Consider the following 111,923-nt stretch of genomic DNA (forward strand, 5'->3'; position numbering starts at 1 on the left):
TCATTTCTTCCAAAGAACGCTTTGGCTTGACCTCCTTTCCCATTTATATCATTTCACACACTTCTGCCCTTGCTGTATATCATACATCGTGTCATTGTTGAAAAGAGAAGCTGAAAAGACAGAAAAACAACAAAAAAACCCAGAAATATCCCAACTCACCCTTACCCTCCAGTCCTTCCTCCCAAAAGAGAGCAATGAGAAGGATGCTCATTCAAGAAAGCACTCCTTCCAGCTGCCTCCACACAGCTGCTTGAGATTAAATGGTTTCATCCTTGTAGCTGGTCGATTGCTAATTGCTTCTGTGCCCTCCACCCTCCCCCAGGATTGCCCAGTGCATCCAATTCACATCAGAAGGAGCAAGTGAATGGCAGAAAGCTCAAGGGTTTAGCAGCTCCTGCTGTGGATGTCACTACAAATCTGGGAGAGGCAAGAACACGAGGAGACAAGCCTGATAGATGATCGAAATTGCAAAGGGCAGCCCATTGCCCTAACACAGTCTGGGCACTATGGGCCAACCTGCATCTTTATAATTACATCTAGGGATCTTCCTGAGAGGAAGGAAGAGCCTGTCACTGTGCTGAGCAATCGATTAACTCCTTTTGCTTTGTGCCTGTGTTGTTTAATCAATATAATTAAAGCTGAAGTAGTTACAGGTGCCTTTGATATAATAATAGTTGGTAATCACATACCTAGCATTAGTATCTATAATTTGCAATAAGTCCCTATGGATATTAGCATGAACTTTACATTTTGCTCTCATATTTGATGCCTGATCTCTGGGACAGATACAATGGGAGAATTGCTTTCAAAGGCTCGCGAAACAGACTTTGGTAAGTCTGAGGGCTCTGCTCACGTGGTTCTGCATGAGAGATTAATAACACTAAGAGAAGTTTTATCACAGTCAGATTATCAACAAGACATGACAGAAACAGAGAAATATTAGGGACTGCCTTTTCTAACTAGGATCCAGAGAATTTAACACATGAAATTCCTTGCACAATATTCTTGGCCAAAACCAGATCCTCTGGTGTTGAGTGCCGGGGGTTTTATGCATACATTTATTTCTATGAATGATCATCCCAGCATGAAAAAGCGTAAGTGCAGATTAGTGGTACACAAACTAAGATGAGAGCCTCTTGGCAGTAGAAGGCTTGATCCCTCCTGTACCAAAGCTGTGTGACATTTTGTTCCTAATAAAACAGCAGCAGCCGAGGAACTGTTTGAATGTCCAATGTGTAGAAGAACTGAAATAACCAACCTCTGGCTTTGGCAGAGCATGAGGGAAGAGCAGTGTCAGGACAGTCTTGTCAAGATCCTCTCAACGTGTAGGAGTCTCTGATTATCAAGTCAGCCAAGCCCACGTATATTATAGCACAGCTGACAACCTTCTCTTGCGTGGCCAAGATGAACATCTCATCTGTGCCAATCAGGTTGTGCAATTGCTTGGTCAGTTTTCCAAGGGTTGAGCAGGAACCAGATTTCAACTGAACAAAAAAATCTCTGACAGGACACTTCTGTAAATAAAACAAGGGCTAATTTCATGCTGGGGTGATCTGTTCCCATCTACCTGAGCTTGCTTCAGAACAGGTTTTATCTCTTCCTTCAGCAGGTAATTACTCTAACATACTAGGAGTTATGTCATTTTCTGTTATTTCCTGCTACTTTTTCTTAAACAAACAAACAAACAAAGTGAACTTATTTTGTCATTTTTCTTTAAACATATGGCTTTTGATACATATAATTCAATACACTTAATAGAAAATATGCTTCCTGAAGGAATTTAAAGAAGTAGAAAGACCCATCACGAAACATGCACAGAGCATCTGTAATAGAATTATATCATGTGAGTTAGTTAAAAACAATTTGCCATCTTTGGACAAAGCTATAGCTAGAAAGGAATATTACATGAGAGCTTTCTCTTTGCACAACATATTGCTGCTAGCCTGACTGGAAACCAACAAACTAAGAAACCTTTTAGTTTATTTAAGTGCCAGATTCCTGATTTAAGGCAAATTGGGCCTGATCCCAAAACCTATCAGAGATGATAGGAAATCATCCTTTGAATTCAGTTGGCTCTGACCCAAAATTACAAGCTGCTCTCTTGCAGTAACATTCTTACCACATTCAGTGTCACTGACCAAGAGTATTTATGTATTACAAATGCTCTCCTTACATTCTGGATTTGAAGTTTAGACTGTGCGCACTAACACTTACTGGAACTAATAAATAAAGACTCCTTGTGTATTTGGCCTCGGTTTTCAGTATGAACTTGTGGCAGTAGTGCTATTTTGAGGCTTCCACTTCTGAATTAATATGCTTGGAACGGTGCGGGAAAAGGAGCTCATTATGAAATTTTGTGTTACAAAATCACGTTGTCACTACCATTTGGTCCCAGCCTGTGATGGGAACTTCAGAAAGCGCGTTGTAAGGACACAGAGAGAGAAAAACTCAAAACAATTGGACAGTGTATAGGCAGCCAGACTAAGGAATTATATAATGGAGCTGAGTGATAAATAAGCAAAGAAAAAGCAGATCTGTAGGCAAAACTGGGTAAACAAAATAGGTGATCACTTCCTCAGGCTGACTTTTTAGTAACGGATCCTTTCCTCATGTTTTTAAATCCTCACTGTACTACACCTTGATGTTAGGGCATGTTCTTCTTCCAGCCACATCAACATTTATTTAATGTGGCTATAACATGGCAGCTTTTTAACTGGCTAGACATTTTTTTCCAGCTTCATTTAAGCTGCCCTCTGGCATCCCAGGAGCCACCGATGCTGCCTTGAAAACTGGTGCTTCAGTATTTCAGAGACAGCTGAAATAGCAAGGAAGACTAATGTGTGTTCTTATGTGTGCATCTGGAGTCTGATGAAGAGAATGAACAGAGCTGATAAAGGATGCTCACAATTAAATCCAGGCCACATAATAAAATCGAGTGAAGAACAGACCTTTGCCCTGAAGCTTTAATACTTATTGGCAAAGAAAAGAGAGCATTAATGCAATTTCATGTACTGCTACCTTAACTAACTTCTCTTCCTCACCAACAAATCCACTTGTGTATTTGTGCACATCAAAGTTAAGATTCTGGCAAAAGTAATTTAAAATACCTGTTCCCCTTCTGCATAAATTCTAACTTTGAGAGTCTGGCTTTACATCGGAAGCTCGCTGAGGGTCGCTTCAGCTAGTTGTTATGGCAGTATCTACATCTCAAAGAAATTCTAGCAAAACTGAGAGAAGGAAGAAATAGGCAAGATCCCATCAAAGTTAATTTTTCAAAGAGTGAGAACTGGGAGGGGGGAAGACCTCTCTTTCACTGTGGATGCAAAACAAAGCCACACTGGTTTTGTTGCCATCAGTTTGTATCTTCATTGTCACCATCATCCAGTGGTGATGGTTGCAGGTTGGCCTTCTTCTAGGGTTATTATCGTAGACACTGGGATATGCTTGCTAACTGGTATTTGTCTGTGATGGTAGAATTTAATGTATTATTGTCCTTGATTGCATAGCACACATCATCTCATCAGCCACCTTCCTGGAGCTTGCTCATCCAAACCCCTCAATTAGCGAGTGCTCATTGAGTTATTCCTCCTCTTGTCCTTCTGCTGCCAATAGTTTCTGCATCAGTTTGTGGATGTGGCATATTCGTGTTAACGCTATCGCTTCTTCTCTTTCTGCTTCTGTTTATGCCAAGGTATCTTTCTGGTGAAAGACATCATGTTGCAGCTGAAAAATGAGCATTGAGAATAGTAATCACTCCAGCACAGGAATACAAACTTCTACAATCCAAACAAGGAAACTGTGCCCAAACAGTCGGGTAAACACAGCTCCACTGCGTATGGTATTTAGCTGAAAATTAATCAGACATATTCTCTATCCAAAGGTGTAGACTTTGATGTACTCCTTTTACTTGATAGAAGGCCATCGACATCGGTTCCTCCTGATTTTAAAATGCTGCCAAGGATTTGCATACATCTAAGCTAGGCTGCAGCTCTGCTTCATATAGTGTGGTCAGGGGTAATTTTAGCTGTTTAGGGTCTACAGGTGGAGGCAGAAAGAGTCTGTGGCTGGTGACTGCCACTAGAAGTGCATATTGTAGCACAAAAGGGTTTTTTTTCCTGTACAAATTGCCTCAGTTCCACTTTCCTAAGTAAACAACCAGCTATAGAATTAGCTACAGTGCTAAATGAAAAAAGGAGTTGAAACAGAGTAATGTAGAATAATTGAACAGGAAGAAAGGAAATATGCGTGTAGCAGACCTGAAAAAGAGACAGAGAGCTAATTAAATGTAGTACAATTAATTTCACACAATGCCTTTCACATGCAGCATCATAAAATGTTTTGCTGAATGAGCACGCCTAGAATCAGCTGCGCTTTCAGGAACTTTTTACATCTGTTTCGCTTTGGCTTATTGCTGTCATCCTGATGCAGAGAGCTGTCGTGAGAAAACATCATAGCTCACCAGTCCTTTCTGAGACCAAGGTGAAATTCCACCATCTCAAGCAAAGAATGGTAAAGTGGGAAGCACAAAGAGACTGAAGCCCTGGCATGGGCAACAAGTCAGAAAGCCAATCTACTGCATGCATTTGCAAGAATCCATGCATATTTTTTGAAGTATGCATGCAACCCTTACCGTGGTCTCACAAAATGCGTGCCTCTATGTCTATACAACACGGGGCATGTTCCAGTGTGTGCACGTATGGAAGTGTCTGATGGTCTTTTTGGACCTTCGTGCCATAGGTTGTAGGAGTGATTTCTGTGTTCCCTTTTCCAAATGTAATCCTTCTGTTGTCATGTTTTGGCTGTGCTAAGCCAAGGAGTAGATCTGAGAGCTGGCTGTAGGCCCCTTAATCATTTCTTGCTTTCAAATGACAGCAGCACACTCCCTGTATCAGTTTCCAAGAGTGCTATTTAGAATGTGCAGCAAATTGAAAGATAATGAAAATAGCATAAATTTCATTATTGTTGGAAGAAAAATATTACGAGTGGAGCAAACTGAGAGTCACTGGAGAATGATGAGGCTGAAAGGAAGAAATGAAGTATGTGAGCATTCTTTTAGGATACTGGTATCTCCGCACCAGTGGCTTTGTGCAAAAAGCAGAACTCAGGAGTGATATTGCTTCCTGCTCTGGCTCTAATCTTCACCAAACTGCCAGTTTTTCTTCTAACAAAATGTGCAGCCATTCTTTCCCGTGCTTATAGCATGAATTGCAGAGACACTCCTGGGAGTCACTGTGCAGCCAAGTGCCTGACCGACACATGCAACCGGACACATAACTCAGGCACGTGTGGAGCTGGTTCCTCTGCTCTCAAGCCTTCCACGTTCCAACCTGCTACGTCTCCTGTCCTTTTGATCCACAGTGAGTGATGCCCATCTCAGAGAGGCAGATGTTGTAGGCAGAAGTTTTCCCTTTGGCTTTGGATAACTTTTCAGCAACCGATTCCTTTGAGTCTCACAAATGAAGGCAGGCTTTTTCTTGGCCATGGGAGAAGATTCCCTTGTTGGCATTATCCAGTAGTTAACTGCCCGTCTCCAGGAATAAATTAGAATAACAGGGTAGAGCAAGCCATTTTGTTCATTCCCCATCTTAGCAGGATGTCCCTCAGAAGGGAGATACACTCCAGTGTGGTTTTGCTCCTATCCTAATTTCTTCTTTGTTGTCCTTAAGGGGACTAACTGAACCATGAGATGCTTTGGACGTCAGTGCTAACCTCCTGGGTCATCCTCTTTACGCGGGATGTAATGAGGGCAAGTAGAGCTCTAGCTGCTTACGTTATAGCCTGTGACTTAGCAAGCTATCCCTTCGCTCATCAGTGAGCTTGAGGTTGCTACACTATATAGTTTTCATGATGGAAAAAAAAGCGCAATTATTATAAGGCACTGTTATCTCCTGTCACATTCAGTAAAATCAGTTTGGCGTTCTGAAAGTCCTATGAGGAAGGCACTGGGATAAAAATTCATGAGTGCAGACTAAGAGACATTGGCAAATAAGACCTTCTGTCAGTCATTACTCCACAGATCCTTTTTTTAGGGAAGGAATGAGTAAGCTGGGGTTAGGAGACCTTGCTGTGTGATTTGCCAAGCATTTCAAAATGTCGCCTCTACGTGTAATGACCAGTGATGAATGCAAGTTGTATTAATGAGCTTTGCGCTGGGTCATAACAGCGCAGCTCTGTCTGATGATGGCTGTTGACTTTGATCACCAGGCCACGGTGGCTCCTTGCAGAGGAGGAGTGGCTCTCATGAAGGGGGAAACCTTTTGAAAGGCTTCATGGCATAAGATCTCTCATGGATTCACATGTGAACAAGGATGAGTGGGCAGCAACCTCCGAGGTGAGCATCCCTGGACAAACACTAAGTAAAAAAGAGCTTCTAAGGCCATTGGAGGGAGAGAAAGGGCCTCCTTTGCTTGGGCTGAGATTACTTCACTGAGGTGAGATCTCCATTGTGGGCCAAGGAATGCCAGTGGCTTCTTTCTGTTGTTGCTGTTAGCAGGGTCTCCACAGCTAATATTATTACTTTCCTAAGGAGGAGCAACTCACAGAGTTGTTGCTGCTGTCACGCCTGGAAGTACTATTGTCCTTCATGTCCTTTCATTAGGAGAAATTAAAATGGTGACTTGACTTCTCTTGACATCAAAGGATTTGAGTCCGTCATTTTAAGTACTGAGAAACCAAACTGTTTGACACCCCTGTGGCCAGTTGACCATGTTTGCTGATGTTACCCAGCTGTTCGTTATCAAGATTTACCCTGTTTGTGAGAAGACTCCCTGGGAAAGGGGTGAACGGTTGTTGCATTTCAGAGTGCAGCCTGTCTTGGGAGCAGCTTGGATATGCAGCATAACCAGAGAGCCAGTGTGATATGTTTCCCAAAGCTGCAGAGCTGAAGAAGAGCTGATGCTCTTGGTGTCTGATCTGTACATGGAACATTAAACCCAGACTGCTTCTACCTGGCTTTGCAGGGTTCAGATCTCATGGGGGTTTTTTTGAAGTGCAAGTGACAAAAAACAAGTTGCTTTTCTGGAAAAGCTTTCCTGTCTCAGGAAAAGCTTTATCGTACAAAGCGTTGGCAGCTCTCCACCCTTACTGACTTCAGGGTACAGGGGGAAACTTGCTTAGTATCTTGCAGAGCAAAGCTCGTCAGGGAATTTTAAAACATTAAGGTGCCTGTGATTCATAGACACTGCAGCAGTAATGTAATGCACATTTATTTTGCATGGAGGTTTTGTAAATGTAGCTGAATAATAACATTGTTTGCCCATCTTGCTTTTTCTGTTATGAGCTGTTTAGGATCTTTGATGCAGATTCCCAGCACTACGTGTGTTTAAATTCAAACTTGACCCTGGAAGGGGAAGAACCCATCTTCTGCTCTTGTGCCAAGCCTCTCTGATGATGAATTGGCAGGACCCGCCTTTCTGACATAGATATTTTCGCTTAGATCCTTTTTAGTATGTGACAGAAAATGAAATTCTGAAGCCAAATGACCGATCTTAATAGGCTAGTCCTTGTCCTTGCTTTGCTAAGCATCAAACTGAAATAGCTTTTATCTTTCTGAGACACTTTGTTAACATCTTATGGGAAAATGGGAGCACAAGACAGCAATCGACCCTTCTGCAGCATTGTTCCAAACAGTGTGGGCAGCAGAGTGGTTGATGCGTAGTCCCACAAAGTGTGCAAACAGGGGGTCTGTGGCCACGTTACCCCATTACGCTGACGAAGACCTCAGCACAGTCCCTGTTCAAACAAGAGGGCTGTGACACCAGGGAGGCAAGGCTGCTTTAGCTCACTTGCCATGTGGCAGCACGCAGAAGTTACTACAAAGGAGTGGGGAGAACTGAGGAACTTCTCCAAAGAAGTTGGGCACTTTTGAGTAGGATTTTTTTTTTTTAATTGGTTTCCACCTGTCAGACTTGTCAGTGGTAAAACTGGATGTTTGCAAAGTGAAAAAAATCCTTCCCCCTCACCCACTCCCACACCTCCTCCCTTCCCACTGGCCTGTCTCCAGGCTCCAATGTGACATCTGAGCAAATTTATTTCAGCATCCGCTGTCAGCAGGAGTGGAGGAGTTTGTGAGAAGAGGCATCCCACGGCTCTGGTTCCTAGTGGATATTTTGTGTCTGATCTGTGTTTGGGAATCATTTCCTTTGGATGCTGTTGAGAATCTGTTGTGATCCATGCCCTAGCCTTTAGGGTCAAGTAGCTTCTGAGATGCGCTAGTGCTTTAACGACAGCTTTGCAGGTCTGCAGAGGCAGGGTGAGATGATTGGGATGATCCGTCCATCTTCAGAAAGTCCCAGGTACCACGATACTGATCTGGGAGGGATAGTCATCAGCTAGAAAAGAGAACCAGCCAAGGTGCTTACCACAATAATGAATACCCACTGCGTGTGTACATATTTTTTGCTTTTTTTTCCATTTCATCCAATGACAAGATAATGACTTCAGCTAGGGGCAACAAGGGGAAATAGGAAAACTGATGTAACAACTGAAGCTGTTCCCAGCAGTGAAGATAATGAGGCAACAGCTCTAGTACACAGAACTTTTGTCCTCTCCTCGGTACTCCAGAAGCAAGTGTATGCTCATCTCTACTGGTGAGTAGAATCACCAAGCAAAGGTTTCAAGACAGAGGTCTGAAAGTAAAGAGGATTCTCTCTTCCCTGTCTGCTTTCCTTCATTTAAAGGAATGTGCATTTAAATAAAGGCTCCTAGTGCTAAATGGAGCTATTCAGCCCAAGAAGAAAAAGAAGATGCTGAGATGGATCCACAGAGATGAATAAGGCAAAGGAGTTGTTTTCTGAAGACACCCAGCAACTCATAACACCCAGCATTTGTTACCTCCAGCCTTCCCTCAGAGACCCAGCTTGACAGCTCCAAGTGTTTGAACGTGGCCCCTACAGCAATGCTGCCTTTCTGGAGGTGGTTGAAGATGACACCATGTGAATCTCAGCGAGTTCAACACTGCACCCTGCAGCAGCTGTGTTAACCATCATCTCTTTTCACCACAGGTCTCTCTCTGGTGGAAGGATATAGCAGACAAGTGGGAAACTTTTCATGGCAGGGTAAAATCAAATTAAATCACAGGAGGACACAGGAAAGGAAGAGCTGAGCCTCCCTCTCCCTGAGGGATCGTATCTTCAAGGTCTTGGAGGCTTGCTAAGGCTCCTGGAAAGTTCTTCTTATACTTTCTGGACCACAAAAGCATGGAGTACAGGTGGCTGTGGTGGGTCTGCAGCTTATGTACAAGGGGACCACCTGGCAGGGGCTGTGTGGGAGTATTTGGAAACTTGAACTGGGACTGCTCAGAGAGGAAGGTCCCTGGCACAAGCCCTGCTTCTTCTCATGGGAAAGCGCAAATGAAAACATCTGTGAGTGGGGATTTTGCCATTTGAGTATCAGGGATAATTAGGGGAGAAAGGAAAAAATTCTCTTCTGCTGGCAGTAGAAGACAGAGGCAGAGGAGTAAACATCCCCACCACAGCCACGTTGTCTAACTGTACTCCAAAGTCCGCCCTGCAGATGACTTCCCTGCTCATATCTCTTCACTTACTGGAGCTATAATATAGGAAAGACTTAGGTGGTGAAACCAAAGCAAAAGGCGACCACACCTTTAAGTTGTGGGGAAAGAGATTTTGTAAAAAAAAAAAAGAAAAAAAAGAAAAAAAGAAAAAAAAAGGGAAAAAGGAAAGAAATTCCCCTTGTACACAGTTGTCACCTGAGAGATCTCTGCTTCCACAAAATTCCCAAAATTGCCTGAACTAGTGAGATAGAATGTATCGGTCCAGCTTTGTGCCAGCAGACAACTGAGATGACAACATTATTAGTGTTCTCAGGTCAAACCTGTCATGTTGAATTAACAATTCATAAGGCACAAGAAGTACTGTTCCCTCATGTGAATCAGAACTGAGGCATCACTTGCACAAATAATTGTATTAGTTTTGAATCAACAATGAAAACAAAGAATAAACAATTATCTACTTAAGTTCTTCATCCTTTTTGGTAACATCGTTGTGCAGAGTAATTGAATTACCTTTGTCTTCCCCTTTGTCGTGGGGTTTATAAGACACCCTTTCTTCCTTTCACCCCTCCCCATGCAGTTGTGCGCACGAACACTCTTAGCAAATAGCCTAATGTGCCTCTGTCTTTGCAGCTAAGGATGGGAGCATTGGCTCAAGATGTCTCGGTACCCAGCTACCTGCTTCCTGGGGATGTCAAACTGCAAACTCCCAGTGCGTTTTAAATGGGACGGTGCTGCCAGCCAAGGGGATGGGAGCAGAAAGGAGAAAATATAAGGTTCATGCACCAGGACCCTAGATCACCTCTTGAAGTTTGACAGGGCTGAGATACAGAGCTCGACTTGGCCTTTTCTAGTTATTTTTCCACCGCTCGGGCTCCACACAGACAGGGTTGGCACTCCTGCCTGCACCACACCTCCCTGCCGTCAGACGGCATTAAGCAAGCAAGCAGGGATGGTCCAGGGATGCCGCAGGGGATGCGAGCTTGTGCTGCCCTCGGCCACAGACGTTCAACACAGGCAATAATAGCTCATGGTTTCCAGCGGTGGAGGTCTGGTTCAGCCTTGGGTATGCTGGCCGAAAACCTGGCTGTTTGAAGCTTAGTCCCCTTTTCTGCAAAGCAGCTGGTGGTAAATGTAATGTTTGCAAGGTTGGCCCTTGTTTATCGACAGTGCTGAAACTCTTGTTTCGTACGGTACATCTGGACTGCTCACACACACTGTGTGAACATTAACTGTCAACTTCTCTTTTGCTTGTCAGAAATCTCTGATGCGTCTTTCCCTGCTTTCGATGACCGTTATATTCTCTATTACAGTTACTTTTAAGGAGGAGGTTGTGACACTTCTGAAACTAAGTGGGGTCTGCCAGAGTCGGCTCTTGGATGGGAAACCAGGATTAGAGGCTGTTGGAGATGTTAGACAAGGCAACCTTTTCACCTGAAAAGAGAGCTCCTCTTACAAAATAATGCTTAAAAAGAAGCTGATCTCTGCTTAAAGGAGTGCTATCCTTCAGATGAGCTGCAAAAATGAGATCCATACACGGCTGCTCATGATCCCCGTGATGGGGCTAGAATATCTGTCTGCGATATCTCAGTATCTTCACCTAATCCTGGTTGTGCATTCCCAGTTTTGCCTCTCGGATGTGCTTTCTATGTATCTATGCAAATTTCATGCATTAACTCTCAGTATATAGCATTGCTCCCACCACAGTTCATGATTTATTTGAGATGAAATCCACTTTTCTGCATCACAGTTTTTCTGGGTACATCTGGTTATGATGAGGTCTCAGTGTCTGACTTTTGAAACCATTAGAATTTCTACTAGCACAGAACAGTTTAAGGGAAAATAAGGACTTTTAGCTATGAATATTTATGGTTAGAGTTGAATTGTATTTCAGATTGCAATTCATTATTGCTGGTAGAACAGTAGATAGAAGCTAACATTCAATTTAATTGAAATATTTTCTCTTTTGTGCCTTGACCAGTGAACAAATTTATCTAAAATCTGTATACTGTAAGTCTCAGTATTTATATCTTATTAAAATTACAGTCTTATTAAAGAAAACAAAACTAGGAATAAATCTGTCCACAATGCCGATAAGCCAGAAATATTTCTGCTCACAAACAGTAAAAATGTAGAATTGACTCAAGACATTTTATAGAGCAGATACTTTGATATGAACAGAAACACCAATTATCCTCGGTTTAAACATTCATGGGGTGTAACCACAGCTGCTCAAGTGAAACTTCTACTTGTTAATCCTAAATAAAAGGAGCTAGTTGGAAAGATGTGAATATTTGCAGTGGAGACGAAATAAATCAAACCAAACACACACTCCTTTTCAGGGTCTGGGGCTGACCATTTTTTCCCAATTTAACATTTGGAGAATAGGGATGGCTGTGAAAACATCCGCGATTGAAAAGATGGATATGGGAAGGGGGGTACTGGTAAAGATGCAGCTTGACATGCTCTAGAGCTGTATTTAGCAGCAAATAATCCTGCAAACATCCCCCAATTTGAATGTTTAGCTCCTTCCTTGCCGTCCCACTTTCTCCTGTAAGCCAGGTGAGTGTCCCACTCCTCAACCTCTGCAGCATCAGCTCAGATCCTTTCTCCCCTTCTGCTCTCTCCTCCCACTGACTTTCCAAGTGTCTTAGCAGCTCTGCCTGTAGTTGGGTATGTACAGATTAGAAACTAAAGAAAGGAGATGCTTTTAGGTGGTCCAAGGAGCTACTACCAAACTGAATAGAAGTGATTTTCATCTGAGCAGAAGGGAAAATGTCCTCAGTTGCATTTTGGAATAATTGCTCTAAGACAGAGTTGAGAACAGTTAAAAAATACAGAACTCTGGCCAAAAAGAGACAGCAAGTGTGGGAACAGGCATTTGCTGGGAGACGTGAGCAAACTTAACTCTTTGCTTCTCTGCTTTACTCTGAGGCTCGGTGAGGGGATGCTTTATCGAGCAGGTTAGTGGGGTTGTACCCATGCCCTTCCTTCATCCCACTGCATCAGGTGCATCGTCTGACCAGCTTGCTTTCTGCTCTAGTTCATTTTGATTGTGGTCCTATTCTGTATTTCTCTGTCTGTGCACAATTAAACAGCTTCCTGAGAAACTCCATTTTGTACCTTGCAAGAAGTAAGCTCAATTTTAAATAAATGTGCAATACCCTCAGCTTTATCAATTTTTGCCCCAACAAAACATCTTTCCCATCCTATCCTCTGATTCAGTATTTCATTTCAGTCCTCTAGCTCCTAATTCTCCAGTACCTTATTGCCAAAAACTAAGGAAGTCTACTGGGCTCATCAAAGTCTTGTTGTGACTCACAGCCCCTTCTTACATAAAACAGCCTTTTCATGTTGATCAAGACAACCAATATTTAAACCCTATGGTGCCTCCTGGAGAGATGGATATAAAAAATAGGCAGACCCTGAGCCCTGGAGGCAATCTGCAAGGAAAATGAATAGCACAGGGGGACGAATTGTTGTAAACAAGTGGAAGTGAGATTTTGGTTGAAGAGAAAAGTTTTTGCCTGATTTGTGAAGATGTGAAAATCAAACAGGAGCAGAATGTTTTCCTTTTTCCTTTTCCATTTTCCAGTGTTTTCTGTTACATGCTGATGTTGCTAACACAACTGTCTTCTCTCTGGAAAAAGTCTGCAAATCCTTTTGATGACATGATGAATATAGAAACACAGAAAGCAAATAGAATTATCATTGTGCACTTATTTCGCCCACGCTTTCTGAAGACATTTGGAGTCCTTTGTACCTTTTATCCTACAGCTTAAGCTGATATGGCACAATCTTCCTCAAAGCTGAGCATTGTAATGTCAGTAGCTTTTGGGTTGGCATGCCTTTCAACGGGCGGGCCAAACAAAGCAAGATCTTCACCCCGCAGAAACCTTTTCTGCCTCTGTCTCCCTTTAGAGGTTCATTAATTTTGCATTTGCCTTCCAGACTGATGAGTGGAGCAAAGATAGCCCTCCGCAATTTCTATTTTTAGTGTTCGTCTATGGGTAGCTTTGGCTTTCCTGTTCACCGCAGGTATAAAGCTGCCACTCACACTTACACCTATTCTTCCTCAAGCTTACTGATGAAATATTTTCCCAGCAGAAGACAGTGCTTCTTCCCCAGGAATCAGATTATAACAACGTGGCTGATCTCACAGAGATAGTGTCACCCTAGGGCAGGGGGGAGAAGGATTTCTACCAGTTAACTCTACTAAGCCAAAGACATTGGTCTTCCATGAGCAGCTGGTTTTAATGGCATATAAATGGAGTGAGAGTGGCAGCATGGGAACATGCATTTTTCTCTGTCTCCCAAAGTCCATGAAAACTTATTAAGATAGAAAGTGAAATCTGCAAGGCTGTTTTGTGAATGCCAGTGAGCTCCATATGATAAACAGTATATTAAAAACCACTGAGGCATGCTGTGATAAATGCTCTCCCTCCTTGCCGTTGCAATATATACAATAAGCAAGAGATATCATTCTATATTCAATCAAAATCAGGACCGGAGTCTTTGTTGCTTTCAGACACAAGGCACGAACTGTGATTTCTGTTTTAATCTGATCAGCACCTCTGGCATTTGGGATTGGCTGTGAAGCTGCTAACATAATGAACTGCTTCATTTGTCCCCTGCTAAATGATATTTTTAAAAAAAGCCTCAGAAGAGAGAAGCAAACAAAGCTGGACTGCGTCACTTAAAAACACAAGCTGGGTTTCTTTGCAGATGCGAACTCATTTATACCAGCTGTGCAGGTGGGCCTTCATCTAGGCTCACAAATGCTTCCCAAATTTGTATTTTCTTTCATTTCAAAAGCCTATAGGCTTGTGTTTACATGTCTTGCTAGATCAGCCCTCCCTGGGAACGATGCTCACTTCTCTGGGCAAGAAAATTAGCCAGTCTGGCTGCCTTGCTTTGGTGTCATTGGTGACCAGGTTTTAAATCCCTGTACCTTTTGCTTGTCCTAAGCCAGATCAAGCCCAAAGGAAGGAGAGGGGTAAGTCTCAAGTTCTGAGTCAGGAAACACCATTGGCTACATAAGGTGTTTTTCTGGGATGGTCACGAAAAATCTAATTTCATGCTTGTGAGGATGGTAAAGAGAAATTAATCCTATCCCAGTTGCCAATCTGAAGGAAGACGAAAATGATTTATTGCAGTAATGTGAAACTTTGTAAGAATGCATACTTTGTGTGGGAGCTGTACTAAATATGCCGTTGACAGTTGTAGCTGCTTTTTAAGTGGACAGAAGAACTAGAACATTGAAAATGTCAGGTGTCACAGATTTCATTATAGTTCTCCATGGCACTGCTAAGGTCATTCCCATTTAATGGAGTTTGTTCCTGTTTAGGTATTTTTAGAATTCAGAACACAATGCTTCACCTTCTCCTGCAATCTGTATGAAGCAGACTCCAAGGATAACAGCACCATCAAGAACACTTTGAAAGCTGCCAAGTGCTATGCCAAGGTTGTTGATGTTGCTGACAACCAGTGAGAAGTTGCTTTTAAATGGTTGAATGTTGGCATGTTTTGCTAATACATGTCTTGGAATGGAGGCTTAAAATAGCTCATGGACTACCTGCTTATGTTGAATGAAGGGAAAGATGAATCAGAGCTGACTGTGCTGGAAACACTGGGGTTTGAATCTCTGGTCTACAGGAAAATTTCATTACAGTCCCTGAGTGAATCCCTTAAGTTATCTGTGCCTGAAATCCATAAAACAAGAGCACCCTTGCAGCGACGAAGGTATGGAGTGTGCTGGGTTGTTACCAGTGCACTAACACTATTGAAACTTGATAACGATGGCTATTACATCTCGATTATGTTCACGAAATGTTGGGGTGCTGGTGAGTCCACAAGCGACCGCATACAGCACGCAGGTACAGGATGGCAGAAGTGGCCGAGTGTTTGCTCTCCGGCTGAGCCCGGCGGGGGCTATTCCACAACAAATGTGATTTCAGAGGAGTGAGTATCATGTTGTGCAACCCACACTCCAGTTATTCAGCGTACCTACTACATTAACGCCAGCTTGGCTGTGCAGCAGCTTTCCCTTCATTCATTTCTGGAAAAAACAGGAGTTTTACAAACCTCCCTTGTAGCTCTGGCCCCGGGGCTCTTCCCTTGCATATTTGTCTTCAGCAGGGAGACGAACCACAGACCTGTGTGACCCAGTATTGAAGCCTGCTCAGCCCTGAGACATTTATAAAGAAAAAGTAGTATGTGATGTTTTCATTTGAGATTACATAGTTAAGGAGTAGTGACGAGAAATAGATCAGTCAGACCCCCTGATTAATTATACTGTGTTATAGTAGTGCCTGAGGCTGAAAGCTGCATTGCAGAAATGTTGGACATACCTACTGAGCAGCTTCCAAAGACAGGAGAAAAGAGAAGCAGAAGAAAGGAACAAAGAAATCCCAGGCTAACTGGTTCAGCCCTTAATGTGACTGAAGCTAATGCAATGGCAAAATATGGTGTGCCTGTCCTTTCATCTTCATGCTGCATTTCATCAAGATGAGGGAGGATGAAATTGTCCATCTGAGATACCACTATTACTCACAAGAGAGGAGTTCTTTATTCTCTCTGCACCTTTGCAGGTCTTGAAGCAGATCTTCAAGGCTGTGTGTTCATAATCATTCCTTTATGTAACTTCAGTTTACAACAAAGCTGAGACATCTCAGCAGTGCACAGCGGAGCAGCAGCAGTGTGAAAGCAGACAGGGTGGACTGTTACTGCTTTACAAGATGGTTTTACTTTGTTGCATTAAATGGGTGAAGGATTTTGCTTCCCATTTCTTCAGGATTTCATAGAGAAGCAGCCAAGTGTAAGTAAATGTCATGTCACTGGTGGTACAAACCAGCCAAGCCAGCCAGTACTTCCAAGAAGGAGGAAGAGCTCCCCACTGGAGAGACCAAAAATTTATAGTGCATGTATGCATGCGTAAGTGTGTGGCTGTTGTACTCACACTTGCGATGATATTCTGGCCATCTCGGAGATGTTTACGTTTCATTTAAGTTTTTTTGACTCTTCCCACTTACTTTGCTTTCAGTAAGTCTGTCTTCAAGGATGAAACAATTGTGGTTTCTTTCTCTTTAGTAGCTACGGCCCCTGGTGGGCTCAGCTGACCTGTCCTGAACTTTCTATCACCATCTTTTTCCCCATGGCATTTGGCTGAGCGAGCCCAGGGCTGGGCTGGCAGCCGATGGAGGCTGGGCTGCCTGCCGTGTGCTCGCCCTGCGTGGATTTTTTTCACGGGAACCAACCCCAGCACTTTGGTTCAGCCACCCCACAGCACTCAAGGCCACGTCTGTGCTCGTGTACTTCTCGAGGGGTTTTGCACTTGAGTGCCCAAAGTCACTTTACGCTCAGCTTCCTACTGCACAGCCCACAGGAGACCTGTAATAATAACCAGGATGTGCTGCCTTATTGCTTAAATACCCTCATGGATATACTCCAACCTGATCTACTTCAACCAAATTCAATAAGGCAGAGGAGGATTTAAAGACATTTTAAATAAATTAACTTCTGGATGGATGTTTATTAAGTTTTATGAAGCCATTTACTAAAATGTAACATTTGTTTCAAAAGGCGCCTGAAATTTTCCTCTTGTGAACTATCAAAATTACTTTTATAATTGAAATGAGAAATACAGGCCAAATTGAAACATTCCTCATTGCTCAAGACACAGTCCTTGTGCCTTTCTAAAAGAAAAAAGAAATTAATGGACTCCCCACAGCCTTTTGTTTTCCTTCGCATTGGTGGGGTGTGATGTGATGCCCGATTGCGTGATGTTGGGTGGGAGGGTTGTATGGGAGGAGTGAGGAGCTCTGGTTCCCGGGAGTTTTACTTTTTCAAGGAGTCAGCCCTGAGCTAGAGAAGTCACGAGCTGAAGGCAATGTTTTTCACTCCAGCTTGAACGTGGTCTGGATTTCTGCATAAGCAATGGAGGCTCCACTGGGAGCATCCTGCCCTACAGAAAAATCTCCTGCAGCCAGAAAACAAAGACATTGCCATGTGTTGTGGATTTTCACTGCTGAAGACATGAACTGCAGCTCCTTAGGCAGCACGCTGAAAATACACCTTTTAACAGAGCAAGGCTGAATACCAAATAAAAGGATCCATAAAATAAATTATTTGGTTCTTTAATAATTGATGGTGTAGGGACAATAGAGGCTCCTGCTCTTCTCATCTGGAAGCAGCACCAAAATGCTTTTGGAGACACAGTGCATTTCAGCTAGGTTTTAGAAGATGAATTTTCCAGGCACGAATGATCCCAAATATTTAAATTTTATTTTGTTGCTGCTTTCCAAGCAACCTTTCTGTCTGCCAGAAATCAAAACAATAGGGTCGAGTGGATAAAAACTATGAAGATCTTGTGGATTTTCCTGGTGCTCAGCTGAGATATTTCACAACAGAACTTTAACCAGGAGCTGCAAGGAGAATGGAAGTGACCGATTTTTGCTCATTAAGTGTAAAGACACTTTAATATAGTGGGCGACACCCAAGTATTCTGTTCCCACAAAATTACCTCTGTGTTAGAAAAATGGATGCCAGGGAGGAAGCGGGTCATGCAAGAGAGGGGAAGGTAGGAAGGGAAACCTCACTGTTAAGGCACAGTAAACATGTTTTGTTTTTCAGCAACAAGTTCTCCAGGGTGAGGGCTGTCTCCTTCACTGTGTACCTACAGCTCCCAGTGCAATAAAGCCCTGATCTGCTCAGTTTTCTGGGCAAAGCTGCTGCAGAAATAATGGCCAAGATACAAGGTTTTTAACATTCGCCCTGCGACAGGGGAAAGCAAGCAGGCAAGACAAGCAAGGCAGGAGTTCAGAAAACAGCCAGACTCCTGTAGCGTCACCTGGATCTCAAACAGCAGCTGCCCTTTGTGCAGCACAGGTCTTTCTTGAAGCCCAGAAGATCTCCACTCCCATACTTCAGGCTTGTGCGTGCCACAGCCAAAGGGAGCTGGATGCTCTCGGTTGCTGCTCCTAACAGCACAGCGGGACTGTAAACCAGCACGGAGCCCTTTTGGTTTTTCCAGGTCTCAGGAGGGATTTCTCAGGGCAAAGTTCACCGATGGGAACCTTCTTCAAATCTAGCTAGTCTTTTCCCCGGTTTGTTTGCCGACTTGCAGATGCTAGCAGCAGCTGGCATTTGGATGCTGCGTTTGTGCCGAAGAGCCAGAGCTTGCAGGTGTGGGAGAGGAACGCTCGGGACCCTTCTGCAGAGGAGGTGCAAAGGCCAGTTCAAGGTCAATGGGATTTCAGTGGTTTAGACCACAGCCAGCTAACCTGTGCTGGTAAGCAGGCTGTATGATAAAGGCACAGCTGCCATTTCAAGCATGACCCGCCCAAGCCTTAAATTTGGATATTTATTTCTTAGGATCAATAAATGACAAAATAAAATAAAATAAAATACCAGACAGTACAAAGGCTATATCAGGAAGTAACCATTTCATTACAGTTTGATCAAGAAATACAGTATCAATAATAGCATGTTACATTGAAAGAGTGTTTCCCATTGCGACACAAAAGGATTTCACACCAGCTTCCTTCCCTTTGTCACAGAAAATATTACAAGGGAGACACTGACACACTTTTAACATTCATTTTTTTCCCATTGCGCAACGGGCCACAGAAAATAAAGCACATTAACATTTTGTATTTCAGAAAAAAAAAAAAAAGGTGCACTTTAAAAAATATTTGCTACAAATACAGTATGTGCAGGACTATCAGGTGGCACGGCTGGGGAAGGACTCTTGATCACAAAGCCAGGACACAGCATCATGAAATTTTAGATTAGCAATTTCTGTTTTCGTCCTAAATGAGTCCAGACTGAGAACAGAAGAACTTGTTGAGCTGTAACGTTAAGAACCAGACAGAGCTCTAGCAGATACAGCTTTGTTTGAACAGCTACCAAACAACACAACCAAGAAGATACCAGACTAACACTCAAGGCGTTGCACAGGAAAGCTCCAGCGCTCTCATGCCGTGTGGACGTCTGTCCTTCCCCGAGAGCAGGTAGCGATAGCAGCCGCACAGGCGATGGGTTCAAACCTGCCACACGAGCTGTCTGCAGCAACACCTTGGTTTTTATTTTGCTAAATGTTTGATGCTATAAATGCAAAGGTCCCGCTACTGTCACATTTTCAGCACGTGTCCTGCTAACCCTCCTCACTGACTTTTCCATTTAGTTTTCTCCTTTACGGGCGCAGTCGCTGAAGTGAGGTCTCGTGCACTTTACAAAGAAGACAAGCTCAGCAGAGCGTTGAAACGCTGATGTGTACTGGGCCTTTGGTGAGAAAGTCCTGTCTGGGGGAAATTTCCAAATAGCGTAATGACTTGGTAAATCTGATTTCACACACTGCCAAATGGATGGCCCTGACAAGAACGCTGTGAAGAGAAAGGAAACCTCAAAATAATATTTGAAGAGGTCACTTGATAGACTCTCTTCAGATGGGAATTTCTCAGAATCCATCTGGCAGCACTTCACATCTGTGGGTTCTACAGATTTTTTTTTAGTCAAAACAAACAGTTCAAAACACTTATAGGAAATTTGCATAGATTAACAGCATGCCGCACCAACGCTCACCTCTCTGCCCCAGCAGAGAGTTCAGACAAGACAGGAATACAAAGGATGGGAATATGCATTTTTTTCTAATGGCAAAAGCCACTTATACTCGATTAGGTTTAAAGCTAAACCTTCCTGGGTTAGTAGTTCAACCGTTGTTAACAGGCATGGAAAGAACCATTTTTCTGGTATACACTGGGCAGTATCATGCTTTCCTTTATAAAACTGTGGGGTCTTACAGTGAGTTATCCTCACTTTGAGCTCAAGGGAACTAAATCTCCAGGCTGAATATAGCAAAACTAGGTGAGGAGAGGAGAGAGGATGAAATCAGCTGTAACTTACACTTCTCAGCTCAAGGTAGTCAGATTTGGCCAGTGGAAGAGGTAGCTTTGAGCTGCAATCTCAGATTAAGGCCATAGACTCAGGTCTGCTCCCATGTTAAGCTGCAGGAACAGAGCTGTAGAAGCCACCAAACTGCCTGGATAAATCCCCCCAAACAGTCAGCTCTTCAGGACTCAAGTGGCCCAACAAACATTGCGGACAGAGTTTACGATAAGATCGTTTTTACTCCAGCTTGTTCCTGTTTTCATGTCAAACCAAAAATAAACCTACCAGTTTCTCTGAGCTGTGATCAAATATTCTGTAACCTGCCAGTGTAGCTCAGTAATGAAAATCTAAGCCAAGCATTTTACATGAAACAACAATTTTTGTACAGTGTTTTCTAAGATAATCAAGCACATTTCAGCAGGTTGGTGTTGAACAAGTATATTAATAATGTTTAACACTTCAAAAGCAACTGAGACACGCAGGATGTTAATTTCTAGTGAAAGTTAAAGCAACACACAGTTACAGCTTCTGTGGGAGGTTTCAGAAACCACCTCCCAGCTGTTGACTCTATTTAGAGGTGAAGTTAAAAAATTTGCGTCCTCTCCAGAAACATTTAAAGTGTCTTGCCTGGAAGGCCAATGTTAAGTGTGTGACATTAAGACTCCTCTTCCTCTGCTTATCATACCTGGACTTTTCCACAAGGCAGTATGTACAGGTCTTCTAGAGGTTCTTCTTCCGATCTGCCCAAGCCATTTCTAACACACACACACACAGATAACATTTGCTGGTTTCTCCCAGATCTCCTTCCAAAGAGATCAATCTCCTTTTTTCTTTTGTTTTGTTTTCTGTGCCACTACCTGTTTTTCTTGCCAAAGAGGAGTCAACTGTGCATGAGCAACGAAAGTGCTTTGTCAAATATAATCTCTGTCCTCTGTTTGGTACAACCTGCCCAAGAAATTAAAAGAAGGCATGACAGAACAGAGCTTGCAGTTTGGCTGAATCAGAAGAAACTAAAGCCCCACTGATTTCTATTTTGAGCCCTTTCTTTTGGAGTGGTTCTGTACTAGGCATTAAAATAATCTCCCATCCCTGGTAGGTGTGGTTGGAGGTCATGGCTGGTGGTAGCCAGGTCTACCATGGTAGCTAGCTCTGTACAACTGCCAGGTTATAAATGCCTCAGAAGTAGATAGCCATCACTCACAACTCGCAGCAAATGCCCCACAGGTGTTTTCTTTATGCCCTGAGCCCAACAGGGACTCACCCACGAGATACCACATTTGTAGCAGGAGAAGATCCACCCAGTAGATCAGTAACTGGTCTCCATCATTGTGTGACAGTTCAGTGTGGCCAGATCCACATCTCCAGCACTGAGACTTCTGTTAGGTACCGAGGGTGCTTGTTAGTTGAAGAGTGACAGGGTATGGGCAAAGCCCAGAAAGCTGAACTGATCCAAGTGACTCTTCTAGTTTGTCATCATGAAGAAGCGAGCACTGCCCTCCTAATGAAGTGTGGTATGAAAGGGGACACAAGGTCACCACCAGCAAAATCACAGCAGAGGTTGCACAGGACGATTGGTTGGTTCCAGGTTCATGCAGGTCCCCATCTGGTGATGTGACAGCAGGGAAAGCCCTTTAGCTTGTCCCAGAGACCTGTGATTTCTGGTGCTAAAGGATCTGGAGCAATTTGCTGCATCACATAGTGGGCTGTTAAAGGTGGAACCATATGGGAGAAAAGCTCACGCTACCTATCCTGGCCAGCTGAGAAATTTCAAAGAGAATTTTCAGGTCTTGTTTCTGTTCCTCTGGCTTGTTAAAAGAAAGTCGGTTTAGAGCTAAGACTCCTCGGTTTAGACCTTCTTGTGTTCTTCATTTGCACCATTTGAAGATTTGTCTGTGCAGATCAGTGTGCCAACAGGTCTGGTAGCAGAAAGAAATAAGAAAAGGTAGAACAAGAGGCCCTGCTGCCTACAACTGATACAACCTATGAGACATCAGCCTTCTGAAAATGGTGAGGAAACAAGTAAAATTGGAATAAGAATGGGAAAAATCTGAAGGTCCCACAGAATTGGGGCAGGTTGCTCTTATCTCAGCAGCCTTGAAGCCCTCATGAGCCTGGAGTTTTCTCACCTCTTAATGCAGGCCAGCTAACTGTTCTCCCCAAAGAAAAACAGGATTTGGCTGTATGGCAACAGTAAGATTTTCCATTTCTGTTTGTTTTCAGCACTCCAGCTGGGCACAGTTTTGGCATTCTTGACTTTGCCAGAGCATTTATTTATTGGTGTTGCAGTACCAATACCGGCAAGAGAGGGGGTTCACTGTGCCAGGCACTATATGTGCCCTAAAGTGAAAGATGACCCCCATTCCCCCAGGCCACAGCCACCCCAATCTAGGTAAGGCATCATCTGTTGTTATTTAATTTCAAGGAGCCAGAGCGGCTCTCTCGAGCACCTAGGTCATATTAATAATAATTTAGATATATTTCAAAAATAACCACCTGGCTTCCTGAGTTTTCACTCCTCGTTCATTGAACATCCCATAGATGAGCATGTCTGCTCTCTGAAAACATCCCTTTCTGTTCAAAACTACTTTCTCCTCATCAGACTCTCTGCTCGGTGCCACCAAGAGACGTGAACTCAAACCCTTGGATGTGAACATGGCATCTCTGCATTGAGAAAAGGATGAAACGCAGTATGATTTTGCCTAAGTTTAACATATTTTGGCTTCCCAGTCAACACTGCACCTGGATTTATGCCAGACTGAAGTTACAAAACGTGTAGACATTACTCACAAGAGGCAAGGCCAATGCTTTAAAATAACCTCAAAGTTACTGGCAGAATGAAGCCTATTTTGCCAACAAAAATGACTTTGCTAAACACATTTGTGTTACATGAATTTGGAGACCATGCATGAAAGTCACAGAGGCCTCTCCCAAGTTTTGACTCCACGATGAAATGCATTTCCCTTCCTCCTTTGGCTTCAGTATGTAGTTTCCCTTGTGACCTGGCTGGAAAATGTGTGGTTGCTGGAGATGCTGTTGGATTTCCTGGTGAAGGCCAGTCGTTTCTTCTTCTTCCTCCATGGCAGGCACAGGAGTGTGAGTGTAGAGAGGAAGATCTGTCGGAAGTTTGCAGACACCAGGTTGTAGAGGATGGGGTTGATTGCTGAACTCACGTAGAAGAGGACGTTTGTCAGCATGTAGAAGTAGTGGTAGAAGTTGAAAAGGAAACTGGAAGAACAGACAAAAGACAAAAAATCTAAATAGAATGTGGGGAACTGAAATAATTCAAAGTCACAAGGGTGAGAAAAACATAAGCTGTTTTTTCAGCTAACCTTTCTTGACTGGGGACGTGAGCTTACCGGTGGGAGTCAGTGCATAAGCCACCAGAAAAATATCTATGTTTTCAACTGGGACTGGCCAAACGTAGGTCAAATGCCTCTACAAAAGTCTTGCCCCAGTCACCAGCAGTTAGAAACTTATGTATGCCCTGGGTGCCTATGTGATACTTACCTCGTGCGTTCATTTTGTCTTCGAAAATAGACATGTGTGAAACTGAGACGCCAGATGGAAATTCGCTTCTGTGTCATGCATATACATTAGCTTGACTTTTCTGGCTGCAGTTCTGGTCTACAGAGCCTGCAGAAGAGCCAAGATCCAGTAACAGATGCAGCTCTCTCCTCCCCCCAGCAGTGAGAGCTGCATCAGCTCATTCAATGGGTCTCTGGGTTGGGAGTTGTCTGTAATCTGGGATAACAGTCTCTGTTCTGGGGCCAAGTTGACGACAGCATGCTTTTGAAACATATCCTGACCATCAATATATAATGTTTTCAACTAGAATTGGTTGAAAATGCTTAGTTATTTTTTTTCTTTTGGAAATATCTTTCCTTGGGACAAGTGAAACCAACAGCTCTGAGCTGGTAAAGCGTTTATAAACAACGTGGTTCTCATTTTCAGGAAGATGTTCCCCAGGATCATTTATCTCAGTGGAAGTTGCAGACCTTTTTGTTAGTCTGAGCACCGTCTAACAAAAGATAAGTAGACCTGTGCTGGAGTACATCATCAATCCCTCCACATCCCTTCAGCACTGCCAAGTACTGCATGGCCCATCCGGCTCTTGCAAGCAGAGTTTCTCTATATAGTTGTGAAGAATTAATATAGCAAAAATTTGTCTTCTTCAGGGGCAGGCATGTGCATTTATAAATGAACACATCAAGCTGCTGCAAGGTCTTGATTAGCTACCATGCTGATAGTTCACCGTTCATAATATACCTGTAAATTCAGTGTTTTCCTAAAATGGCTCATGGCTTTTAAAAGAAGAAAAAAAATATGTGAATGCAACCACAATGCATAAATTCACACTAACTGCAGACAGACTTCTCTACCCCTCTTGCTCAAAGCAAATGCAGTCATTACATAATTGATTGCTGCTTTAAGTGCTTTTCATATAGGAAAGCAAACAAGAAACAACAGTTTGTCCCAGTGTGTGCCTAGAGCTCTGTTTTCATGATTGAAGATAGGTTTTGGGTTTTGCTATGGATGGATGTACAATTCCATTCAGTAGACTGCTATATCGTAAATTACTATTTTTTGTGCTTGGAGTTTATGAAATTTTAATGTCTCATAGTTGCTCTGCTTTTTGGTATTGTAGATTTTTTTTTTTTTCTTTTCCTGTTCATTGCAGGAAACAGACCCAGTCCCAGAGAGAAGAGGGACATAACATCATGGGAGGAAAGACACATTTTTCACTGAGCATGTCTCATGGTGTCTCAGGCTACCTGGGTGTATATCCCCAGACAGCATTAATGTTTAATTGCGTATTTAAAATTAATAATCTGTTCTGTGGCTGCTTTGCTGAGGAACCTGGCCTGACGTGGCAGAAAGGCTGCAGGGAGCTGTTTGTGTGCTCTTGCACATCTGTGAACAGCGCACGTGCATTCAGCGTAGGCATGCAATTATCCTAAATTCTCTGAGAATCTGGACATTTTCTAATCAGTGGCAACTGCTAATATTTAATTTTGATCCACTCCTTGCAAAACCCAGTAAATAACCTGCCCCAGACTCCGTAAGCAGCGCGGTTGTTTCCCCACCTGTGTAATCTCTCCCATCACTAAGGAAATGTGATGTCGTGGAGCTAATTTGTGCGTCAACGGGAGCTGCTCCGTCTTAAGGCCGGTGATCGATATCTCCGCCACGGAGACAGCAATCCACTTCAGATGAATAACCCCCCCCCCCCGTCCAAATGTCATTTCATCAAGGACTGTCAACTGAACATCCATCGCCGTTGTTAAGGGGGGCGATTCTGTGGTCGCAGCCACAGAAGAAGGAAGGGCATGCTGATGCATTTCGGTTCAAGCTAATGCTTCCTTCACCCACGTCTGGGGGACGTAGGTGATAAAACTAGGACTCTTAATTTGGCTGGCAAACACGGTAAGAAAGCCAAAAGAAAAAACCAAAACAACAATTAGGAGGTTGAGGCTTTAAGCCCTCGCATGGAGAACGCCTTTGCTCCCACATCCCCACTTCCATCCCCAAGTCTGCTGGTGCCCTGGCAGCCCCAGCTCCAGGCTGACCCCCCCACCCCGTCCTGGCACGGGGGGGATCTTGTCCCCCGTGTTGTGACTCACTCTGTCCAGTGACTGGAGGGGACATAGCAAAACATGAGACGCCGTATGTGATAAGGGAGCCAACAGACCACGAAGGCAATCACCACAGCACCTGCAAGATACGGAAAGAGCTCATTACTTTTCGTGAGCAATTCTTCATCGGGGGTGAAAGAGACCGGTCTGTATGGTGTTTATCACCGTAAATGGTTTTCCTAAAGCCCCACTTTGTTCTTCTCTTGCTGTTGTGCAAAGAATTAATAACCCTGAGGGACAACCAGCCTGCAAATGTCTGTAAAAACAAGCATAACAGAAATAATAGAAAATAGCAATAAGCACGGGGGCAGTGACATTATGAACAAAAGAAGGTATGATACAGATAAAGGACTGCTGATGCCTAGTTCAGACACTGGCTTAAACAAAACTCTATTTGCATCTGTCCTTTTGTTTCATGCCCTTGTGGCACTGGGTATTTTGTCCAAAGTACTCGCAGAGACAGTTAGTGTATGTTTTTCATCCAGGTAGACAGGGAGCCAGGGACACTATAATATCATTAGTTTGTTACACGGAGCCACTGGCCACAGTCCCGGCGATGCTGGGGATCATTAAATAGCCTCAGGAACTGCTTTCTGGTGGCAGGGCTTGTCCTTTTGCTCTATATTTGTGCAATACCTGAGACAGTGATTACAAGACGTTTGGGTCTGGACATTGCCATAATAAAAATGACTAATTAAAGGATAAGCAGAGAAAGACGGTATGTTTTTTTTCCTTTCCAGGTTCCTGCCGAGGGACATCAAACAATGGAAAATAAAATGCAACAACTCTGAAGGATAAAAGCGTGGTTGGTAGAGTGCGTTTGTCAATCTAGATTAAAAAGTAGATATATCAGGCAATCAAGGGAAAGATTTATTTCCTTTTGTAATATGCATTTCAACCTCTGTATGAAATGACAGGATTCTGGCAGAATCCTAGCAGGAAATAAAGAAATCTCAGTTAAAACATAACACAATAAAAGACAAGAAGAAAATCAAGGCTAAATAAAATAATTATGTTAATTTTTCATCCCAAATTTTCTCTACAGAGAATAAGGGCCGCATCACTCTTGTCCTTTATGTGACCTGTAAAGGGCTAGGAAGCAGCAAAGCTCTCTTACAGAGCTACGCACCACCAGTGCAATGCGGATTTGGCACACGGAGGCAGGCACTGCTTTTCCTTCTGCCTTGGGATTGCAAATATTTATGTGGAAATGTCCCAAACCCAGACGCTGTCATCCCACAGGGCCTATGCCACAGGTCATAGAGGAGATATGCAGAAGATGTGTTTCCCTTGAAAAACACGATCCAGGAGGAGCAAGTGTGGCTGCGGTTGCATCTCCCCATCACCGTTACTCAGCCAAAAGGCACAGGGGAGACTTCAGTAACACAACGGCAGGGAAAGTGTCTGTGCCCTGTTTTTGTGGGTGTCGTCACTAGCAGAATCACTGCCTAATTTGTACAGAAATTAAGTAATTCCTGGTGTCCATCTCCGTACTCACAGCCATACTTCAACTCCATGTGCTATCTCTTTTATTAAACACATAACTAACAATGGAGACGGTTATATTCTTTTAGCATCAGCCTGCATGGTGTATGAGAGCATCTTCCAGGAATGCTGCAAAAGCCATTTATTCAATAAAGTTTTAGGCAACTGAAGGGACATGTTTTGGAAAGAAAGCTAGAGGCTCTGTTTTTGTTCTCTTGTCCAAGTGACTTCATGATTTCAATCTGAATGTTTTTGGCTGCTATATGGTCATTGTGATTGCAGATGTAATTCATCACTAGACAGCCTGCAGCTCTTCGGACGCCATCAAGTGAATGAATTTGACCTGTTTCTGATCCTGCCTTGAGGACCTTTGCTGGGACTTTGATGGGGACAACCCCTAAATGACACGTGGCACAGGAGAAGTGGGAAGGTCCAGCAGGAAGCTCGGAGGGAGCGCTGGATGCCTGCCTTGCTCTTTCACGTTTCTGAGCACCTGCTTTTGACCGTCTCCAGAAATTAATTTCTCTGTTGGATGGACTTTTGGTTTGCCCTGCATGGGGCAGTCCACCCATGACTCCTCAGGAGATGCCTCCCAGGAGAAGCGACACTCTCCAGCCTCTCCCCCTCCATCCATCAGCACCGGGCCAACAGGAATGAGCCAACATCACAGCTCCAGTCCATCTGCTTTCCCAGTGCCTGTACAGGATTAGCTGCATTTTTCAGGCTGTGAAAGCAGCTTCCCAAATGGCTCCCGACACAAGTTCATTCGAGCAGATCATAATTTTTGCAGAAACCTCCGTGCACTGGCACTTCCCAGCTGCTCACCCCTGCATGCATCTCTTTAAGAACGGCAGGATCTGGATTCTTTCTACAGCCAATTTTAAGAGTCTCGCACATCTGCCTGTTAAATTTACCAACACGTTAAATGAAAGTGGTTTTCTCCTGGTAAAGGATCTCTGCTTCTGTTGCTCAGACAATGCTGTGCCAAATAATATGGAAGCAGGGATCTATAGCAGCAAAAACACATATTCAGAGAAATATCTGCTTGAGCTGAGCAAAGGAATAGTCAATTAAGTAATCTGTGGTAATTCTGTAATATCACATGCTATCACTCTGCAATTAAAACTCTATTAAACACATAGCTAAATGCATTGGAGACACTTATAGTCTGATTTGGAAATCCCAGCTGGGTAGCATGCTGTGCGGTTCTGTGCTGCCAGCCTCTGCCACACAGATTAGGAGACCCTGACCTGTATTTGTCACCCTTAATCCGTATGTTTCAATTTTATCATACAAGGGATCAAGCAGATTTAGGGTGGCAATCCTGCCCTGTTGCGTCCCCTCCCCAGGGATGAATATGAAAAGCGGGAATGTGTTAACTTTTGTCTAATACAGAATGAAAGTGTCCTTTACTCCCAGATACCTGGTGCCTTTTGCTGCTGTCTTGTACCTCCCTGAGCACGTGCTTATCGAAATGGATGAGTTGTAAAAGAAATGCTGGGCAAAGTGGCTGCCAAAATGGTTTTTTATCATTGTTATCGGCTCGTAGGACATGTTCTCCATCATCAGAGGCTTGACACAAGGGTTTCTTTGGTGGAGTAAGATGGAGCAGGTCAGCCTGCTGGAGCTGAGCACTGCAGGGGAAGGATTCGACCCAGCACGTGATGGAGGTGACTGTCCAGGATGGTGTTTGTGAGGTTGGAGACTCCCTGCCTCTATTTTTTGAACTAAAAATAAACCAGACCCATCCCTCACTTCTAATGAATTCAATGCGGTTTTAGTAGGAGCAGGGCTGCTCCATAAACTTCTGATATTTCCCACATTTGAGCAAATGAGGTGCCAAACCTGTGGATTAGCCCAGGGCTGAGGAGCGGAGAGGGGACCTGAGCAAGCAGACACCAGTGTGCTGGGGATGCAGGGGAATGATCCTTCCACTGAGCTGCGTCTTCATTTCCCTTCTAAATCAAACTCCCAATTTAAACATGTATTAAAACCTGAATTATTGCATCCTGTGGCTTTCTATTTTGTCTTATAATGGCTCTATTCTCTGCCCATTTGAACCGCATCCCAAGGAAGAAGGGAAGAGAGGAAGGAGGAGCAGCAGAGGACGAGCCCTTGTTTGTTCATTGTGCAGGAAGTCCTGCAGTGGGAAACATAAATTTTGAGTGACATCTTTTTCATTGTGCAAAAGAAGATTTAAACTGTGCCAGTCTTGATTTTCAGACTAAACTGGATGTGGAAGCAATCCTGGAAGTTAAATTATATTAGATCACACTGAGTATTTTATTTTACCTTGTGTGTATGCTGTGGCTGAAGCTGGGAGACAGCCCTTCTCCGGGGCCAACGTCTCGGAAAACTCACGTTGGGTTAGCATGAGCATGGAGCAATATATCGTGTAAAAAAACCACGGCAAGTGCTCGGTGGCTGGTTTGACTGAGCACGGGAGCCACACTTGGGAGGGATTTTCAGCCCCCCATCCCTCTTCTGGGGCCATCTGAGGCTCAGCGTGACTCAGAGGACCGGGACAGCGATGGATAATGTGCAACTGCTGCCGACTCACGCAGGACCCCAGGGATCTGCTGCAGTACAAAGCATGTGGCTGGTGTTTGGCTCCTCTCTTTAGCTCTCCTATCCCCAATGGGGTCATGCTGAGTCACAGCCCTGTGGCTCCGGGGTGGCCCTCGGTATCCTTCCTCCTCTCCTCCTTTCTCTCCAGGAGAGGGAGAAAAGAGATGCTGCTCCCTCTTTTAACCTCTGCTGTTGCTAAGGCCTCCAGAGAAGCTCAAATCCATCCTTCCTTGATAGTTTTGTTCAGATTATTTTGGCCAGCTTATTTCTTTTTCTAAGTATTTCAGGGAGAGCTAAAACACACACAACTGGGGAAGAGCTTCTTGTAATTTCTGAGCAAAGGCAGGAGCTGTTTGGATACGTACTGACCCATCTGAACATCTCTCAGCCTTTTCTGCATTTCAGCGCATCAGCAGCCGTGTGTCTCCAACACTGCCCAAGGAATGCATGCTCCAGCTGGTACTAATAATGTATATGACAGTGTTATGGGCTCATGTCAGGGATTTGCATTAATGCTGATTTCTGGAGAAACATTCCTTGTGTATTCAAAGCTCCTGGGTTTTACATACTTATTTAGTTGATGACGTTACAAGAGAATCTCTCCCAAAGGGGAGCAAGTGTCACCGTGCCATTTGATATGAGAGATGGTAAAAGCTGGGCCAAGTGTAGATGTAGCTGGCACTGCCTAGTTAAACCTCGAAGCGCTGTTTATATTAACATGAGGCACTACGTGACAGGTCCTAGGCAATATTTATACCAGTGGGCCCCAAACTAGGGATTACGGGAGCTGCAAGGGTGGGTATGAGCCTAGTAAAATTAAAACTGCTTATGCTGGTATTTGGGTCACGAAGTTGCAGAAGAAAGGATTTCCATAAAAGTCAATAACTAGCGGAGACTGGGGACCACCAGTATGACCAGTAGTACTCAGGAGAGCAAAGAATGAGAAACTGGGAATAGCAATGGGCCTGGGGAGCCCTCAGCTCCTTTAGACACCACTGAAAACACGCAGCGTTTGCTGGATACAATCCCCCTGTGCTCTTGCACATATTACTGAGCAGTGTAAACATTAGATTTGACTCCTTAATTTCCATTCCCAGCAGCCAGAGATCTGCTCTTTATCTTTCTGTATCATTTTCTTTCTTTTTTTCCTACTGCGGGAGGAGTGTCTCTTTTTTGGATTAAGGGGTAGAAGATGCTATCTTGCTTGAAAGGAGCCATGTTCCCCTAAATACTTCTTTGTTAATGGCAGCGAGACAGCAGAGTGAATAGAAAAACCTTTTGGCATGCAAAACCGATGTATTTTATTCTGACTGTATTCTCTAGTCCTGATTTTCAATGGCTTCAGCTGACAGATTTGAAAATGGATGTGAATTCCTGCCCCTGCTCACACTAGTGATTAAATTGTACACTGGCTCTGGTTTGATCCATAAGGAGCAAGGCAGAAAATGAAGGTTAAAACTAGCGTGAGAACAGGCTCCAAAAAGCAGCACGTCACTGCTGACCCAGTGCAAACTGGGGTCTCTTCCCCAGTTTCCTTCTAAGGTAATTATTTTTTTGGAAATTAGAGAAGAAGTTGCTTGATTCCATTTAAACTTCATTCGTGCCCTTCCCCCCAGGGATGTCCGGATGTTTGGAGGAGAAGGAAGAAGAAAGAAAGAAAGGAAATTTCCCCTTTGAAGGATAGATAAGGGCTCCCATCTTCTCCTCACCAGGTTCAAGGCTCTTTCTATTTGGTAAGATCAGGTATAACCCAAACTGGCATCCTCTGCAGCCCCTTTCTTCTTTCCCCTCCAGTTTTGAGCTTCACGTGTCCTTTGTTCCTCCCAGAATGGTTTCTGCTCCCCAGAGGGACCCTGGGGCTGTATTTACTTCATGCTTCTGCAGTGACTAAGGCCCTGGCCAGACCTTATGTTTAAAAACACATCAGTTAGCTTTTTAAACACTCACATTGACAGGGTTTAACACCAGGAAAATCTGCTTGCTGGGCATGACCAGCCCTAGAGTTTTCTTCAGAGATGCAGCCACGAGAGCCTGAATCCCAGTCAAAATGTCTTGCCAGCTGGACCTGCAGTGTCAGTGAAGGGACACGTCTTGGGAGAGGAGAAAAAAGAGTCTCCCTGTCTCGAGAGGTGCAGCCGTCATCCCTTTCTGCTCCTCAGAGGGTGTTTATAGAGCGCTCCGATACCACTCTCTTCATGTCAGTTGGCAGGCTGTAAGGTAAACCTACATGTACGAACATCTCTGGGAAATATATACAACTGTTATATAGCTAATTTATCCTCCTGAATTTCAATATGACACTTCAGCTGTTAAACTCGGCTTCCACTCATGCTTAAAGTCACAGGGGTTTTGCTGAACTCCACTTGGAGTTGCTCAGACTTTTTATTAGGGATACAAACTGCCATGAATTTAGTTCCTTTCTTGCAAAAGAAATGATTCATGGACAGATCTGACTTCCTTAGAATATGAAGGAAATGAAATATGACTGTTTAAGGAGCAGATTTTCAGACTGGTGCTCTTCTGTGTATTGTGGCTGCAAAGCATTAGCTGTTTCTTATTCCTGTTTGGGGGGTGGTTACACTAAATCTCATAGAAATTTTCTCCTCCTGAAACGGACAGCTCAGACTTGGAACATCACTGAAGAGAAATGAATGAACTCTTCAAAACGTTTGTTCAGAAGGGGAATTACTAATGCACAAATTAATGAAATGCAGGCCACACGGATATTTCATTAATACTTGGCCTTTGTCTAGTATTACTTGAAGAAATGCAGAGACCCCAAAATCATAATCTAAAAATTCTTAGATGTTCAGTAAAAAAATATGGTTTGACTTCATCTCCTAAAAAGCATCTTACTGAGACATCACCCAGCCAGCTGTGGGAGACTGAAGGATATTCTTTTAATTGGTTAAACCTCTCTAAGTGCTTTATAATTGCTTTCACTAAGCAGCTTCTGTAACAGAGCAAATGCTACCTGGAACTGATTACATTTTAATAGGCTTAGCCAACATCCACCCAGGGACATGCAAAGTCTCCCCTTGATGTCCATCAATTTGTCTCAACATTGTTATCAGAGCTCAGCTGTGCCATTCAATAACTCCTTCCTTCCATCCACGGCGGGAATGGATCCGACAGACAGTCGGGGAGGTGTTGAGGGCTGCTTGGAGGAGAATGGGCTGCAGGCTGGTGTATTGACGGGGACAATTAGTCCGTGTCACAAAACTGTCCCCTTTTGAGAAGACATTTTGGCCAAATGGTGCTTTCAGCCTGAGCCAAGCTCAAATATGCCCTGATTTTTGAGCAGCTGTTTGGAAATACGAGATTGAGATGGGGAAGATTGATATTATCTCTCTATGTCTGGAAACAGTATGCAATGGTCTGGGCAGTGTACGTGAGGTTTTACCTGCTGAAGGCTGCTCGTTGTGAAGAGTATGTGTGTACATGTGTGTTTAAGATTTATTTAGGATGTTATCAAATGATTGGCCTATGAGGCTATGCAATCAGAGAAGCTTCACCCTTCCATGAAGCATCACGCAGCACCCAAGAGACTCAACTTCCCAGCACTACAATATAGCCAAGGAATAATAACAAAAATCGGAGGTGGTTTACAACTGGAGAAATGGAAGGAATATCAGATGGATGAAGGCGGGTATGAAATCTCTTGGCGGGAGGTATTTTTAGCGGCAGCACTGGTGCAGACCTTGCCCTGTTACCCTCACAAAAGAGCTGGGAAGCTGCCAGCGCCTCGAGCTCTGAATTTGGATCCTCACACCTGGTGAACGCTGACAGCAGAGAGGGAATTACAATCAGAAATCACATGCTTAATGAATTAATGAGGTGGCTGCCAGGCAGCAAGGCTGACACATTCCTTGATCCTGATCTCCCTAACTATTTTGTACATGACCAAAGTCAGACAGAGCCAGGAAAATACATAAATGCTACCAAAGAGGAGGAAAATGATGTTGTGGATGTTTTGAATGAAGCTGTTCGCCTGACTACTTTTAGCTCCTATTTCAATGTAAATAAATACATAATCTCAGTAGATCTGGAGGAAGGAAGGAAGGAAGGTGTTTGCTGCTCTGATCTCACCCAACAGCTCTGCACACCATTAAATGCAAAAATTTCTTTCCTGAGCACTAGTTTTACAAGTTCTGAAACATTTCACCCTTCAAACAAAACCAAGCTCTCTGTACTTCAGGCCAAAGTTCACTTTTGGAAATGGAAAATACTTTGACCCCCGTGAAGCTCTGATTTTGAGCCAACAGTTTTATTAGTGTGGACAAGTGTCATTTTTCTCTTCCTATCCTCTTCCATAAACTAGCCCAGACTGTGTACATGGTTTTGGCTGCCATTGATCCCAGGATAAATCATGTGCGTCCCTGGGTATTTTTTGCTACTTTTCAGAAAGCTCCGAGGCCTGGTTTATTAAAAAAGAAAAGTTGCAAGGAACAGGTGGCAAAAGTAAATGTGAATCAAGCACCTCCAGTAATCAAGTGCATCTGAAAAATGAAATGAAGCAGGATTTCACTCACACTTGGTAGATAAAAAAAGCCTTTGTGCATGATGTGGTGAATCACAGACAAAACTGATGGTGGATTTCTTATTTGCTGGATCTTCCTCAGTCCAGAAAAGAAGCAAGAGGCCACTCTCATTGCCTTCCCAGCAGGGAAGGGAGCTCAGTCCTGCTGCTGGGGTGGTACTGCAGAGATGCCTGTAATATCTGTGCATCGCTGCCCACAGTGCCACGTCTGACCCACTTTTGCACCATTGCAGGCTCCAGACAGAAACCCTCACTTTTGCTAACTTGTCTCAGCTTTTGCAGTGCATAACAAAAGCAAAAACTTGCCTGGGGAAGAAGAAGAAGAAAATTAAGCTTATTGTTCAGAGAAAAAAGGGCTGGTTTTCAGTCCCTTGGAGGAAATGTGGACCTGTTGGTGAGGGGTGCTTTTCCACCAGCCCTGAGCAATGCCCAGGGACGGGCATGTGTAAATTTAGGTCTCTCTCTTATTATTCATGAGGAGCTCTCTCTTCTTGATGTTAAAAGAGTATACAATACTAAAAGGAGAGAGAGAGGTGTGAGACGTTGTAGCACAAGTGAGAAAAGGCAGCTTCTCACTTAATGGCAATAGGCAGAAGCATCAAGAAACAGAAAAAGATAGCAGGGAACCGAGGGACTTGCACAGTCCCATCCTTGCAGGCTCAGTGCCGAAGCAAGGCTCGCTCCTTATCCCCTCATGGATGATGGTTAATTGGGGCGCAGAGAAAGTCAATAAACACAGCCCAACGAGATAATTATGGGGAATTTAATGTCTTCTGGGTTTTTCTCTCCTTTGTCTCAGTAGGCATTTCCCAGCATGGTGTTCGAAGCTGGGATGCACGTGGCAGCTTGCCTATGGCATGGGACTAGCGCGTCGCGTGGGATGCATCCCTCGTGAAAAACAGCTGGAAAAATCTCATGGAGGTTCTTGGTGCCTTCTCTAGGGATTTCTTTCCTTGTTGAAAATGTGGCCTTGGCCAAAGCGCTTCAGCTACCAAGAGCTTTGCCAAGAAAAGCACCGGTCAGAAAGCTTTCTGCTAAGAAACTCTCACCATCCAATGTGCACGAGGACTCTCACAGTTTAAAACTGGTACCAGCATCCTTTGTTAGATTTTTGGGGGTACTGTTTTTGAACAGCTTTTGCTTTATCATCTGCCAGTTTAAGCTACCAGATTCTTTGGTCTTTTCCTCAGCTTATTTAATTAAGCCATCCACTATTTTGCAGTACAGCTCAATTCCTGGGTGCAGGATCTTTTATTTAACCTTTTTCTGAACCAAAGCTCTGCATAAAAAGAAAAGGAATAAAGCGATATATGCAAGGCTTAAGTTGCTGTTGACTAAATCATTAAAATGCTGGGCTAGTTTTGCTTTTTCAGAGAGTCTCTGTGTGTAAGCAGGTCTGTTCTTTAGCTTTACATATCAACAAGCAAAGGCAAAAGAAAAGGATTATTTGTGATTACCCTAAATGTGGTTGGTTGGAGGAATAAAAAGAATTGAATCCCTTTCTGTCTTCATCCACGGAGATCACAGTTCTGTCTAGTTCCTCCATGAAGTTATGAACACCTACCTGAGCAGTTCATAAATGGCCACTTGTGCTCCCAGCTATCAATGTTGTTTGAGACATTGCACGTGCAAACGTGAACCCTGGATTGCATGTGAAATATAGATGAAGGTGTTCTCCAGAACAGGGCTTGGGAATTTGTCTGAAATAAGTTTAGATAGCCAGCCCTCAAAGGGCTGCAAAATGTAGTTAAAAATCACATAAGAAGCAGCATTTTTTTTACATTTCTGCTGCATACTAATTTGGCTTGGGGCAAAAAATGTCTGGGTTTGGATATTGCGATTAGCTGGGTCAGAGTCTGCAGAATGTTGGGTGCAATATCTGGTGGGAGAAGGTAAAGTACAGCTCACAGAAGGGTGCACACATGTCCCTTGGGAATGCTGCTGAGTTTATAGTGAGACATTTGGTCCCCAGGAAGGGCAATAATCACAGTCACCTTCTTACCCCAGAGCTGAACACTTGACTTGGGGAGACGTTATGTGCAAGACAGGAACAGGGGAATTCTTTCACTGTAGACAACACAGCAATTGCCCCTGCCGCTCTCTCGCTTCAGGTTTTCAAGCATGCAGTGGAGTTATTTCTGGGATGATATAAAACATCAGGTGTATGGCATTACGTGAGGAATGTTTTGCTATCAGATCAGTTTTGCTATTACCAGAGTTTTGAAGAGGAGAAACACTAGGAAGAGTCTGAATTAACCCAAATCTTTTTTTTTCAATCATCTGAGTCATTTGGCCATTTTTTTTAATGAGAGAGAGAAGAAAATTGAAATCTGAATTAAAGCTCTGATGATTGACTGTAAGAAACTCTTTTTTCCTATGTGTGTATCTTCAGGGCAAAACTGATTTTCCACACACCTCTAATGAAGCAGCGAACATCTTCAGAGCAGCTCCTGCTTTTACCTTGGGAGCAGGGGAAGGAAACCACCACCACACCGGGTTTCCAAAGTCTCTGCTTGTAACAGCTGAGAGGAATTTGCACATCTGATTTACCATGGGCAATGCCAGTGGGACTGCGTACCCTGTGCTATGTGTCACTCTAACTGATCTCTTCAAACACAATCACATGAAATGAAATAAGTTTGGTTTTAAAACTACATCAGTCCCCTAGTCACACTCAAATCCTAAAGCCAGCACCAGCTGAAAGAGAGGTGTTCAGGCTGGAGCTGGCCAGAAATAGAAAAAGAAACAAGAAAACTTGATGTTATCAAGTTGTTTCTGTTTCACAGAACATGAAATATATTTTTTCCCTTAAATTTGAAATTTTCATTTATCAGCTTCTCCCCCATTGAGCACAATTAATTAAATAATACTTAAGTATCTCTTTAGCTTCCTTTCTCTATATGTTTTTTTTTTTATCCTTTAAAGGAAGATTAGGAGTCAGAAAAGTGACTCTGGGAGAAAAAGAAAATAGTGGAAAATAAATGGTAAAATTCCCTAGAAAACTCTTGGTGACTCAGCAAGAAATAGATGAGGAAGGAAAGAGACCAAGAGAACAAAGACATTTATTTTCTAAAGTTTGGGGCTTTGAGACAAGAATTGGACAATTTTGGCAAATGTCAAAGCATTTGGGGGCAATTTGGATTTCCAAAAAGAGCTAATTTTCATTTAAAATATGTTTTGGGTGAAAGCGTTTACCAATTTCAACCTATAACTCTTCAAATCGTATTTACTTAGACACCTCTAGCCAGTTCCATGCCAAAATACGTGAATACTTACGTAGGACCCTCACGCCGTGCTTCAAGGCTTGCACGCGGCTGGGCTCCATGGACATGCTGAGCATTGTCTGCTGCCCACCGATGGTGCAGACCTGGTTTTCCTGGGCAGCCTGCTTGAACATGACCATGAGCTGGTTGGCGATGATTGTGTTGAGCACAGAAATGACCACCATGGGGAACACGAAGGAGATGAAAGTGTTGACCTGCAGGGGAGACATGTCAAGGGATGAGAAGGATTGGTGGAGCAGAAGATTGTGTTTTATTTCTCAAAGCAACAGAGAAACAGCCTGCAGTGGAAATCTTTTCTCTCCTCTTACTCTGCTGGCTTTGGCTTTTGAAGGCTTATTGCACAGAGGGAAAACTCAACCACCACTGACGTGCCTTCATTCACGTGGGTCAACACTCAAAAAAGGCAAATCCACTCGCATCCAGTTCTGTTGTCTTCCCCTTTTCAGTGTAGTTCATTGCCAGAAATGTCTCAACCGAAACATGCCATTGATATTTTCCCCTCGCGAACAGCAGGATGCTTCTTAACTTTCGTTGTGCATAGCACGACTTCTAAACAACAGTATGTTATTGTATTTTTTCTTTATTATGAGCACTCCTTGGGATCTTTTTAACTTTCTTTTTTGTGTTCTGTCCTTTCCTTGTAGATCTAATGATAGCGTTTTGTTATCTCATAACCAAATTATCCAATAAACCTTGTGCCTTAAAGAATTAAAATTGATCAGAATAAACAAGTGGAAGTTGTAATGTTTTTAGTACAAATTATTTGATTACTACAGTTTTGATAAAATTAAATGGCGGATCAAGTTAAGCAGTGATTGAATCAAGTGGAAGTCACTGTTCGTGTCAAATAAATGCAGGAAGGCTTTGTGAGGGCCTTATGGGCTGCCTAGAAACCCCGCTGCGGTTAAGCTGAGCTTAACGAACAGCAGCCCAGGGAAATAGAGGCACGTGTAGGACTTGCCCGCATGTCTGTGGCAAGGCTGCCATGGTGAGACGGCGAGCTGCCGTGCCAACCCTCCCTGCAGCACGGAGGGGCTGGGTGCCCGCAGGGCTCGTCCTCTCCGCTGTATGGCTCAGGAGGAGGCTCAGCACATCACTGAGATGAGTGCAGAACAAATCAAAAGCCCCTTAAATTTTTAAAATTTCAAAATATTGACAAGAATTAAACTGTGTGCTGCAAATCGCTGCGGAAGCGATTTTATTAAAAGCGACAAAATGACAAAAAGATAAAGCCAATAGGGAACTTTGCCCTGTGGTAGGGTTACAAGGCGTGCTAACTTCTTCCCCAGATAGCCACGTATCTTGCACCTCAGTGTTCTAAAACACAGAAGCAACCCTGTACCCCAAGCCAACCCCACGTCCCTCTGCAGCCTGCAAAACCAGGGAAGCCTCAGCTACAAAGGACTGCTCCGTCTGCTCGGATGGAGACATCCCCTCTCCACCCACCCACGCGGGACCATCACCTCAGTGTGCAAGCATTTGCTGTACGCCCTGTACCTAGTGCAGATGTGTGGTGTCTTTGCTCTGGAGGGATTCGGAAATGCCAGAGATGGACGGAAAGATGGAGGAAGAATTCAACCACACCCCCAAGATGCTACAGGGCATCCATAAAAGAAATAAGAAGCACATAAGCATATGGGGAGCAGGTGCACTGGCAATCAGAAGCACTTGGATTTCTTTGTCCATAAATTTGAGAAAGATGCAACTTCTCTTTTGGTGAAGACAGGCAGTGGTGTTGTTGCCAAAGTTTTCTTTAGATGGATCAACTCTCTATACAGCTTTGCACTCCAGAGCTCCATGTGTTTAGCAAAAGTACCAGCTGGGTTTCGTCTCTCGCAACCCACATGGTGAGAACATCATCTCTCATTTATGCTGGTAATAATAATAGAGCTCCTCTGTGGACTGAGGAAATTCCTGGATATACCCCACCATTATAAGCTGTTAATGGTCCCTTTTGTTAAATATATAGCAGTTTTCTAAGCTTCTAAAAGACCTCACAGCCTCCTGCATATAAAGAAGAGTTATCTTTTGGAATCGCCTCGAGACACTAAGGAAGATCATTAAGCAGTAGGGACCAAGTTCTCAGCTGGTACAAAACAACACAGTTTCGCTGAGAGAATAATTTATGCTTGTAAAGAACCTACTTCATTTATTTAACCTTCACGATGCAGCTGGGCTGAGCTGGTGCACACAAGGGTGAAATGACTTGCTCAGACTTACCGGGTCAGCCTAAGAAATGAGCCCTGTAGTTACCCACTCCTATTTCTATTGTTTTAGCTGCTAAATGCCCTTCTTTCCTACTGCTGAACAATGTTTGCACAACAGCAAAAGAAACGCTTAACTCTGGAAATGCTTCACTCTGTCGCCTGAGCTTCAGAGTTTATTGGCTTTCATTCAGAAACTTTGCCCTAGCTATAAACTCGTCTTGCCTAATATAATTACACAGAATTCAAAAAGTCTTTTCTGAGCTTTCTTCAAAGCCTTGATTCATTCCATAATTGTATTGTGAAGTCTTTAAAAATCTTGGGAAATTGTCTAGAATAGCGTTGACTTTCCCTTTTATGAATTGTTACGGTAAAAGTGTGAAAATTGCATGCTTTCTATGAAAGGCTATATTTAAAGATTTTTTTCATGTCTTGTTTTGTACCAAAACTCTCATATAGTTAAAAAAAATATATCAATATTTTCCCCAGAAGCAGAAGGTTTTACTTTGTGGAAAGAATTATTTGCAAACACAAACCCTCAAGGACCATAAAGGCTAGAAAAGCTAACCCCCCTCCTGCAAACCCTCTGTATTCAGCATTTTTTCTGGCAAGCTGCTTGCTGGGTTGTGCGAGTCCGGACCCCCTCACACTGTGCACGTCAGTGCAGTAACACTTCATTTCCAGGTGACTTTGCGCGCTGCTGGAGCTGATGCCCCAAACACCTCTTCAAAGTTTCCCACCTGCTTCAAGAGGATCTGGTCTGGGATTCCAGGACTACATATTCAAAGGTCTTCAGGAGCAGGAAGACTTGTATAGGTGTTTAATGGGATTTTTTACAGCACTGAAACTCCTAACATCAGTGGGACTAAAGTGGCTATGGCTGTCAGTGAACACCTGTGGGAGACTTTGGGTCCTTATATACCTTTACAGACCACTCTGGCCCTGGGAAGGAAGATTTAGGCAGCATCCAGGTTCATTTTTGACCTGAAAGTCTCTGGCTTTATGTTGGCTTACCATGGGAAGGACAGCTTGCGCCATACTGGATCAAAATTAATTCTGTATTCAGGGTTGGTTAGATGCACAAGCAGAGTGGTCTGGCCTCATCTCTGCTACCACCAAGCATGGTTCAGTCTGATTCTCCTCTCCATTAAAACTGATGTGTTTGCATCAGTGTAAACCCACCAGATCTGAGGTTTCTGCTCAGCACCACGACGGACCGTGACGAGCAGCATGAGCACAGTGCAGAAGCACAAAGCTGCGCATGGAAAGGCTTAGCACTGGCTGCTCTCTAGTGTAAAAAAACCCCACCGCCACAAATCCTGTGACTGTGTGCTAAATCCTCATGAAAAAAAAGAAAATCCAATACTCCAATGTTTGCCACTGGCAGGAGAAAATGAAATACTAACCCACTTCCATGCTGCTGTCGCTCCTGTAATTAGTGCAGTCCTAAAAGCTGTTCAAGCACCAGGCTGGCAGCATCTGTGGGATGGGATTAGTCCTCAGGACCAAGTCATGTTTTCTCTTGTACAGAACAACAACCTTCCCTTCCAGCACTGCCTGAGCAATAACACCCAGAGACCCGAATCGCTCTTCTCTGGCTGCACTGTGCAGGATGGTGACGATGTGGGTGCTACCCAAGGGTGAGCTCCCAGCAGAAATCTCTGCCTAGACCTGTCCCTGTGAAGGCATGCCTGAGATATGTGATCATCTGATGGATGCAAAGATGTGGCCGTGGTGGCCGTGGGGGTCCTGCCCTGCCCAGGCACCAAACCTCCCTGGCCCGCGAACGATGATGCACTTTTCATCCCAGCTTTCTCTTAGCCCTCTGTTGCCAAAGGTGATTTTAATTCCAGCCGAAACATGAAGTATTAAAATTATGCAGGGTTTTGCAGGACACAGAAGACAGAGCAAATCTGGGGCTGGGGCTTCGTAAGCTCATGAGAAGACAAATGGAAATTAAGTCACACTTCTGGAAGGGAAAAAAACCCGCATCTATCAGCCTCTCTTGGTCAGGTCAACAAAAATCAGACTTTGTGTGAGACTAGAGAACTCAGCATGATGTGAGTTTTCTTCTTCCTTCCAAACAGGAGTGTGGGAGAGACACAGGGGAAGGGACCAGAAAAATCAAGTGACACAAAAGCAGAAGCCAGTTCGTGGGTTTGTGACTCTTCCTAAATCTTTTGTACAGAAAACTGCTCCCCTGGCTCTGCTGAGCTTCATGCTGACGTGATTTGCTTTTGCCAAGTCGTCCCTCAAATTATTTGGCTGCCGTGGTTTCCCTGGGTTACCACTAAAAGCAGACATCAGCTCGCTTGCAGTGGTGATGGAGAAGATGAGCATATAACTTCACGGAGGGACTCCCCAGAGGACTTATATGAGTCCTGTAAATCAGAAGTTTTGCGAAGGTTTATTCTTTTGTGCTCCAAGGTGACTTCTGGAGGAACACAGACTCAAAGGCCACTTTGAAAGAAGATGGGTTTTCCTTCCCTCCTACAAGCTCAGACTTTTGTCTTATATGTATCTGAAGGGGAGGAGGGGAAATGTCACATCTCTTACAGGCATTTACAGGTCACTTTTGCTTCCAGCAAAACTCAATTGCCTGAGCCACCTAGAGCTGGCTGTTCCCACGGTCCGCCAGTGCATGGCTTTGAAGGCATACAGAACTGTTAATGAGTGTTGGTAGATGCTTTACGAGGTCTTGGAGCACTTAAGTGGTTAAAAGTAAAAAATTGGGCTAAAGGCTCTTCCTGGAGATACAGTAGCAAGTTAAATACCTCCACTGGAAGTATTTATAATAAAAAAAGCCAAGAAACACAGCTACTCATAATATTTTCACTGAAAGAGTTTTGATGAGAAAATGTTCCTTTACTGAGATCGTAAAAGATTTTTGAACACGCGTCTTGTATTTTCCCTCAGGCCTTTTCTCTAAATAAGTAAATAAAGTCCCACAAAGCAAATGCAGCATGAAATGCCGGTTGCAGCAGCAGCACGGCATGGTGCACCACACCAGTGTGTCCCACGAACCAGCAGCCAGGAACCCTGGATCCAACAGGAGCAAGACCCCTGGAGCGGACGTGGGGTGCAGCTGAGATTTAGGGACAATCATAGCTCTGGGTTATGACCACGGTTTTGTGGCAGAGACCAGAGATGTTCCCTTGTTACCTGATAAATGACATGACAGCAAAGCCAAATTCTTGGTCTCCGGAGACATGACCCCTTCCAGCAGTGAGTGGGGATGCTCAGAGCAATTTTTCCTCCTTCCTCTTCAGGGATGTGAGAAGGACAATTAAAAAGGAGAGAAGTGTGGACAATGGTGAGCCGGTAAAACCTCACCTGGACTGACTAAGCTTATCTCATACTTCATTTCCCCACAGCATGCCTGCCTGCTGGCTGGGAAATGCTGGCCAACGGCTGCCAGCCTTCCCATTTTCTGCTGGGGAGGATTTCCCATTGCAGAGACTCTCCTCCGGTCCAGCCACCTCTTGAGGACATGCCTGGGGAAATGGTTGAGAAACTCCAAAGCAGCTGAAAACTGTCTCAGGAGGAGATTTGTCTTTGCTGGTTTCCTGGAAGTGATGACGGGGAGGACTGAGGATGCAGGGTATCATTTGATTCGTGGTTTTGAGCAAATCAATTAAACCACATAGCTGGGATTTAACTATCTACCACATTCTGGTTCACCTCATTTCCAATGGAAATGAAAAGTAAATTATCCTCCCCCTGGCTGTGGAGGCAGTATTGTTAGCATATGTCAATCAGAAAAGCACATTCTGCTACATCAACATTCGGCTGCCAAAAAATCTTATTTGACTAAATGTACTTTACAAAATTACCGGTTATCTCAGTGGCCAGAATCATCATTTCTTTAACCACCCAGTGGATAATTTCAGCCTTTAATAAGCATGGTGCCGCATTCCTGGATACGGCAGCCTGTGGAAGACAAAGCAGGAAAGGGAAAGGCGCATGGCCTGGCATGCCAAAAGGACCATTTGGCAATGGCACTCGTGTTTGATGTTCACAGGATGTATCTGATGAAAAATCCAAAGGTTTCCTCCCCCCCCCCCCAGTAAATAAACTACCATCTAATCAAATCCTACCTTTGCATAGCTTTCCAAATTTCCATGCCAAGTATCTAGCGGTTACCAGCTAAATGCCATTCCTTAGATACAACAGGGCAGGAGAGGTCTGCGTTTGTGAGTGATGGAAGAAAATAACAACTGCTTTTGTAGCCAGTACCTGGTACAGGGAGAAATGTGGAAGCTGAAAAACTGCAGCGTAGGAAGGGAATTCAGCTCTTCTAGAAATTTCTGAGGATTTTAATTAATTTCAGCATGTACTAGCACTAGATTTTAGTAGAAAATCTTTCCAATCTTTCCTTTCTCTGATCATTCACTTAATAAATATCTAAATTAAGTCTGCAGATTCAAGGAGGAAGCTTAAAAGACTATGGAAGTGAGAGAATAAGGAATCTGAAACGTGCGAGTGGGTATCCAGCACCAGTGGAGACTTGTTCTGCAGGATACGGGCGCCAGTCCTTATTTCAGATAATCGCATCCTGGTGTGGGAACACAAATCCTGGATAAGTAGGAATGGGGCCAAGTGCTGAAGCCTGTATGTCGATGTGGAGCTCTAACAGTGTACTTGAGCAGGAGCTCGATCTTTACACGTTGCCAGTTTTAACTCAGGCAGGTTTGCCTGTCACGTTTTATTTCTGGTGGCTGCTATCTCGAGCAGCCCTGACAGCATGACACGGTGTGACACGGCCGTCACCCTCGGACAGAGGCTGTCTGGTGACGTGGACGGGTGCGCTAGGTGCCCTGTGCAAGCTCACTTGGCAGCTGCCTGCGGGTACGGTCGAATCCTGCATCCCCGCGGGGCCCACTCGCACCACCAGACAGCGCGACACAAAACACGCTGCCTCGGGACTTCGGCAGCTGGGTGAAATGACCCTCCTCTTGCCTCCTAACGAGGAACGGTATGTAAATATCTGATGGAGGTCCAGGTGATGGGACATTATATCCCATCGTTAATTTAATGAATAACCAGAGAAAAGATACCAAAACCCAGCTAATATTTTCTCTTTAAAACATTCTGAGAAATAGACACAAAAGCCTCTGGTTGTTATCACACCGTAAGCCCTGTACCTCTTCTATCCAGCTGTAGGGGAGTATGGATTCCATACGGCTTTCTTACCCAAGTTAACAGAGTGTGATGGTGTGAATTGCTCAAATCTCATCCCAGACAGCTCCCCGTTCGCCTCTGGGAGCTGTAAGCGTAGACCGGAGAGACTGAGAAGCACCTTCACCCTGCCCCAGCGAGGCCTTTTCAAAAGTGTTAAATATCAAACACAGACATTTCAAATAAAGGTTATGATGATGTGAAACATTGCTCACAGGCGCAGGTATCCGATGTCAAAACGTTACGATCAGCTACGGATTACAGAAGCGAAGCTTGAAGCTGGGACACAGCCGTGCGGGGACGGGGGGACAGCTGGCAGTCACAAACAGCTAAACCTCTGGGAGTCAGGGCAGTGATGCGGGTGTGAGCCTGATCTAAACACAGAGACCAGCAGGACATCAAAAGCGTGTCATTCAAGGGAAAAGGAAAAAAAAAGAAAAGCCTCAAAAGCAGGTGCATCTTGCCCAATCCACCTCTGTTTAAATAACTCGGCGGGTTTTGCTGACCTCAGCTGGCATCAGCCACAGGAGCTTGAATTGGCCAAACCTGTGTATTTTAGACCTCTGCAGGGGTCCGTTTTCTTCTTGGTTTGGAAAGGGTCTGGGAATAGGGGACTGCAGGTACTGTTGCTTAGGTGAAGAAAAAGAGTGCACAAGTCTGAAGATGAACTATCAATGCTCCCAAGTGACCGGACTAGGTCCTGTCCCCATGATGCTACTGCCCTGCAGCCGTTAATGTCAATGAGTCTGGTACTCAATTAATTGCATGGCAAGGACATGTGAATCTGTTACTGACACATCCATTTACTGGCCTTATTCACTTAGGGAAAACCACTCAAAAGACAACTCAGAGGACAACACAAAAGACTTGTACATGAGCTCCGGCTGCTTGCTTCTATTAAGATGTTTCAGGTTTTATATTGGTAGATATTTATATCAGAAAAAAATGCATGTTATTACAAGATTGACGGTGACAGCATGCAGTGTTTGCAGTCTGTGCTGTACTTTTGAGATCGACAAGGAGCAAGTACCTGGAAGGTACTGCAAAACAGGACTTGTTCAGTACAGGCTGGTAATGCACGGGAACCACTCACAGGCTAGTGGTCCTCTCCTCTCTCTGGGCTGGCTGGATGCCTCCGATGATGTCTCCAGCTGGCTAACACCAGACATGAACTCTTCCAAAGGGCTTAATTTAGCTCTAGCATTGAGATCAGAAGGAGGATCTGCTTAAACTCTGTTTTCATTAGCATTTTGTGTTTGCTCCAGAATAGTGATGTTTTCCTGGTAACGTGCCTTCCCTCTTTAGATCCATGGCCTTCATGAGAGAATGACCGTCAGTGTGGATTAAGATATTAGGAATAATCAACGTGTAACATTTTCAAGCCTGTGTGTGGTCCCACACTGATGAACTATAATGGGAATGCAGAGCAGCTAATGATCTTGAGAAGTTAAGTTAATCACATACTCTGCAGGAGTTAATCAGATACAGAACAGATGGAAATAAATTCCATACTGACAAAAAAAATCCATCATATCTCTATGGCAAAAACATTCCACCAGCTTTCCCATTCATAAATCTCCCTCCATGGAGAAAACATTTGTTCATAAAAAACAACATCTGATGCAGAACAACTTAAATGGGTCTCTTGCTCATGATGGGTTGGCAAAGATGTCAGAACACTGAATAATGGTGGCATTCCTGAGCTTGACTGGGTACCTGAAGAGATCATTTAACCTCATTTCTATGCATAGTTACAATCCTGTGGCCTAAAGTATTTTCAGATTTATCATAAGTAATAGCAGAAATGTATGATTCATACATAAGTGTTTGATATAAAGCTTATTATTCCTAATTGTATGCAAGGGTAATACTGAAGTATCAAACTCCCTGGGGACCTCAGAGCTCTTCATTACCTTGCTAAATGCTAGAGAACCTTCTTCATTATAACTATTCATAAAAGAAAATTTGCTCCTTTCCTGATCTTTGGACACCAGTCTCAAACCTGAATGGTTCTTCTCATTCCAGCTCCCCAAAAGAGAGAAAAGCTGTGAAATTCAGGAAATCCTGGAAATAATGGACTGGGGAATGGGCAAATGGGAAGGTTTTAAGGTTTGCCACTGTGTGTTGCAGAATGCCTTGTTGTACATCATGGATATTCAGCTTCATCACTTGATAAAACCGAAGGATAAAAGAATATTTATTTAGAAAAATGAAAGAGTAAACCAGTTACCAAAAAACCCCCAACCCCAAACAAAAAAACCCCAACCAAATCCTCACTGGGATTATACTTGATGAAGAAGATGGATTTGGGGGTCTTGTACATCTCACTTCAGTTACTCTAGGGCCTCCTGCCACTGATTTAAGAGGGGTATGTGGAAGCTAAAATAGAAGGGTTTTGGCCCAGGATGGTTGCTACCTCCCCGTACCTGGTGAGGAAGGAAGGAAGAAGTGACAGAGCAACAGTGATGATCCTCCGTCATGTCATCATTAACCTGGAAGCTTCAAATCTTCCCCCCTTCCTCCTTCAGGAAATCTTCCTTCTTAGTTTCCTGTGATTGGGTACATTGAGCTACAAGGTAAATTAATTAAATTTACTCAATTTTGCTTGCAAACAAGAATAAAGTCAATTTGTATGCTCTCAGTTTATTGGCCTCAGATTTGCTCCTCAGATCTAGTTATCCATAGCAATATTTAGAGCTATATTTTTGGTTGAACAAAAACTCAGTGCATAACGTTCTTGATTTTCCCTTTGAACATGCAGGTCCTTGTTACTATTTCCCCCTCACCCTTCCCAGCAGCTATATCCTACTGAGGGGGAAATAATACTTCAGTTTCAAATGACAGGTTGGAAATATGCTTTAAATAATTTACCAGTACAGTTGGATTTCAGTTCTCACTATCTGCTGGTATTTTGGTTCCTACTTGTTTTCGCCAAATGAATATTGCCCATTGCCTATCACAATATATTTAGTTTTCTCCAGTTTTGCTGCTTGTCAGCCCTCTAAATAATTTAATAAATGTTCATACAGTGCCTAATGCTCCTGACGGCTGAGTAATCTTAATTCAGATTTTGCAGTTATTTTGTGTCTATCCTCTTGCCTATCTTCTTGTCCATCAGGCATTGCACAAGCCGTGGGGGCTCACGTGGTGGACATTCATCCAAAGAAAGTGCCTCCATGGCTTCCCCTGGTGCAGGCTGATGCTCTCTGTTGAGGTTAGCTAATGATGTCCTTGTCAAAACCAAGAAAATCATCCTCTTTCCTATGCTCTTAGCCATGACTGCAAGCGCTCAGTGCATCCAATGCTCCTGCTCCCGCTGCATGGGTTTTGCAGCCTGGGACGGGCGCAGGAGTGGCAGCCACTGCCACTGAAAGCACAGGCTACACATGCGTCTTAGGGATGTATCGCCACGTAAATAAATCACAGCAGCTGATTTTGTGAGCTGATACCTGTATCCTTGCTTCTCTAACATCTGCTTGTTATTCCATACTTCTTTGGTTCACACTTGGGATAGTCGCTGTAATGAATGAGAATGTTATACTTGGATAGTCTCTCACAGACGATGTCAAAAAAAAGAATCAAACCACAGTGACAGTCAATTATCCCCCAACTTTTTTTTGTTCTGGTAATATTGAGTCATTTCAACCCTGATAATCAAAATGGATGGCTTTTGCCTATGTGGGTATGAAGTCATTTACAGGGAGCAGGCCAGTGTGGGGATTTCTAGTCAGTGTTTTAGGAGTAAAATAAAGCAAAAAGCAAAAGCATGGGAGTATCATAAGCAAAGCTTTCTAACTGCAAAGAGCAGTAAGCAGTTAAATCAAGTGGTGCTTGCTTGCTTTCTTCTCACACTCTTTTGCTAGATGGATCATGACAGAGAAAAATGCGGGTCTGCTCTGCTCACGTGGTGACTACCAAACTTCGGTTTTACACTCGGCACGTGGCAACACCGCAGCCAAGCACAGCCGTCCAAGCTGGCTCCGGGCAGGGGCAGTCCCATGCTGGGGCCAGAGCGTGGGTGTGCAAAGCTGCAGTGATCCCCCCCTCCTGCTTTTCGTGGGGAAAAAAGGGGGATGCAACCAGCAGCTAGATGACAGGCTAGCACACGCTCATTAGAGCGGGAGTGCAAGGTAATTAATAAATCAGCTCCATCCCCCAGGACGATACTGAAGATTTCAGATAGAGACTTTGCTATAAACCAAGCCAGCAACTAAAACCTTCAGCCTGATGCGCGAGGCACGCACACTGCAGAAGGATTCAAAGGAGAGTCACTTTAAAAAAAAGCAAACCAAATGGAAAGAACAAATCTTTTTCGTATTGAAAAAGGCATTGGACCTGATTCTGGTTTTGCACATTCTGCCAGGTGAGATGGAGGTAGGTGAGGGTAAGAGGTGCTATAGGTGTCTGAGAGACAAATGAGATCATGGAAAACAATAATTTATCTGTTGAATTTTGTTTCAGGATCAAACTTTCTGAAGCTATTTGTAATATTTCACATATGTTGAAAAGTCACATTAATACAGCTGGTAAAATAACAGCTTGTCTGCTTAAAATAATTAGTAGTTGACAAATGGGTTGAATTTTAAATCCATGAGGAGCTTTGGTTAGCACTAATAAATGTTGATTAAGGTAGCAATTAAAATCTAACAATCTCTCTGGGGGTCTGAACTTTAAAGCTGAAGTTTGGAACATTCCTCAATTTACAGAGAAAATGTTGCCGTTCCTCCCCAAGTTGCATTATTAAGCTGTGGCAGTGCAGATCTTTTGTCTTTATTTTATTCCAGTTTCCACAAATTAATTGCAGCCTCAAGTAGTGCCCCACAGCCAGGGGCAGCAACCAGCACCTACCCTAGTCTAACATCTGATCGACATCAAAACCTTGGTACACCGGTGATATTTAGCAGTGTGAGGTTTGAGCTTTCTCTCGAGTAAGTTAATGCTGTAAGACCCTCTCAAAGTCCCTATTTCCATGGCAGTCCTTCCCAGTAGGCAGAACCTGTCCCTCTTCTCATCAGGCTTTGAAGTGGGCTGGAGAGATCTCCATCTCTCCTTCCAGATGTTCCGCTTCGGAAATGTAGCTGACCTCTCGAAAACAAGCAAGGTCAAGTAGCCCTGAGTGTGCGCTCACCTCTCCTGAATCTCTTTCCTGCTGTTCTGAGAGACCTGACTATGCATCTCTTAATCAGGATGATTGGATGAGCTACGAAGAAAAAGTGTTGACTAGGTAGCATCTTGAGGAAGACTAAAATTATCTCCCTCTGCCGCACTTGAGCAGTGTGACCGAGGCAAATCAAGAAGCACATTTTTGTTTATAGACTTGTTTTACTGATTTATCATCATGGGACTATTCATGAAGGTCTCAGGTTCTTTATGATCTTACTAAATGTGAGAAAATTTCAGTCACTCTCCTGCAGTTTTCTATTTTTGAAAGAGGAAAGTACATTTGATTTTCACGGAGCACCTCTTTTATGCTGGCCAAATCTTTTTGTTTTTTTCACTCTTGCTGTGGTTGAGACAAAAATCTAACACAAAACCAGATTTGTCTTTCTTCCTTTATCACACACGAACTGTGCGTCCCCCATTAATTATATTTCAGCCCCCAGTTCATACGCTGAATGCCAGCGGGACAAAAATAGGAATACAGTGTGAATTGGGAGCCACTTGGTCCTCTCCTGTTCCCAGCGTGAATGGGAGCGCATCGGTATGTCTGCCCTTGATGGGCAGCTTTAATCACCAGACGTGTCATTATATTGTTATATTACAGTCTGTTTTTTCAGGTCTGTTCCTGCTGACTTTGGGAGCAGCTGAAATAAGGTCTTTTTCCTGTAGGGTACTTGCAGTGGCTGTTACTGAATAAAGAAACCAGCAGAAAATTTGTTTCTGCACATCGTAGTCACCATGTTCAAATCCAGGGACTGTTCCTGGGGGAAAGCAGGGAGGTCAGAAGGAACCTGTGTCCCCTTCGCCTCCCAGGATTCCTGCTCAGCAAGGTGGCTGCTGCTTGGTCCTCCTGGCCCCAGCATCCTTGTCTGCAAAGGAGATCTTGGCTGCATGTGAAACAGCCTCCATCTTGGACAGCTTCTCGTTCTGGGAAGGACTTTTAGTAATCTGCATGATTTTTAGGTGCTTTCTCAGCCCAGGCTGTGCGATATGAGCGTGACTGTTGGTTTCTCTGCAGCACTGAGTGATCCTCAGTACATTTGCAGAGTCTGTGCATCGCTAAGGGTATTTGCAGCAAGAGAGAGATGGAGAGCTGAGGATGTGAAGTGCTGGAGGAGGAAAGGGAAGAAATCTGTCAAGAGGGTGGAAAAAAAAGCCCATTCACTCTCAGTCAATGTGTGTATCACTTTTTTTTTTTTTTTCTTTTCTCTGTTGTAAAGATGAAATACAAATGGCTCAGATAAATGCAGAAAGGCACAAAAATGAAAGCATGATAGCTGGAGATGCTCGGAGCTATTTTTTTCAAAGAAGCCTTGAGAACTGGATGCAATTGTGCATTTACATTCCAGTGAGCAATTTCCATGCCTGAAGCTTTGAGACAGGTCGCTCTCCATGCAAGATGGATGCAAGGGTTGAACCAGCCAGGAACTGGAGCCGCAGCGGGGCATGAGAGACCAGCGATGAGCGTTGGCCTGGCTAGCTCGGAGCTGCAATAGTGGGACTTTCAGGGAAAAGAGCAGCTGCTGCAAGAGGTTCTCAGGTGGACACAGTCATCCTGGACATCTCCATCCACAGCCAATACCACCTTCCACAAGGAGGGGTATTAAAGCTGGCTGAGATGGCTCTACCTGTGATGCAATGGGCACTCAGGGCTGCTGTGGAGACATCACGTTGGGTCTCAAAACATTATTGGATGGGAAACCATGAGCTCCTTAAGAGAACCCGGGGTGATTATTCATGCAAAGACTTCCAGACTATTTAAAGGGCCTATTTAATATTTTTACAGTAATACTATGCACTCTGCTGCTCTTACTGTAGAATTACAGGTGTCAACCTATGGAGGTGGGAAAGGGGGGGCATGTTTTTGGAGAAAGGTCGTTTTGCCAGGCTGATGAGACAAGCAGACGGGCTGCAGAGAGACCTGGCATCTCCAAGGAGCTCAGAGGAACTACTGGTTTCAGGCTGCTGACCTGCCGCCTCACAGAACCATGAAGGCAGATCAGCAGGTAAATACACATATAGTAGGGACAGTATGAAAGTACCCATTGGCTCAAGTGACGAGCAAGGAAAGGTGATAGAAGAGAGAGAAATCCTAAATCTAGCATAGATAGAGAAGGAAGCCATCCCTCCCTGGTGACAATGTCTCTGTTGGCTAATTAAAACCCACTGCATTGAACAGGTCAGGTCCCAATGAGCTGCAGGTCCGAAGCCTGGCTGGACAGCTGGAAGGGCACTGTAACCCCAAATCCACATGGTCTTTCAGAAAATGATCTCAAGGCAAAACATATCAAGAAGGTCATGGCTCTCTGCTGCAAACCATAGCAAAGACAAGTCCTGATTGCATTTCCATTTCTCAAAATTGATTTTCTTTTTTTTTCAAGTAAAGTGCAAAATGAACATGTGGGACCAAATGCTATCGGATAAGACTGCAAATGAGACTAATAGGCCAAATGTCAGATTTGTTTCTGGTGTAGCTGCTGAGGAGTCATTACTGAATACAGTCTTTATGTAACCTACTTTGCTTTAAGGCATAATCCAGCCACCAGATGACTGGCATGAGGAAGATGTTTTGTCTATGGGGTGGCTTCTTTTCTGTTATAAATTTCTTTGGACCTTACCTCAAAGCATCTGGCTGTAGCCAGCATTTGAGATTAGCTAAAAGTCTGATGGATGAGGCAAGTCTGAGGTGCTGGGTTAATTAACTCTTTGGATTCTGTATGGAGCCATGGCTGCCTGCAAAGATATAAATTGCTATTCCTTAAATTAAGATTCTGATTGCAGGTTTAGAAAATTTCTAACTCTTTCCTCATGGCAGTTCAAACTCCTGTATAGCAATTTGCAGCCTGTTAACAGCAGGGTTCTTTTTCAGATTTACTTTTCTCAAAACCACAAGGGTCCACGGGGGAATGGCTGATAACATTGACCTAGAAGCTGGAGCAGAAATCAACTTCCAATGCCCTGACTTCTGCAAGAATCAGGAGCTAAATCTCTGCAGGTACTCAGTAACTCATGGTCCTGTTCAAAGATCTGAGTGCGGCTGCTGGTAACATCTTCCTCTGCTTACAGAGACGTTGCAGCTGATGTTGCTGGCACTTGCTTACGCTGGCCTTTGCTATGCATTAACTAAAGGAATATCCTTTTTTAAGCACAAGAATTTCAGTGCAAAAATTGCTGCTTTTATCCCTAAGGCAGGCTTCACAGACACCAGACTCAGTCTCAGGTAGAAACCATTCCTCTCCAAACAGTTATGGAGGCAGAGTCCTCGCAGAAGAGGAGGTGATTTAGCAAGATGAAATAATCAGAGTGTCGTGAATGCAACCAGGATTTCCCTGTTAATTACCTAACTGGTTAATTAAGGGGCTATTTTTTTATTAAAATTAATCCTCATCTTTGTAAAAATACATGACTTAAAAAGGGGATGTACAGAAGTGTTTATCACTGATGCCCTAAGATGCTAATTTCCCTACGTTATGACTTGTAATCAAGATTAATTTTCTCTGACTTATCCTCCAAAGGAAAGACTTTACACCAGTTTTGACATTTAAATTACCTTAGATTTGCAAGTCCAATATTGTCATAAATATTCATAGCCAAGAATTGAGTATTTAGTCTTTAATTTTTTAAATTTTTAATTCACTACTAAAAACTGGTTTCAGAACAAGCACAGAGAAATGAAGCATCTTTTATTGGGAGCACAAGGAGCATCTGGCTTTGCTACCCCAACAGCGAACTGACACATTACTTTTCTGTTTGATGCTGCTGTTGAACAAAATTTGACGGCGAAATCATCCTTTGATCCTTTTCCTTACGTCTATTTGCAACAAGCTACTTTTACGTTGAAGTTATTGGACAGCACTGCCATTTTAGCATGTGTCATGTCCATTACTGCATGAAACGAGGAAAGGTCAGTACAAACCACGAAAGCAGCTCTGCAGGCAGCCGGCAGCTGCCGGCACGAAGTGCTGCCGTGTGCCGTCACCGGCATCGCTGTGTCTGGTCTCTCCTCTCGGGCAGGCAAAGCATTTAGGCTTTCACAGTTATACAAACAGAAGATGCTTGACTTGCCCTGAATGCCGTCCCTGCGAGCACAAACCCCAGCTTGGCACGGGCGAGATGCCTGCTGAAAAGAGGCACCTGGGGATTTGTGAAAAACTGCCTTTTTGGTGCTTCCTGGCTTTTAACCTGTGAACTCACTTGTGTGTACTGACCCTTGCCTGGCCCCAAGGTTGTGCCCAGGGTGACAGTGTGCCAGCCTCAGCGCATTGCCCACCAATATCCCAGTTAAACCTAGCAGGCTCCGGGCTAAGAAAGGATCCCCGTACCCTCTGGTAGTAACAGCAAGGTGTGCTCTTGCTGCTCTTCACCTGCCACCCCATTTATTCAGTCTCTTTGGCACCATTTCAGTGACCAAGGAGAAAGCTGTGTTGCTTCATGTGGGGACTGGCAGCCTCCCAAGGGTGATGTGCCAAATCCCATTCATCTTCCCTGTGCAGAGGTTCAGCTGCTGGCAGAAACCCAGGTGAGAAGCAGGAGAGGTGAGATGATCCAGCCCCTGCCCTTGCTGGTGTGGGTCTCTCTGGTGGCTGATTTCTGTCTCAGAATGTTTTAAAGATGCTCCATTTTTCTCCAGGATTTCATGAGAACATGGGTCGGTGTGGGATGGGAAGAGGGACAGGATCAGCCCATACGTCAAGGAGAGGGCTGGCTCTGCTCAGAGCCTCACAGCCGAGAGCAGACGGATACTGCCAGGCAAGTGCCTGCACAAGTCAGTCTCAATAAAGGGCAAATTGGCTTCCTAATGAAACATTCTCCTCATTTCAGTGACTGATGACTTCTTCAGGTTTTTTATATCTGATACCTTTCAAATGCAATTAATTTCTCCAGTCTTTTTCCTCCCTTCACCAATAAGGCAGGGACGGACAACCAGCAGTATTACTATTCACTTCTCAAAAACATTTCTATTTGCAAAAGGCTAATAAAAACCCAGGATTCACAGTGACCTCTCCTACCCTTAAACCAAGGAATGTATTTTAAGCATAAGCACCTACTTCTGAGACGAGCCACTGCCGATGCTTTAACTAACACAAGACAGACCATGACACAGACTGCTTTTATGGCACACTAGGATACCCCCCCAGTTCCCCCCACCCCAGGGGCTATATGTACGTCTCCTGCTGCCAGGCACCCACGGGTGTTAATGTCCTTATCTTCTTGTGTCAGCATCTTTGCCCCACAGGGACCAAACTGACTCCCACTTGCTAGCCTGGTAACAGGCAAGTTACACTCAGATTGATTTTCTGAAATGTAACTGAGGGGTCTGCTCCTACCTGAGACCAAAGAAGGACCTGCGTGCCCAAGAACTCACCAAATCTTTTGTTTGCTTGCTTGTTTTTCAGTTCAGTTCATTGTTCTAACCAAAGATATTTTATCTGCCTACAAAATCGTGCCTCACAATGGATGACAGATGCACTTCTAATATTATTTACCTCTTCCAATTGAAAAGAAACTGCTTGCAGTGAAGCCCCAAAGTATTAGAGGGGTGACCTTTTCAGTCTGGATCTGAGTGTAGCCTTAGAAAATGAACCCTCCAAGTTTTGAAGATGCGAGGAGAGGGAAAAAGGATCTGGGATGCCAAGTTCCAGTCTATCTCTGCCAAAAATAGTGAAAAATGTCATTATTTGGTGGGGTGATGTTCCCTATGGTCAATACCTAGGACTAAATCAAATGCCAGGACAATAAATGGAAGTCCTTCCTGATTCACTTTCCATGAAGGACCAGTCATGAGAAGGATGAGCATCAAAACTGGTGAAGATGAAACTCTTCAGCTCTGAATTGTTTTGAGAGACTCCACTTTAACCACAGTGGTTAGAGAAGACATATAAGAAATCTTGGACTCTGTTCTCCCAAATCACTCGTTGCAATGTAGGAAGAGATGCTCCTGTGTCACTCTGATAGAAAAAAAAATATGACAACAGCCTGAAACTTCTTGATTTCTGATTCAGTGAAAACTGGGAGTCTTTTAAGTGACAAGTTCTCATAAATAATTCCATGTAATGGAAGATACTTTGGTAATTGTGGTATTTTAATTTCAGCCCTTTAAGTGCAGAGAATTCTCATTAGTGCTCAGTATTCAGGTACTGCAATGAATTTTCATGGAGTGACAATAGCATACATAGCACTGAAATGGTGGAAGTACATTGAAATTATTCAGCATTTTAGGGACAAAGACATTAAGTAATTCATTAAGCAAAACTGTCCATTCCTTTCTGGGTACAAGAAAGTTTTTATTATTGCTGTTTTTCAGGTAAATAAACAGAGGCAGAAAATAACTAGATCTGATCTAAACCTTTTCTTCACAAGCATTTTCACAATGACTTTCTCTGTTTTCTAGCAAGGTTTATTTTTAAATGAAGCCTTGAAGTGGCCCTGGGAAGTCTGACTTTCCATACCTCAATCTAACTCCTGTGTAATATTGCTTTGACTAAAGGCAATAAAAATATCCACAGGGGAGCTGAAATGCCAGGCTGGCAGACTGAGTACATGAATATTATAAATGAATAAAGCAAAATTTAGATTTCAGGGAAAAAGCACGCCTTTTCACCAGTGCAGAGAGAATTTGGCCCACTAGCAATATTCATGGTTGTTTAAAGGAATTTGCAGTACCTTGGAGAAGTAACTCTTCTAATTGCTGTGTGTTGCCAACTCTGAAACCAAGTGATGGAAATTAAAACATCCATGTTCTCAATTATTCCCCTGGCGCTGAAAGTGCAGGAGGAGGAGGGATATTAAAGCAGGGCATGCAGGAACGAAAGTGAGTGCTTGTTTTACACCGAACTCTGATCTCTCTTGAGAAACAACGGATCATAAAGTCTCGGGCAAGCAAGGCTCAGCAAGGGTGGGTGGCATCATGGGCAAAGCAAGAAGAGTGGTAGCACGTTTTCCTTCTGATTGTCTCTTATATTTTAAGTGGTGTCAAAAATAGGTGTAAGCAAGGATGCAAATGCTGCTTCCTTCATGTCTGATGCAGTTAAATGGAGCTGGTAAAGGTAAAGCACCGCAGGTAAAGCTGGTGGGAATGGTAAGCAGCAATGTGAGTCATTCCCTCCATTTAGCTTGTATTGAATTACCAGCTCAGGGAGGCATCACTTGATTTTGTTTAAGGTAGAAATTAAATGTTCTCAAGACTCAACTCCCTGCTGGGCTGTTGTTTACAATCAACATGTGAGTGATAGAGAAGAGGACAATCGCCAAAACCAGATCTCAGCCAGCCCAGAGGATTTGCCGTGCATCACTTTATCACTGCTGTGAATGTTTTCCTTTGGGGATGTTTCAGACGTGCTGCTTCTCCTTGCTTACACAGACAAGGCGCCGCAGCTGGGTCACCCAGATCCAGACATGTCCATGCCAAGGTGCATTTCTCCTGCCTTCTCTCATTGTCTTCCTTGACCATCTGAATCTTACAGGGTTTGCTGCTGGTTACCTTCATTTCTCTCTCATCAGATCCAGCTCTACTTGATATTCTCTTTTTCATTTGTTCATATAGCAACTTCCCATCCCCATCCCCAATTACACTGCAATCCCCCTCTGAGGGTACCCAGCCTGTTTTTGAAAATACCTCTCTTCTCCATTACTTACAGCTCTTATTCATTTTACCTTCTATTTCCTACACTGCTTAATTTGGAAAAGCATAGCTACAAGGACAGGGCTATGCCAACTTTCACTACTTTATCCTGCCAACTTTGACCACTTTATCAGGTTCACAGCTTACACAAGGGAGCTGAGAAGCTCACTCACCCCAAACCCGTAGGCAGCACATCCAGGTCTCTGCAGCTGCAGTTGCTGCAGAGCAAGCACCAAGGCTGTTGGCTCTGCAAAAGCTCTTTCAGGGTAATTCTGAAACCACCTTCTGTGATCTTTTCTCCTTTTGCATGAAGAAATGCTTTTTTTTGTAACGTGCATGTGATACCAGGACCAGCTTTAATTCTAAAGCTAGAGTTCAAACCTAATTCGAGTGCATCAAAATGTTTCACAGGCGAGGACCTGTCTGGGGCTTGTCAAAAAGGCATTCAGAAGTTCTGCTCTGCTGCATAGCTGTTGGTAAAGCAGGGATCATATAGATAAAAAAAGGGATTTTTCTGATCTTTAATGATACAGTCAGTCTCACAACTTGAGAACAAAAATAAAGAGCCTGAACCAAACATAAAGAGGGAGAGGCACCAGCCATTTGACTGCTATTTGGATTATTATGTTTAAAGCCTATCAGAGACCTTATTAAATACTCTTCCTCCAGGATCTTCCTGGTATATATCTGGCACAGAGAAGGAAAAACATTTGATCTTTAGCAGTGAAGGAGCAAGAACAAACTAAAGAAACCCATGCACTGGAAGACAGATACTTTAAACAAAATAAATCAAGAGAGAATGCCAAGAAGATTGCACCTAACTTTTAGGAGAAAATTTATGTATATGTTTACTTATTTATTATACATTAATTAAAATGCTTAAAAGAAGTGGAACCTGGCTCAGCCAAATGCTTTGACTCATCGCAGTGAGACAGAGAAAGCTGTATGAAAAATATAACCAGAAAGATCTGTTTGGAGAATTTAAAAGCTTTGTGCATTTAAGGATATATTAGACGCTGTCGTAAGGTAGTGAAAAGTAGATGCAAGAATACAAGTTATAAAACCACTGAAAAAGTCTTTGTCCTGTAACGAGTTTCTAATAATTGAAGCAGTCCTAAGTGCCATGATTAAGTGAAAGAGCAAATCTGGTGCCCCTTGAAGCCTGTTGTACCTGTGTTGTCACCTCTGAGTAGCTACTCTACGTACCCTCTCTGCAAAAGCTGTGTCTTTTAGGACCCCTCCTACAGAATGAAGCCTCTAAAGCAAGTGGCAACACGCTGTGCTTTTACTTCTGGAGGTCCCTGGTTCAAGCTTCAGCAACTCACACAAGGCACCCAGGTGAAGGCTGATGCAAAAGGATGGGGAGTTACAAGCCTGGAGGTACAGGATTCTGCCCTTGCTTAAGTATACAGCAGTTACAGACAACTCATCTTCTGAGAATGGTGGATTTGATGAAAAATGAATTTTTGGAAGGAAACCAAAAGCTACTTGAGGGTTCATGTTATAATTCAATAAACAGTATTGTCAAAAAAAAGGGAGGAAATGTTGAACTATTTCAGTGTTTTCAAATAAACATTTGTTTTCTTTCTGGAAACACTAACCCATTTCATTTCAAAATATTAAATAAAAAAACCCCATGCTGTACTTCTGTTTTATTTCAGAATTGTCCTAAGCTAAAAAAGAAAGAAGAAAAAGATGGGTTATAAACCAAAAATGAAGCAAGGTGATTCACCTCAGCTCAAACTAGATGTTTTATTTGCAAACAAAGTGTTGTAGGTCAACCCCAAATTAATTGCTTTGTTTATCTCATCCCTGATAAATTCCTTAATTTGCTCTTCTTGGTTTGACCCAAACATATTTTTTCCTCTGAAAATGAATTATTTCACTATGAAACCACAAACCTCGTTGTTCTCCCAAGTGCGGGAGGAACGTCTCCAGTGGAAAGAGAGGATGAAGGAGAAATAGTGGCTCCAGCCCACGAGTGCTGGAAGCAGGAATGCAGCTCTTGCCATGGGCAGATGCATCTGCACAGTCTTCGATCCCAGTTTTCCTGTGACAAGCACTAAATAATGAATAAGAACAGTAAGGAGGATCAGCTTCTCCTGCCACTGCAGCCCGGAGAGACCACACCAGCATCTGGGGACAGCCAGGGCAGAGATGTATCACCCTCCTCTGTGCCCCAGGGCTATCTCTGTATTCTGTAGCAATGCTCTGCTGGGCAATTTCATTAGAATTAGGCAGAAACATCTCCAGAAGCACATCTATGCAAGTGACATCTGACTCCTTGGTAATGACAGCTCTGGAGACAATTATGACAGGCAATTGTTTAATAAGAACTGGCATTTTTCATGAAAATAATTACATTGATGAAGCATAAGGACATTTTAGCTTAGAGTCTCTGGCTCTTCAGCCAAGCCGGTCTTGATGGTTGACAGTCCTAACTACCATACCCTGACTAACCAGCTCTGGACCGTTCATACTCATGGCAAGCATTGTGTGATGTACCGTCAAAATCTGATCAATGAAATCAAGCTGGCATCCCCATAAACACAAATACAGTGCCCACTTCAGGCAGAAAACCCACCATCAGACCTCAGAACTTCGTTGGACATTGCAAGTGAATGTCGCAAATCTTCATGGCCCCGTACATTCACTCCCCTCAAGCTTTTCATGCCTTCTTTCTAAGCAATGTGCCATTGAGGGTCATCCACCTGCTCTGCTCGCATTCTGGAGCCCGCTTATTCAATGTGTCTCATTCTGGAGCCTGCTTATCCAACATGTCTCTGGGCTCCTAACATCATACAGAAGGTCAAGATTTCTCCCAAAACATCAGTGCTTTTGTGAGGCTCAGCATTTGGGTGCAGAGGTTGTGACAAGAAGACAGCTTTGTTTTCAAATGTGAACCAATGGTGCCTTCAGAATATTTTGGCCACAAAAAAAAGAATAAAAATCTAGTATTGCAAGGAAGAAAGTTCATCTGGACTGAAACAAAGGAGGAAGAAACAGTCTGTCTTGGTGAGGGGCCCTGAAGAGCCTGGACTGTATTAAGCCTCATAGTTTATACAGAATAAACCTAAGGATCATTATGCTGCCACATCATTTGTGTGCTACTTTAAAAGATCTCATACCATGTTACTTTAGCATTTCCTGGTGACTTATCAACATTTTACAGTTTACTGCAAAATCTTTTCTACATTATAATTTATTGGGGAATTTCATCTAATTTGCTGCACATGAGAAATGAGTGGGTGAGAGTGGGACACCTACACCCAGCTAGGTTCAAACCAGTTTTCAGGACTGGGCTGTGCTGTAGCTGAATGGGCAGTCCCTGTAGCTCTGAACATACTCATTCACTGCCCTTTCCACTTAGTCCCTTCATCTAACACAAAGTGTTCGTAAATTGTAATAAATGACAAAACCATGCTGTTCTGTTTGCGGACTCTGTAATCAATGAATGACAGATGCACAGAGAACCCTCAATTTCTAAGTCATGCGGGTACATTGGATCATGAAATAAAGAGCAGAGAGACATATTCAAGTGAGGATGCAGCAAGTTCATCAAACCAGAGGTGATTATGTCTCATCTTTATGTCAGGAAGCAGCAACAGAGCTTCACTCGAGTATTTTTATCCTTTCCTGAGTTACTGATACTCACCAGCAGACCAAAAAAATAAAGGTCACTGGAAGATTGGTGTGCAATCAGGGTTTCTTTCTAGCCAGCTGCTAGAAAAGCACCACTTACCTCTGGCAGATGACTGCCTGGCTCCCAAAGTTCAGGAAATAGCCTCAGTGTAGTTAAAACCCAGCTGATGAACAAAAAAAGCAGTCACAAGGAAAGCCACAAGACGAGTCACAAGCCTGTGGTACATGGAAAGAGCGGGCTGGGCTGGGCTTGCTCTGCCATGAGCGAGGCGCAGCCTCAAGCAAATGCCTTCAACTATCTGGACCAGCTCCCTTGTCTGTAAGGCAGGGAAGGATGTGATATGTGCCTGGAGAATTCATTACTTCTGAGCCAAGGAGCATTTGGAATAGATCCCCAACATGTACAAACTGTGCGGCACCGCAGGCGTATGAACTGACCTCAGCAGAGCAATACCAGTTTTTCCAAGCTGATAATCAATCTTGGCAGTGGGCCTTGAGCATGCTAATCACTGCACCGGCCACATGCAAAGAACTAGGACCAGGCCACAGTGCCTAAAATTTCAACACACTTCTAATGGTTAGAGATAGGAAGAGGCACCAACCCAACATTTTGCTGCAGTCCTCCTTTCTTAGCACCTCTCCGGCCACAGCCACTTGCCACCCAGCTCAGGGAAGACTTCTTAGGAAATTGTTAAGGTTATTAGAAAAAGCTTATGAATGCTTGGTCATTAGCCTCTCTGATGCTCATCATCATTTGATGACCTCACTGTCCTGCATAGATTAGGCTCTCCTCCCTTTGGCAGAAGGCAAGGCTCACAACAGCCGTGGCACAGAGCCTGGGATTTGTGTCATGTAAAACCCAACCCTTCTGGCTGCTGAAGATGTGAGGATATTGGTCTGAAGGATATTGGTAGGATATTGGTCTCATCTTGAAAAAAAACTCTGATGGCCAAAACTCATCAAGGATGGCCAGGAGAAAAGGTAAAAATAAAGAGCATGTGTGGGATTCCAAGAGGTCCTGGTGTATCCTCATTCCCTGGCTACACAAGGCCACACTGAGGTCTGGACAGACTTAGGATCTGCCCAGGGTAGAGCTCAGCACCAGGCAGGAATCACCCCATCCCAGCGGTTGCAGTCTGCAATAGCAGCGCACGCCTACCCAGGAACAGGTAGGCACAGCATGGGCAGCCCTCATTTCTTCTCTCCTTAGCTTCTTCTTCAGCATCCCCTCCCTATTGCTTCTGATTTTTCATCCTTGGCTACACAAGCTCTGTTCTGGGCCTGGACTAAAATATTTGGAGCTGCTACAATCACAGCTCCAGGGAAGGTCCTGTGGGGTTGGAGGATGCGGGTGGGAGCCTGCGATGTGCCCAGGGTAGCCTGACCAGGGACACTTCTCCCCGTGTCCTCTCCCAGATCTCTCCCAATAGCATCAACACACAGTGACATAACACAATGACATAAATAAGCCAGATAGTGCTTTCATGGCTTGCACTCTCCCTCTTCATGCTTGTTGAGCAACTCTTGCCATTTTGATGGATCTTTCTCTGCAGGTAGCATCAAATAATCTTCGTTTTCCATGTATCACCTGGGCTCAGATTAGTCATTCTTGACACGGGCATTTTCCAGCTAACAGATTAAGCTTCTCCTACTGGGCGCAAAGTATTTGGATGTTGCCTTGCAAAATTTAATGATTTGCTTGAAGTTTGCTGTGTACTTAGGCTCCTTTACTCCTGCAAGGAAGGGCTGTTGGTGCAGCTCAGAAAAGATGGAACAAAAGCTAACTGCGAATTGCTGGTGTTGGTGAGATGCTGCCAGTCCCTCTCCCAAGGTGGAAGATGGAGCTAGATCCAAAACAGGAGAAAATCAACAAATGTGAGCATGGCATTAACACTCACAGACTTGCACAGCCACTGGGAGTTGCTGGGTCCAAGGGTTTATCCAGCAGTCTTCATGCTTTGAAAAATAATTTCCCCTCCCTCCTTTTGGCCAGAGCAGTGATTGCTGTTTGTTGGTTTAGACAGTGAAAGAGTGCGATTTTTTTTGAAGAATGAAAAAAAAAATACCTGGGAACATTTCCATTTCCCTCAAATCTTGCTTAACTTGCTTTAAGGTTTTATTAAGGATACAGAATTGTTGACAATAAAATTATTTCTCTGTGCTGGGAAAGGTAAAGCAGATTGTTACACACAGAGAGAAGAGAGCTGACTGCTCTCATAAATAAGTCAATGTGTTACTCCTGCTAGACTGGAAGCAGAATGACAGCTCTTCCAGATGCTGATGCTCTACTTCTCTGTGACCTTCAGTAAACTTAAGTTTGCTAAAAATACCCTACAAAAGCACACGTGCTTCAGGGCTACAGAAACACTTGGAGCAGGGGAGATTTTAAATTATCATATTCCAGCTCCCCACCTCAAAACCCAGCTGTGTTGAGTATTGCACCTCTGCTCCCATTTAACGTGCCCAGAGCTCCATCGATCATCTCCGCCGTGGCTGATGTGCTTTGTGTCCAGGGAGCAGGGAAGGCTGATGCAGCCTGAGGCTGCTGAGCTTCCCAAGGATGGTGTGGATGTGTGCCTGCTGCACGCCGGCCGTTTCGGGAGCAAATCATGGCTCCGAGGGGCTGCTGAGCCAAGCCGTGTTATTTATGGTGAAGATTAGTTCAGATTATGTTTCTAGCAGGGATGTTTGTTTACACGCCCAGTCTCACTCTCCTCCCTCCCCTGCCTTGACACACCAAAGAGGCAGGTGTGTGGCAGCGATAAAACATATAATGAAAATTAAGGGCAACAGGAGATGGAAGCCCATTAAATTCCAAAGCAGAGCTTAACTTTGGGTTGAAGGTTCCCTCATTCCTCAAAATGCAGCTCATGTGCAGCCAGCAACTACCCCAGCAGCCAGCAAGGGCATGTCACCGTTCCTCCCTGAGATCCAACGGAGGAAGCAAATCGAGTGTCATCGAGACCCAGGCTCTTTCTCCCCTTTATTTGCAATTTGATGTCTGAGATGCATAAGGGAAGAGAAAGCATGAGTATGACAGGGTGATTAATGCTTATCTTTACCCATGCAGAGAGTAAGTTACCAATCAGCCACTCTGTCCTCATCTCCTTATTTAAAATGCAAACTAACATGAATGAAACAATAACGTTTTAATTAGACGGAAATAGAAAAGCTACAGGAGAATGGTGTTGCAGCAGTCTGAAGTTCCTGAGCCACATGTAATTACTTTGATAGATAACACATTAAAGGGAGAGTTAAACAGCACAGTTTCCACAACACTTTTTGCACCACTCTGTCTCTTCTCACTTACAGTGATAGAAACCGGGGACGACCAGGGTGGCAAATGACTTTCCTTCCAGTGCAGCAAGGACAGCCTTCTGGGGAGCAGCCCTAGCCCACACTCCAACCTTTCCTGCCACGTTACCTGTCTTGCCTTAAAAAAGAAGAAAAAAAAAGCCCCACAGCTCCAATCCAGAGGATGCCCACAAAACGTTATAAATAAGGGGGACAGCACGTAAACCATGATGCAAATCTGGGTGTATAGGAACATGGCCTGACATGGAGCCAAAGTGATGAAAAGAGGAGGTGGGTCACATTGCCAGTGTGGCTCGTGTCCCTGGCCAGGGAATGGGGAGGAAGAGAGAGAGCAGCAGCGGGCACCTACGGCTCGGAGATGGTCACCCTCATCACTGCCCAGGGCTAAGCAATGGAGTTACTGCATGTATGAAGCATGGAAAAAAAAAGAAAGAAGAAAAAAAAAGAAAAAAATAAAGGAAAAGCAAAGTAAAGTGACCCACGAAACTTTTCACAAATGTCAGGATGTACTCTAACTACAAAAAATAATGAAAGACTGCCATAGTCAGCTCTGATGCTAACTTGCACTCTGGTGTGGTCCAGGGATCAATCCCCCTGTAGCCAGTTGCCCCAGGGTCACTGCAGCTGCAAGCCCAAATTTTGGAGAGGCACAGCCTGGACCACACAGCGTATCAAGGCTTTCGAGACGAGGCCTGTTGCCAACACAAAATGTGTCACCGTGAATCATCCGTGCGCCAGTTTCAAAGTACAAAACTGTTCCCTGAATCATGGTAAAAGCACAAATGTTCTGCTCTGAAAAAGAAAATTCACTGACTCCTTCTTGAGCCAAAAATAGGGGAAAAGGTTATGTAATTCATTTACTTTGAATAATAAGCATTTCAAAGTTATCTAAACAGCACTAATAACAGGGAAATCTCTGTGTATTTAATCAGTCTGTTTTTGCTATGGGATTGATGCTGGTGCTCCAGGCAAGCTTGTCTCATTCACCTTAAAACAATTTAAACACAAAACTTTACCCAACAGCTGGGAGAGGCTGGCAGGGCAGCAGCCTCGCTTCATATCTACATTACTGCCTTAACCATGCGCTCCTAAAAAACAACCCATTTTTGTTGAATGCTGCCTTGTGAGCAGAAGGAGAAGCTGGAAGCATTTTGTGAGTAAGTCTTGGAACAAGCTGGTTTCTTAGGGGTGACCAATGCACATTCCATCGCTGATTTGCCCCATTTCCAGCCCAATCAGCTTGGCTGGAGCCAGATTTCTGATAAGTTGCGGCTAGAATTATAAATGAAAAAGCCATGCTTATTTTCAGCTGAATTTCTTGTCTCCCCGGATAATAAGTCTGTTTTCCTCAGCAGTCTTTGCAACTCATTCTTTGTGACTGAACACAAAAGACCTGTTTTCTATGAGATCATTTATCTCCAGCAAAGCTTCGATGGAAGATCGAATGAATGTTTGAAAACTTTGGCAAAACAACCACTGCCCCAACCTGGAAAATAATTTTTCATGGCTTCTTCCTTGATGTGTGCTGGTAAAAATTTTCATCAGGTTCATTCCCAGAAAGGGTGGGGGGATTTCCCCCCCCATCAGCCTCCCGGGACACTGGGCACAGCCCTTCACCACTGGTGAAGATGTCTTCAATTTCCAACCCCGTTCCTGGGGGATCCCTAGGAATCTGTCTGTCGATTCACCGCAGGTCCATGCTTTATGCTGATAGATATGTTGGTGTAACACACATGCACAATAAAAACAGCCTTGGCAAGCCGATACGGGGGTTGATGCTGGAAGCATCAGGCTCACCCAGCTCCGAGGAAGGAAACCAGCTTCGCCCCGCTGTGACACCAACCCTGCGTTTTGGGACTGGTGTCTGTTTATCAGTGAAAGCAGCCAGGCAGAAAGACCCATTCTCCACCTGAGTGGTTTCCCCGCTGCCGAGACACTGACCTGAAAGGCCCCAGACATGGGCTAGCTCTTGCCAGAAGAGCAGCACCGCTCCTAAGGGGATGCCCGGTCTGAAGAGGAGTAGCCCGTTGGTCGATGCCATGGCTCCATGTGGCATAGGGCAGGTTTTGCAAACGTGCTTGCGTGAGATTTGTAGGACTAGAAATAGAGGGAAATCTGCTAACTATTAAGGCTTTCCTTTAGTGTAAGGCACTGGGGTGTGGACCAGCCTCCCAGAGAGGAAAGAAGCCCGTTGCTGAAAAGGAATTAATGCCCAGAAGATTTTCAGCTGCGCTTTAATTTTGTATCAACAGTACCCACTGGCCACCAGTCAAAAATAATCTCTACAGCTGGATCGATAAGCATGGCCTTAAAACCAAGCTGCTCTCTGTTGTCATGAGGGTGGCTCAGGAAAAGCGTTAGTGCAAATCCGCATGGAAAATCAGGGATTGCACCCTGCCAGGCACAGCCCCAGCAAAAGCCACCCGTCACAGCCACGCTGGTCCAGCCCCGTAAACCTGGGAAACAGGAAAACTCATGCAAATCACCCAAACCAGCTCCTCCTGAAAAATCACCTGAAATGGGAGGGAGGGAGGTTTGCTGAATTTGAAGGCACAGCTCTGATTTACAGCACCAAAGGAGAGCGGTCCCTGTCTCTTCTGAAAAGAGCTGAATTCAGCTCAGAGGCAGGGGCACCGGCTGAGCGGGGGCGAGCAGATGCAAGGAAGTCAGTCGGTTCGCAGGCGTACGGCTTCTGTGCAAAGCCACAGCTGCAGTTGTAGAGTTTGAGTCAATAGTTGCTTTAATAGAAAACCAGTTTTGTTTTGCAGGCACAAAGGCCTCTTCTACCACTACCCAGCAGGAGGTATATAAAACTGTCATTTCTTGCCCTGTTTCTGCCCTTGTCTCCTTGCTTCTACTTTTTACAGGCTGCCGGTGGGTTTTTTATTGCTTTAGGGTTTTTTGTTTTAATTGAAACTGAGTAAATCAGATTTTTCCCTAAATAATTGATGAGTTTAACAAAGTTTTGCATTATGTCACGGGGAAGAAACCAGCAACCTTCAAAGCAGAAAACAGAAACATTATTTGAACTTGTTTTGTGCAAGAGCAAAGAGACATAAGCTCGCAACGAGAGGGGGCAACCCCTGAGTGCCCTCAAAAGCAACCTTTAAGGGGTGGAATTCAGCACAGCACTACGCAATATGTGAAAACCTCTAGAGTATGCCCTGCAATTTTCCCTTTCCCAAACACACTTGTTTCAAAGGAATGAAGTCACAAGCCAGCTTTATTTCTGGCTGTAACATCATTATATATGTGGCAGTCTTTCCTGAAACATCTCCATTGATAAAAGGTGGGGGGTGGAAGAGGGAGAAGAGAAGCATTCATGAAAGTGGAAGACCTTCTGCATTGTCTCCCTGTGATACAGCCATTCCCTGCAGATCACATCCCTCTAACCCTTTTTAGAGGAACTAAGGCTAGGCAGGGAGTGACAGGGGTGGGAGACCTCATTTGCTGGAAAAGACAGAGCTGGCAAGCAGTAATGCACCTGGCATCTCATTCTCGAAATAAATAGCTCCTGCCATGCTTCGTCTTCCTTCTGTTTTCCTAGAGGACCCTTAGCATTAATGTCACTGGTAAACTAGATGCCTATTCTTTCTTACAAAGGAGCAGAGTAGCTCCCTCTGACACAGCTCAGCCACTCTATCCTAAAGCCTTATCAATGCTTGTAACCTGAAATACTCCTCTTGCTTCCAGCATCTCCTTTAGCCCCCAGCCTTCCCCTAATGCAGTGGGGAGCCACACGAGAGGGGGGGAATTTAAAGAGCAGGTTGCTAAGGGATTGCACGAAGCTGAAACCTCAGTGAAACAGGGCAAGACCGATAGGACCCGATGGGATTTGGGAGGAGCAGGGAGGGTGCAGGCAGACAGGGTGGGTTTGTGGTTGGGAACTGAGCTTGGGGAGCTCTGTACTGGGAGCCACAGCCTCTTTCTGTTTTGTTATTATTACCGCCTCTCTGCCCTGGCCCCTTTTAAAAGTCCATTTCTTTGGATAACAGTGGTTTTGTTTTCACTGGAAGCACTGCCCTGAGACACGTTGTCAGTGAGACCCTCGTACTCTGGCTTGGTGATCAACCGAGGGAAAATGCATCCATAATGGAGCTCTTGTTGGAAATTCTCTGAGCTTTTTGCTACTTTCGAGCAGAGCGTGTTTAGCAGTGAGCTAGAAAGTCTAATAGGTTTCTGCCATCTTCTTTACTCTCAGAAAAATGGCCATTGTAGCTGCTAGTGCTCTATCTTCAAACAAAACCCCTTTCTTACGAGACACTAAAGGATAAATGATATTTGCTTGGTTCCAGGATGCTCTTGGAAAACAACCAGCAGATCAGGCAGTGTTTCTGGCCATGCTGCTATTGCATTGACCTGCCTCCAGTTAAAGCTGGGCTGGTTATTCCCTTCCGATACCCCAACGCTGCCTTCAAGCAATAGCTGCCCTTAGGAGGTCTCACCACTGCATGACTCTTAGAGAAAAGGGGGGAGAGGTTTCCCTTCCCCTTTGCTACAGGAGGCTCTCTTAGCGAGCAACAAGTACTCCAGTGACAGAGCCAGTATCTGTACAATGCCACAGTGGATGAGTAGCATCACTCCGGTGATTATTTAGACTGTGAGCTCTTTGGTACAGAGAATGATGGAATCATTTATGTTGGAAAAGACCCTTAAGATCATCAAGTCCAACCATTAACCTAACACTACAAAGTCCACCACTAAACCATGTCCCTAAGTGTTACATCTACACGTCTTTTAAATACCTCCATGCATCATCCTTTAATGTTGTTTGTGCAAGAGCGAGTATAGGGGAGCTGGGGGCTCAGGGTCCCAATACACACAGCCACGGCTGTTTAGCTGCAATAGCCAAGGAGCAGGTTAAACCCCAAGTTTTCTGTCTTTCCTTTATGCATCTCAGAACTATACCTTGACAGCAACCTCCAGAGCAGATGCCAAAACAAGTCTCAACATAAGTTGCAGAGCCAACATCCTGCAAAAGGCCCTTTGCATTATTTAGTGCGGCGGAGCCCGAAGCAGAGCTGGAGTGTGAACCTGATCCATGGCGGAAAGCAAAACACAACTGATTCCTGTCCTGGCAACTAAAGGGTTTGGCCACATTTCACAATGTGACGTTGGTCACATTTCTCCTCCATGAAGAGGGAACTTGGGCAGTGACCTGGGCAGGGCATTCAGTTTGCTAAAGGGTGGGAGGGACAGAGAAGGACCCCACAGAATATCAGACAAAAACCTGTTAATAAAGTCCATGATGAGGTGCTGAGCCCACAGCATTATACCTGACAAATTCATCACGTGAAGATACAAAGGAATAAAATAGCTCCAGATAATTGCAGGGCATGAAAATATGTTCAGTGTCATCTTAAACATAGCGAGATTAATTTTCCTGACAGCTTGTTTAAAAGGAAAGTTTAAAAGTAATAATTAAAAGAAATAAAACCCTCACAGATGGCCTATTGTGTGACCAGCGGAGATTACCTTTCAAGGTTCTTGCCTACCTGAATTTCAGCATTTCCCAGAGGTTTTTATGCCTCCAGCCCTTTCCTTTGGCTGTGGAGCCACAAGCAGGCTTTCAGGCACTGATTTTTTGCAAAATGGCAGTCTTAGATACAGATTTCTTGATCCAAGTATTCTTAACACTTGCCTATAAAGCACCGAGCACAAATCAGCACCATATAAACCGGAGTAATAGAAAAGCCAGGCTGTTAATCTTCATAATGTGCCTCTCAGTGGGGATTTCATTTGAATGTTATTTGCATTAAATATGATACCGAGTGCTGGATATGCAGTTATAAATAAATTAAAGGCTATATTTAAGTCAAACACTGTCCCACTGTTGACTGCAGACTGAAGCGTAAGAACTGTTAACAGCGGCCAGTATAGATTTTGTCAGCTGCTTGACTTGCTGGAGGAAATGGTAGTGGCAAGTTCCATCATTGGTGCCCTAGGAAACTCATTTTGGGGGGCAATTAACTCCCTTAGTGGGGTTTGTAGTCTCAGCCCAAACTCTAGTAATGCTGGCTGTATTGTGGACACTTTGGTTTGGGCAGAATAGAGTATAGGTTTGCTGGAGCAAAATACCTCAAGTGCATCCATCTTTTCCTTTGATATATAAACATCTTAATTATAGCAACATAGTCAGCCTTGCTCTTCTGGCAATAAAGAAAAAAAGTTTGTGCTAAACTGCACTGAGATGAATTCATCATGTATTTTAGGCAAATAACGGAAAAAAACTTCTCCTGGCCTCAGAGTATATGAAGTGATAGATGGGTTCAACTGCACAAACGTCAAAGAGCTGAAGCTTTTGGTGATGAAAATTAAAATCCCTGGAGTAAACACAAGGTGTTTTAGCAGCAGGGCCGTGACTCCTGTGGCATAAGCCCTTTGGGGAAGACCTTTGGGGTTGAGTTCTCCTCCCGGTCTCTGGCACGTCCTGCCAGAGGAGCAGTGAGAGCATGAGCACGGCCGGTGGCATGGGTGCAGAGGTTCGGCTCGTGCAACACAAACTACTTCTGCTTTCCACCTGAGCCCTCGGCAGTCAGCGGCCCAAATCCAGGAGGAGATTTTGGGCAATGGGAGTTGGGGCTTTGGTCCTGGGAAACATATACCTATCACCCTGAGAAATGTCGTGCTCCCTGCAAACCTTGCCACAGCAGCACAGCTGCCAGCACTGTGATTTTTATAGAGTCAGACAGTTTGAAAACTATTAAGAAATGGGAGTTGTGCTGGCCCCCTTGCTCCGTGGTGCGGGAGGACATCACCTGATTTGCACCCCGGGCTGGAGGAGGGCAAGGTGGGAAAGACCATAGTGAGCTGAGTACAGGAGAGAAGGGTTTGAGGTTGTTCTGGTTTGCTTCAGACTTGGTAATAGCCACCGGGAATAGTCATAGTACCTATGGCAGAGAACAGCGTGGCAGCATGGATGTGAAACGTCCCTCCACCCCAGGACACAAATTAGACCACAAATATTTGCAGGAAGGTACACGATCAATGCAATGTCACACCACATTTCTGTGCCCTCCTGACTGCCCAGCCCACTAATCCATCTTTAACCCCTTGAGCTGCTTTCAGACCCTGCTAGCTTGTTTTTAACCAACCTGTTACAAAACCACGAACCGCCATCCCTTTGCTTTCCTCTCCACCTCCCCACGCTCTACTTATGGATTTTCTTCACAACAACAGTGCAGGCATGAGGCTGTGCCTGTACCTTCTCTTGTACTGCTGAGAATGGGAGCAAAGAGAATTCAAATAGACTTTCAGGGGAGAAAAAAAGCATATCCCAAAAGGGCAATGAACTTAGCGGTTACTTTATTGCTGCTTTTCCCCCATGTCTTTCTCTGCCGCAGCTCCTCTCTGCCTCTTGGAGCCTCAGGTACTACAGGATTTGTTTCCTGGCATGGCTTGGTCTCCGGGCTGGACTAGGACTGCCAGGCTGGCCATGTGCCCTGCTCCGCTGGGCATGCTGCAATGTGACATGCTGCACTGTGACATGCTTTCTGACCAAAGTCCTGCATATTTTTTTGCCCTTCCAAGGGATTTTCCATCCCACGGCTCTCCTGCTCTGGCCAGGAAGCACCTGCAAGCTGCCAAAGCGGTGTGAAGGAGACCAAGCCCGGGGCAGGGTTTGTCCTTTGGGTTAGTGACTGCAGTCTATTAAGCGTTTGGGGCATACACACCACCCCATCATTGTATCTTGAGGTCAAATATCTATTTATTAGTCTGAACATATATTTGCCTTCCTCCTACAGTGCTTTGTCACACTTCACACAGTTGGAGTTAAGGAACAAGTAAGTATGACAGTGTCATAAGCCTGTGACTGACAGTCATAAAAAAATTAAACGTGGCCTTTGGGGAGGGAAACTCAGTTCTGTGAGTTTGTCTTTTGAATCAAACGAGTATATTAAAATGTATAAATTGCCACTGTGAGGATAAAATGTAAGGTCTTTGCAGGAGGAATCAACAGAGTGATGCAAACAATGAGCTAAACTTTCCCAGTGGCTGCATGAGTTGCCATTTTATAAGATGGTTTTGAAAAAAACCCATAGAATAGGAGGGAAAAGCAGGTTAATTTGGTATCAAACATACTCGAATAGTTATGGACTTATTAAACAAGTTCTCCAAGGGAACAAGGTGATATGACAGTCCTACCAAGTACCGAGACCACATTTATTCGGTTCAGCACTGCAGACCTGCATTGTTCTAGATTATGTTACAATTAATAGAATGTGGCATTGCAATGACTGTATTAATTAGCTCCTTGGAGTCCTGACAAGAGTAGGGGTCTGCTGAGCTAAATGCCATCCTGCACCAAAGCGTTCATAGCTGATACTCAGCAGCACCTCTTTGCTCCACAGGTCTGCGTGAAGCTGATAAGTTAGTAGACTCCTTTCTTCAAGGTTAACGGAGGAAGAAAACGAGATGGTTAAGGGTTGAGATTGCTCCTCCTGCTGCTAGACACCACGCAAAGCCTTGAGCAGCAGAGCCGAGGCAGCGGGTGAGCACCCAGCAGGCTGAGCCTGCAAGGGCAGGAGAGTTGCCCAGGAAGAGAAGGCAACTGGCACACCCGTTGCATGGCAGAAACCAGAGCAAACAGACCGTAACTTTCTCCTGGAGTCCCACTGCCTGCTTAGAAAACAGAGGTCTGTGCATTGGCTCTGTAAGCCAGTGCCTATCAGAGAGGACAACCTTGCGTTAGCCCTTTCTCTTGCAATGGAAACCATCCTGCAGGCTCCAAAAGTCAGGCAAGTGCTCCAGGCAAAGGGACAGCAGGTTTTCTTTGGCCCCAAAGAAACAGTACCTGGACAATTTATGATATTTTAACATATGACAGTTCCAAACACACCTGGTGTTGTCAGGAGGCAGGGATTGTTGGCACATCCGAAGTGTCATCTCTGCAGGGGTCATTCAGCAAGTGGGAAGGCATGGAAAGATTAAACCACATCCACCCTGAGTCCCTGAAACGAAGATCCTCAGGCAGCTTCCAGGATCCCAGGAGTCTCTTGATGGGCATACCACGTGCTAAGGGAGTGTTTGCTAATCTCCTTTGTTTCCTCTGCAGGAGGAACAGATCTCTTGAAGCAAGGTAAACCATTCGCTTCAAGAATGCAAGTTGGCTCTAACAGCAGTGGCCCAAAGTTTATTCTTTATTATCTAGAGGGAGTAATAATTGGCAGGAAAGTGCCAGGGCGTATTTGCAAAGAGAGGGGAAAATGTTGCTGAAATCAGGCTTAATGCCCAGTCCTGTCTAGGCTGCCTGTTCCTCTTTTATGTATTTAGGAATTTGCTTGGCAAAGAGACTCCTGGAAGGTTTTATAAAGGGAGATTTACTGCACAGGGATCAGCATCTGGGGAGACGTAAATCCACAGGCTGGTGTAAATCATGGAAGGAGCCGTCGGGCAGGGAGGCTGCATGCGGGGATGGCAAGGGGCTGCTCTGCCGGAGCCAGCAACACGGCCATGAGCAACGCCACCAAACCCACGGCACGTCCTCCGGCTTAGCTGTCACTCCGGTGCCGCTCTGATTTACTGATACTGAATATGCTTTTCGCTATGTGTGTGGCTTTATAGTTTAGAAGTACTCTCAGCTTTTTTATGAGCACTTTGCATAAAAGAGATGCTTTTTTCCCCCCTTTCAGATACTGAAGTCTTTGTGAAAGTTTACATTGTTTCCTTTTTTTTTTTTTAATTTCCACTAGGAAAATCTCATCTCTCTGATTTCTGTCTTCAACTGACAATTGTCTCTAGTCCCTGAGAACTTGAAAACTTCAAAGAAACCTCAGTGAACTTTCTCTCAAAAAAAAAGTTCAGTTAAAAAGACCTTGTTCATTCTATTATTTTTTTTCCGTAGGAGAAAAAAAGCCCCCATGAAGCCGTGCCCGACAGTGCACTCTCAGCACTGAGAATTATTGAAGTGAAAAAGCCACGGGAGGCGAGAAACAAATCTCACATGCTCAAACCACCTGCGGGTGACCAGCTCCACTAGCCTGCCAGATGCATCTTCTCCAAAGGATGAGGACGAGAGCAGCGTTCCCCAGCAAGGTACAGCCCTGTCCCACAGCATCCTCTGTCCTGGCAGGAGCAGGGGTGATGATACCCCAGGGAGGGAGGAGGAGGATGGACCTTCACACCCAGATGCACCAGGAAGTCACTTGGGGATAGGGATATCGAATTGTCTCACTCCTATTTCCCTCCCATACATGGAAAACTTAACAACTGATACTTTGAATGCAGGAAAATACTGGGAATGAACCAGCAGCTCAGAAATTTCTGCTACCCAGTCAGGGTTAGTACTCCATCACCACCACATTTTCTAAACCAGCCCCAAGCACTTGTTTCCTGAATAACTCATCAGCTCAACTGATTTATCATCAGTTTTTTCTTTTTAATCCCACACGTAAAACGCTTTGAAATTGGATAGAAGAAATGGCATCCATGGGACGCAAAACGTGGGGGCTGATGTTATTGGAGCATGATGAGTTAGCTGGCCCTCTCCCTGAGAGCTTCCTTTAAGGGAAAAAAACCCAAACCTTTCCAAGAGATCACGCCTTTACACAAAATTACAGAACAGAGCTGTTCAGCCCAGCCTGGGCAGGGGATGGCACGAGAGCTTGGTGCCCGCAGCCAGGCAGGGAAGCAGCGTGTGGCCCCGTGCCCGTGTCTCACCCAGGTCCCTGTCCATGGCAGGGCTCATGCAAGTGCGGTTCTTCTGTCCCTTGTCCTCCAAGGCACGTCCTCCCACCCTCTGGGCTGCAGCCTTGCAGGATTCACTTTTAACTCATTGCTGAAGAGCAGCCCCTGGGCTCGGTGCCATCTGCACCCTGGGAAGCGAGGTGGAAGAGATGCCCAGCCATGCTCGAGGAGCTCCACGCTCCCTCCACCACGGGGAGAGGAGCTGCCGGACCACCAGCTATCGTGATGCCAGACCGGCATTAATTATGATGCAAAGTGCTCTTGGCTTGCATTTCAAAGAGGTCTGGGACTAGCAAGGACACTCGCCATTTTGTAAGGGAATTTTTAAAATATCAACTCAAATTCCATAATAAAGGCAGCAAAATTTATCACTCAGAGAAAGGCAGCTCTTCATGAAACCATGAGATGGGCTTGGCCAGGTCCCCTGCTCAGATGTATCCTTCAGAGGGTGATGGGGGCCAGCAGCTGAGACTGGACTGGTCTCAGATGGTCACACCAGACAAGCGACTGCAGGGTGCTTCTGTATGTACAGAAGTAGGGAAAAGGCTGGGAAAGCTCAGAATTTATAATCCGCTTTTCTCTACCATGCCAGACTGAAGGTGCTGACACCTGTGAGAGGGACGTGGGGTTTGGAGATACAGGGAGGATGGGCATTGGAAGCATCTCCAGCTTCACACGGCGCGAGTGGCTTATACCAGAGAGCAATCAGACAGATTGGGAATGTAATAACCCAGCTCCATCTGCTTAATGCAAGGGAAAGGAGGGATGTCAGCACCGGGACTGTTGGTTTTGGCATCTAATGTTATCTACTTTAGGGCTAGATGGCCACAACGCTCAGACTTTCCCACCTTGTCCACCCTGGACCCCACCACGCTCCCCAGCCTCTCCAGATACCTTTGCTCACCCGCTGTCCCATGCCCCTTGGCAAAGAGTAATTGCACAGTAGGGAAAACACGAGGGTGACACAGTCGAAGCCCAAAAGTCACTCTGTCCCCCACCCAGGCCCCCACGTGTCCCGCGGTGGGATGCTGCCCATCACGCGTGCCTCGGGCAGGACACAGAAGCGTTTCTAAACATCAGGAAGCAAAAGTGCCATCTGTGAGTCTCAAGCAGATGCTGCACAGAGACGATAGTAAAAGCCTTTTAAGGGAGAGGAGGGGGAAATAGGGAGAAGACAATTAAATAGCTGTTTTAAATGATCTGGAAGAAGATTAAAGGCAGCTGCAGGTTTGTTGGTTTTGTTTTGTTTTTTTTCTCTGGGAAGAGGAACGACTAGATTACCTTCGCCTCTTCTGCCTTTACAAACTGCTATTAAGAGGAAAACCTAAGAGCTAAATTGATCAGCCACATTTCCTCGTTCTTTTATTATCCCTCCAGCTGACATCTCAGGAAGGGGGAGGGAAAAAGAATCAAGTGAATTAAAATCAATTGGGGGAAAAAAAGAAGAAATTATGTAAGAACTGGCAAAACACAGCAGGCCAAGTGGTTATGTAAAGCAACGAACACAAGAGCTTATTTAATTTAGATCTAGCTGCAAGACGGACCACAGTGTAAATGGGCTGGGATTAGGCAGGCTGGGCTGTCGTGCGTATGCTGAATTAAAGCCCTGGGTTCCCTGTGTAGTCCATGGAAAAAAGGCAGCTTTTTAGGGATGCTCATGCCACCACTGACGGGCAACCCCACTGGGGCGCGTGTCTCTCCATCACTGTGGGGACGGATCCAGGCACATTTAAACACCAACACCTTCATTTTCTTGTCTACCCAAGGGGCTGGCAGCACCGTGACCTGACGGAACAACTTTCGTGGGACCCAGTCCTGCCACAAAGGTGCTGATTTGTTGTGCCGCCGTAGCAGCACCCAGGCTTGGGCTTCTCCGGTGGGCAGAGATCTTGTGTGTGTAGCCAAAATAGTTTTATCAGCCAGGCCCAATGGGTGGGATTATCACTGTATGGACCAGTAGTGAGTGATTTAAAACAGTACTATTATTAAAAGCCATAGTAGGAATTTGGCTGTGACCTAAGGAAAAGAAACCAACTTCAATTCCTCTAGTCAACATCAGTATAAATGCAGGATTCCTGAACTGAAGCCATTGACTAATCCTGGATATGATTTGCCAGCAAACCTGGAGAGAATTCAGCCATTTGGTTTTATGGGTTGCTATTTTCACGTACTACGGAGAGATGCTTGTCATGTTTATTTCCTGCCGTCGCGGCAGAAAGCTCATCGCACCACCCTGCTGAGGTGCTCCTCACCGGAGAAAAGTGGAAGAGAGAGTTTGCAACATCGTGCATAGAATTAATAACTTTGCGGGCCTCTTGGACAAATGGGAATTGAATAGATGTCCTCGGAAGAGTGTGTAGAGAGTGTGGTATTGGATGCAGAGAGGCCAGGCTGCACCTTGCGTCTCCCAGCTCCAATACCTGGTCCCTCATTCCTGTCCCCTTCAGACCTGAGGCTATTAGGCACATTCCTTCAAAGGCATTGCAAGTAGAAACATAGGAAGAAATAAAGCAGAGGACCTCCTTGGGCAAGCGGTTGTTTCATGTGCAGAGTTATTTACTCTACAAATCATCTGAACTATGAGCAGACTTCATAAAACATAATAAACAAGGGATCTGGAGGGATAGGTGAGCTGCAGCCATGCAAGGGTGGGCTGATGCAGAACTGAACGGCAGCAAAACAGCTGTCCGCCCGCATCCGTGAGGAGATCCAGAGAAGTTCCCAGTGTGCTTCCCAAGAAGTTGCCCTATCAAATGAGCAACTTGGAGCTGATGGATCTGTGACAGTTTATGGAGGCGCAGGGCCTGCTGCCATGTGTTTTAATAAATGGGTTCACACCAGCTGTCCATGCAAATAAAACATTAGCATGTGTCAGACACTATCTACCCAGGCACTTGCCATAGCTTAGGGGACATTTTGCAGCAGAGCCATCCAAGCGCAGGCTGTGCCATGCCAACGGGAAAACACGTTTTTCTCTCTCCTGTGAATTATGGGGTGCCAGAGAGCTGCCCACACCCACACTCCCCTCGCACACGTGCCCAGTGCAGGCTCAGTTAAAACCCTGGGATTTTAGATTGAAGGGTTGCCTGACTCTGTGTGCTGGGACTGATGGTCAGGACTGTAGGTATTTCTTTCAACTTCCCCTCTTTCCCCTGGTCCACCAAGGACCTCTCCAGAAAAGAGGCAGGAAGGTAAGAAAATAAGAAGCAATAAAGGAAAACCGATTTGCACAGCCACCTGGCCATTAAAATTCAGACTTTTTTGAAAAACAGAGCTGGGACTGTATGATGCTAACGGCACGCGGGGCTGCACATGGTGAGATGGGACGCTCAGCAGGGTCCTGTTTTGGAGGAGCTGGCCCCAGAGCCAACAGCAAGGCTGTGAAGGAGCCAGACCCACAGGTACCGACCCACAAGTGAACAGTGGAAACACCTCATTCTGTCTCGGCGCTCTCTTATCTGTTGCTGCCACAATGAGTAGCTTTTAGAACCTCCTCCAGCTGAAGTGGCATGAAAACATGAATTTACTTGTATGGGGATGGCTTTAAGAGGTGCTTAATATATGTGGAAAAAAACCCGAAAATTGGCTGCAGTGTGTTTTAGAGGATGTCTGCCAGTTGAAGTGTTAACTAGACCTAAATAACGTGGCTATAATGGACTTATTCCTGCTACCAGATCCCATGCTGATGCCAATATTCAAACCAGATGTCCCTGACTGACAGAAGTAACAGGCAAGCTTGGCAATGAAGAATATATAATAAACCAGACTCACCAGGCTGACTTAAGCATCTGCAAGGATAATGATAAACAAAGCTAGGAAACAGTACTGTTCTAAAGAATTAAGTGTCAGAGGCCACCCAGAGCTTACGTCTCAATGGCACGAGGAGAGATGTGCAGTGCCCGGCTGTACTGATCGTGGTGACACACAGTGACACCCCGCAGAACATCTCACTGCTCTTCCTGCTTATCAGTATGTGCTGCACTGAGCAATCTGTAATTACTAGAAGAATACCAGTAATTACTTCTTACAGTTGTTGTGGAGCTTAAGTGGTGCCTGTTAAGTAATAGGAGGGAGAATCAAATATGCGGAGTGTTGTTTGAATAGTTACTTTTTTTTTCTTGGTGTAAGGGAACCTAGTTGTTCCCACACAGTCTAGTTTCACTCAGGAGTGCCAGCTGAAACTTAAATATTCCAAGCAAATACAGAGGAACTTTTCCAAAATCAGAGATGTTAAGTTAATACACTCAAATATTCATCCCGGGAAGCTTGTTCCAGCCCAGGGAAGAGTGTTGTCTTGCAACGATCCTAGCAGAACCGTAGCTCACACTGGGCTCTGAGTCTATAAATGGTTACAATTGCTCTGTTCTGGGACTGGCTTTCAATCAGTCAACAAATAAAACCTCTTGGAAAACTAATGGCTTCCAAAAAAAAAGCCAATTTGCTTTAGACAGTTTGCCAAACAGGAAGAGGAGTGAAATATGTTGAGTGATTTATTACAAGTTATTTGCCAGTTTGAGCAAGTGCATCATTGCTCTGCTTAGTTTAAAGACAGAAAATGAACGCAAAGAGATGCAAAGACTTGCTCTAAAGCAGCTTGAATCCACTGTGAAAGACCAGGACTCCAGATTTCCAACCAGCAAGACCTCTGCACGTCACTCTCCACATTACCACTGCCCTTTCTTTCACAGGTCTTCCATTATTTGTCTTTTTTTAAACCTCTGCACAGCTTATGACATGAGAATGCCTGCTCACACACTGTGCAACGGTTTCCATTAATGCACTTCAAACTTGACTTGCAGCTGCTTTGCTTATTTGCTCTGGAGCCTTCCCTGGTCCAGGGCCCTGCATCACATTTTCTGCTGCTTCCCTGTGCTCAGATGAATGGAGCGAAGCCATTAAACAACTTTCTTTCTATCTTAGCAAATCTACTGTTGTAGCCAGATCCCCTGAGAAGGAACAGTATGGTAGGGTTGTGCTGTTTTTTTTTTTTTTCCTCCAACAGCTGTCTCTTTCTTTTTACTTTTAAATTAATTCACAAGCAAAATAAAAAGAATACATGAGGAAAAGCCCACAGGTGAACTTCACATACGGCATATTCACGCCTGCCTACTTCTTACTTGGCTAACAGGATAAGGTATAGCCTGAATAATAGCAAGACTGTAAAATATGTTGAGAATTGTTTAAACTGTAATCTCCAAAGACATGGCTAGGAAATAATCCTCTGGTTTTAGCCCTATCATGGTAACAATGAGCATCAATTTAATCCTAAGAGGAAGATGACTGGAAATAATGCATTTCAGCCACATTGTTCTCAAATCAGATGGCTCACGTCTCCTTAGAGAATTTGGCTTAAGTACAGTGGGCTGCCACTGACAACATTTACAAAGCACCTGCAGGAGAAATACAGCCCCCACCATCTCAAGATGAAAGTTAGGTATCAAGAAAAAATGCAGAGGGAATCCAGGGTTTCTGTGGGGGCTGGATTTTGGTTTACTGGAGCAGTAAAGAGGGAAACTTGGAGAGACATGTCTAAACATCTACAGGCTCTGGGCTTAAATCTAACTGCATGTACCCTCGTCCGCTTTTAGTGGGAGAAATGGTTCTGATTTGTTTCCATTTAAGTTCCCTCCCTTTAACTGCAGGAACACCTCAAAGGCTTTAGTACACATGCACTTTTAAGTTCTAATTGGTTGCTGTTTAAACCTACCTGAAATTCATGTTCAAAATAAAAGATTGAGAAGCTATCACATGCAAGCCTGGCAGCAAAGGGACTGTGGAGATTGGTGTCTTGCTCTTTCTGTCTCGCCTTCCATGTCACTTACATTTTTCAAGCCTAATGCTCCAGTAAACAAATGCCTCAACCCCTCAGAGCACTGGAGCGCAGCAAGTGTTGATGCTGAAATCCTTTCCACACATGGGCGTGTTAGGGTAAGCAGTGTGTGGAGCCCAGCAAAGCATTTCAGAAATCAGGAGGGGTCTGCTAGTTAAACCAGCTATGGATTTTCCCAAACCAGCAAAAATACCAGCCTCTGGCTTTGAAGATGCAGTTTCTTTTTGGATGCCTATGCTACATCTCATTCCCCAAACTTTCTGAAATTAGGATCTGTCACTACACAGAGGAGATGGGCTCTGGATCAATCCAAGGAACTGGGAGAGGGGGAGAGATGCTTTTCTTTCCCTTGATCTTGCTGGCCGCTTTCCAGCAGCAGGAAAGGAGACGCAGAAGATGCAGAGAAAGGGGGGAGGTTTGTGGGTTTTCTGGCGACAAACTGCCACATTTGGGGAGGACCCGAGCATCCCCGGTCCGAGACAGTGGCCACACAGCAGAGCGGGGTCCGGCTGCCCCAGGGTCTGCGGCACATGGGGGTCCCGGTCCGGGACAGCGTGGGCTCCAGGCACCGGTCACACTGGGAGAGGACCTCCGGGGGGGCTGCATGGATTTATCCCGGTGCAGGGTCTCAGCCCAGCGCTGTGGGGCTGGAGGGGGTGCGGGATGGGGGACAGAGAGCGGAGCCGAGACACACCACTCCCCCCCCCCAAAAAAAATCTTGCCTGCCCGCACCCCGGTCCTGTCTGTTCCATCAGGGCTGCCCGGGACACCCCCTTCCCGAGGCAGACCCCCATACCAGGCTCCCCCTCCTGCCCCGTCCGTCTCCGCAAAGTTTGGCCATCCGAGCCCGGGGAAGGAGGGGGGGCTACCCAGCCCCAGCTGCTCGGGGAGCCCCGGCCACCGGGATTCTCACCTGGATAACCGTCTTCAGCGTGGAGGCGTCCACGATGGTGGTGCAGATGAGGGAATCGGGATCGCGGTCCTTGCCGTAGATCTCCCCCATGGTGAAGATCATGGGGATGGCGAGGAGGAAGGAGGCGATCCAAATGCAGCTGATGAACTTCTTGGTGCGGCTGCGGGACATGATGCTCTTGGCTTTGAAGGGGTGGCAGATGGCCATGTAGCGCTCCACGCTGAGGCTGGCGATGTTGAGCGCCGTGGCGTAGGTGCAGGCGTCCCGGAGAAAGTAGTAGCCCTTACAGACGACCCCCCCGAAAGCCCAGGGGTGGTGGACCCAGATGAAGTTGTAGAGCTCGATGGGCATGCAGAGGAGGAAGATGAGGAGGTCGGAGAAGGCGAGGCTGGCCAGGTGGTAGTGCACGGTGCTCTGCAGGTTCTGCAGCGACTTCTTGCGCACCAGCGTGTACGCCGTGATGGAGTTCCCCACGGTGCCCACCAAGAAGAGAGCCAGGTAGATGACGGTCACCATCACTTTGGAGTAGATGTCGGTGTTGACGTCCAGGTCCTCCTCGTCGGGTCCTTTGGGGAGCAGGTCCGAGCGGTTGGAGGCGTTGGCGTAACCGCCGGGGTGCGGGCGGGGGGGGCCGCCCGGCAGAGCCGGGGCCGTGCCGTTCAGGTGCATCCCCGGGACCGGAGCGACCCCACCGGCGCCGCTGCACCGCCCGGACCCGGCTCCACGCCCGGCCCCGCCGCTGCTCCCCCCCGCCCCGGCCCCCCCGGCCCCCCGCCCCGCGGCGTGGAAACTTGGCTCGTTTTAATGCGGCGGGGAGGAGGCGCCTGACGCTCCCGGGCTGCCGTGCGTGTGCGTGTGAGACAGAAACACACACACACACACGCACAGAGCCAGACACACAACCACACACCCCGCCCGGAGCAGCCTCGGCTGTGAGCAGCCCGCAGCTCCGGCTCCCTCCTCCTTGCAGTTCCCCGGCTCCCAGATGTGTCCCGGTAGGGCAGGAACCTCCCTGCACACTCACACCCACTCACACCCACCCCCCCACCCACAGACACCCACCCCCTGCCCGCCTCGTACAGCCCAGGGAGGGAGGGAGCGGGTCCCGGGCTGGGCTGCAGAGCCCCTCCCCGTTAGGGACCCCCCCCCCTCCTTCTCCATCCCTTGTAAAGTCAGACACACAGGCACGGCTGTAAACTGAAGGTTGGTAGGGGGGGTCCGAGCACTACCACCCCCCCACACCTCCCTTCCCCCGGGGAGGGATGCTCCATCACCCTTGGACAGCCGCATGTCCCCCTAGGCTCCAAATACCCACCCACCTGCTGCTGCTGCTAGGAGAAATGCATTTAATAGAGGGGAAAAAACACCTAAAAATATCTACCTCTGCCCTGGGGGTGAGATGGGACACTCTGCACCTGGGGCACCCTCAGCGCCGTGGCACAGCAGCGACAGCAACGAGCTGCTTTGCTTTGGTCCCCATCAGTGACTGTTCCCTTTTATCCCCGTATCCTCAGATTTGGAGACATGGGGGTCCTCTCTGAGCTGCCCTGTTGCAGGGGCTGCGGGGGTGCCATGGTGGTCTTGAAGGTGACAAGGGGATCCCCCACAGGAAAGGGCCCCCCATGGATGAGCGGTCTGTGGTGGGGTTACCCTTTCAGGCCCAGGGCACCGAGCCAGCCACCTGCCCTGTAAAACTCTAGTGAGCTGTTTGTCCACTCGGTTGTCTTCATGATAAAACACTTTACAAATACATAGAGGAGACTAGAAAAATCCCCTTTGGGGAATCACTGATTTATCCAAAGAAGACAAACATAATTTGTCCCATTTATTCATTAGCAGATGTTGGGAACCTGGTTCCCAACAGCCAGCGGGCTCTGTATTCACCGAGGTCCTGCAGTCTGCTTATCCGTTCGATGCAAGAAGATGTCTAATCCTGCAGTCAATCAAATGACCCCTGCATGCAAATAGTGAACTTTCTACAGCCATCTACCAAGAGTCAATATTCCCCCAAACTTTCCTCCTCTTAAATCCATCTGATAGGATCACCATGGAAGACTAACCAAAATCAGATTTATTTAGTCATATTATTCATACAAATTTGGAGAGAAATGTTTTCCGGCACTCATCCCACACTAGTTTAAAGAATGACTAATAATCTCTTAACACCAATGTTCCTTTCATTTAAAAGCTTCTGTTATCAAATTTCTATTAGTCGAGAGGAGTTTGTCAGGGTTGGTGTTCCCAGCTGGTGTCACCCATTGCTCCTGGTCCTTGGACGAGTTCTTGGGCTGGATCAAGAATATTTATCCCAAAGAAGGAAAATGGAACATGAGATAAGTGGTGGGTTTTACTGGTGTCTGAAGGAGAGTGGCAGCTGGGATGCAAACCTTTTCCTGGGTGCTCGGTGTCCCTATTCCTCAGCCTCCAAGTTGCGGGGAGCTTATGGCCCCGTGGCCCAAGCACGAACCCATGCTCCTGGATTAAAGCACTTTTCCCACAGTGGCAGCAAGTGAGTTCCTCTGGGATCTTTGTCTATAATGAAGAGTTATTGTCCCTTCCTGGTCCTGTAACTTCATTTTGGCCTTGTGGAAAGCAATTGCTATCCCCACAAGCAAGATACCCATCTGCTGGTCTAATTTTACAGTGTGGATGTGCACGTTTATATCAATAGCTGTCTCTAGAAATGCTCTGTGCTGGATTCTGTTGCCTCATGTTTCTGCACGCAGGCAATGCACAAGCACGGCTGCTAACAAGGGGAATATTGCGTCTCTCTGCTCTGTTCCCGAGTGCTCCATGTGCTGCCTCCTCCACTTTCCATCCATGCCAAGTACTGGCAGGGAATATCAAGAGATATAGTTAAAACGTAATTCTAATTACACAACAAAATCGCAGGTACCTGGAATCAACGTGGCTGTTGATTTACAAGCAATGCTTTAACAGATTGGTGCAGTTTGTACCAGCCAAATCTCTCCTTTTGTAAAAGTGTATTAGAAGGGTACCCACTGCCCAACAAATGGGCTGGGTGCTCCCATCAGTAAAGGCCTCAGCAGCATATTTCTATGAGCCAATTAATTTAATAAATTCCATTAATTCCTTGGCATGTGAAGCATTCTCACTGTCATGGGCAGATAGCTCTGCTCTGTTCCATTTCTCTTAGACCTGGGTTTGAGCAAAGAGCTCGTCTTCTGGGATGCAGCCTTGCCATTCCCCGTGCAGAAGTGCGCGTCACTTCTTGTAAAGGAGAAAGTAAAAGAAAGTCTTGCCTCTCTCCATAAGGAAAGGGGTTAACCTCTCCCCTCTTTTTTTAGAAAGCTTTTGGTCCAGGCAGGTTCTACCTTCTGTCCTCACATCACTTTTACAGAGCTGGACACCTACTGCTGGCCCACGCCTGGCCCCTGCCAACCCTGGTCTCAGAGCAGGCAGAGGTTTAGCCCTGCCAAAGGAAGACATCGACCCCATTCCCACCTCGCCGTGTAGCACATCCATCCAGCACCTCTTTACTCTTCCCATTGCTAGTATGTGGCCTGGGGGATGTGTGAAGTCCCTTTCCTGGTGTGGGATGATGAAATGAGTGACAGAAGTATCTCTTCTTGCCTTCGCTTCTGCTCCCTGCAAGGTTTTAATCCATATTCCCCTTCAAGCAAAAGCAGAGCCGGACATGCACCACTTTCTTCTTGTGCGCCAAAGCCTCCAACCTAAATCCCTGCTGTTTGTTTCTGAACTAGCCGACCTTTTAGCTAAGCTGGGCTTGTTTTAATATATTTTGTATGTGTGTGTCTGTGGCTTAAAAAGGAAGAGATTCATGGAAACCAGGTGGCGCCTGATCTCAAATGTTACAGCAAGGCATTTACTTAAAATCTTGCAGGAAAATGTCACCCAAAGACCTCATCTATTAAAACTGCCTGGACTTTGAGCTGAGGGTCCCACAGTGACCAAGATGTGAGGCCCACAGGTTGCCTCACTCCCTTTTATGTTGACCCAAGTGATTTTCATCTTTGCTTTTTCCAGCTGCAATTGGGGACCGCTGGGAATTTTTCGTATTAATCCTCTTCCTGTCTGATTTCTCCAGGTGGGATTTTTCTGAATGGCACGGAAAGCAGCAGAGGGAAAGCTCTGCAAGGGGTGGGTGCTAAAAGACAGCATCAGCCTTTTTCCCACTGAGGTCTGAGCACCCAGCCCCAATTACCTGTTAGAGCAGGTTCCCAAGTCAGGTGACACTGGATTGATTCAAGCCTTTAAAATCAGTTCCCAGTGGACTCACTATAGACAGGCTTTCCCTAAAAGTCAGGAGTGTCTAAGGTGGGTAAGGAAGGTAAAATCCTGGGGTGTACAGGGCTTTTTTTAAGGATGCTGTGCTTGAAAAACAAGGAAGTGAAGGAGAAAGGGGTGATAGAAAAAGGGACTTCTTATATCAGCTTTGTTGATGACCATATTGACTGTATTGTTACTTACAGGCATGGAAGTGCATCCCTTCCTACACTCAACATATTGCAAAATAAAGTATTGCTAGTCTGGATGAGCAATAAAGGATTCCCAGTGGCTGCATGTTATTTACTGCCTCTGGCTGAACTGATTCCAGGAGAGTATTTTAAATCAAAACTGTTGATACATGGCATATTTATTGCCTCTGATTTTCATAGCAGAGGAACCTGCTGAGACTCCACAGCGTGAGCACATTAGTGTGTGTGTTGGCAATGTGGACAGACCATACCCAGAGCAGAGCAATGATCACATAGCCCAGCATTTGTGTCCCTGGGCAGGTTTAAAAAAAAAAAAAAAAAGGCAATATGAAAAGCAGAACACACCGTGATGTATATGAGGATGTTGGTAAGAGAATCACCCTGAAGAAGGATCAATCTCTGGGAAGGGACAGCTGTGAAATGAGGTGTCCAGATACCTTTTACAGGTCCTATCTTCTGTGTGCTTCATGGTCAAATTCTGTCCTTTGCTTTGGCAAAACTCCTTTAAATTTAACGGATGTAGTGGCTGATAGACGCTGTAATATTTGTCTCAAACAGACAGAGGCTGATACATTAACTGGACACACACACAGGAGATATCAACTGATTTAGTTCAGAGATAAAAGTAGGTTTTGGGTCCCCCGAGTTGTTACTGCAGCAAGCTCCAATCAGATTTCTCATGGTAGTAACGACACTTTTATCTTCATGTATGCAATGTAAGTGTTCAAGACATAGGCAGTCGTGCTCACACACTGCACACAGGGTTTCCCTTCAGAAATCCTCTGTTTTATTCCAGAAACAAATATAAAGAAAAGGGACAGAAGAGTCCAAAGGGAGAGTTTACACTTGCCGCAGCTGGGAGCCTCCGCCGCAGCCCCACACACGGTGCTGGCACCCTCAGTGCACATTCAGTCAGGCAGTTACTCTATTTCTAAAGGATTTAATCTGCTTTTGCAGCCCTGGATCTCCAGAGCCGCAGCGGCTCTGCCAGCGGCGCTTCCAACAGCTCCGCTCAGCGGTGCCGGCTCGGAGCATAGCCCTCGCTGCTGGGGAATACTCCAGCTCCCAGCTCAGCACCATCCCTTCTCCCCATACACCGCACCAACATTTTTCAGGAAATCTAATCTCAGGAGGCACACGTTAGCCTCATTTTCTCACCCCAACCCCCCCAAATAATTCCTGTTGTTTTTCACAATTTCAGCCTGCCTGGCAATTTTGAAATGCAAATGAAAAAGCAGCTCAGTAAAAATCCCTGGCAGCCAAACACTCCTTCCTGCCCTTTCCCAGTGACCTTCCCATACGTTTGAAATGCTCCCAAATCCTTATTAAATGCCTTGGATTTCAGGAAACACACAAAATGCCAGGCATGCTTTGTGCTCTTTCCTATTGTGAGTCTTTTTATTAAATGCTGGAAATAGCACGGGCTGGTAGGGCTTTCTCCTGGGCCATATGTCACTGAACAACATGACATGTGTTCAGACACCCCTCTCTGCTTTGGTTCCTTACACCCAGAAGGGCCCTTTCCTTATGCTGGGGAGACTGGGGCTGCACAAGGCAGCAGGATCAGCCCCAGAGACGTTCCCAGTGGAAATTTTCCTAGGACGCCCTACACTGGCTTCGAGTCACTCCGTGCCGCTTCAGCAGACTCGAAAACTTGGCACTTCGTGTCTTCCAAAGCACACTGTGACCTGCTGTAAATACATGTTATTTGTACTCTGCAATCTGGCTCGTTCCTGCTATTCTTCCCTTTAAGAGCCCACATCCTCCCATTTTTCACAGCACCCTGGCTTTGCCTGAGCCTGGGCTGCTTCCCAGCCCACGCTGGCATCCCTCTCACTGCAAAGAGAAGATGCTAACACTGGTCTGCAGCCTCAGAGAGGGATGGAGAGGTCCCTCCTGATTACTACCAGGAGGAAGAACAAGAGGCAGCAGAGGGTCCTGAGCTCCATCCCTGCAGTTAGAGGCAAGAGCATCGCTCAGCTGCCCGGGCACAGCCTGACCTCAGCACAGAGAAATCCCATTTCTGTCCTCCTGCTCCCTCTGTAACATTGCTGCAGGACCTGCTGCTCCGAAGGCGAATGTGAGCCTAAGAGGAAGAGTTTATTCACATCCCTGCGGCCAGGGAACTGCCAGAACCATGTCTCCATGGGCTCACCTGGGGACATTTTTTTCCTAATGCACTTGCTGAGTTGTCCCGCAGACCCTAGCAGATGTGCAGAGGCACCGGCTCACAGCCTTGTGCGTGCTGGCCCAGCCTAACATCCCCGAACCGCAGTCTCACACCTCAAGCTTTGCTGATTTTCTTCCTCCTCTTGGCCAGACTTACCCAGATGATTTCTCAGTTAGAACATCTTGGGCCAAGAAGGCAAAAATCATTTTAACCCTGGAGAAGGATTTTCTTTTCCTTCTTCTGTTATGGCTCAGTGGTTGTTGCAGCCACCCCAAGGGAAAGCGCTCCCACGCTTAGGCAACAGCCCCTACCCCAGGCTGCAACATAGAACAGCCCTGGGACTGCTCTAAATTAAACAGTAGGAAAACAGCCAAAGGAGGCAAGAGATGAAAAAAGAAAAAAAAAAATCTACAAGAAATGGTCAGGGAGGCTAATTCATTTCAGCCTACGTTAGAGTGGGAGCTCCTTCAGTGCCTTTCAGTGTGATAACGGGGCTTGATTGTGGTTGCATTCAGTGCCCAAGATTTTTTTGTAAGATCTGGTCAGAGCTGTTTGGGAAACTGCAGGTATTGAAGAAATTTGGAGAAAAAAAGCCTAGCTTGTGTGAAATAAATCTTTGGTTGATTTAGTGGAAAGATGTTTACCGAGAAGGGGAGCTCTCTGGACAATAGCTACCTTTCTAAACTTTCTCATAAATCACAGACAAACTGTTCTGATTCCAAGGACAAATATTTCCAACTGTTTCATTGTTAAAAAATAAGTGATTTTTTGCATCTTACAGAAAACAATGTCTGCTTTTGCAGCATGTTCTCCTTTTTCCTTCTAGAGAGTTCCCCCCTCTGCTTCTTGTCCTGTCTAAAGTCCAAATATCTTTTAAAAACCTAATGCCAAAGCAAAGGGGTGATCCTATGGTATCTTTGCTAGAATTGATAATTTGCTTCTCAGAGCACGCTGCTGTAGCTGTGAGATGAGGGAAGGCTTCTCTTGTGGAAGACTCTAGCAGGTGGTGCAAAGAAAATATGGTACAAGCTTTTTCTCGGGTTCCTCTAGAATACCTTCTAAAGAAGACAATCCACCTCTTGTCTTGAAATAAAGAGTCCTTCACTGGTGCAAAGGCCATATAAAGTAGCAGCTTGTTTCTAGAGCAGAATTTGCAGACTCTTCTTGAGGAGCCTTATCCAACCTCTGGTCTCACATAGTTTAATACCACTGAAAAGCCACAGGGATGGCTTAGGCTTAATGCAGGTCACAGGCTTACTTGGGGAGGAAGGGAAGAGAAATGCATGAACATATTTAATCCCCAAATGTACTCCCTTAACAGTAATTAATAACTGTGTTTATATTTCTCCAAACACATGGAAATATGGAGATCTCATACATACTGGGAGAAAACTTAACGGGGAGCATAGCAGAGCAGTAGGGTTATAACCAAGGAAATCTTGAGTGGGTATTACAGTGAGACACCCAATAGATGTATACACAAGGCATATTCCCGGCTCATGTATCTATGCAAGAACACAGGCTGTGGTTTTTCTCTTTTGCTCACAAACCCCACGTACAGATGTTGAAACTTAAACCAGTTCTCTTTTAGTGCAATACAATGACTTTACAGCAAACTAGAAAAAGCTGCCCACCCAGCCTTGAATCCAGGGCTGAATGCTGGAGGAAAAAGTCTAGAAAATGGTTTGGGTAGAAGGGTGCATTCATACAAGAAATTGCTAAACATTGGCAAAGCCACACTGACGAAATGGATGCGAAATAGGTTAGAAAAACTAGATGGAGTCCTTCTTCCTCAGTAATGATCATTTCATTAAAGAAAGTCATATTTCTCTATGTGGTAAACACAAAAGTAATAATGACAATAACTGCCACAAAAGTAGCTGTAAGATGAACTGGCAGACAGCTGAACAGAGTTCAATTAACAAAAAGATTTCTTTAAATGATTTGATTCTCCAGAATTTCCTCTGATCCTTCAGCCAATTTTGCAGCCACCAGTCAGCTTGGCCCAGATGTTGTGTAAGGTGATGGTGCAGAGAGACACTTACAGTCTTTGCCTTTCCTGGAGCTATGCCGACAAGATGAGCAGCTTGACCTCAGTGTGAGGATAAATGTTCCTCTGCCAGCGAGGAACAAGGAGAAACAGAACTTATGAAATTCAAGAATTAAAATCCAAAAGCCAAGCTGAAGTCAGAGTGGCAGAATCTGTCCCCATTTTGTTTGCACAAGTTATAATTTTAGAAGGGAGAAGTGCACATGCGACACTTTCTTTCACCTCTACAGTTTAATTTGTAAAGCAAGGCCAACACTTGGAAATGCTGCTCCAGCGTTTGGGGTATATAATAATATGTGGCATATAACAGAATGTGGGGGGGTTTGACCATAAATGTCAGGAGCTATTTTTAAAGATTTTTAGGAGTTCTTAATCTGTTGTCTCCAAACAGCTTATCTCGAGGGGTGTCTCATTTGGGTGTCTTGCTAGAGAAAGAGAGGCACCTGAGATACTTCAGTGGTGGATCACAACTGGGAGAATAACAAACGAACAGCATTTGCTGAGCCTCTGAAACAACTGGCAAATGAGCTGAACAAGCAGCAAAACCTAAATGGATCTTTGTGAGGACTTATGTTTGGATGCATTAGGAAGTTATGTAGTTCCCACCTGCTTGTATCTATGTCTTAATAGAGATTTTCACTTTCCAGAAGCCCCTCCAAGGAGCTTAGAAATATGCCCCTGCCCTCTGCTAGGCTGTCTGCTTTCCTTGATAAGAATGCAAACACATTTTATTACGAGCCTAATGTACCAGATGATAGAATAAGAAATTGATAGTTTGCCATATAAAGAGATTTGAGAATATGCTTGAAAAAGGGCAGGCTTATGAGAAATAAAATACACATCCTGTTGCAATATGAGGAGACCACTTTATCCGTTCATCTTTTACTGCAATAAAAGGGCATTTGTAGGTATTGAGTTAGCTGCATGACATGTCTCAGGCTGAGCTCTAAGTAGTATAAAAAGAAACATTTTGATCAAATGAATGCTTACTTCAAGATTTAAAAGGGATTATGTTAAGAGGCAATTTTGTATATTTAAGCAAAACTGGTTTAGAGCAGATTTTGGACAGTAGACAGAGACAGCAGGTGTGCAAATCTTGGCTTTGTCCAACCTCAAAGAATGGTGGAAGAAGAGAGATGAAGATAAGGAGTCCAAGCGGGTACTTTTGCTTGAGGGATGAATCCTAATCCTGTTCTGGCTTCTGAATTCAATCACGGAGGATTTGGGAGAAAGCAATATTCCTACTCCAGGAGAGGTGCAATAGTCACGTTTCTTCTTTTAGTGCTAAAAGTCAGCTAGAGAGGTTGAAAGATTTCTCTACAGATTCTTAATTTGCCTAATTGCTGACTTCCTCACAAGTTCGATGCTCTTGGAGGACTCAGAAGGCAAGAAGCTATTTTCACTCTTCATTTAAATCTTCTAAGCCATTAGCAACTGAGAAGTTGTGATTAGTGCTGCGAGTTCTCCTGTAAAACAGTTATCCAGTGAATCACTCTTCACTGACAAGCCTCTGCCCACCTTCCCACCAGCCTCACCATGTGATAGCCTGCTATTATAACTCCTCCAGGGACCACTTATTTCACAGTGACAATCCTTTTCTTCCTCTCCTATCTGGTAGGGAGCTGCTCTACTCAGCTCCATGGCAAACAGCAGCTGCTGATGGAGATGTTCCTTCCAGACCTTGGTGCAGCCAGGGTATCCTCACGGATGGGGCTTCAACTGCTCCCACATCAGAGAGCCATGGGGAAATGTCCTGCTGGCTCCAAGGTGTGGATAAAGCTGGAAACAAAGAAATGTGCCCCCAAATTCCTGGAACTCCACTGTCCAGGACATGCAGAGGGATCTGAAGTGGTGGTTCTGGGTTATGAAGATGAAGTTTTCCCCATGAGTAGAAGTGTCCCCCCCTTGCCTTAACCAGCTCCAGCTGGATCAGGAGGGTATTCCCCCCAAATGAGGACTTCCCTCCAGCGTCTGATGAATACAGAGCTCCTGTCCTCCTCTCTCTACCAAAATCAATGCACAACAATGCAAAAATCAATGCACAGCAATGTGCAGTGTTTCACCTGTATTGTGTTTGATCAGGAGGAGAAAGGAGGAGCAGATCCAGACCTGCTGCAATGCCTTGTCCTTCTGTCCCAGTTGATGGGCTGGCTTGGGCTCACCAGGAGCACAGTTGTCCAGAAACACTGGTATTGATCATCATTAGATTGTGCTGGAGAGGAACTGCTAATGATGACAATAATCATCACGATTCTCATTATCTTATTTGATCACGCAGAGTCCAAAACACGCCGATAATAACAGGAACCCCTTGTCAGCATCTTTGATTTTTCTCTTCGTAAAATCACAAGTTTTGCTGTTGTTCCTGAAAGACATTACATGAAACTCATTACAAGGCAAATTAGATTTGAATATTGCCGGTTCATGGAGAGGGGATGGAGACGCAGCCTCCCTGAGCACCTTGTCTCCATAGTACCCAGCATCAGTGGCAGGGCTCCACAGGTGAGTCCCGTGCTGCCTCCCTGACTGCCCAGACCTCCTCCAGAACTCAGAAATTTCTGATTTTTGCTTTATCCCAGCTGACTGGGAGCTAACTAACCCAGGCTGGGTTTGAATATCACCACCAATGTGGTTCAACCTTCCCATGCCACCACCTAAATCAAAATGAGTGGAGAAATAGCAGGGCCAAAACCGATCCCCTTCCTCTAACTCGATGTACATGTATCTTACTATCTTGAGCTAATTATTACAGCTTGTGTTTATGTGTTTTTTGCCAACCTAGAAAATAGCAGCAAATCCTCATGCTTGGTTTTGGCTTTGAGCAAACACCTCAAACACAACCTCCCTTGAAACGGTCCAGTTCCTGCAGCTCTTGGGTTTGCTAACATCATGGCAGTGATGTTTGGTCCTACATGGCTTAAAAGGCGTTAAGTGATTTTATGACGGCTTTCCCACGGCTCCAACAGCAAGCCCCATTCTGGAGTGCAATTTCTACCCTGGCACAGATGAGTGAAGTAAATTTTGTGTGGTGGTATGCAAAGAAATGCTCTTGCTTTGGAATAAAGTAAGGAGAGAGCTAGCGGCTCAGTTTGCAATGAACCCGCAGGTAACCTGCTATTACCGCTCAGAGCTGCTGTTACCGGTGTTGGGCTCAGCACCAGCGGTGCAATAAGGCATATAATTATGGATGGTATGCATAATATATGTAAATACTACACGTGACATGGTTTGGCCAGCACATGTGAATTTGGGTCCATGAGACGAACAGTAAACTTTCTTTTCCTTTCCCATTTTTGCCCACTGAAGATTTTCTTCCACAGAGAGAAGACATAAATCCCTACATTTATAATCAGCTCTGAGCGTGGTGTGAGTGAACGTTATATATTTAAACTAAACACAGTAACTTCTGCTATTCAGACAGAAACCCACTCTCTTGAGATGCTCTTCCGTAGGTGTGTTTAATGGGACCATCTTTGTAGCAGCCAAAAGCAATGCTGAGTCTGCTACGACACAACCATGGAGCTGAAGCTGAAGCGTGTTAGCTCACAGGTTTTTTTGGGGTCCCAGTTCAGCCTGTGGTGAGGTAATGTGTATCCATTCCCAGAAACTCCAAGGCAGCTCCATGGTATAGGGATTAAAATTTTCTGAAGTACTTTGCTATAATTACATGCTTCTTTTTAAATTAAATGCTTGAATAATTCTAGAAATTGGCTTGAACTAGAAAATGCTTCACCTATAACTACAATTTGCTAGGAAACAGGGAAAAAAAGGAAGAGCTCAAGCAAGAGCAGCTAGTGTGAGAGGAATTAAGTGTGAATATTTATCACCAATAACTTACATTCATGTTACCCTCACAGAAGGGAGAATCCTGAAAATAAAATCCATGAACAAACTGGGATAAATATTAAACTTGCATTTATGTTCACTTTCACTTTGACAGTGCAAATACTTAAGCACATTAAAAAAGATTTAGCTCTGTAGGCACTGCCAAATTAGATTGAAGTTGATGAACAAGTTTGAATATTATGTATACATATGCAACTTAGTAAGCCTTGTGTCCAACCTAGAAAGCAAGACGTTTTTAAGCAGCAGACTAGAAACAGGAGCCATACAATCTTCTCATGTTTGCTCTGGAAATTTGAACAAAAAAGAGGTTTCTCAGGAACCTCGGGAAGGATTTGACCTGACTGATACGTCTGACCAAGGAAGGAGCGGATGGCTGAAGCAACTCCATGTCCATGTGAGGAATTTGCTTGTGGGATAAGGGCTTTGCTTTGGGAATAAAAAACAGCCTGAAAATCTTCAGATAGGAGCAAAAAAGGCTTACAATGAGGAGATACAGCCTCAGCCACAGATGCACACATCTGGTGTAAATTAAAACAGAGGTGGAACGCCAAAGTATTTTTCTTTAACCTGGAAACATGATCTCCAACATCACCACTTGTCTGTGTGTTTGTGCCTGTTGATTTACACTCATTGCCCCCCAATAACATTGAAATAAACTCTCATTTTGTGCATCTCAGATAGGTAACCACAAAGTTGGGAAGAAACATACCATGTCTAGACCCACAGATGACTGAAACTTTCTGCTAACACCTCAGGAAGATGCAGATAATGCAGCGAGAGCCCCTGCTTAGATGCTTCTGATGTTATTAGGGCTTTTTTATAAAATTGATGAACAATAGGAAGACAGATTTATGGGACTGTCCATGCTGCGAACACAGAAACAATTGGTAGGAAGGGGAAAAAAAATATATCTGCATAACAGATGGTGTCCCTCTGCTTGCCATTCGTAATGCACAAAAATACCCCCAAGCTCACAAAATCTCTTGCTTTGCTGCTGTGTCTGCTGACTGACACTTAGTTGAAGGTAATATGAAGATTTTGTAATCAGCCTCGAAGAAAACAGAGACAATGGCTGAGCAAGCGAAGGGGTCGGCTTGACGAATACCTGCAAAACACCTCCCCGTGCTCCTTCCCACCCTGGTCCAGACCCAACACACAGCCAGAGCTGGACCCAGCACCCAGGAAAATGGTACTGGGTCGTCTTCTTGCTTCTGCAGCTCCCAGTGGCTGACGGAGAATCTGGGATGCTTTAGCCCATCTGCACAGCAGCCCGGAGGGCTGGGAGCTGTGGGGTTGGGCACTGGTGGAAATACAGCTACTGCAGTTTTGTTTTTGGGAACTCTCCAGGTCTGTTGCAGGATCTGGCCAGGCTTTCCCAGCTCTCCACTGCCATCTCAGCTGCCCCTTGCTACTGGGCATTGCCTCTTGCATGTAGAGAAGGGCAGGAGGAGAACAGCCAGTTTCTGAAGCAGAGGTTGAGTTTGCTGCGTGATGATGAGAAGCTGTACGGGAATTTGCCGGGGTTATAACCTGTGATGAGGTAGCGGTGGGAGAACACAGCCTTCGCCAGCAGATGAGACACATTTTCCTTGCAGGAGGCTGGAGAAGAGGAGCCCAAGACCAGCCAGGCTGTTTCTGTTTGACCAAAGCCCTCACTCCAGTCTGACACTTTTCTGTGTTGATTCGTTTGAGAATTCAAGTGCGACCCCGGGGCTGGAGGCACAGGAGCTGCTAAAAGGCTTGTGATGTTGTGAGTGCTGAGCTGGAGGGTGTTCAGAGCTGCCCATGGGGTTCTCCTGACCTGTGGGCTCCAGCCCCCAGGAGCTGCTCGGCTTTCTCCCTGCCCTTCCCATGGCTGAAAGGAGATGAAACCACAGGACGAGATAGCCAGGGCAGGAGCAGGCACCATCCCTAGCCTGGGGCAGGTGTGCATGATAACTCCGAGAAAGCAAAGATGCATTTGTGCTCTGATTTCAGTGGCTTTTTCTCCCCACCGCTGGCTGCCCCTGGGCCGTGCTGGCAGTGCCATCACCCAGCTCAGGGACCGGGTCCACCTGAACACTCGTCCTGTGCAAAGGATTAATGGATCAGCTAGACCCGGTGCAGGGCAACAAGGACTGTTTGGAGCCATGGACTGGTTTTTATTTGAGAATTAGATGCATTTAACCCATCCATGATATTGCACCATAAAAGGGGTCCTGGGGTGGCTGCACGGTGCTGTGTGCTCGGGCAGGCTCGGCACAGGGAAACGTGTCCACCGAGGCTTTGTCTGCTGTTTCTGCAGAAGGGAAGATGTGACAGCATCAGGATTGACCAGGTGTTGATGCTGTTTAATTTTCAGACTTTTAAGAGTGGTTACAAACTTGAAACTCTGTTTGGCTCATGACTAAAAGCAACATATGATTACTACAACATTTGGACCAAAGTATCAGTAAAAAAGAAAAGCAGCATATGAGGCAACATATGGTAAATATGTATTTAGAAACACAGAAAGTAGACAAACTCATTTGGGTCAAGATTTAATCAGATAATGTTTGGTTTAGACTCAGCACTAATGCTACTTAGGAAGCATATTACATTGGAATCAGTATTTAAAACTCTGTTAACAGCAAATGAAAATAAAAACCAAGAGAAAAAAGAAAAAGTGGCAAATTTATGGCATGGGAAATTTATATTTCTTTGGCAACCAGAAGATCAAATCTAATTAATCTGTACACACCCACTTTCTCCACATGGCTTGCAGAAGGGGCTAGCCTGAGTGTGTGTGTGTATGTAATGTGGCTAACAACTAATTTCCTTTTTGTTTCTTCTTCCTTATTCATTAGTTTCCAGATTCCAACAAGACCTACGAATATCATCTGAGACTCTGAAAAAGCTCCTGAAATGGAGAAGAAGGAAGGGTATGACAATACTGGAACCCCTTCATATGTTAATGAAAGTCCTTGTGGTTCAAGAGGCCCTGCAGGTTTTTAAATATAATATTTTCCCCAAAAGCCAACAAATCACAAAGCACAATCAGTACTGTCATGGCTTGGGGTAGCACTTTAAGAGTCCTGTGGCCCTGGAGACATGATATCCTCTAACGTTTCTCCAGTGGCTGTATAATTTCCCAATTCCATCACTATGTGTCCTTTGACAGTCGCCATAAGCATATGCATATTGTCGCTCCAGCATGCAAAACGCGTTGGCCACATTCAGATCTCTCTTACTCAGGTGAAGACAACAGAACAAAAGCACAATCTGCAGGGTGTGAAGCAAATCAGGATCCATCCACAGTCTTTTCCTCAGCCAAATAGCTATAGCTTCAAGCCATGAATAATACAAGACGTGTGGGATACAAACACGAGCGTGCATGAGACTCATGGTACATATAAACTGCCTCTGCGTCCTGATGGATGGGGTGATTCAGCTCTGTTCTCCACCTCTTCTTTCCCCCCAAGGACCATCACATCGCAGATGGCCCATTGTGGTATCCAGAGCTGCAACCCTCCCTTGCCGCAACACAAGTCCAGCCACCAGCAGAGCCTCTCACACCTGCTTTCCATCACCTCCTGCTTGAAACACGATATACTTTGTGATTTTTCATTATTCCTCTGATGGGCCTCAGCCAGCATGTGATGAAATATTCACAAAATCTCTCCCCCACTTGGTACAGGGTGCCCTACCCAGCTTGCAGTAACAGCTATGATTTCATTCATTTAGTAAGAACTCAAGCGAGAACTGAAGTACACGGTAAAGATCACGGGAGAAGGCATGGACTGCACAATATTTAAGGTCCAGGACAAGTGATTTCTGAGCGGATGAGCCTTTCTTTGACGGTCAGGTTTCAGTTAGGATCAGGCTGTGATGGGGTCTCTGAATTTCCTACATATTCATGACTACACACGAGAAAAGTTGTCGATTTTTATCCTTCGAAACGAAATGAGAACAGTTTGAAGCTTACTCCTCTTTTAACAAAGGCACCAGGTGGCTGGCAAAGAAGCTGTATTACTTAATTAGCAGCAAGCAGAGCAGAAGGCTGTCTGTGAACGAGTGCTAGCGCGGTGGAGCTCTCACCGAAGGAAGCCAAGCAGATGAAGGTGCGGGATGGAGCCCCTCCAAGTGCTGATAGGCGAAAGGAAGAGGGGCCAAGCCGGTGAGAAAACCCTGGCACCTCTTCCAGGCAATCACAGAGACCTTAAACACTCCTTTCTTACAACTGTGAAACCATCTCCTGTCAAGACACATGCTTTGCCTCAGCCTCTATATTATCTTTCCTAACAAGGGCTGCTGTCCATAGGACAGTGGTTGCAGTAACCCCCCCGGGAACCATAACGCATTAAAACATATGGCTCTGCTCCTATACATCTGCTCGGATACGGTAGCAGCAGTTCTCACACAAGATCCTCAGCAAAGATGGAGATGCACAGTAGCAGATCATGGGTATCCATGGCTTTGGAGGAAAAAATTCCACTCTCCTGGTTTTTGGACCATCTCTCCTAATTCCATCAGATTATGGTGTTAGTGAGGGTAGGGGAGGCAATAAGCTAATGCATTAGCCTTTCAGGCTCGGGGGATTTACTACCCTCCTTTTCCTTATATCACAGAGCTGCAATGTGGATTGACATGGATATTGAGAACCAAACCTGATACTGTGTGCAAGAAGCTTCTCCTGAGTCCTGGGAGTAATTAAGGTGTCCCTCCATTTTAAAAAGACAAATGAAAATAACAGACTTCTGGGGGGCTTGGGACTTCTGTTATCAGGATTACCAACAGGTATTAAAAAGTATATGGCTTTGCCGTCTGCCCAGGAGATCAGCCAAATGAGAAAGGAACATCTCCAATTTTAACTGAAGAGAGAACTCAGATAAAGGATCACAAAGCTTGCAGATACTGCACGTTGCCTCAGAAAGTGCTGTGAATAGCCACAAGCCAGTAAAAGCAATTACTAGAACATTTTCCCTTTCCTTCTTTTGGGGGATTCAGTCGAGTCCCGGCAGTACCAGCAATGACTTCTATTTGCATTAATAGCACGGGAAGTTCGAACACAGTTCTCAGGGCTTCACTTTTGCTGAACACATCAGAAAGGACAAGCTTTTCCCAAGCAATTGCAACCCCCATGAGCACCACAGGAGATCCAGAAGCTGAGGTTATCCCATCATTTCTCCTAGTTTTGCTTGAGTAAGGATTGCAGCAAGCAATGTCTGGCTGCAAAGCTTTCCCTTGCCGGGCAGGTTGGGTGTCTCCCTCCCTGCAGACCCCTCTGTGCTCTCTGCTCTCTGCTGCCAGCTTAGTGGCGATCTTCTCTTTATCCCCTTGCCTGTACATCTGCTGCGCTTACCCCTCAGAGCAGGCATCTCGGATGGGGTAATCCTCTTTTGGTGCCTTTAACTTTAATTAAAAGGTCACCTTCTAAACGCAAGTGAGAGGATCCTGGTGGTCCTTTCTGCTGTTCTCACAAAACAAATTAGCCATGAAGTCATGACTGGGAACTTCAGCATCTCTCAGCAACGATGGTAATTAATCGCCGTTTCACTTTAAAGGACTCTCTCGTTCACCCATGACAGCAGCAGTGAGGAAAAGAAAAAAACCTGAGGAACTGTGAATGATGGTCTTCATACAACAACATTATTGTCAAGTCAATGAAGCCTTGAGAACAAGTTAACAGACTTGAAACACAAACAGAAAAAAAAAATAGAAAGAGAGGAAAGCTACATCTTCTTCATGGCAGTCAGGTTCTGCTGCCCGTTTGAACTGGCATGATCAAAAGGAGGAAGGACTGGGAATATTCTTCTTGCATTATAATCCATGTAACAGTGTTTTGGGGTCACTTTGAAAGCCACTCTCTTTTGAAATGTTCAAGGACCAGGTGAGCTGGCTTTGTGAGTGAACACAACGTAGTCCATAGATCCTTCATCAAAAAATCTCGGTTACTCTTCTCCCCATGTGTCACCACCCATGAGGTCTCATCCGTGAAGTGCTGGCCCAAGGCACAGCAGGTCACCAAGGAGCCTTTCCTGCTGCAACAGGGGGATGATGGAGAATAGGGATGCTTACAGCCTCTCCTGAGCAGAAATAAAACAGGTAGCGCAGGACTACTAACAAATATGGCAAAACGAGTAGTTAAAGCCACAGGGACAATTTCATAATGCCTCTGGTAATTTGTTGCTGCTCGCTAGAGTTTTTCCTCACTGCTATTTCACAATGCTAGCTGATTAAATTTTGCTGTCTGGTATTGAGTCTAAATAATAATTAATAACTTATGAGGAGGTCTAATAATGAAGCACAGTCTGTTCCTGTGATTCACTCGGTGCAAAGCATTGGGATTACTGCTCACCAGACACGGGGGAGTCAGCCAGATCTGCTGCCCATCTTCCATAAATTCAGATACTGGTCGGTGAGTGCCTGTAGCTGCCACCCCTGTGCCCTTCAACTGGCTTCGAGCTACCTGGGGCTGTGGGTGAGGGGACCCCAACCATCACCCCGGCTCCCGCAGCACCGAACATCACAGCCAGCTCCGGGGATGGGGTGACCGATGATGTCCCCAGGGAGAATACAAAAATGAAAGCCCACCAGCCACCCTGGAAGCATTCAGCCTGTCCCACCAGCTATTTCCTCTTACCCAGTGTTTATTAGGTTTTCCTTTTCTGCTGAAGGCAAGTCTCCACCAGAATGAAGCACTGGGCAAGATAATTTGAAATATTTTGAGTCCTACAGCGGGTTTTAGCTCTTCCAGCTCCCATGCCTGGTGGAGGAAGACAGCAAATCTGCCCAGAAATGGTGCAAAAATGTACAAGCCCAGCAAGGGTGGGATGTTTAAACCAATTCACTTTGATACAAACTGCGTAGCCGGTTCACAAAGGCAGCTCTGAATTCCCCAGACTGAAATGCACTTAAGCAGCTTTTGTGCAAGTTTAGCTCTGATGATCCATGATCAGACGGGTAATGCAAAGTGCCTGTTTCTCCTCCAGACTGGAAGGCAGCTATTTTCTCAGCTGAAGTGCCGTGTGTGTATCCGATATGCATGAAGAGCTGTTTAAGTATCAGTTGCCAGAGCCTGCCAAACAAGAAATAGATTTGCCTTCTACATTCAAGTGAATTTTTATTTTTGTCAATCTTGCCTCTCTTATAACATGTCCCCCTGTGAAATGTGTTGAACGGAGATAACCAGGCATAATGTATCCTCCGGGACTTGCAGTGGCAAGAAAACAATCTTGATATTCACAATGAAAAATGTCAAGTAGTTTTATGCCACTTATAGTATCAAATGATGATGGTTTTTATATTCTGTCTATGGAGAGTACGCTTTGGAAAAAGCTAGACTATGTGAATTTATGTATGTGTGTGTTTGTTTACTGTGACCACTGATCAGATCAAAAAAGCAATGAGAAATCACAAACAAGCCTCATCATTTTCCCTGCACACCCCGGGACTTCTTTTCTTTCTGTGGTTTTTTCCCCTTCTAATTACAGTGATGATATTACCCAAATTAGCAGCTTAGAACACAGCTTACAACACCGTAGGCAAACATACGGGAAAACCTTTGCAGGATTAGGTGCGATGGCAGTGAGACAAGTGCCACCAAGAACCGGTAAGGTGCTGTCACAGCCAGGAGGACAAAACAAAGGGGATTTGGGGAATCTCCTCTGTTCCCTGCAGCTGTGGGATCCCCGAAATATGTTATTCTTTGTGGACCATTATCTAATTGCTGCTTGGAATTCAGAGCACCTCTGAAGAGCCCATGTGTAGGGAAGACAGCGGGAGGAAGGTTTACCCCCCAAAGGGGATTAATTAGGAGAAAAGCAGCTGATGAACATTGGGTCAATAGGAACTAAGGGTATGAATGAGTAAGAATGAGACAAGAGCATTTCTTTCTCAGCTACTGGTTTCACCATGTGTTTTCTGGCTTCTGGCAACTTCTTCAGCAGGGATACTGCTTAAAAAACCCAAGTTAGCAAAATGAAGCCCATTTTCCAAATACGTGTTACTGGCCTGGAGGAATGACTTGTGTTAACTCTGTCTCTCTCATGTTAACTTTTTGAAAGACAAGGAAAACTTTTCAGTTCCCAGGAGATTTGTGCAGACACTGCAATTTAGGAAGGGGTCAGAGATGGATCTGAGTACTGAGACCCAGACCCAGCAGAGCCCATACGCGCAGGTGGGATTGCTCAGGTGCTGAGCAATGAGATGTAACATCTACCCCTCCTCATGTTTTAATTCAGACCTAACGCTCCTAAAATCAAGCAAATGCACAAATATTTGCATTGTCTGATTGGAATTCAAAACTGAACCTGTCAAGGTTTGGCAGCATTTGGGTCTGATACGGAGTTTTACATTAATCTACCTGGTCTTCATGTTATATTGAGGCAAAATTTAGCTTTGGTCTCACTTTGATCTTTTCCAAAGTAACTTCCAGTCTGGGTCCATTTAATGGCATCATCCAGGCTTTTAACACCTAATTAGCTAGTGGGAAAGCAAGAGGATGAGATTTTAGGCTCTTCATATTGTCAGTGGCTCTGCTAAGATGGGGCTCCACCAAATGCACTTATCCCCAGAGATACCCACGAGTGCACCGTCTGAACTTCATACCTTTATGTGCGTGAAGGAAAAAAGCTTCAGGCAGTGAGATGGGGAATGCTGCAGAGCAGAGAAAGGTAAGGAAAGCCCATAACATTAGTGTTGTCAGAACAGTGCACAGAGAAAAGGTTAACATGAATGATCTCTGGTGTTTTATTAATTGCCTGCTTTCAGTTATACCCTTCGATCAGCTGCAGGTAGGAAAGGATATATTTGCACCATTTCTAACAGCTGTTTAGGAGTTTTAATTACATCTGGCACATTAAGAGAAGCCTAAATCAAAACACTTGGGATGGGGGAGGTTAAATGTTGCTCTTTTGAAACTATGTATTGTGTTTAGATTTATCTCTGTAAACAGGATATTACGGAAGCAAATGTGGCAATGCTCGGTGAGCGCTTCCTCCTTAATCCTTTTCAGCATTTGCATGCTCTCAGTTGGTTTCTACAGTAATTACATTTCCTTTATCTTTAATTCATAACTTGATCTTTCATTTAAAGTGTTTCTTTCTTCCTCTAGACGTGTGTATGTATATTCCTGCTCACGGTTCTTGCAATACGCATATAAAGCAAAAACCTAACGCCAGAGGGAAAGCAAGGTGGATTTTTTGCAGTGTGAAATTTCTGAAAGAGGCTGACATTTGAGGAAGGATTCAGGTGCCTGACCATATAACGTTTGCTGCTTTGGACCCCCCATGGTATCTGAGACACCCGCAGAAGGGCTGGAAGGCATGACGGAAAACCTTTGGGACACCCAAGTCCTCCTGGGGACCGTGGTCCCCAAGGTCGGCTTAATAGAGCACACAGAAAATCACGTTGTCATGGCAATTATTCCTGATGTTGAGCACATCCAGGGGATGATGAAAACCTCCTGTCTGTCTTTCTTATTTCTTTCAGGGATTTCGGGAAGGTGAAGGCGAGAGCTAGCAGCCTCCTTTACGGCGTGAGAGGGGCAGATGCCTGGGGAGGGTCGTCCCCCACCTTGGGCTACACGGGGGATGCTCTATAGCCAGGGACTGGGGGTGCTGGCCCCACAGCCTGGGGGGTATAAGCTGCTCAGACCCAGTTTTAATCTACCAACAGGATTTGTATAAGAATTCCATGAAAGCTGGTAACTAAAGCTCTCAAGAGGTAGAGGATTTGCTGTGATCCTCGGCGGGATAAGCTAAGATGGTATTTCTTTAAAAACTAAAGCTGGCATAGATGCAGGCAGGAAGCCCCAAATCCACAGAAGCTCTGTTTTAGGCTGAAAACACACAAAAACATGTGTTTTAAAAGAACTGGGACTCCAGGTATGGGATGGGTGCTTTTTCCTGAGTTGCACAGACATGAAGGGAATTTGTCTGTTTTAATACAGCACTGGGGATTGCTCCTTCGCAGGCTGAGCCTCGCGGCTAGGGAGAGGTGGCAGGAGGGGACAGGGATGGGAGAGACCCCCAGGACAGCTGCTCGGAGGAGGAGTGTTAATAAAGCACCTCCAAAAGCTGCTGCTTGAAATCCGTCTGTCCCCATCTCCTAACTACGCTCCCCATCCAGGTAGGAAAACTGTTTTCCCAGCTCTGGGTTTCACTGCGGTGAGCTCCATCACTTTGAGAATGAGGAGCCAGAAAAAAAAAAAAAAAGGAATAAAATTTAATAACGTGCAGCTGCCTCACGGCACGGGGCTACATTTGCGATGGGATCTTTCTTTGACCTCTTGAGCCTTTGGTTTCTCTGTCCCGCTGAAATGAAAAATGCGGGCGATGCCAGGAAGGCAGGCGTTCAAGAGGAAATGTGCAAAATGAAAGGAAAAAAAAATAAACAAATGCCAAGCTAAAATAGCAGCAGTCTGGGAAGTGGATCTATTGAGCAGTTTATCTGTGAGTCAGATCACAACATATCCAGTTCTGGTGCCTTTCCCACTGCTTCCCCTGAGAGCCCAAATGGATGCAAAAATAGTTCTGTAAATACAATTATTTGCAAATGCTTCTTGGAAGTAACTTTTTTTCCCCCTCAAAGAAATAGAAACAAAATCCAATAATGATTACATAGGAAGTGAGCATAAAACTCAATGGGTTGCATTAATCCGCTTTGCAATTTTTTTAACGTGCATTCCTGAAGAATAAAACCATTTTTCACAACCTGAAGAGGGGCTGGCTGTGAGCAAAAGCCAAAGCACGTACAGTCTGTGCCGCTTGTTTGTCACTGTCCCGGTGTGACCCAGATTCACACAGGATTTGTCACCGTTCCCGGGGATGAGACCAAACACAACCTGGGAAGGCAATGCCTGTGCCACAATTATGGAGCTTTTTGTATTGCTGGCCTTGCCCTGGGCTTTTATTTGCCCTGACTGGGCTCAGATGGGCCATGTGTAACTTGTAGGCTGTTTGCTGCTGCTGGGGAAACTGGGCCAGGTAGATACGGCTACAGTCCTTGGGGTAACAGGGCAAAGCAGCCAGAAAAAACAGCCTCTCAAGCTGCCCACCTGCAAGTTTAGACCCATCTCATATTAAACTTATTTATAGGTAAGTTGCCTAAGAAAGTCTGGAGCTCTTAATACTTTCATAACCCCTTTCATCCCTCTGGTAGGACAAGGAAAAGGGAAAATGTGACCAGAATTTGCATTTTGTCGCTTGCGAAAAGAATAATTTGATGAGCTAAAATTATTTATATTCCTACCCTAAGAGCAGCTGCTCATGCCTGGGAAATCACTCTGGCCGGTGTGTGTCAAACCCTGCAAGGGGCAGCTGGGCTACGGCAAAGGCTTCTCGGGATAACGGAGCCCCGGGACAGGCAGGGCAGAGCTCGCTGGTGGTAGCGAGGAGCGTTCGGGAAACTGGCTGCAAATTCCTCCGTTGCCTGTGAATTTGGCATCCATGAAAATGGTGGTGGAAAAGACATCAAGGAAGAAAAGCTGGGGTTATTATCAAATAGCAGTGATATCAGTCTGATTAATCTGCTGTCTAATAACAGTGTGCCTGGGTAGAGGGGCTCTGCTGTGGTCGGGGACAAGAAAATGTGCAAAACAGGGATGGCTGCGGCTGCTGCTGACACAGAGTCCAAATAAACCATGGGATGGGATGGGATAACATCAGTGCTTTCCATTCCAAGGTAGAAAAGGCACCTGATGACACTGTGAAATGGCTGGGGTTATTTCACATCAAAATTAGATCTCTGCGATGTAGAGATCTGCATGTGGACCAGTCATCTCCATAGTTAGTGGAAAAAAAAAGGCATTCCTAGGACACCAGTCATCTCATCCTATGGCAGAAATTCATTTTGATGCCAGCCTTTGCCTGAGATGAGCCATGCCCCAGGAATACCCACTGCTCTGCCAGCACCGAGGAGGGCAGGCTGGCGCTGCAGGCACCTATGTCTTAGACTTCAGCAAGAGACAGAAATCTTCTCACATTTATCCTTTCATGAGCTGCAAATTCCTGGTCTAAGCACAACGTAAATTTTTGTTTAAATATTTATGAAACTGAAAAATAAAAAAAGAAACGCAAAATTAAAATTTAGAAATCTGACTAATTTTGGTGAAAATGAGTTGTGTAGTTCCAGGTTTTCAGCTCACTGAAGCCCCAAAGATTAATATTATTTTCCCAGGCAGAATGGAAAATCTTTGCAATTGTTATGGGATAGGAAAAAAAAAATATCTTGCTCCCTTTCACTGCTAATAAGGCACAAAAAATAACAAACCCTCACTTTCCAAGACCCTCTGTTTATTCTGTACTTAGGGCTTTTCTCCTATCTCCTCCCTTTCCCCCGTCACTAATAGTCACATAAAAAAGCTAAGTATTTTACAAAGACAGAAATGAGATGCACCTTCTAGATACGCAATATATTTGCAACTGCAGGCAAAGAGGCATTCGCAGCTACAAAGCTCCGCTAATGAGAGCAACCTTGTGCTTAGTGGGAATGTTAATCAATTAGACACACAGAGCATTAATGATGTTTCTTTTGCCTAATTAGATTAGCAAAACATGAGTACAGCCACTTTTTTTTTTTTTTTTCCTTCCAGTTCTCCAGGTTGTGCCTCCCAAGGAACATCACCCATCTGGCTCCGGGATGCTCCGGAGGGAGGTGTTCCCCCAGGCACCCCCCCAACGGAGAGCAGCTGGGTCGTGCCTGTACCCAGAGCCTTCCGTGCCCACCCTGGGGACGGGCAGGAGAGCGCTGCGGGAGTGATGTGGGAAGATTTCTAGGTCTCCCCACAGCTTTTAAATTTTTGAGGCTGAAGGCAGAGGTTTAGCAGTTCATCAGTCTGTTCTGGGCAGCAGCGGGAACTCCCCCAAGCCCCAGCACCCAGAGCTGGAGCACACTGTTCAGGTGAATCTGGGTGAGAACCAGATGCTCTCCTGCTTCTCAAGCATTCGCAGGATACACAAGGAATGTAAAAACCCAACTGGGCATTCCCGTGAGCCATCCCAGGCAGAGCTACCAAGATCTCCACGATAACGGTAATAACAGGGCTATGAAAAAATGAGACGAGGCTTATCTCTAAGAGAAGAGCACCATTTGATTCAGAGCAAGACAAGAAGCAGATAAGATACCAGAAATGCTCACAAGTCCAGAATAATACTGACCTACAAAGTGTGGGATCCCTGAAAAACACTGATAAACTGTCCCAAGGCTTCATCAGTTTTCTTCCTGGTTATCTGATTTACACAGATGCAGGTAACACACTGCTTAGTGCCTGGCTCCTCAGAGTAGAGAGAAAATGAAAGAAAGACACTGCAATGTTTTAGCGAGAGAATATTCTTAGAGCAGACACAAACGAAGTGTTAAAAGGATTGCACAAAACCAAATAATCTTCCCAGCTCGCTGGTTGGGAATTGTGGATTATCATGTTAAAAAAAAAAAAAGAGGAAAATAAAGTTTTAACATGTTATTAAAGAAAAATTAACAGTGCATCAGAAAATCCCAGATTCGGTTTCTTTAGCAACTTGGGCTGTTTCTCAGGAGAAGCCACTCTTCTGCACAGGGAGCAGCAAGTCTTTAAAAAGCGAGTTAGATGGACAACCCTGAATTGATCCTAACCAATATAAAAACCCACAAGCTTAACAGTGTCCAACAACCTTTTGCTCCAAGTCTAAATGTTTCAGTGTAATTCACCGCATTTCCATGCCATGCCAGCTCTCTGCTACTAATGGCAAAGGGGCACAATTTAACCTGACCCACTTGACTGCTGCCTTCAGCACGGTGAGTGCCACGACCTGCACTTCAGCTGCTACGGACTCATTGCTCAGTGAAGGAAGTTAATTGCCCACCCTAGTTAAGTTAATAATCCACCTTTTTTGCTACATCGAACTCGACCCTATTGCTTCTTTTTTCCCAGAGTAAAACAAAAATTAGTGTCTGCGTTTTCCAAGGCAAATCCACCACCAATTCATCCTTAGGAATGAAGGCATGCAAAGATGATGGGTAATTTACTTTTCCTGTTAAAAATGTTTTTCATAGATATTGCTTAGGTAACAGCTACTGAGCAGATTTTATCTGTAATGCCATAAAGGCTTAGATACCTCATGATCTTTAATTCTTACTTCTGCTGAGGCAGAAGGCTTTATCTGTGATTTCATCCACTTTCAAAGCATTGCTCCACTTGGAACAGATTTTGTATTCTTAAACCAGATTGCTAGAACAGTAAGAGATCACATTTTTTTGTATTAGTTTGAACCAGGGCACATTAGTATGTTGAACGTTCATGTCTAGAGCTACAGTGTCTATAGTTACTAGTGCATTAGTGTTTCACTGAACTACTGCAATATTAATTTTATAGTAGCTCTGCTTCCCCCTTACTAGAAGGGTAGGTCTGTAATGAGAGTTTTTGGTGGACTCATCCCATTCTATATACTTTTAGGAGGTTTCTCAGGACCCTCTATTAACTAACAGACTGTTACTTGGTAACAAAGCAGGCAAGATGCAACACAACCGAAAATTTTAATTTAATGTGAGATTTAGTCTTCTATGTGTCTCTAGGAAATTGGACGGAGGGTCCCCGGCTGGAGAAGAAACACAGTGCCTCATTAGATGGAGCAGAATTGTCTCATTTTCATATTCTAAAACTGCTTTGTGCAGGTCAATATGAAAACTTGCAGGGAACACAAGAAAATTTTGGCATTTATTCTATTCCAGAAGAAATTATTTTGGCCACAGAAAATGCCAGCGCATTCTGCTTCCTCAAATCCCCTCGAACCATTCGATAGAAATCCAGTGCCGTTCCCACAGCGGAGCCACAGCCACCCCATGCATCTCCTGGCCACCACCACGTTTGCCGGGTTGAATCTGCCCAGGCTGGTAAAACACACACATTTCCTTTAATCTGCCACTCTTCTTTATTGCTATTTGGTTTTAAAGCAAGCCAGAGAAGTTATTAATTATGAGCCTGATCCAGAGCCCACTGGACTCAGTAGTAAACCTTTTATTGAGTTCGGCTGGACCAGAGCACCCTGGGGTTATTGCTGTGCTCCAAAACAAGCTTCCTTCCTAACCACAGGAAAACACAGGTGGTTTTTTCTACACAACAAAAACAAACAAGGCTCTCCTGGGGATGTAAATATTTTGCCTTCCTCTGTTCCTCGCTCTGTGTCACTTAGTTGACTTCGGTCAATTTAATTTGACTTCCAGCTTAGTGACAACACAGCAACAACAGTGTGTGAAGGTAAAGGGGGATTAGCACAGGTTACCCTCCAAACAGAGGTAGGGAATCTTTTAGGGTTAAATGCCAAGTGGAGTCTGGACGGTGGAGCCAAGCACCCCAGAGAAGGGACGGTGCTATTTTGGGGAGTGTTGAGGGTTTTCTCTTCACCTCACTCAGAGCGAGGCGAGAGGCTCAGGCTAATAGCGACCGCAACGATCACATTTTGGGGAAGAAGAAAATCAAGAAGGGAAAATATAAAAAGCCTTCTGCTCTGCCTTTTGATTGACAGTTCAGAGCTCTCCATCCCTGCTTGGGAAGTGAAGGATTCAAATAAGAATTTATCAACTTTCATAAAAATAACATAGCTGCTCTGTTTGGACCCTCACCTGCCGCCTCACTTTCTGATTACGAATGATACCCATTTTCCCTGGAAAGATCTGTTTCTAGATACTAAAATTTTACGTTGGACCTTATTTGGATCTTATAAAACATATTTGCGGTTTTGCTGGTGCAAATCCAAAACCCGGTGCACCGCTCTGCCTTTCTCCTTTCTATAAAGCAACAAGAACTTGCTCTCAACCAGCACAGAGAGATGCTGAGCCAAACCACAGCCGATGCTGAAGCCAGCCCCGCTCCGCCGTCCTGCCGTCTCCATTGCCATCTAGTGGTACCCACGCAAAACCCTGACCCACAGCGAAGGGCTGCCGGCAGGAAAAGGGTCTGAAAAAAAAGTTTTCTTTCTTTTGATGCAATCAAAACGTGCCAATCAGTTGTTTTGGGGTTGGTTTTGTTTTTTTTTTTTCCTTCCTGAATTATGGTAATCTAAGTATAAAAAGTGAATTGTCAGTATTTGCTCCTGTTTCTCTCTATGGCAAGAAGGAAGGCTGGGCTGAAGGGCAGGGAGCACGGGAAGCCAAAGTGGGGAGGGACAGGGAGGTATCGAGGCTCTTCTGCACACCTGGGCATAGAAGAGAGGCCAGAGCAGCAGGAAAAGGGTAGGAAGCTCTGCAAAATCATCTGCGTATCATAGAATGGTTTGGGTTGGAAGGGACCTTAAAGATCATCTGGTTCCAACCCCCCTGCCCTGGGCAGGGACACCTTCCACTAGACCAGGTTGCTCAAAGCCCCATCCAGCCTGGCCTTGAACAATTCCAGGGATGGGGCAGCCACAGCCTCTCTGGGCAACCTCTTCCAGTCCCTCACCACCCTCACAGGGCAATCCCAGGCACAAATACAGGCTGGGTGGAGAATGGATTGAGAGCAGCCCTGAGGAGAAGGACTTGGGGGTGTTGGTTGACGAGAAGCTCAATATGACCCGGCAATGTGCGCTTGCAGCCCAGAAAGCCAACCGTATGCTGGGCTGCATCGAGAGAAGCGTGACCAGCAGGTCGAGGGAGGTGATTCTCCCCCTCTACTCCGCTCTCGTGAGACCCCACCTGCAGTACTGCGTTCAGCTCTGGGGGCCCCCACCATGAGAAGGACGTGGACCTGTTGGAGCGAGTCCAGAGGAGGCACACCAGGGTGATCAGAGGGCTGGAGCACCTCTCCTATGAAGGCAGGCTGAGAGAGTTGGGGTTGTTCAGCCTGGAGAAGAGAAGGCTCCGGGGAGACCTTACAGCAGCCTGCCAGTACCTAAAGGGGGCCTGCAGGAAAGCCAGAGAGGGACTTTTTACAAGGGCATGTAGTGGTAGGACAAGGGGTAATGGCTTTAAACTGAATCACATTCAAAGCTTTTATTTGCTGTAATTTTAAAAACCTCCAGGAAGCT

At 45.0% G+C, this 111,923-nt stretch overlaps 1 protein-coding gene across 1 annotated transcript; it reads right to left on the bottom strand.

The window, feature by feature from the left end:
* Positions 1-18,858: 18,858 nt before the first annotated feature.
* On the bottom strand, positions 18,859-83,197 carry NTSR1 (neurotensin receptor 1). The gene is made up of 4 exons (XM_052785896.1): positions 82,458-83,197; positions 37,901-38,102; positions 26,020-26,110; positions 18,859-23,623 (listed from the first exon to the last, which is right to left on the bottom strand). The coding sequence occupies exons 1-4, from the start codon at positions 83,124-83,126 to the stop codon at positions 23,374-23,376; spliced, it is 1,212 nt and encodes a 403-aa protein (XP_052641856.1). The 5' UTR covers positions 83,127-83,197; the 3' UTR covers positions 18,859-23,373.
* Positions 83,198-111,923: the final 28,726 nt, after the last annotated feature.

This window comes from Harpia harpyja, chromosome 1, assembly GCF_026419915.1.
Source record: "Harpia harpyja isolate bHarHar1 chromosome 1, bHarHar1 primary haplotype, whole genome shotgun sequence".
Classification (NCBI taxonomy): Eukaryota; Metazoa; Chordata; class Aves; order Accipitriformes; family Accipitridae; genus Harpia; species Harpia harpyja.

What these genes read in the sequence shown, in the direction of transcription:
- NTSR1 (XM_052785896.1), bottom strand. Translation starts at nt 83,126, where the DNA reads ATGCACCTGAACGGCACGGCCCCGGCTCTGCCGGGCGGCCCCCCCCGC. An exon ending in GCACGGCGTGAGGGTCCTAC is followed by an intron (nt 26,111 to 37,900) that starts GTAAGTATTCAC and finishes CGTATCTTGCAG; the next exon opens with GTGCTGTGGTGATTGCCTTC. An exon ending in CCCTCCAGTCACTGGACAGA is followed by an intron (nt 23,624 to 26,019) that starts GTGAGTCACAAC and finishes CTGTTCTTCCAG; the next exon opens with TTTCCTTTTCAACTTCTACC.